General features: G+C 42.3%; 1 long non-coding RNA gene and 2 other non-coding genes across 3 annotated transcripts; 1 reads left to right on the top strand and 2 right to left on the bottom strand.

Moving 5' to 3' along the window:
• Nucleotides 1-36894: 36894 nt before the first annotated feature.
• On the bottom strand, nt 36895-36967 carry Trnas-cga (transfer RNA serine (anticodon CGA)). Its single transcript has one exon. It is a non-coding gene; the product is annotated as a tRNA-Ser (tRNA).
• A 9928-nt stretch (nt 36968-46895) lies between these two features.
• LOC126108768 (uncharacterized) lies at nt 46896-95254 on the bottom strand. The gene is made up of 3 exons (XR_007523626.1): nt 95163-95254; nt 57944-58100; nt 46896-47432 (listed from the first exon to the last, which is right to left on the bottom strand). It is a non-coding gene; the product is annotated as an uncharacterized LOC126108768 (long non-coding RNA).
• Nucleotides 75802-75875, top strand: Trnas-cga (transfer RNA serine (anticodon CGA)). The gene has a single exon. It is a non-coding gene; the product is annotated as a tRNA-Ser (tRNA).
• Nucleotides 95255-144179: the final 48925 nt, after the last annotated feature.

Here is a 144179-nt window from a genome sequence, read left to right as displayed (position 1 = left end):
AATCTTTTTACCCGTTCGCCAAGTGTACAAGTTGGGTGGGTCGACAGCATATTCCTGTCATGTGACGCACATGCCGTCACCAGTGTCGTATAGAACATATCGGACGTGAATTTCCTGTGGAGGAATCGGTTGACCTATGACCTTGCGATCAAATGTTTTCGGTTCCCATTGGAGAGGCACGTCCTTTCGTCTACTAATCGCACAGTTTTGCGGTGCGGTCGCAAAACACACACACACTAAACTTATTACAGTGAACAGAGACGTCAATGAACGAACTGACAGATCATAACTTTGCCAAAATAAAGAAAGTAAAATTTACACTCGAGGGAAGACTTGAACCAAGGACCTCTCGGTCCGCAACTGCTCACACTAACCACGGGACCACGGGGCTCCTGAACTCACAATACCCTTGATGTTGCCTATCTTGCGCATGGACTACTCAGTTTGTATATTTTGTTTATTTTTTTCGTAGTTCCACTCAACTTCTTCCTGTTTTCTCGATTGATCCGTGTCAGTTTTTCAAGGCCTATCCACTGTGCCAACTTATAACTAAATCTGAGGGGGGTTCGATGGGGAGGTTCCCTTGTAAGAAAGAAGAAAAATTCCTTTTGCCTCGTGGTAAGAACTAGTCAACTGCATAACGAATTCCTGCTCATCTGGAAGCTGTAACTTACATAACTTTGTGTTTATGTATATCTGGCTGTAATCAAGCAAGGTTGTTACTGTACGCCATAGTGGATTTTTTTATATTGTTTCTAGTCAGCAAAAACTGTTACCGTTTTTTTTCCAATTCAATACCTTTTAAGGCTGTTACTCAACGTGATTATGTGTTTTATACAGGAAGTTGGTTATTAGTGTGTTTTCTTGCCATACAAAAGTTTGCCATTTCATTACGGGTGGAAATTGTTGCCTTGAAAGGAGAATGTTGTAAAAGTTCGCAAGTCCTACCTTGCGAGCGTTTGTGCTTGGTAAGTTAACTGGCAGAAATTTGTAAAATTTGTTTTTTTATATATTTTGGAAATGTTAATGTTATTAACTGTGAGTGCCCCCCCCCCTCCCCGTGTACGTGACTCATGCGTTTTGGTTTTTCTATTTTGAGAACTTTAGTAAACAGGATTGTCTTTATATGTTGCAGACAAGTTAGATTCTGCGCCATTTAACGAGGCTGAGTGAGGCTGTTGTGGGCGGCCGTAGCTACGGCTGTTGTAACCAAATGGGAAATCTGTCTGCCCAAAAGTGAAGTCATACATTTAGATTGTATTCATTTATTAATGGAGTGAAATTCACCTGTAATTTAGCTGAGATTGAAATATTATACAGCGTCGCGTTGTATACGTTAAATTGCTCGCCTGTAGTTGCCTCTAACTGGCGTGAAATTTTTTATAATAATTTAATAATTTAAAAGTCCTTTCCTATGTTAAATTGTGACTTATTCGTTTAATTATTGTTGGTTTTTTTTAAATATCGTAAAGTCTTGCACCAAATTTGAATAAAGGTTGTTATTGAAAAGTGTGTGTAATTTCACCAGTTATTCCTTGGCACCTACTTCCACTTTACGTTTTATGTATTAATTGTCATTAATAACCTTCGGTGAACCAGTAGTAATTTTTACTGTTCAGAGTCAAGACTGGAAACAGACCTCACCCTTCATTCAGTTGTAAAATAATTTCGCGTGGTTAGCATCACTAACTTTGCTGCTTTTCACGACCGAAGGTGTACCAGATGTATAGATATCAGAAGCTGCATTCTTAAACACAAACTTCAAAAATTAACTTGATGCATTTTGTAGTACGAGGTGGTTATAATTAATCTTTCGCTACTTGATGTCCTCTCCGTAAAAAAAGGAGTCGTCATAGGACAATGAAACTTGTGGAAACATTTGCGGGGCTACGCGGAAGAGAAACTATGAAAAAATAATTCAAAGAAACGCATTATAATTTCAGACATGAAAGCTAACATTTGTTGATCGCATACCATGTTTACGTTCCGGGTTGCAAGGGTTGCTGTGTGTGACCACCATCAGCATCCCCGACGGCCTCGCACTGGAGCTACCATTTCATAATTGTTCGCAGCACATTTGGAAGATGTAATGTCCAGCTTTCGTGGCACAGCTCGTGCAGTGCTTGAAGGTGGCATACTGCCTTCAATATCACTGTTCCCGTTGTTTTGATGTACCAGATTCACGAGTAAAGCCCTGCTCAGCTTGCCAGGCCCACGTTGACTGTCTGCTGCTGTGGTGATCACTGCTGCTTGGGTTTCAAAGCTGCGTCGCCTAGAGGGCCTGTATGGGGAGAGAGTGGCCAACCGGACGATACGGCGGCCATTTTTTTTTTTTTTTTTTTTTTTTTTTTTTTTTTTTTTTTTTTTTTTGCCAAACTGCGGGCGGGACTTTTGAATGGCCAGTAGTGGAGTACACACTCGCCGAATCAAAAGCACCAGACAATATGGCGAAATCATTAGTTAAATGCATTTCCTTACAGCTATAATACACTCATACTAGCCTACTACGTACAGCACAGGAAAATTTGATACAGTGGCTGTAAAAATTATTCGTTACTTGCCTTTATCTCCTTCAAAGTTCGTTTACTAGACATATTGCAATGAAAGTAACGTAAATAAAAAAAATATAGTGTATAGCATTTGTTTTGTATCGAAAGTGCATAACGCTAAAGATTTAACGTACCTGTATTACGTCAGATGAATGAAAGTCGTAAGCAGTTGTTTACTTGTGACATGCAAAATGTGTGAGACGTATTAGTACTTGTTGTCACGTCTTCAAACTTTTTGCATGTCACAAGTAAACAACTGCTTACGACTTTCTTTCGTATATGAATACCTCTCGTAGATAACAAACGAAAAAGATTACAAAAATCAGGCAATGTTAAATGTAGGCTACTGTAATAACGACCAGATATAACAAGAAAACTACCGTATCCCTTCTACCCCACAGTAAGTAGGCCTATTAAAAACTGTCTTCAAGAGTACCTACAATTATTTACTACGAATAATGTTTCGGCAACCACAACAACTGCGGAAAACGTACTTACAACTTGCCTGCGTCAACAGTCAGGCAATAATACTGAAACCAAAATAATGCCTAGTGTTCTGATTCGGAACGAAATAAAGTTCGACGCTATAAAGTCGAATGAGCATGGCACAACAATTACAGGAATTTTCCGTTTCCAGCAAGGACTGTCAGATACTGGCTTCAGAAAAGCTTCTGATGCTACCAGTATGCACGAACTTTTAAAGAAAAAAAAGAGCTCAAAAATGCGGTAAATTGTAATAGGCCTACCTGTTTTGCGTGACTAAAAGTATTTAAAAAACCTGACACCTTAAAAACAGAGTTCTCTGAGCCAATAGAACAACCAAACATTTTTATAGGCGTAACTAAATAAATATTTCCGATAATATATACCATTAAGAAAGTTGTACCTGGACTTTATTACAAGAGTTACTCATTCCTTCCAGACTCGGCATTTCAGACTGCAATAAGAAGTTACAAATTTTGCCAAAGATTACCAGATTGCGTGGAAATGCTAACATCCGATATGCACCTTCGCCTCTATTGGAACAACCAAATGCAGCACAACCTGCCATCGTTTACGAACGTCTGCAGAACGAATTACGGATGTCAAAAACAATACTGTGCAATTACTAACGTGTTTACTTCAAACATGTAGGCCTACCGATTTCATCACAAAACACTTCATTATTTCAACTCTTATTTAAGATCGCAAACGCTAATTACGTACTAAAAACGATATACAACTAAATCGAACATGCGTGCACAACGCGTAACAAGTCTCTCAATAATTCAAATACCTTTTAATCGTTTCCAAAAGTCCTCTGAACTTCAATTCAGCTCAAAAGCACGGCGAACATAGGAAGCGCGACAGACGTTTGGCAGAAAAATGGCGCCAAAGCTGATCGACCAATCACGGGCAACCTCACCTATGGCCACTGTCTCTGTATACAGCTTCGACCATAGATACTAGTAGACTGGCCTTGCTGTGCAGAAGCTATAGGGCTGGTGTGGCTCCAACATAAACCACGTGACTGTTGGCAAAACGTGGCGGGATTTCAAATCAGCGGTCTGCCATCCTATGTTTGTATCGTATTTTACCCACATTTCTCAGTTGACTGCCAAACGCTTCCAACAAAAGTTACTTTTTTATTTCCGAAAAATTATGTCAGAACTACATTTGACCTGGATTTGTTCACAGTACCATTTATAAAATCTAACAAATACATCGAACGCCCCTCTCGTGGCCAGCGGGACTAAATTACTATAAACTATCAATTAAAGTAAAATGTCGTTAAAATTCTTTTAAACGGTAAGAGTGGGCTCGTGTCAAAACTTCTAACATTGGATTCGTCGCGTTTTGAGCTCTAGCCACTTATAAAAGAAAATGGGATATGGGAATTATGTCAACTATAGGTGTCAAAATTGTCGACTTTAGGAGCAGGTCCATTTTAGAGTATCAATTTTAGATGCACTCTAAAGGTTCAGTTCCTATTATTTTTACAAAAGTTTAAACTATCAGTTTAAAAAAAATGATATTTTAGATGAAAGGTGAGACTTTGAAGTTTCAGAAAATAATTTTGGAGCCTACATTTATTTAATAGTATCAGAAGGTAGAAAAAAATTCTCTTCATGTGTCGACTATAGGTGCTCTTACGGTATTATAATGTCACTTGTATATACAAAAAGGCGCGTATGTGCAGATGGCTTAAAGTTTTTCCATTTCAGGGCCTGTATCCAAAGCTGCCTTTGGTTTTCATCCTTAGGGAACCTATAAGTAGGAACGAGAAACCGAATTATCACAGATACTTTCGAAAATGGAATATGAGTCTGACTTTACACGCATCACTTTCAACACTTTAATTTACGTGATACTCTGTTTCAAGTGTAAAAAACATAAAAGTCACTTCAGCAGATTGCCATAAACGCATCTGCACCATCATAGGAACACTTACACGTGAAATGTAATGCCATTTCCCCCGACAAAACGCTGAGTACAGCCGTAAGCGCAACACGAAACAACATGTTTTGCCAACATTCACGTGGCTTTAGCCCTGAGATGTTGGAGCCACGAAAATGACGTCAGGGCCAGTGTATTATATTTATGGTCGAAGGTATACAGGCTCTCTAGCGTAGCCGTACCAGTGGCGACGCCTAACGGCAGGTCTAGACACTAACACTGCCAGCGACGTAAACCCTGCGGTGCACAGGGCCCGTCAGTGGTAGAGACGTGGACTCTGGGCGTTGGACTGCAACACATCGATGTCGGCAGTCAGCTCTTCAAAAATGGCAAGGCAATATTTTTGTTGTTCTTAAGGGAACCACACGGCCGTTCAGGTAGAAAAAAATCGATTTTCGGTTTTCATCATATTTCGATAGATTACGGTTTCATTTAAGTACTCTGAAAAGGATTTTGCTGGAAAAATTTATTTTCAAGCATTGAAAGAGCATTTTCCTACCACGTGTGTTTATGTGCCAGGCCCACTTTTCTGTCACCCTCTGTCAGCCCACCCACTGTGAACTCTAAGCCATATGGAGAAGTCATTATTAGCAAACTAGAATGTGTAGACCATGTTCAAAAACGTTTGGGAACAAGGCTGAGAAAACTGACTGTTGATATGAGAGGGAAAAAATTAGAAGATGGAAAATTGTTGACCTGACAAGGTCGGTTAACTAAAACTGAAATAGAAAACTCGAAGGTATACTATGGGCAGGCAATTAGGAGAAATAAAGAAAATCTGGAGGCAATTTAGAGAGATGTTTGGGCCATATTCTTCCATAAGTCCTCTACTGATGATAACCCATGTCATGGATTGTATCCATCAGGAGAAAATTCGTGGTGGAAATACAATAGAGTTCTAGCAACTGGAGAATCTCATTCTCACCAGCATTCTTTTCCTGCTGCTGTTATTACAGCAATTAAACCTATTTTCAGAGACATGGCTCATCCTGATCTTGTAAGAAATTGTCTGCATGGGCAGACACAGAACCCAAATGAATGTTTCAACAACATAATGTGGAACCACCATCCTAAAACTGTATTTCTAGGCATGCATACAATGAAGCTAGGAGTTCATGATGTTATTACATTCAACTGCGGTAATATTGGAAAGTGTTGGGTACTGAAAAAGCTGGGAATTAATCCTGGTGAAAATATTATGATCACTGCGCTGCTACATTGCGATAAAATGAGGATAGCCGAGGCAGACAGGTCTGCATCTCATATGGCCAACAAAGCAAGACAAACATCCAGCTGGCCGGAGTGGCCGTGCGGTTCTAGGCGCTTCAGTCTGGAGCCGAGCGACCGCTACGGTCACAGGTTCGAATCCTGCCTCGGGCATGGATGTGTGTGGTGTCCTTAGGTTAGTTAGGTTCAATTAGTTCTAAGTTCTAGGCGACTGATGACCTCAGAAGTTAGGTCGCATAGTGCTCACAGCCGTTTGAACCATTTTGAACAACATCCAGGAAGGTGAAAAAGAAGCTGGAAGACCTGCTAGAGGCCAAAGAAGGGCCATCGTATGCAGCGGGACGCGTTTAATTAACTGTAAGTAACAAATTTCAAAAGTTTTTTCTTTAAAGTCAATTTACCTCAAACTAAAATTATCAGTACATATGACCCATTATATCAGAAACTATCATAGATAAATGAATGCAATTTTCAGAGACTCTGCATAACATAAAAAGCCACCTCTGGTACTACATTCTTTAATATTCCCCCTTAGGAAGTTCACAAAAAAATATTTTCTGGAGAAAAAACTTAATATTTTTTGTTAATAAATTTAAAAAAGCATTTCTTAAAAACTATAAAATGGATAAAGTAGATTTTTAGTATGTTGACTCTATTAGCATCATGTAACATACAGTAAAAATATTGAGGTCCTGCATCAAACAGTTTTTTTCAGAAATGGGTCAACTTGCCTAAGTTAACATGCGTTAATGCAGGGCGTGGTCCCCTTAAGGGCTGTCGCGGCTTTTTCAGTTCTATTACCTCTTTGACGTTTTGGTGGTGTTCCGCAAAATATATTGCTGCCAAGAACAACGTGCACGAATGTATGCTTGGAGGGGAATGTTTGGAGCTATTTCCTTAAAGGACTGAATGTGGCCAGGAGCTATGAGAATTATTTTCCTTAGCAAGGAAATTATGCTGTTGACCTGAGAAAAAATATTTCTTTCCGTTTCTGCTAGAGATTGGAGGCCACGGGCAGTGGTTCATACTGGACAGAACTTTTTCGGTGTTGCGTCCGCTTTCGAGATATAGCCGTGACAGCCTGTCAAACACTTGTCACCCCTGGCTTCCTCCGTCCGCCGGATGCGCGGGGTCACCCCTGGCAGGGCGGGCTGCACTGCGCAGCTTCTGCTCCTCCACTTCCTCACACAGGAGTGGGTGGTGCTTCCCTGTCGCCGGGGCAGTCTAATTTCAGCCATACACTGGCCACAACTGGCAGTGACCTCGTCGACCTAAAGACAATTACAGTGGTCACCAATGTGTGTTTCAATATCAGAAATAGCTTTTTCAGACGTCTGTTATAAATAGCTTTTGCGCGCTGTCGGCTCACCTGGTGTACTGCGGTCTCCAGAAAGCCCTTAAAAGTAGGATCCCTCGGCAGCTTTTATAGCACATTAGCCGACACTAAAACCTCACACAAATCTGGCACTGCCTGTCACAGAGGAAATTAAGATTTAACCCTTTCAGACCCTCTGGCTACAATTACGTACATTAAATTTTACTGTCTTTTGGTTGCAACAGAAATATTTTTCCGCAGTGGAAATGGCTCTAGCACTATGGGAGTTAACAGCTGAGGTCATCAGTCCCCTAGACTTAGAACTACTTAAACCTAACTAACCTAAGGACATCACACACACCCATGCCCGAGGCAGGATTCGAACCTGCGACCGTAGCAGCAGCGCGGTTCCGGACTGAAGAGCCTAGAACCGCTCGGCCACAGCGGCCGGCTATTCATTACGTACAACTGCTGCCAATCGTTGCGCATCTCTATAAAAATATCAATAAATCCCTGTAGCACTGTGCATCAGGTTTTGTCCGTCAGAATACACGGAAGTGGTTTGGTTAGTTACATTCCGCTGTATAAATGAACATCATTATTGTTATTTTGCATGGTAGTTACTGAGCGATCAGTTTAGTTGATAGCGCAGTCAATATTTCAAAATTAGTTATTTTAGTCCATCAAAAGAAGCCAAGTGTACAGAGCATATTTTCAAAACGGGTACATATTTTAGTATAAATCTTGCATCTAAAATCACTAAAAAAATCACCCAAGTGCATTACAGCACAAAGAAAAATTTTCCTTCCTCCAGAAGAAATTCAGGTCTGTTACACTGCTGCTCTTATTCCTTGTGACTGTCGTAATGTGATCTGCGGAATCTTTGTGTTTAAGAAAACGTGACTTTTTTTTATCGTGTCGTATATAATCAAAACAAACGAACGCTAACAAGATAACAGTTACTAAAAAGTTACAACGTGATCGTGTAAAATGTCTACTTCAATTGAATCCAATATACATTTCAGTATATTACCCACCTTACAAACTAATTTCATTGCATCGCTAAAACGTTGAGGAATACCTAAAAAAACCACCCGATTTCGACTCTTTCGAATTTAAATATAAGCTAAAACCTTACGTTCTAATGAAGTTAAAAAAGCTACACTATTTAAAACACAAATAACTGAAAGGTAATTTTAAATTTCAGTTTGAAAAACAGGGGAAAGAAGATCTGCAAGAAGAATGGAGATAAAATGAATGTCAAGAAGAACCTGTATTTACTTACTTTTTACTTCGACAGGCTTGGAAAAACATTGCTCGGCCGTCGGTGGTGGAATTGTAGTGTACCCCAACCGACTGCCGGAAAAGACCAATTTTTGACAATTTCTGTTTCGATACGTTAAATTACACTCAAAGCACACTATTCAGTGCGAGTTAACACACTACTCAATTTTACTTCGTAGCTACAAAAATAAACAGAATCAGATATCACCGACGGCACTTAGTGAAGGCTGGCTGTCCAATGCAGCAGTGTGTGGACACATTCTGAAAGCGACAATGATCATACACAGTCTTAATTTCAGTGCTGACTCTATTTCTTACACCTTCCCAACTACAAAAATCAGTAGACTCAAGGATCACCGAAACACTAGCGCGCTGACACGTTAGCGAGTAAGGAAGGCGTGCGACCTTGCACCATACACTTTCTTTACTTCACTGCGGTGTATAAATTTATTTATTACGTGTTTTCTTAAAAAGTGCAAATCGCATCGTCTATTTCGCTAAGTACCAAATCACAAAATCTATCTACAAACGCAGTTTTTCTGCAAAAGTCCTCTTTAACCCCAGCTTTTTCTGTGAAAGTCCTATGTAGTCCCTTGTCCAAGTTCAGATTTGCCAATTTTAGATTGTATGCGGTCAAAACCTTCATACCGGGTCCATAATCCTGAGTCACTGAACTATATCCTTAAAAAAGCCCAAGTTTTTCCTGATAGATCATTGCAGGGTGAAGGATACATCATAGCTGTTCTGGATCTATTTGTACAAATCAAATGTATGTGATCTCCGTGAAGGACAACACCCGTCTACTCAGTTATTGTGATACACAGATCTACTCTCCCAGGTGTCTCTCAGCCCACGCTACATTCGTGACCATGTTGGCCAGCATCATAACTGGACAGTAATGTATGCAGGCAAGCTACGTTTAGTCTATTAGACTTCCATTCAGCAACATCAGCGTGACATCTTCCAGTAGGACAACGTGCCTCCCACACTGCATCACGCAGGTTAGATCACTCAGAAGTGGTTCAGCTTGGGTCAAAAGTGAGATAAAGACGAGTTCCAACTGTTACGTTGTGGGGAAGCATTACCTAAAATAGCTATCGGTTGGAGAGGAACCCACAAGATGACCATAGCCAGTGGTGTTTGCTCAGGGAACTCAGAGTTCGTAATACACACCCAGCCTGATCTGCTACCATTCTGGCAACTGCATCAGGACGTGCTCTTTCAGTAAGGCAACTCTTACTTACTGACATTATGAATTACACACATCATCAGTCCTAGATATTCCTCATCTCGTCTCTCAGTGATTAAAAAGTAAATTTTTGAGTATCCACTGTGGGCAACCTAAGGCTAACCACGTTCTTCGTTGACGACACACTAAAGTGTTCCTTCACGCCATACACCTGCTACATCTTAAACAGGCATCGGAAGTATTCTTCCGGCGGCAAAAGACCTCTTTACGCTTGCACTGCAGGGCCACTTTCTAGTGTATACTACGCCTCCTTGTGAATGACATATCGCTTATGTTCCCATCGCCACAAACTGTCAGCTGACCTGTAGAGTATGGTGTAGATTCTGAGGAACTGTAATATGACACAAATCATCTGCTTTTCGGACATTACTGAACTGGCAAGAAATATCTAGAGCGTTCTGCTAACAGTTTGACATGACACCATAGACACAGCGGTGGTACATGACCTTTCAGGAGGACAATGTCCTTTTATTCACTTCCTGCGTCAAAGCACACAAAGTGCACATATGTTCCACAGCAAACTTGGAACTCACACCTACCTTTGGGTATCACTTTTGGCCAACCAGAAAGAAAATAGTCCTGATGCTTGATTAGTGAAAAAAACAGTCCTGGTGTTTGATCAGTGAACTTTGAATGCGTGGTCTACGGTATTTCGTACCAGTGTTGACGTATGTTGTTGTTGTTATAATCTTCAGCCCAGAGACTGGTTTGATGCACGTCTCCATTCTACTCTATCCTGTGCAAGCTTCTTCATCTCTGAGTAGCTACTGCAACCTATATCCTTCTAAATCTGCTTAGTATATTGATCTCTTGGTCTCCCTCTACGATTTTTACCCTCCATGCTGCCCTCCGATACTGAATTTGTGACCCATTGATGCCTCAGAACATGTCCTACCAACCGATCCCTTCTTCTAGTCAAGTTGTGCCACAAATTCCTGTTCCCCCAAAATCTATTCAATACCTCCTCATTAGTTATGTGATCAAATCTTCAGCATTCTTCTGTAGCACCACATTTCGAAAGCTTCTATTCTCTTCTTGTCTAAACTATTTATCGTCCATGTTTCACTTCCATACGTGGCTTCACTCCATACAAATACTTTCAGAAACGACTTCCTGACGCTTAAGTCTGTACTCGATGTTAACAAATTCCTCTTCTTCACAAACGCTTTCCTTGTCATTGCGATTCTACGTTTTATATCCTCTCTACTTCTACCATCATCAGTTACTTTGCTCCCCAAATAGCAAAACTCATCTACTACTTCAAGTCTCTCATTTCCTAATCTAATTCCCTCAGCATCACCGGATTTAATTCGACTAAATTCCATTATCCTCGTTTTACTTTTGTTGATGTTCATCTTATATCCTCCTTTCCAGACACTGTCCATTCCATTCAATTGCTCTTCCAGATCCTTTGCTGTGTTGACATATATATGTGTTATTTCTTTCTCGGATTTAGCAGGGGCGGATGACTATTTATATGCCCCTTTAGACAGCCTAATGCCCCTCTGACGTTCTCAGACGTGCTATTCTGGTATCAGAATTGTAGCCCATTATGCCTCGAATTCCTTTTCTCTAAATTTTGACAGGGCATCGAAGAAAAAAGAAAGAAAAATCGTCCTTCATGCAGACATTACCATTTAAATTTCCCTACCTTCTCTGTCACGTTTGCGTTTAGTTTATACCCACCTCTCACGGTCCTAGCTCTCCGTCACATCGTTTTCCAATGTCTACAGTCATTCTGACTTGATAAGACCTCCAGACAATGTATCTGTAGTCTATAACTGACCATGCTACCGGCTTGTATTCTGTTTCGTACATAAATTCATCACACTTTGATTAAATGCTTCCACCAAACCCAAGTCTTCCAGAGACATTCCGTACTACACTCTTTACATGTTTGTCATACTGCTTATCGCTTCTTGCAAACCGTACATATTATATAAATGGTTGTACGTAAGTGTTACGTTCCTGATCTCCTACTAAAACACTGGATCTGTTACAACGAAACAGGGTACAAATATTCCTTACTGGTAGGCAACAATTTCTAAAGGGATAAGATCTTCCAATCTGTCATAGTCTGGGGACAAGACTTCATAAACAACGAGGTGTGTGGAAACTGTTTCGTCTTCCATGACGCTTAAATTTATTACTTCTGTGCTACTTAACCTATTCACAATACATCTCGCACACAGTATCCACATAGGTCGCTAAATGCACCGACATATAGTGCGTCCTGCTGCCATTGTCGGAACACCATTGATCTAACGGTACTACACGATACATTACGAGAACAATGTCCTTTTATTCATTTACTGCGATAAATGGCACTAACTTATCTGATGTTCCTCAGCTCCGTTGGCAGTGACACACAGGCTTACCTTCGGCCATCATCTTTTGGCGTATAGTAAAGAGAACAGTCCTAATGTTTGATCTGGGAACTTAGACATGCATGCTTGCATGATGTAGTTGTTTATATCCTGGCAGCAAACATAGTTCAGAAGACATGACGTCATAAACACTGCGTGACGAACTCCCGTATTGAGAATGGCGTTTAAATTTACGATATCTGGGCTACTAACTCAATTCGCAACATATTTCACAGACTGTATCCACATATACCGCTAAATGTATCTAACGAAATATATCATTGTAACGCACATAGTTGAAGAGATATGGTTTTATAAGCACTGAGACGTGTGGAAAAAATGCCGTATCATGCATGAAGTTTCAGTGCATCTATTTTTTACTACTAAGACATTCCTACAGTCGAGCCAACTCAAGGAAGTTCATGATAGCTGACAGCGCTTTCGACAGCTTTCAGCTGCGAAATGGAAATGGCTGTAGGCGGAAACAGTGGGCGTCTATAGAACGTTGCCATTCAGACGTTTACAAAACGGCGTTGCAGACACCCGAAGCAGCTGCGCTGAGAGCACACGAACTGGCAAACGTCATGTCATACCGACTCTACTGCACAATTTCAAAGGTGTTTTCACGAATACACGGAAACGAAATTTTTTCCATATTGCATCGCAAACACAACTGATTTTTTTTCCTTGTTTTCGTTTCTAACAGAGAACTGGAAAAATGAATACCTGCGCAATACCGGCTTCGTCGACTACTATCTCTACATATTTTAACTGAAAGACGTGTTCAAAATGACATGCACTAGTATTTCTCGTAATTATAGGCATTCTAATGCATTTACTCGAAATGAAAGACAGCTATCATTTATTACACTAAGATGAAATTTCCTGACAGTCTGTCTAGTTTTTCTTGCGAGCCTCTACTCACTATTTTTTCTTGTAGAAAACAACATGTAACAATTAAAATCGCTCAAAAGACGAAAGGCCGCTGGACCTGATGGTATACCAGTTCGATTTTACACAGAGTACGCGAAGGAACTTGCCCCCCTTCTTGCAGCGGTGCACCGTAGGTCTCTAGAAGAGCGTAGCGTTCCAAAAGCTTGGAAAAGGGCACAGGTCATCCCCATTTTCAAGAAGGGGCGTCGAAGAGATGTGCAGAACTATAGACCTATATCTCTAACGTCGATCAGTTGTAGAATTTTGGAACAGATATTACGTTCGAGTATAGAATCACCACGGGTTTCGAAAAAGACGATCGTGTGAAATCCAGCTCGCGCTATTCGTTCACGAGACTCAGAGGGCCATAGACACGGGTTCCCAGGTAGATGCCGTGTTTCTTGACTTCCGCAAGGCGTTCGATACAGTTCCCCACAGTCGTTTAATGAACAAAGTAAGAGTACATGGACTATCAGACCAATTGTGTGATTGGATTTAAGAGTTCCTAGATAACAGAACGCAGCATGTCATTCTCAATGGAGAGAAGTCTTCCGAAGTAAGAGTGATTTCAGGTGTGCCACAGGGGAGTGTCGTAGGACCGTTGCTATTCACAATATATATGTATATAAATGTCCTTGTGGATAACATCGGCAGTTCACTGAGGCTTTTTGCGGATGTCGCCGTAGTATACCCAGAAATTGTAACAATGGAAAATTGTACAGAAATGCAGGAGGATCTGTAACGAATTGACGCATGGTGCAGGGAATGGCAATTGGATCTCAATGTAGACAAGTGTAATGTGCTGCGAATACACAGAAAGAAGGATCCTTTATCATTTAGCTACAATATAGCAGATCAGCAACTAGAAGAAGTTAATTCCATAAATTATCTGGCAGTAGGCACTAGGAGTGATTTAAAATGGAATGACCATATAAAATTAATCGTGGTTAAAGCAGATGTCAGACTGAGATTCATTGGAAGAATCGTAAGGAAATGCATTTGAAAACAAAGAAAGTAGCTTAAAGTACACTTGTTCGCCCACTACTTGAATACTGCTCACCGGTGTGGGATCCGTACCAGATAGGCTTGATAGAAGAGATAGAGAAGATCCTTTGTTACAGGATCATTTGGTAATCGCGAAAGCGTTACGGAGATGATAGATGAACTCCAGTGGAAGACTCTGCAAGAGAGACGCTCAGTAGCACGGTACGGGCTTTTGTTGAAGTTTCGAGAACATACCCTCACCGAGGAGTCGAGCAGTATATTGCTTTCTCCTACGTATATCTCGCGAAGAGACCGTGAGGATAAAATCAGAGAGATTAGAGCCCACACAGAGGCATACCGACAATCCTCCTTTCCACGAAGAATACGAGACTGGAATAGAAGGGAGAACCGATAGAGGTACTCAGGGTACCCTCCGCCACACACCGCCAGGTGGCTTGCGGAGTATGGATGTAGATGTAGATGGCATTAGTGACCCTTATATACTGCTTTGATGCACTCTAGATTTTACATTCGTTCCTGTTGAATGTTAGCCGTCCGTTATAATGTACTGGGTTCCGTGAGTCATTCGTTCAGCCAGATAGCCCCTCATCAGCGAAAACACACTGTACAGCCGGTGCAGCCGGAACTTCATCAGAAGTCGTCAGCGTAGCGTAGTGATTAACGCTTTGCAGATGATAATGTGTACAGAGTGTAACCGCCTTGTCCATGTGTAATATAAAGGGAGTGTGTGTGTGTGTGTGTGTGTGTGTGTGTGTGTCAATGAAGCGATATGTGTATGACACGAGTTATTTCCGAACTGGTTCTGATAGCGATAACAATGGAGATATTATCGAAGATAGTGCTGCCAAAGCAGAGTTACTAAACACAGTCTTCTAAAATACCACCACTAAAGAAGACGAAGTAAATATTCGTGAATTCGAATCAAGAACAGCTGTCAACAAGAGTAACGTAGACGTAGATACCCTCGAAGTTAGTGAAGCAAAAAGCAAGTCTTCCGGACCAGACTGTATATCAATTAGGTGCTGATCCAATAGCTACATACTTAATCATATACAGTCGTTCGCTCGACGGAAGATCCTTACCCACAGACTGGAAAGTTGCACAGGTCACACCAATATTCCAGAGAGGTAGTAGGAGTAATCCACTAAATTACAGACCCACATCATTAACGTCGATATGCAGCAAGAGTTTGTAACATATATTGTGTTCGGAAATTATTTTATTTTTATTTATCGTATGGCAATACAGACAATTAAGAAACAAACAGACAAATCACTAATATAACAAACGTTAATAATTGCAAACCAGCATTACTAATATAACAAAGTTTACGGATTACAAACATTCCCGGGTTCGATTCCCGGCGGGGTCAGGGATTTTCTCTGCCTCGTGATGACTGGGTGTTGTGTGACGTCCGTAGGTTAGTTAGGTTTAAGTAGTTCCAAGTTCTAGGGGACTGATGACCATAGATGTTAAGTCGCATAGTGCTCAGAGCCATTTGAACCAATTTTTGATTACAAACAAACATCAAGTCTATTAATATAATCTATCGACTCTGGGGTTGCGAGCAGGAAGTCGTCGGGGCTCCCATTGTAGGCTCTTCTCGAACACGCTTCAACAATGTGGCTGATGGTCTGACTTTCTCCGCAGCCACACTGAGGGGATGGTATTTCACCCAATTTATACAGGGAGTAAGCACATCTGCCATGACGAGTTCTAATCCTATTCAGAGTGGACCACGTTTTGCGTGGTGGCTCAAAACTAGGTGGCTCTTGTGTGATGCCAGGCGTGTTATGATTTTGCCATGCGTTCCATTCTTCAGACCATGCGTTTGTGATACTGAAACCTTCTCGTACACAGTTCCTTGCTGTTCTTGTTGGCGGGTTCCTAGATCGAAGATTATGAATTACCTCGAAGAGAACGGTCTTTTGACAGACAGTCAACAAGGATTTAGAAAACACCGTTCTTGTGAAACACAACTAGCTCTTTACTTGCACGAACTGTTGAGTGCTACTGACACTACACACAACCGGCTTTAGTGAAACTGCGCGCTTGTGGAACACTGTCTCAGTTATGTGACTGGATTCGTCATTTCCTGCCAGAGAGATCACAGTTCGTAGTAACTGACGGAAAGTCGTCGAGTAAAACAAGTGATTTCAGGCGTCCCCCAAGGTAGTGTTATAGGCCCTTTGGTGTTCCTTATCTACATAAACGATCTGGGAGACAATCTGAGCAGCCGTCTTCGGTTGTTTGCAGATGACGCTGTCGTTTGTCGACTCATAAAGTCATCAGAAGACCAAAACAAACTGCAAAACGAGTTGGAAAAAATATCTGAATGGTATGAAAAGTGGCAGTTGATCCTAAATAACGAAAAGTGTGAGGTCATCCACATGAGTGCTAAAAGGAAACCGTTAAACTTCGGTTACACGACGAATCAGTCAAACCCAAAGGCCGTAAATTCATGTAAATACCTAGGAACTACAATACTTGAATTGGAAGGAACACATAGAAAGTGTTGTGGGGAAGGCTGAACAAATACTGTGTTTTATTAGTAGCAGACTTAGAAAATGTAACAGACCTACTAATTAGACTGCCTACACTACGCTTGTCCGTCCTCTTTTAGAATACTGCTGCGCGGTGTGGGATCCTTACCAGGCAGGACTGATAAAGTACACCGAAAAAGTTCAAAGAAAGGCAGCACGTTTTGTATTATCGCCAAATAGGGGAGAGGGTGTCACAGAAATGAAACAGGATTTGCGCCGAAAATCATTAAAAGAAAGGCGTTTTTCGTTGCGACGGAATCTTCTCACGAAATTCCAATCCCCAACTTTCTCCTCCGAAGAGGAAAATATTTTGTTGACATCGACCTGCGTAGGGAGGAACGATCACCACGACAAAATAAGGACAATCAGATCTCGTACGGAAAGATATAGGTGTTCATTCTTTCCGCGCGCTATACGAGATTGGAATAATAGAGAATTGTGAAGGTGGTTCGATGAACCCTGTGGCAGGCTCTTAAATGTGATTTTCAGAGTACCCGTGTAGAAATAGCAGATTCTTCGTGAGAAGCCTCATTTCCAAGAAGAACCTGCCCTACGTTTCAAATCAGAACTTACAGCGGGATACTCCGGTACATGTACGTCGTCCATTCCAGTCTGTAATTCTCTCTTACAATATGAGAGAGACGCAGAAATGACGGACGTTACAGCTGACAAAGGAGACCACAGGGACTCTTACCTTCCCACACAGCTAGCAAAGTGTTTCGCAGCATTGATGTTTAACAGTCGCATAGTCATGGCGTTTCTCAGTTGTTACCTATGTTTATTTATTCTTCGGCGTGTGGTACAACATATGATATTATTGTACATGACGATATACAGGTGGTACTAACTAAAAGTATGTAGAACAGGGTATAATAGTTTTTAATATTGTACTGAATTTCCCACTACAATCAACAGCTTCTGGGATCAGTGCCCAGAATTCCTTTGCATTGCCTGGAAACAGTGCTATGCTTGCTGCTCCATATTTACCTTCGGTACAGTTAAAAAATGTTCAGTTAAAATATTTGAGAATAATTTCAGAAAATTTAATATTAATGGAAAGTAAGTAATTTTTTTTTTAAATATAACCCCAGAGTTAAATTTAGTCATCTGCTTAGCCTCTTCTTCCTTACCCTCGGAATATAACCTCTTCACTCCTGATATAAAAAAGAGTTTGCAGAAATTTTTTGTTTTCATATATTCCAGAAAACTAATAAAGAAGCATGGCACAATTGCAAACGAAATACATCTACATCTAAATTTATATTCCGCAAGCCTCCCAACGGGGTGTGGCGGAGGGCACTTTACGTGCCACTGTCATTACCTCCCTTTCCTGTTCCAGTCGCGTATGGTTCGCGGGAAGAACGACTGTCTGAAAGCCTCCGTGCGCGCTCTAATGTCTCTAATTTTACGTTCGTGATCTCCTCGGGAGGTATAATTAGGGGGAAGTAATATATTCGAAACCTCATCCAGAAACGCACCCTCTCGAAACCTGGCAAGCAAGCTACACCGTGATGCAGAGCGCCTCTCTTGCAGAGTCTGCCAATAACCCTGTGACGAAACGCGCCGCTCTTCTTTGGATCTTCTCTATCTCCTCCGTCAACCCGATCTGATACGGATCCCACACTGATGAGCAATACTCAAGTATAGGTGGAACGAGTGTTTTGAAAGCCACCTCCTTTGTTGATGGACTACATTTTCTAAGGACTCTCCCAATGAATCTCAACCTGGTACCCGCCTTACCAACAGTTAATTTTATATGATCATTCCACTTCAAATCGTTCCGCACGCATACTCCCAGATACTTTACAGAAGTAACTGCTACCAGTGTTTGTTCCGCTATCATATAATCATACAATAAAGGATCCTTCTTCCTATGTTTTCGCAATACATTACATTTGTCTATGTTAAGGGTCAGTTGCCACTCCCTGCACCAAGTGCCTATCCGCTGCAGATCTTCCTGCATTTCGCTACAATTTTCTAATGCTGCAACTTCTCTGTATACTACAGCATCATCCGCGAAAAGCCGCATGGAACTTCCGACACTATCTACTAGGTCATTTATATATATTGTGAAAAGCAATGGTCCCATAACACTCCCCTGTGGCACGCCAGAGGTTACTTTCACATCTGTAGACGTCTCTCCATTGATAACAACATGCTGTGTTCTGTTTGCTAAAAACTCTTCTATCCAGCCACACAGCTGGTCTGATATTCCGTAGGCTCTCACTTTGTTTATCAGGCGACAGTGCGGAACTGTATCGAACGCCTTCCGGAAGTCAAGAAAAATAGCATCTACCTGGGAGCCTGTATCTAATTTTTTCTGGGTCTCATGAACAAATAAAGCGAGTTGGGTCTCACACGATCGCTGTTTCCGGAATCCATGTTGATTCCTACATAGTAGATTCTTGGTTTCCAAAAACGACATGATACTCGAGCAAAAAACAAGTTCTAAAATTCTACAACAGATCGACGTCAGAGATATAGGTCTATAGTTTTGCGCATCTGCTCGACGACCCTTCTTGAAGACTGGGACTACCTGTGCTCTTTTCCAATCGTTTGGAACCTTCCGTTCCTCTAGAGACTTGCGGTACACGGCTGTTAGAAGGGGGCAAGTTCTTTCGCGTACTCTGTGTAGAATCGAATTGGTATCCCGTCAGATCCAGTGGACTTTCCTCTGTTGAGTGATTCCAGTTGCTTTTCTATTCCTTGGACACTTATTTCGATGTCAGCCATCTTTTCGTTTGTGCGAGGATTTAGACAAGGAACTGCAGTGCGGTCTTCCTCTGTGAAACAGCTTTGGAAAAAGGTGTTTAGTAATTCAGCTTTACGCGTGTCATCCTCTGTTTCAATGCCTTCATCATCCCGGAGTGTCTGGATATGCTGTTTCGAGCCACTTACTGATTTAACGTAAGACCAGAACTTCCTAGGATTTTCTGTCAAGTCGGTACATAGAATTTTACTTTCGAATTCACTGAACGTTTCACGCATAGCCCTCCTTACGCTAACTTTGACATCGTTTAGCTTCTGTTTGTGTGGTGTCACCGCCAGACACCACACTTGCTAGGTGGTAGCTTAAATCGGCCGCGGTCCATTAGTACATGTCGGACCCGCGTGTCGCCGCCATCAGTACTTGCAGACCTAGCGCCACCACATGGCAGGTCTAGAAAGACGGACTAGCACTCGCCCCAGTTGTACGGACGACATTGCTAGCGACTAGACGTACGAGGCCTTCCTCTCATTTGCCGAGAGACAGTTAGAATAGCCTTCAGCTAAGCACATGACTACGACCTAGTAAGGCGCCATTAGCCTTACCTACTTTGAGAGTTATAGTATAAATGTCTCAAGAAGAACGCTGTATTCATCAGAGAATAAAAGTTAAGTATAAAGCAACTACGTACTTTTCTTGCTACCATTCGATAGTTATCCTGTTTCAGACTTCACGCCCGTCTGCATTAGTTAGCGTGCCTTTCGGCTACCTCCGAGTGGTGTGGCTGTCTTGCTACGCCACAACAGTTTGGCGACGCGGATTAACGGATTGTTCTTTTTTTTCCTTGCTTTGCTCTGGTTTGATTTGCTTGTGTAATGGCTTCGCCACAATCTCCAGATGTACTGTCCGAATTTTATCGCTTGCAGAATCAGCAGACGCAGGCGTTATTGGATGCCCTGGGACAGCTCGTCCAGGGTCAACGTGCGCTGCAAAACGATGCGGCCGCCGCCGCTTCCTCACAGCTACCGCAGCCACAACATGCAGTTGCACCGCCGTTTCGCCCGTTCGATTCCACTCAAGAATCTTGGGCGGAATATTCCCGACAGCTGGATTTTCATCTGGCAGCCTACAGAATTCAAGGTAACGAGCGGCAGCCTCACTTATTGTCTTGTGTCGGCGTGCAAACGTACCGTGTGATAGTGAAATTGTTTCCCCGACGCGACGTAGCTACTCTGTCCTACGAAGAAATTGTGTCGGCTTTAGATGCCTATTTCAAAGAAACAGTTAATGTGGTTGCAAAACGGTATACGTTCTTTCGTACAAAACGTACGGCCGGTCAAACTAATAGGGAGTGGGTTGCAACTTTGCAAGGCCTTACTAGGGACTGCGCATTTGAATGTGACTGTGGCCTTCCTTATTCAGATACAATGGTGCGTGATGCAATAGCACAGAACGTTTCTGATGTTCGCATAAGAGAACAGATTTTGAAACTAGTTAATCCCTCCCTTCAACAAGTGATAGACATATTGGATAGGCAAGACACACTTGACTGTGCTCAGGAATCTTTTGAAGCTTCGCCAGCAGTGTGTAACATTAACCGGCCCGCTGGACGCGCTGCGCGGCCCGGTAACCGGCCCTCGCGCGCTTCGACGCAGCTGACGCCGCGCTCTAAACCAGGTGTGCCTCGCCAGCCCGCAAATGCAGTGAAATCATGCCCGCGGTGTGCTACTAGACATTCGCGTGAAAATTGCCCGTCACGTCAAGCTATTTGCTTTTACTGTCACAAGAAAGGACATGTTCAAAGTGTTTGCCAGAAAAAGCTGAGATCAGACAATCACAACCGTTCCAGGCCCTTTGTTTCGCGCCGGAATCGAACCACGGACACTCAGGCTCGGGAACCTTCGCCCATGGACATTCACGTAGTTAATGCCACTCCGCCCAGTGTTCCTCTCTCTAACTGTGACTGTGTTCGTCCCACAAAAAGTGTGCGTCGACGTCGACGGCAATCCCGTCACGTCGCACGTGATTCTGTACCAGTGTCTGTTCAAGTTGCACAAAACAGTCGCTCTTGTCGTCAGCAGGACAATAAACTCTTTGTAGATTTGGACTTTGCCGGACAGGTGATACCATTCCAGCTCGATACCGGGGCTGCAGTTTCATTGCTCAATCACGCTACGTACAAACAACTGGGCGCACCGCCGTTGCGTGCCGCAAAAGTTCAGCTCACTAGTTATTCCGGACAGCATATCCCTGTGTTAGGACAGTGCAGCCTTCTTGCAACATACAAGGGACAAACAAAACTTGTGTCGTTTTACGTTCTTCGTTCTTCTGCTGCAGTGAACTTGTTTGGTTTAGATTTATTTCAATTGTTTCACTTGTCTATTGTGAATCGGGTCCTCTCAGTGAACCAGACTGTGCCTTCAGCCAGTGTTTCTAGTCTATGTGAGGAATCTGCAGACATTTTTGCACCGGGCCTTGGTTGCGCTAAGAACTATGAAGCACATTTGGAACTAAAAGTCAACGCGCAACCGAAATTTTTCAGAGCGCGCAATGTTCCCCACGCATTGCGTGATGAGGTCGCAAGAACATTAAAAGATTTAGAATCGCAAGGTGTCATTGAACGTGTGCAGGCTTCTCTCTGGGCCTCACCCTTAGTGATTTTGCAAAAACCTTCCGGCAAATTGAGACTTTGCGTGGACTTCAAAGCAACAGTGAATCCACAACTAGTGACTGCTACTTTTCCTTTGCCCCGCCCGGAAGATCTTTTTGACAAACTGTGCCCGGGAAAATATTTTTCAAAGTTGGACCTAGCAGATGCGTACTTGCAAATACCGGTGGACGAAGAATCCCAGCGCGTATTGGTGGTTAACACGCATCTTGGACTGTACCGATTCAAAAGACTGCCATTCGGGTGTGCATCCGCCCCTGCATTGTTTCAGCAATATTTACAAACTATTTGTGCGTCGGTCCGTACTGCAGCAAACTATCTGGACGATATAGTGATCTCCGGAAAGACAGAAGCGGAACATTTACAAAATCTCCGAACATTATTTCAGGTCTTGCGACAGAATGGTCTTCGTTTGAGGAAGGACAAATGTGTGTTTTTTGCTCGTGACTTGCCATATTTGGGACATGTCCTTAATGCCCAAGGCATACATCCGAGTCCGGAGCACTTCCGTGCCATACAGGACTTGCCTTCGCCGCAGAATTTGAAGCAGCTACAGAGTGTGTTGGGAAAAATAAATTACTACCATAACTTTATTCCGCATGCCTCTTCCATTTCGGCTCCGCTTCATCGCTTACGCCGTAAAGGTGTTCCGTTCGTCTGGTCGACGGAATGCGAACGCGCCTTTCGCCAATTGAAATCGGCGTTGCTTTCAAATACTTGCCTTACGCCATTCGATCCCCAGAAACCCCTTTTGTTGATGGTAGATGCATCGGATTTCGGGATCGGTGCTGTGCTTGCGCACAAAGATGGTTCGCATGATCGCCCTATTGCCTTTGCGTCCAAATTGCTCTCGTCAGCGCAAAGAAATTATTCCCAGATAGAGAAAGAAGCTTTGGCTCTCGTGTTTGGTGTTACGAAGTTTCACGATTTCTTGTATGGTCGTCACTTTACCATCATTACAGACCACAAACCTTTGACATCGCTTTTTCATCCGAACAAGCCTGTACCTCCACGTACCGCGCAGAAATTCATTCGCTGGTCTTTTTTCCTCTCGCAGTACCGCTACGATATCTTGTACCGGTCCACTGCTAAGCACGGAAACGCAGATGCGTTGTCCCGTTTGCCTGTTGCCGAGGATAAAGCATTCGATTCTTCCGAACTTGCTTGCATGTTCATTGATGCGGAAACTGATGACGTGGTCGAATCGTTTCCGATTGATTTTCGTCGTGTAGCTACAGCCACAGCTGCAGACCCTGTCCTTGCTACCGTTTTGCGTTTTGTTACTACGCAATGGCCCTTGTCGAAGTCACGGATCGAGGATCCGATGGTTCGCCGATTTTTTGCTCACAAGGAGAGACTTTTTGTACGACGTGGTGTTTTGTTGTTGCGTTCTGATAATGATCAGTCTAGGGTCGTGGTCCCACGTTCGTTACAGTCATCTGTCTTAAAGCTTCTCCACCAAGGACATTGGGGTATAGTGCGTACGAAACAACTTGCTCGTCAGCACTGTACTTGGTTCGGAATCGATGCTGCGATTACGAATATGTGCTCTTCTTGCATGGCGTGTGCCGAACAACAATCCGCACCGCCGCGGAAATTCTTTGCATGTCCGAAAGCCACTTCCCCTTGGCAACGCTTACACATAGATTTTGCTGGTCCATTCTGGAATGCTCGATGGTTGGTTGTTGTCGATTCCTTCAGTAATTTTCCTTTTGTTGTTCGGATGTCTTCCACGACATCTGCCACCATCCAAGCGTTGTCTGCTATCTTTTGCATTGAAGGTCTTCCACAGACTATTGTTTCCGACAATGGCCCACAATTCATGTCTGCAGAATTTCAGTCATTCTGCAAGGCCAATGGTATTCAACATCTGACGTCCGCGCCGTTTTCGCCTCAGTCCAACGGTGCCGCTGAACGTTTGGTCCGGACTTTCAAGTCACAGATGTTGAAGTTGAAAGAGTCGCATTCTCGGGAGGACGCGTTGTTGCTATTTCTGTCTTCGTATCGCTCTCAGCCCCGAGATGGTCGCTCGCCGGCTGAGTTGCTTCACGGTCGTCCTCATCGAACCTTGATGTCTTTGCTGCATCCGCCGCATCAGGTTCCTGTGCAGCGGCAGACTCCTGCTTTTGCTCCTGGCGACGCTGTATTATATCGCAACTATCGCGGTTCACGGCGTTGGCTCGCAGGGCGCATTCTTCGCTGCCTCGGCCGCGCGGTGTATTTGGTTTTGGGGGCCTCTGGTGAGGTGCGTCGGCATCTCAATCAGCTGCGCCTCTGTCGTCGCCTGGGTTCTGCCGCTCCCCGTCTGGTTTCAGCGACGGAGCCGTCCGGTCAGCGCCCTGGGGACCCATCTACTGGCTCGCCTCATCCCCAGGTGTTACCGACGATGCCTTCCATTCTGCCCCATGGCGTCGCGCCGCTGCAGCCGCCGCCGCTGCCGCCCGCAGAGGACGCTTCGCTGCAGCCGCCAACCGCCTCCCTGGGTCACGCGCCGCCGATCGCTTCCCGTGACCAGCTGTCGTCCGCCCTGGACCTCTGGCCCGCTCCGGACCACATGGCGTCATCGCGTGTCGGATACCCCGACGCAATGGAGGTCGACCCTGTCTCATTACGGGCGCATACGCCGCATGTTGACGTGCACCCTGGAGTAGGTTTCCAGGCGTTTCCTAGCTCCCCTCGGACCGAATGGCCGGGTGCGGGTGGCACAGCCTCGCCTGTTGTTAGGCTCCCCACCTCATCGCATACGTCAACATGGGGCCCTCCCCACGGCGGGCGGAAGCCTTATAACACGACCGTTCGCCGATTTGCGGGGGAGGAATGTGGTGTCACCGCCAGACACCACACTTGCTAGGTGGTAGCTTAAATCGGCCGCGGTCCATTAGTACATGTCGGACCCGCGTGTCGCCGCCATCAGTACTTGCAGACCTAGCGCCACCACATGGCAGGTCTAGAAAGACGGACTAGCACTCGCCCCAGTTGTACGGACGACATTGCTAGCGACTAGACGTACGAGGCCTTCCTCTCATTTGCCGAGAGACAGTTAGAATAGCCTTCAGCTAAGCACATGACTACGACCTAGCAAGGCGCCATTAGCCTTACCTACTTTGAGAGTTATAGTATAAATGTCTCAAGAAGAACGCTGTATTCATCAGAGAATAAAAGTTAAGTATAAAGCAACTACGTACTTTTCTTGCTACCATTCGATAGTTATCCTGTTTCAGACTTCACGCCCGTCTGCATTAGTTAGCGTGCCTTTCGGCTACCTCCGAGTGGTGTGGCTGTCTTGCTACGCCACAACAGTTTGTCTGAGAGGTTTTGGCTGTGTTTAAACTTGGAGTGAAGCTCTCTTTGCTTTCGCAGTAGTTTCCTAACTTTGTTGTGCCACGGTGGGTTTTTCCCGTCCCTCACAGTTTTACTCGGCACATACCTGTCTAAAACGCATTTTACGATTGCCTTGAACTTTTTCCATAAACACTCAACATTGTCAGTGTCGGAACAGAAATTTTCGTTTTGATCTGTTAGGTAGTCTGAAATCTGCCTTCTATTACCCTTGCTAAACAGATAAACCTTCCTCCCTTTTTTTATATTCCTATTAACTTCCATATTCAGGGATGCTGGAACGGCCTTATGATCACTGATTCCCTGTTCTGCACATACAGAGTCGAAAAGTTTTCGATGACTGGACTTCCAGTCTAAATTGTCGTGAAAACTTACTAGTCTTTGCTTTTTATTTTCTTTCCCCTTTGTTTAAAAAATTATTCAGGAATACATATTTTTATTTGAAATGGTAAACTGTATACGCTAAATGCACAATGAACATAGTATTCTCAATGCTAAGACTTTTGTAATATATGATTTCCAATACAGGGTTTTGATGATGAACTAACACAACTTCACAAATGCAAGAAAATGATAATGATACAATAATTTCTGGCAAGTAATAATTTACTATTTACAGTAAATAAATTTTCGCGGTACGTTTTATGGTTGATTGGTTGATGCAGGGAAGGGACCAAACAGCGACGTCGTCGGCGCCATCGGATTACGGAAGGAAGTCGGCCGTGCCCTTTCAAAGGAACCATCCCAGCATTCGCCTGAAGCGTGTAAGGGAAATCACGGGAAACCTAAGTCGGAATGGCCGGACACGGGTTTTAACGGCCGTGCCCCCGAATGCGAGTCCAGTGTGCCAACCACTGCGTCACATCGCTCGGGGGTACATTTTGTGGCAAATTTCAAAACCACTATTTTTTATTTTCAAAACACGGAAATACATTCCATGTTCCGCATTTTACGCGCGTGTTTCATATCTTGCAGTTGCAGCCAGATTTCCTGCATTTTCAGCCACTGCTTGCCTCAGCAGATTCTGTTACTTGGCCAACGTTGTAAAACCTAACTTCTGAAGTTAGTTGCAACACAGCTCTTCCTGGCTTTTTATTCACATTCTCTGCATCGACCACATCTTCGCCATCAGAGGAATTCACTTTACAAAGACGTGTTCTTCCCCTAACTACTGACACGATATCGCAATGTTGTTATTGTTTACGCTCTGTTTCATCAGCAGGACAATTTTAAGCCAAAAACGAGAATTCGTTACCTTCCCAGTCAGACAATTCGGCATTACTGCCATCAGGAAGAGTTTCTAATTGCTCATCATTAAATATTACATGCGTTGCTCCAGAGTCTAGAAATAAGCTATTTCAGTGTCCCGTTATTGTAGTCCAAATTGAAATTAGGTCCGTTGTACGAGGACTTGTAGAAAATGGGTTACTTCATAGCAACGAACAAAATTTATAAAAAATCTGAAATAATTCTCAACATCTTGAATAGTTAGGAAGCGTTAGGAGCAGAACACAGACTCTCAGTGCAATATTTGTCAACAATAATTATTTACATGCCTTTTCGGTTTGTGAAAGTAACAATTTTCTGCATACGACCAGCTGTAAATAAATTACAAAAAAAGTAATCCAGGACGTAAATACCTCCAAGAGTCCTTACCGTAAATCAGGAATATACAAACTCAAGTGTGATACATGCCCAAAATTCTACATCGGACAGACAGGCAGAAGTTTTGAAATTAGATACGAAAAACATACTGATGCATTAAGACTTGGTAACTTGAACAAATCAGCATTTACATCCCATATTCAGTGGGAAACATTGAGGACAACTTAAAAAACTTGCATCTAGCAGAAAAAGGAGCCACTATGAATATATTAGAAGAATTGGAAATACACACACACAAAAACAGCACCCCAGACTATATCCTTAACGAACAAACAGAGTTAGCTAAGACCCCTTTCCTGAAAAATTTCCAAAAATTACTTTCCAGCCTCCAAAGCAAATAATGTTAGTACACCTATCTGCAGATCAAGTTGCAAATTTATATGTTACTATAATTCTTATGATGCTAAATGTAATTAACTAATATACTATTTTACCTATACACTTATACGTAGATTTTAAAAAATTATAATTAATTTAACAATATCAACTCAAAAATTCAATATCTCTGTGCAAGTGTAAATGGCATTACTGTTGCATAAATGAATATATGATCCTTTCCAAACATAGGACAACATCGTCAAATGTTACGATACATTATAGCATCTGTGATACTCATATGTTTGTAAGCTCTTTGTATGTATCAAAACATGTGGTGCGTGGTAGAAATCTTCTCAGTGACAAATCTAAAGTGTTCATTGAGAACAATTTACGTGTGCAACAATAAGTATGCAGTGGGAATGCATTTAGATCTGTTGGACGAATGTCATGAAAACAAACACTCCAAACCGACGTTTCACGTAAGTCACATGCAACGAAAATCTGTAACGCAACCATCTGTGTGTGGCGTGTTCATAATTATGTATTTTTTATCTTTTAGGACAATTAATCTGTAAAAAACACACCACATGTCACAAAGAAAGCGTGTAAACAGTCTGAGGATGAATCACAACGATTCGAAAGCGATAATGGTACCCTTTGAATAAAGGAACTGAAAGTAAATTTGTGGCTGGTTGCTGTCCTAACACCATCAACATTTGTCTTCAAACAACAGCCATAGTCTCCATCATGTCATCATATGACAAAATTGCGTGTAAATTTTCCACATGAATCGTATCTTGCAAGGTGCTGCGAACTTGTTTTAAAACTATCAACTACAAGATCCCCACGCGCGGACCATCGGTGTATACGCAGGAAAATGCGCCTTTTTACCGAAGAAAATAAAATAATGAAGGGAGGTCCACCCTTGTGGACCGAGGAAACGAAGGGGATAATAGGAAATTTCGTCACTCATTTCCGTGCCAGCTATTTGGTCCACCGTGACTCTTATTGACTGGTGGTTTTCGTGATCCAGAAAATGAGGAAAATTCTCTATGGGTGTACTGTGCTGTTCCCGTTCTCTTCACGTACTTTTCTTCATAGACGACATATTTATTATTTTTCTCATTGTGAAGAACGCTTTGAGCCTAACAGCTCCGTGTCAAGCATTACTTAAACTGTATCTCTTCGATATCATCTTCAGCTGATAAGCTTACCAGCGGGATACGGGACGTGTTGTTGACGCAGAGACTGTAGCAGGACATTTGGTGGGTCTGCGGACCCCCTCGGTCGATAAAGAAATCTAGTCCCCAGGCGATGCTGCTAGCATTGTGTTCAGAGTAGCAAGTGTACGGGGAGTTTATGCTCAGCCGTGTGACGGCTCATAGACATGGTTCAGGCAGCTCGTCCTGCAAACATCTGCTTGCTCATACATCTTTCGCGCATAAATGGTAACGGACACGAGTGAACCCAGTGCCTAATTGCAGCTTCTCAGAGGCAGCGCATTCAACCCTCATTTCACTTCGTCCGCTTGGTGGTCCCCCCAACTGCAGTATTAAGTTTATCACCAATCTCATTTCTGCTGCTCCTCATCGCTTTCTCCTATCTTTGCTTTACACTCATTTCATACGCTGTGCTCAGGAGATTATTCGTTCTGTTCAGTATGTTCCGCAGTTCTTCCTATCAGAACATAGTAATGACATATGAAAATGTTATCGCTGACGCTCTTTCACCCTGAATTTTATAAGCACTCGCAAACCTATCTATCATGTCCATCATTATTTCGTTGTTACAGATTGAATAGAGAGAGGGAAATCTTACACCCCTGTCTCACGTCATTTTTATCCGAGCACATCCGTTTTCATCTTCCTTTTTTTTTTTCCTTCCTGGTTCTGATACATACTTTCCTCAGAACATCCTCAGAAAATCTGGCACCATTTAACCCTGTCGAACGCTTTTTCTGGGTCGTCAAATCCTATAAACGCGCCTAAAAAATCCGCAGTTTCGATTTCTGTTAGCCTGAATATTATTCTCTTCAGAAATTGGGATGCATGAGCAATTAAGTTGATTGTACGATAGTTCTCACACTTATCTCTCTTTCCTATCTTCGGAGTTGGGTGGACCATACTTTTGGGAAAAGTTAATGGTTTGTCTCCCAGTCTCATAGATTCTGCACACCAACTTCAATAGCCAATTGGCTCCCACTTGCCCTAACAATTTTAGAAATTCCGATGGCAAGTTAACCATCAGTTTTGCAGTATTTGTTAGCAAGTCTCCCAAAGCTCTGCTAAACTTTCAGTGTCGGACTTAAAAAACATCGTTCTTATGAAACACAACTAGCTCTTCACTCGCACTCACTTGGTTCAAATGGCGCTGAGCACTATGCAACTTAACTTCTGAGGTCATCAGTCGCCTACAACTTAGAACTAATTAAACCTAACGAACCTAAGGACATCACACACATCCATGCCCGAGGCAGGATTCGAACCTGCGACCGTAGCGGTCGCTCGGTTCCAGACTGTAGCGCCTAGAACCGCACGGCCACTCCGGCCGGCTACTCCCAAGAAGTGTGAGTCCTGTTGACAAGGGATTTCAGATTGATTCCCTATTTCTAGATTTTCAAAAGGCTTTTGACACTGTACCACACAAGCGGTTTGTAGTGAAATTGCTTGCTAATGGAATATCGTCTCAGTTATGTGACTGGATTCGTGATTTCCTGTCAGATAAGTCACTCTTCGTGGTAGTTGTTGTTGATGTGGTCTTCAGTCCACAGACTGGTTTGATGCAGCTCTCCATGCTACTGTATCCTGTGCAAGCGTCTTCATCTCCCAGTACCTACTGCAACCTACATCCTTCTGAATCTGCTTAGTGTATTCATCTCTTGGTCTCCCTCTACGATTTTTACCCTCCACGCTGCCCTCCAATACTAAATTGGTGATCCCTTGATGCCTCAGAATATGCCTTACCAACCGATCACTTCTTCTTGTCAAGTTGTGCCACAAACTCTTCTTCTCCCCAAAATTCAATACCTCCTCATTAGTTATGTGATCTACCCATCTAATATTCAGCATTCTTCTGTAGCACCACATTTCGAAAGCTTCTAGGGTCTTCTTGTCCAAACTCTTTATCGTCCATGTTTCACTTCCATACATGGCTAGACTCCATACAAATACTTTCAGAAACGGCTTCCTGACACTTAAATCTATACTCGATGTTATCAAATTTCGCTTCTTCAGAAACGCTTTCCTTGCCATTGCCACTCTACATTTTATATCCTCTCTACTTCGACCATCATCAGTTATTTTGCTCCCCGGCCGGCCGGGGTAGCCTAACGGTTCTAGGTGCTACAGTCTGGAATCGCGACCGCTACGGTCGCAGGTTCGAATCCTGCCTCGGACATGGATGTGTGTGATGTCCTTAGGTTAGTTAGGTTTAAGTAGTTCTACGTTCTAGGGGACTGATGACCTCAGAAGTTAAGTCCCATAGTGCTCAGAGCCATTTGAACCATTTTTTGCTCCCCAAATAGCAAAACTGCTTTACTACTTTAAGTGTCTCATTTCCTAATCTAATTCCCTCGGCATCACAAGACTTAATTCGACTACATTCCATTATCCTCGTTTTGCCTTTGTTGATTTTCATCTTACATCTCTTCGTAGTAACTGACAGAAAATCATCGAGTAAAAGAGAAGTGATTTCTGGTGTTCCCCTAGGTATATTGTTATAGGCGCCCTGCTGTTCCTTATCTATATAAACGGTTTAGGAGACAACCTGAGCAACCATCTTAGGTGGTTTGCAGATGATGCTGTTATTCATCGTCTAGTGAAGTCATCAGAAGTTCCAAACAAATTCCAAAACCATTTAGACAAAAAAATCTATGTGGTGCAAAAAATGGCAGTTGACCCTAAATAATAAAAAGCATGAGGTCAGCCACATGAGTGCTAAAAGGAACCACATAAAATGAGTCAACCAGGCAAATCTAAATGCCGTAAATTCAAGTAAATACCTAACAATTAGAATCACGAACAACTTAAATTGGGAAGAACACATAGAAAATGTTGTCGGGGAGGCAAACCAAAGACTTCGTTTTATTTATCAGAGCACTTAGAAAATGTAACAGGTCTACTAAGGAGATTGCCTAAGCCACGCTTATCCGTCGTCGTCTGGAGCACTGCTGCGTGTTCTGAGATCCCTACCAGATAAGATTAATGGAGTACATCGTGAAAGTTCACAGAAGAGCAGCACGTTTTGTATTATGACGAAATGGGGGAGAGGGTGTCACTGACACGATACAGGACTTGGGGAGGAAATGATGAAAAGGCGTTTTTCGCTGCGGCGGAATCTCCTCAAGAAATTTAAATCACCAACTTTGTCCTACGAATGCGAAAATATTTTGTTGACGCTGACCTACATAGAAAGAAACGATCGTCATAATAAAATAACGGAAATAGAGCTCGCACGGAAGTACATAGTGCTTGTTTTTACGCGCGCTGTTCAAGATTGGAATAATAGAGAATTACCGTGAAGGTGGAGCGATGAACGCTGCGGCAAGCACTTAAGTGTGATTTGCGGATAATCCACGTAGAAGTAGATGTAGATGAGTCTAATACTGCGTCCCCTATGTCTTCCACGTCGACTTCCACTTCCTCTATATCACGTCTTCTGGTAAGTCTACCCCTTCGTAGTTGCCTTCAGTGTATCCCTTCCACCTGCCCGAGATGAAAGCCTAGTCAAAAATGGCTCTGAGCACTATGGGACTTAACATCTGACGTCATCAGCCCCCTAGACTTAGAGCTACTTAAACCTAACTAACCTAAGGACATCACACACCTCCATGCCCGAGGCAGGATTCGAACCTGCGACCGTAGCAGCCGCGCGCCGTTCCGGACTGAAGCGCCTAGAAACGCTCGGCCACAGCTGCCGGCAAAGCCTAGTCAAGACGAACTACCTAGCGCGCTAATTGTTAGCAGCCACCTCTGGCAGTTCGCGGTCCGACAACATGGTGGCAGTCGTTTACTAAATCTTTTACTTTCCGGATGTTGAAAAAATGAAAAAAGCGAGTAATTTATCGGAAAACCCACTGCTTGGTCCACATACATGGCCGTTGCCTATTCATTTTTAACAATTTTCACTAAGAAATTCTGGCGCCCAAATTACAAGTAGTGGAAAAACATATGAGGACACAATACAGGGTGATTCAAAAAGAATACCACAACTTTAGCAATTTAAAACTCTGCAACGACAAAAGGCAGAGCTAAGCACTATCTGTCGGCGAATTAAGGGAGCTATAAAGTTTCATTTAGTTGTACATTTGTTCGCTTGAGGCGCTGTTGACTAGGCGTCAGCGTCAGTTGATGCTAAGATGGCGACCGCTCAACAGAAAGCTTTTTGTGTTATTGAGTACGGCAGAAGTGAATCGACGACAGTTGTTCAGCGTGCATTTCGAACGAAGTATGGTGTTAAACCTCCTGATAGGTGGTGCATTAAACGTTGGTATAAACAATTTACAGAGAATGGGTGTTTGTGCAAAGGGAAAAGTTCTGGACGGCCGAGAACGAGTGATGAAAATGTAGCACGCATCCAGCAAGCATTTGTTCGCAGCCCAGGAAAATCGACTCGCAGAGCTAGCAGAGAGCTGCAAATTCCACAATCAACTGTATGGAGAGTCCTACGAAAAAGGTTAGTTGTGAAACCTGAACGTCAACTACCCGAGGCGATAGATCGGCCGCCAGGCAGCCCGTGACAGAGCACTTCATCACTGGCCTCCAAGAAGCCCTGATCTTACCCCCTGCGATTTTTTCTTATGGGGGTATGTTAAGGATATGGTGTTTCGGCCACCTCTCCCAGCCACCATTGATGATTTGAAACGAGAAATAACAGCAGCTATCCAAACTGTTACGCCTGATATGCTACAGAGAGTGTGGAACGAGTTGGAGTATCGGGTTGATATTGCTCGAGTGTCTGGAGGGGGCCATATTGAACATCTCTGAACTTGTTTTTGAGTGAAAAAAAAACCTTTTTAAATACTCTTTGTAATGATGTATAAGAGAAGGTTATATTATGTTTCTTTCATTAAATACACATTTTTAAAGTTGTGCTATTCTTTTTGAATCACCCTGTACTTCTATCTTGGCAAATATAAATATCTTAGTGAACCTGAAAATTCTCGCAGTTATTAATGTGTTTGGGAGTTGGATACACTCGTAAATCATAGACTACATGGTCCCTCTCTCTCTGTACATCTCGTCCTTGGGCCGCCTCTAATTAGTGGGAGCACTAACTACAGTGGTTAACACTTTCGCAGCGGCATCGCAACTCTGCAGTGCGGCCCGGTAACGTGAGAATGCGGCCCGGTGACGCTCCGAAACGGCAGGTACCGCTCGGAGCCGACGCTCCTAAGCACACCTGACGTCACGACCTTGTAAGACATGTAGGATCATGTTCTATACCAACTTAATGATGACAGATCACGGGCGGATCCAAGGGGGGGGGGGGGGGAGGGGCAATGTGGGCAATTGCCCCTCCCCCCCCCCCCCCCCCTGGTGCGTGACCGATCTTTTTCTTTCCGACTGCTTTAGGGGCTGATTACGTCGGCCTATCTAGTATGTTTTACTTCAAGTCGAAGATGTAAACAATGGCACGCAGTTTGATGTAACAGTTCAAAAAGAGACCTTGAAACCTCTTCCATTTAGCGAATAAACTACAGGAGAAACAACTATACTTACGAATAAAATGATAATATTCGCTAAGGTATGAGCGATCTGTGTCCCTTTTTTAGCACTTTCCCCGCAGTCCGTATGTAAGATTTTGTTTCTAGTGGCAATTTGCAAAGAGATGGTGTTGATAATTAAGCGATGAACACCGAAGGAATACTTGAAAATATTCTCATTAGTTGCAAATAGTGAGAGCCTTACGAAAGTCCCTTTTATTCTGCAATTCCACGTTTACGATTTGGATGAACGCTTCTACCCCATTTTGGCTTTCTTCTCACTTTTGATGCGGAGTGTGATCAAACAATAATTAACCAAATGTAATTATGTACACGAAAGTAACGTCTGTGGATTCATTCACAATCCATTCTCTCGTACGGAAAGAATATAAATGTTACAGTCAGCGGATTCAAACAGATACTGAAATCTAGAAAACTCAGATACATTTCTCTTTCTCCAAAGTGCAGAGGGCAACTCTGCCAAAGACTGAGGAAGATGCGTTTTCCTCATCAATATAATTTATTCTGAGGTACTGAGCGTATGCTTCTATCGCAATCTGAAAAAAGCATGAATTTCATAACAGTGTTAGAACTTAAGAGTTGTGGCTTTGCTCCAAACTGTTTGCTTATTTCGGAAGTCAAATCTTGAAGAAACAAACTGGTGTTTGCAAATAGCCAAGGAAACTGCCGGAGTAGAAGGAAGAATCTGCTTATTTAAGAACATCGATGAATGAAAACCGCCTCCTTGGTCTTGCACTTATGCATATTCATTACCAGGTTCCTGTAGACGTAGAAAAAGTAATTACAAGATTTTCAAAAAGTGGGCGTAAAAGGAGATTAGAATTTAATATTTAAGAGCAGTATTGTGAATATATATATTTAATATTAAATTTAATTTTATTTATACTTTTGCATTTTTATTTTATTCTTTTTTTTTTTTTTACACGAAGAAAGAAAGAAATTTCTTATTGCTAGTATTTACATCCATGAGAAAAAACCAACTTACTATGAGCATAAAATGACGTATTTAACAATATAAGATGATTTCCTGAACACAGTCAAATACCCTATTATAACTTTTCGCAGTCGTATCGTTATTGCTGCGTATAAACACATGCGCGAATTCGATGGCAACATTCTGTCAAATGAAAGCAATTGGTGAACTAATTTCGAAGATTTAAGAATGGAAACAAATGAACATTAGCATTTTTGTAGATTATTTTACATTAGAAGACAAACAAAGAGTTTTTCAAGTGCACGTCTCGTCTTTGAAGAATATGTTTTAGGTAATGCAGTAATTTATTTCATTAAATACACTTAAAATACATATCGATACACAATTAAACTAAAAACAGAATATTATATATATATATATATATATATATATATATATATATATATATATATATATATATATATATATATACATATGTGTGTGTGTCTGTGTGCGTGTGCGCGCGTGCGTATAGAGTATTAATGATTTTATTTGGAATTAATTTTTTGGAAGGCAGGTACCAAAGTATTTGCCCCCCCCCCCCCTGACCGAGATCCTGGATCCGCCCCTGCCTTAGATGCGTTACTTCAAATATTGTGGTCATGTGTTAAAGTCTGTTTGCTGTCGACACCTATAGGGGTCATAGGCGTCATTCAAATGTTCGTGATTTGTTAATAATGTAACAAAAAATACAATTCAAACAAGCAACAAATCCACTGCATTCAGGAAAGATTTGGATTCCAAAGCGCAGATTCTTAAGAAGGAAAAAAAGGAAAAAGGAAACTGGATTCACTTGAAATTATATTTATTTGAAATGCACATTTTTGAGACTGATTGTGATAGAGGTCGTCAATTTAGTAACATGTTTGCTGCTGGTATGATAGAATTAGCAGTCAACATTTGTCATAGACGCCCGAATGCGTAGAAATTAGTAAGCGAAACACACCCTACGTGGTGGCTTCTCTCGTGTCCCCCATCACTTCAATTGCGGTGCTATTAAAACAAATTTATCACAACAAAGTCTTTCGCAAAAAATTGCTTTACAACGCAATAAGAAATAAGTCGACTCAACACAAAAGAAAACCTCGTTTTCTGAGTACTCGTGAAAAAAAGTCCTGACCCTTCACGTCATAAAAAGAAACCATGCAATGTCAAACGAAATAAAAGAAGTTGTCTTTGATAATCGGAATTTCCCCGACATTGCCGCGTTTTTGCTACTTATGGGAAATTATACAGCAGTTCAAGCAGGATCCAGGTTTCTGTGGGCAGGTTGTACACTCGTATGGTGTATCAGTGCGCTTGCCTTGTTGCGAGCACTTCTTCCCGTTTTTGCACAACGTGTGTTTGTTTGTGATGTTTCTTGCTCACATTTCGTGGAACGTCCATTGGTGGAAGGAAGCCCTTTATAATGTTCATTCTGTAATCGTACAACGTCATTTTATTTCCGAGTATTTGTTGTACAGATATAGGGAATTGAAAACTAGCATGTCAATGACATGAAAGAATAGTTTTTTCGGCAAGCGGATAGCCTTTCGTTCACATAAATAATACGATTACATCTGATCTTGAAACTTCCTGGCAGATTAAAACTGTGTGCCCGACCGAGACTCGAACTCGGGACTTTGCCTTTCGCGGGCAAGTGCTCTACCAACTGAGCTACCGAGCACTTGCCCGCGAAAGGCAAAGTCCCGAGTTCGAGTCTCGGTCGGGCACACAGTTTTAATCTGCCAGGAAGTTTCATATCAGCACACACTCCGCTGCAGAGTGAAAATCTCATTCTGGAAACATCCCCCAGGCTGTGGCAAAGCCATGTCTCCGCTATATCCTTTCTTTCAGGAGTGCTAGTTCTGCACGGTTGGCAGGAGAGCTTCTGTAAAGTTTGGAAGGTAGGAGACGAGGTACCGGCAGAAGTAAAGCTGTGAGTACCGGACCTGAGTCGTGCTTCGGTAGCTCAGTTGGTAGAGCACTTGCCCGCGAAAGGCAAAGGTTCCGAGTTCGAGTCTCGGTCGGGCACACAGTTTTAATCTGCCAGGAAGTTTCATATCAGCGCACACTCCGCTGCAGAGTGAAAATCTCATTCTGGAGACATCTGATCTTGTTTGTCAGTCCCAGACCATTGTACCTAATATTAGGCAAAAGTTTCGTGACTTTTTGCTGGCGCGCATTCGCCACTTGCTCCATAACATTTAGACGTTCTGTGGAATTGTAGGAAACCTCTCGTCGATCCTTCCATTTTCCAATCATTAGAATACCGCGCCATTGTCTCTCCTGTCCCAAGTTTTGTCGATACAACGTCTTCGGGGGTATATTTCCTACTTAATTTCAGAGTACCTTTGGAAAGTGTTTTTAGGTTCAACAGAGTTGTAGCTAAATGGAAACTGTTATAATAATTATCCAAGTAAATGTGAAGACCAGCCCGCAGCTTTTTCGCCATCAAATGCAAAACGACCTTTTCAAAGTGACCTTTCCCCCCATGTCTCCACTACTTCCCGTGTACACGGCGAACTTATTTATGAAATCGTCTGGATTGTTGAGCATGTAAATCTTAATGTCATATTTATTACGTTTGCTTTTTATGTATTGTCTAAATGACAATCGTCCCCTCCAAAGAATCATTGATTCATCCATTGATAAATCTCTTCCCGTGTAATACGCTTGAGACATTCTCGTGTTAAAATAATCCAATATAGGTAGTATCTTATGTAAACGATCGTCTGGTTTCGGGTTTCCTGGAAGTGGGTTATTTGCAAAATGCAGGGATCATAATATGATAAATAGACCACGGATTCTTAGGTCGTAAAAAGGTGTTTTAGACACCTAAAATAGGCTCCTTCAGTAGTTCATTTAGGCTATATAAAACGTAAAATAGGCTCTAATAAAAATGATGCAGAGAAAATAAAAATAAATTAAAATACACAGTGTTGACAGTATGAACATCTTAGTTGTCATTAAAACAAGGAGAATGAATATTTACTCAGTTACAGAGCACAGCAATCTACAACATTAATGTTGAACATAACTCCAAATATTTTTGAGTTCCTGCAAGATAAAGATCTCCGTACAAAAGGTATGGCAATGGTTTAGTTAATACATTCGTAGTTTCACATATTCTGACCACAGTTGGCTTCACAATAAATAACCAAAATCTTTTCTAGGTTTTCTAGTGAAAAACTGTGGTGCTTGTCAATACTGATTTGTTTTCGCTGGGAAAACTGAACGATGACCTGTTTTTTTTTTTTTTCGCCTTTTACTGCGGTGCATGGGAGCGGTAGGGGAAGTACCGTACTCACTGCTGGACATATGGATGGCCGCCACTTCTGAACAAGCGAATGGAATCTACCGGTGCTTCAGATGAAAACATCTCACTACTGGCAAATTATTTTTCGAACCGGAAAATTCACGTATAATACCTTTCACGAAACAAAGTAGTTTGATAGGACTGTCTGTAGACAGCAGCGAGAAAATGCGCGAAGGGCAGCTATAGAAGGCGTCTACGATTAACATGGTGATTTTTTAATCCGTGCTCAGCTTAAAGCCTATGAAACCGTTTCTTTGCGAAAATACACAGCTGGCCAGAATCCTACGATCGAAATATTTTCAAATATAACATTTAGTACTCCCACGTTCGATTCTAATGGGTAACTCAAATCTTTGACCAGTTCCCATTCGCTCACCGAAGTTGAGTACTTGGATGGATGACCATTCAACCGTACCGAGTGCTTTTGGTAGTAAGGCAAGCAAAGGAATTGTAAACAATCCTTAACGATCTTCGCCTTCGACGAGACGTAAAGCCCTAAGTTCACTTCCTTTCTATAATCTTTGAAAACACAAGAACTCTATGTCAGATTAACGAAATAGGTACTTTTTAGGATTTTGATGCCGAAATTGGCAAAATTAGGCGTCAACGTCGAAATACGCAATTTTAGGTCCTATAGAACTAACAGTATTCAGTTTAGTCATGAAACGCGTAAGTACCAATTATATGCAAATTGGAGCTTAAGAAAAAAAAAACAGGTTTTGACCTAAAGATCTGATCTATTTTTTACACATGAATAACAGAACACCTATTAAGAGTATTTGGTATTAAGAGGAATGGCGACATAAAAAAATAAGAGACCGAAGTGTTAGGCAAATACGAAGCATGAGCGCGTATCAACTAGCCACCATGCTGCACGCTGGGCAGAAAATATTTTTTTCCATCTGTCATATAGCGTGGAAATACTTGGAGCCACTGTCTTATATGATGAAATAGGCACTTTTTAGGATATTAAAGCCGAAATAGGCTTTTTTAGGTCCTATAGAATTAACGCTATTAAGTGTAAATAGTCATGAAACGCATAAGTAGAAATTTTTATGCAAATAGGAACTCAGGAACAAAATAGGTTTTTACCTAAAATCCGCGGTCTAGTCATAAATCACTGGGCCAGAATGCACTTCTTATTTCTTTTGTGAAGCCGAAATTTTTTATGGAAAGGCTGTGAGCTGTTCTTTCCTGTTTTTCGTTCATCGCCACCGTGGTAAATTGGTATAACTGATCCACTCGTAAAATATTTTCCTTATTATTGCATTTAGATTACACGACTTCATTAACTTATACCTCTTCCTGCTATTACAAATTTCGGCCCTTGTATGGCTCCTATATTATATTCCCATATACTACTTTCACGAGGCGGTATGCATACAAGGCATATGGTGTGTTGTATCTTTTGCATCAACATTCGAAGTGAGTTGCGATAGGTGCCTATTTACATTTGTTGCCACATCTGACCAACTCTAAGAATGTATGCATGAAATTGTGTAAATGACGCTCCAACTTTATACCAAGGATAAAGTGGAGGTTTTATCTGGAGATGACTGAAATAGTTGCATATCAGTCTGACTTGATTTGCGGTATTGTGATAAGGTATAATTTTATATAATAAGCCGAAATCTTCTGTTCATATAATTATTTGACAGAAAATGTGTTTTGAGACAAAAATCCATCTGCTCATGGAGACTGTAGTAAAAATGTTAGTTTTGAGATGAGCTGTTTTACATAATTTGTAGGGCAACGGATTTCGGAAAGGATGCGAAAACTCTTATGTACAGGAAAACACAAACTGTTAAGAGAATTACTTTTGCATTGATTGACATTAGTTCAAATGATCACCACCCAATAACTATAAAAGCGTAGCGGCAGAATGTACAGGAAAGCCTGATCGCGGACACCCAAATATCGATATCCTTAGCTGAAATAATTCCGTGTATTACTCCATATTTCTTCCCCTTTCAGAAAAAAATATACTACTACAACGAGCAGAAATAAATTTGGTTTATATGTGACGAGAACTAAGACACCAGCCAGTGGAACCATGATAGGATTCTTCAGAGTAGTGGGTAGACACTATTCTCAGTGTGTATCATGTAACCAAGTTTTATTGGTGGTAATTTTCACCACGTATATCCATTAAAATTTACTGATCCTTCAAATTAGGCACATATTGTGTGTGAAAGAATAGCAAACCCAATGATTAGTTACTGAACATACGTTCTGCATCTCTTAATGCACATAATTCTAATACGAAGGCTGCCCAGAGAGTAACAGTAATTCATCTAGACATTTACATTCTTATTGTCAGTACTTTTCTAACTTGGGTTACACTTCACCTATACCTGTGTAAAGTTCCACATGTGACATTGTGAAATTTGTGTTTGTTTTTTGTTTCAAGTAGGTAATCTGCCTTCTACCTCAAACACAATTCCAAATACCTTTCTGGTTGTAATTTTATTTTGTAAAGTGCATATGATGATAGGAGGATAGAATGATCTTTCTTTTTTCATGCCTTACCAACAATTTTGAACTGGATTACTGTGTCTTCTCATTACTTTTATTTTTATCAAAGTGTATCATTGTTGCATTCAAAAATCAAGTAGTCTACAATGAACCATCTCTCTATTCAACAGTAAAATAAAAGTTTCGAATAGGCATATGTTACATTGCCACTATATCACAGCTTGTACGATAGACTATAGCTGATGCAAAGTAGTCAGATGAGGTCCCTTTTTTTGACCGTTGAGACTGACGACATTGTTTTTACTTATTTTTGCAAATTGGGAAGTTCTATCTGCAAACTTATTTTTAAAATATTATGAGCAATATTGGATTTTCTTCTTTCAGAGTGGAATGGCAGGAGAACTGAGCCGTGGTGGCTCGAACACCAGTAGTTTCTCCGGTTTAAGTGCGTTCGACTTCCCAGTACACAGGTTTGTCTCTGGGCTTGGGCCGGCTCGAGATATAACGGAGGGCCGACCGCGAGTGAAAGGGTCACAACGCCTTGAGGACGATACGCAGTGGTGCACGAGTCGTCAGTCGGTTGGCCGACAGAAGCGAAGACGGCGCACCAGAGGTCGGACGGCAGTCGACACGTGGTGAACTGGAGTCAGCAGGAGTTGGCCGGCACGCCCGATCCTCGAGCAACCTCGTGAGCTGTGGATGTGCCCACTTCCTCGGAGGGACACGCTGTAATGCTCTTGCGAAGCGAGGGCCTGCCATCTTCGCAAAATCGCCCCAGCATCAAGACACCCATTTAAGTTCGTTAATTACTAAGAGTGCTTAATTGTCATTGTATTCACTCTCAATATAGTAAGGCGTTGCAAGATGTGTGATGTTTGTTCGGTTTCACTGGAGGCCTCTTACTAAGTGTGTGCTCTGCTTCCGCACAATTTTGATGTATTTACTGGTGTGTGTCAAAGTTTTAGTGTGTCGGTTCTCATGAGCCAGTTTATTTCCCACTCTGGGTTTGTTTTGCGTACTCGTTCAATTAACAGAATCACTTGTTAGTAAAACGAGTTGTTATTTAACCTTGATCTTACAGTGTTATTTACTGGTTAGGGTTGAGCGAAGTTCTTCGGCCCCTGCTGGGTGCTGTCTGTGTTTCAGTGAGCTGAGGGAGCGGCAACCGCAGTGCAGTTTCCCTTTAGTTTGCAAGTTTGGCTAACGGGAGGTGGACTTCGCCTGAGCTCGTGTCTTCCGCTTTGGTAGCGTTTGCTCGATTCACATTTTGGTGCACTAATCGGCATGGCGTGGCGCGAACAGGACCACACTTTGAAATTAAGTATTACTTCTCTCAGTCGGTTCCACCATTCGTGGTTAAACTTCAGCCTCGCAAACTGTGGCCTTGTTTCTGTAATTACACATTTATTACTGGTGTAACGTTTTATGTCCAAAAAAGGATCCATCTCATATGTTCAAGTATTTGTGTTAAAATTGAGCCTGCATGTCTATTTTTTTTTAAATGTAAACTTAAAATTTGAAATTGAAAAGTTTTCAAATAACAGTTTTGTTAAAGTTATGGTCATATTTTGCCTAAATGGCAATACTTAGTGTTTGCCCGAAAATTTTTTAACCTGCTTATAAATTTATATAATGAGTTTTTACATGTTCCCTGAGTGGCGGTTTCCAGTGTTTGGGCTAGTCATTTATTAATGTATTTATGATTCTATGTAATGAATTCTTTTTAACTAATCTTGCCTGAATGGTATCTGTTAAACCTTGTGACATAGTTTTCGTGATTGTTAATAAACCCACTGGAATTGTGATGTTCACTTTATTTGGTCAGCCCTTCCACCCCCTTTTAGATTAAACAAGCAGGTATTCATTAGAACCGTTCCAAGAACATCTTGTAAAGTGACAGTGAATGTACGTGTTACCTGATATATGGTAATGGATCTTTAACTGCTGCATTACAGCTGTGTGGCAAACGTAAGATCTGAGAATGTGCACCAGCTTTCTTTAGTTAAATGTGAGCTAATTATACAGTGCTAGATGATAAGCACATAAGGTGGTTTACATTGTAATTAAACACAGAAATTATTGCCCCATGTGGACTACAGACACAGAAGTCAAGTCAGATTGAAATCAGAGCTGAAAATTCTAATAATTCAGTAGTAATCTGTGTATGGTACAACTTATGCTGGTTCGACCTAGTATCACGTAGGTGAGTCTGAAATACAGGGTGAGTCAAAACGGACTTTATAACTTTGGAATGATGTAGAAATTTATTAACTTACAGAATTTGTGGACGTCATTTTGTAGCAACCATACTGACGTTCTACATGAAGGTGTAAAATGTCATTCTGATTTGATGTGACTATGATTTGTGATGCGGCTAACATCCCTATGCGAATCGATTTCTTCCCGCATTCACTGCAGCACATTGGGCATAATTTGTGCAGTGGCAGCATAGATTATATTTTTCAGGCCTGCTAAACTGTTTGGTAGAGGAAGAAGTTACACATGTTGTTCCACACCAGAGAAAGAAATTCGGTGGTGTCAAGTCAGGAGAGTGAAGTGCCCATGTGATTGGCCCTTCGCAGCCAATCCACCGACCCAGGAAGAGATTATCGAGGAAATCTCGAACCTCCATGAGGAAATGAAGTGCTGCACAGTCTTGCTGAAAATTAACACAAATAAAACAAAAGTATTGGCAATAGGAGGAAATAAGGAAATAAAAATTGTGCTGAATGGAGAAACACTAGAACAGGTGCAAAATTTTAAGTATCTTGGAAGCAGGATAGACACCGACATGACATGATGGACGGTACAACATACAGCAGCCTTAAGAAGGAAGCAATGGATCGCAGCAAATGGAGAGGCAAAGGACCTGCTAATATAGCAGATGACTGATGATGATGACAGTCTTGCTGGTAGCGAACCGTCCCATCGTGGGAGCATTAATCAGTCTCGATGCAGAGTTCTTTTCATGAAACCAAAATACACAGCGATCACCTCCACACCATTGAAAGAAGCAGTTTTAACTGTACACTACACTGGCACTCCTGGTGTTTGAATGGGATACTGATTTACCATATGAATCAAACTTGAGGTGGTTTTCTACAGAATGACACATCTACCGCATCTGTATGTTGTCTCAATACATTTCAAAGTTGTATAGTCCATTTTGACTCGCACTGTACTTTTCACTGTTGACATAATAGTGTGGTTGGCCTTACCAGCAATGAAGTGACTTTTTTTTCAGTTTTGCAAAGTTTACTGCAGATATATGATTGAGACATTTTTCCTCAGGGAGAGGTTGTCTCTTGACACTCAAATTAGTTTACCTTTGATTCAGTTTTATATATCTAAAAACAAAGATGATGTAACTTACCAAACTAAAGCGTTGGTATGTCGATAGAAACACAAACACACACACACAAAAAATTCAAGCTTTCGCAACCCACGGTTGCTTCATCAGGAAAGAGGGAAGGATGAAAGGATGTGGGTTTTAAGGGAGGGGGGAAAAAGGACAGGTATACACGCACACGCACATGCGCGCACACACACACATATCCGTCTGCACATATATAGACAAGCAGACATATGTAAAGGCAAAGAGTTTGGGCAGAGAGGCGGAAGTACAGAGGCAGAGATGTTGTTGAATGACTGGTGAGGTATGAGCGGTGGCAACTTGAAATTAGCAGAGGTTGAGGCCTGGTGGGTAACGGGAAGAGAGGATATATTGAAGGGCAAGTTCCCATCTCCAGAGTTCTGATAGGTCGGTGTTAGTGGGAAGTATCCAGATAACCCGGACGTTGTAACATTGTGCCAAGATGTGCTGACCATGCACCAAGGCATGTTTAGCCACAGGGTGATCCTCATTACCAACAAACACTGTCTGCCTGTGTCCATTCATGCGAATGACTTGCCCCCTTCTTGCAGCGGTGTACCATAGGTCCCTAGAAGAGCGTAGCGTTCCAAAGGATTGGAATAGGGCACAAGTCATCCCCGCTATCATGAAGGGACGTCGAACAGATGTGCAGAACTATAGACCTATATCTCTAATGTCGATCAGTTGTAGAATTTTGGAACACGTATTATGTTCGAGTACAATCACTTTTCTGGAGACTAGAAATCTACTCTGTACGAATCAGGATGGGTTTCGAAAAAGGCGGTCGTGTGAAACCCAGCTCACGCTATTCGTCCACAAGACTCAGAGGGCCATAGACACAGGTTCCCAGGTAGATGCCGTGTTTCTTGACATCCGCAAGGCGTTCGATACAGTTCCCCACAGTCGTTTAATGAACAATTTAAGAGCATATGGACTATCAGACCAATTGTGTGATTGGAGTGAAGAGTTCCTAGATAACAGAACGCAGCATTCTCAATGCAAAGAGGTCTTCCGAAGTAAGAGTTATTTCAAGTGTGCCGCAGGGGGTGTGTCGTAGGGCCGTTGCTATTCACAATATACATAAATGACCTGGTGGATGACATTGGAAGTTCACTGAGGCTTTTTGAGGAAGATGCTGTGGTGTATCGAGAGATTGTAACAATGGAAAATTGTACTGAAATGCAGGAGGATCTGTAGCGAACTGACGCATGGTGCAGGGAATGGCAATTTAATGTCAATGTAGACAAGTGTAATCTGCTGCGAATACATAGAAAGATATATATCTTATCATTTAGCTACAAAATAGCAGGTCAGCAACTGGAAGCAGTTGTTTGTTGTGGTCTTCAGTTCTGAGACTGGTTTGATGCAGCTCTCCATGCTACTCTATCCTGTGCAAGCTTCTTCATCTCCCAGTACCTACTGCAACCTACATCCTTCTGAATCTGCTTAGTGTATTCATCTCTTGGTCTCCCCCTACGATTTTTACCCTCCCCGCTGCCCTCCAATATTAAATTGGTGATCCCTTGATGCCTCAGAACATGTCCTACCAACCGATCCCTTCTTCTGGTCAAGTTGTGCCACAAACTTCTCTTCTCCCCAATCCTATTCAATACTTCCTCATTAGTTATGTGATCTACCCATCTAATCTTCAGCATTCTTCTGTAGCACCACATTTCGAAAGCTTCTATTCTCTTCTTGTCCAAACTATTTACCGTCTATGTTTCGCTTCCATACATGGTTACACTCCATACAAATACTTCCATAAATTATCTGGGAGTACACATTAGGAGTGATTTAAAATGGAATGATCATATAAAGTTGATTGTCGGTAAAGCAGATACCAGACAGATTCATTGGAAGAATCCTAAGGAAATGCAATCCGAAAACGAAGGAAGTAGGTTACAGTAGGCTTGTTTGCCCACTGCTTGAATACTGCTCAGCAGTGTGGGATCCGTACCAGATAGGGTTGATAGAAGAGATAGAGAAGATCCAATGGAGAGCAGCGGGCTTCGTTACAGGATGATTTAGTAATCGTGAAAGCGTTACGGAGATGATAGATAAACTCCGGTGGAAGAGTCTGGAGGAGAGACGCTCAGTAGCACGGTACAGGCTTTTGTCGAATTTTCGTGAACATACTTTCACCGAGGAGTCAAGCAGTATATTGCTCCCTCCTACGTATATCTCGCGAAGAGTCCACGAGGATAAAATCAGAGAGACTAGACCCCACACAGAGGCATACCGACAATCCTTCTTTCTACGAACAATACGAGACTGGAATAGAAGGGAGAACCGATACAGGTACTCAAAGTAACCTCCGCCACACCACGTCAGGTGGCTTGCGGAGTATGGATGTAGATGTAGATGGACAGCTTGATTCAGTTTTGCTGCAGTGGTACTAGAGTGGTTATACATACTGTTTAATGATAAGTAAAAATGAGTGATTGTAGGTCAGTTTAATGCATTCTTTATTTAAAATAAGACAAGTAGACACAGTTAAATTATTTCAATTTTATTGCACAAAGCTTTGTTGATCAATTAGCTCTGTGAGAGTATGTCTATAGACTGCTGTTTGCAGCACTGCCCGCGTAGGTCCAGTGTGGTGTTCCTCCTCTAGTCATCCCTGGTCTCCCCGACAGCCCCTGCCACGAGAAGCGCTGTTGCCACCCCTGTGTGGCCACAGCACACCGCATAATGCAACGGCGTCCACCCGACCACACAAATGGCGTCAGTGTCGGCAGAGGACGGCACTGGCTGCTGCTCCACAGCTGTGTATCCATTCGCTTTGGCCCAGTGCAGAAGTCCATGGCGTCCACCTCGCCAGCTTCGCCGCCTCCGTCGGCTGCTGCACAGTGCAGGTCGGTCGTCTCGTTCGCACCCCTTGCCCACAGACGTGCTCCAGCTGTCAGCAGTGTCCACAGCTCCTGCACTGCCCCTTCTTCAGCTGCCTAGACAAGCCTCCTGCCTCTCTCCTCACCAGAAAGTCTCCTGCGCAAAACAGAACATTTCTCAGGATTTACGACACACATACCGAGGAAATTACAATACGTGAAACAATTGACTGCACACCTATTCAGGAACAAGCCCACTATATCCCCCTTTCCACAATAAAGTGGGCCACAGACATACTATGGTAGCACCTTATCAAGTCTTCATCGACTTTCCAACAAAAATTTCTTTTAGTAGTTTCTGAAGAAACTCAGTTGTCAAGTTTTCTCACAATTCTTTCTCAAAGTGCAGAGCCTTTGATCTCATGATGTTACCGCTAACCAGTTGTTTATTGCCACTGAATTATATGTTTCACCTATTGCTGGTTCTCTGTATCCAGGAAATCCTCCCAAACCTACAAAAGGTAACACAGAACAAATCCCATTTCTCGGTACTTAAATACGAGTACATTATCCTGACAAAATGCAAAAATGTTTCGTTCACTAACTGGCAGATTTTGTAACAATGTGTCACCAGGCTCATATTTGGGAAGACAATGCTTCAAATATGCAACCAGCCATCCAATTTACGGCTTGCTGTGATTTTCCTGAATACCTCCAAGGCTAGTGCAGGAATGGTTCCCTCGAAGGGGCAGTCGACTTTCTTCCCCATCCTTGAAAAATTCAAAGCTAGTGCTTTACCTCTAATTAACTTGAATCTTCATTCTTTCTTTTTCCTTCCTTCCTCTCCCCATACATACTATTCCAACTTTTGTGTGTGTGTGTGTGTGTGTGTGTGTAAGAGAGAGTGCAGGCACACATGCACATAGTCAAACTGAACCCTGCAACAGTGTGCACCTCTCTCCAAATGCTCACTTACAAACACTCTCTCTCTCTCTCTCTCTCTCTCTCTCTCTCTCTCTCTCTCTCTCACACACACACACACACACACACACACACACACACACACACACACACACACACACACACACACACACACACCCTTCTTGTGGCTGCCACATGTGTAATGTACCGAAAAATCGTAAAACCTGTGAGACAAAACTTCATGTTTCATGCACTGTGCTATATTGTGATCCGAAGTCTTCCTGAAAGAAAACATTGAGTTTCTGAACACACACTACTTCACATTGCTGATTTATGTACCGAAAAATGAATAGTACCACTTGTGTTTTCAACCTCAGAACCATCACCCTACCCATTTTCTCTATTGCAAACTGTGTGTTGCACTTGCCATTTCTGTACAAACTACTTTACTTTTCCTATTCTGACAGAGCTATTACAACAGATAAATCTTAAGTTCATCATCCAGAAACTCCATACGTGTTTGATGCACATGGAATGCTAACACTGTTCCAACTAATAGTAATTACATGCAGGAAATCGAAAAATTTACATACACAAACGTTTCATACAATCAAAAAGCTTATCATTCTGAAAATTTGTGGAATAGTAATAATGATACTTCATTTTAAAACACAGATAGCACTGACTGAGCAGAAACTCGAGTTACATCATGATAGGGTTGTGTGTGAATCAAATGCTTGTGTGTGGAACCTGATACTCAGCTATGGAGCAAGAATGCCACGTCATGTGCACACATTTGAGTGTGTGTGTATCTATATAGATTAGTGTTTAACATATGATCAACAATGAGGTTGTTAGAGATAGAGCAGAAGCTTGGATTAGGGAAGAATGGAGAAGGAAAGCAGTATCCCACTTTTGAAGGAACAAACCTGGCGTTTGCCTAAGTCACTTAGGGAAATCACAAAAAACCTAAATCAGGATGGTGGGTTTGAACCATCAACCTCCCAAATTTGAGTCCACTGTGATAGTCACTGCACTTTCCCCCTCCATTCTACAATAAGTTATTTACTAGTTAGTGGTAATATTCATACCAATGAATAGGAAAAATAGTTATACTAGTACATGCTAATTGCAGTTGTTTGCAGTGCTATATATATTTAACGATGTCTCTTACAGGGTTAAGTAACAGTTGTTTGGCTCCACACCAGTCCCTTTGGAGGAACCCCCTTCTCCTTCCCAACTTACTTTCAGCACGTTGACGTATGTGAAAGTCTACATTCTGTGTGCTGGGACATTCGTAATAGTGCTTCTGTACCTCAGTGGTTTTTGCTAGTATAAGGCAATCATAATAAGTGCAGTTACACACTTGGTAAAGACCTGGAGAGATGGGAAGATTTCAGCTGAATTTCATCATGGTCAGACACATGACTGAAAATCAGATACCGAATTTTAAGTCATATCCAGGAACAGATGTTGACTCAGATCACAATTTAGGGATGATGGGTACAACAAAGCTTAAGAGAATTGCCATGAAGAATCAGTGTGTAAATAAGAGGAATACTCAAGGAAAGGAAGGAAGAATGATTTGGGTTTTACATCTCATTCACATCAATGTGATTAGAGAAGGAGCAAAAGCTTAGAATGTTTCGAGGGTGGGAAAAATGTATCTGCCATGACGTTTTAAAAGCACTATCCACCATTTGCCGAAGCTATTTACATACATCACAGAAAACCAAAATGTGTATGTCAGGTTGCGAATTTGAATCGTCATTCTACAAAATGCGAATTTAGTGTTCTAACCACTGTGCCACATTACTCAGTTAAATATACTGAAGTGCTGAGGAATGACAATGTGTGTTGAAGTTCACCGAGACTTTGGGTAATGTGATAATGAATACCATACTAGAAAGTTCAGTTGAACAGGAGTAAACTTGTTCACAATGGCAATCACAAATATTAGACAAATATAGGTACAGGGAAAGTAACCGCAAAAATCGGAATAGAAAGGAACATGGCAGTAAAAAAAAATCACGAAGGAATGAAATGAATAGAAAGAATATGAAAATCAAGTAAAATGGTTGCAGGGTACATTAGAAGAAAATCTAAAAAGAAATAGTCACCTGACTGGTTCAGTACACACACAATTCAAAACAATCTTTGGTGAAATTAAATTAAGGATTTCAACATTACAAATGCAGAAGGAATTCTACCGTGATACACATGTGAGTGGGAAGAGTGTATTGAAGGCCTCTATATGGGAGAGAAACTGTTTGATGGAGGAAGAAATGAAATCGATTTGGAAAACATAAGGGATTCACTACTGGACTTAGAGTATTAGAAAACTTTGGAAACACTGTGAACCAAGGCAGAATGGCTAGAAAGCATTCATTTGGAGTTTTTAAAATTTTTCAGGATACTTGGCAACCCAATGACTATTCAAGTTGGTGTGTTGATTCTACAGGACGAGAAATGTAAGAAATGTACCAGAAACTTCAGAAGAGAGCAACAGCTCGTGTATCCCAGCTGGTGACAAGAGTAATACACCCAACAGTGGAAAAAAGAAATTGTGGGTCTGTTGGAGGATGGTAAGTGTGGATTCAGGAAAGCAAATTCTGATGCTGCTATTGGTAATCAAGACTTCAGAAGACTCAAGACTTGGTAAAAGAAGTTGTCTACTTGGAAAAAGTTTTCGACAAGATAAAATGGTGAAAGATATTCGAAAATATCAGATCAAGAGAAACAAGATACAGGCAAGGACATGTAATGTACAATATGTACAATATGTACAAGAATCAATAGGGGGCAAATAAAGGGATGCTATCATTCTCTCCAATTTTCAACTGCATATCTAAGAGTTGATGGTGAAAATAAATAAAAGTTTCAGGAAGAGGATTAAAGTTGAGGCTGAAGATTGATAGGATTTACTGATTACATTGCTATCCACAATGAAAATTTCCAGGGCTGCTGAATGGCATTAACAGTCAAATGAGCACTGAATTTTGATTTATAGACAAAAGAATGACTAAGATAATAATGAGTAACGAAAATAATATCAGCGATATGCTAAATATTAGAATTAGGGATTAAAAAGTAGACGAAACAAAAGAATTCTGCTACCTTAAAAGCAAAATTATGAAGTAATAAGGTGATTGTAAGAAATCAACTAGCACACGCAAGGAAGTTTACTGATATCAAATACTGGCTTTAATTTGAGGATGAAATAACTCTGAACGTATGTTTGGAGTACAAGGTTTCATAAAGTGAATTATGGACTGTCAAAGCTGGAAATGAAGAGAATCAAAGCATTTGAGAAGTAGTGCGACAGAAGGATGGTGAAAACTAAATTGGATGATAAACCAAGAAGGAAGGATGTTGTCCAGGTGATCGCCGATGAAAGGAACATATGGAAATAATTGAGAAGAAGGTAGTGGATAACAGGGCTCGTGTTAAAACATAAGGAACTGACTTCTGTGGTAGTAGAGGGAACTGTAGAGGGTGACAGCTAAACAAGGATCTAAAGGAGGTGGGCATAGAAGAGGAAGTTGTTGAGTGCCTTATCAATCCAGTCACATCTGCACCCTCCCCTCCCACCAGCCTACAAGAACAAAAGGAAAGTCAGTCAGGGAACTCAGCAACTGAATGTATTGTTGAAACTACCACATACGTCATCTACTGAGGGTAAGGATTTAGCTTTTCTTGGGTGTGGTTACCAGTGATATCAGCACTTCCACCCTATTGTGGTGGAGATGAGGTGCTCCACATCCTGAGGATGCGTGGGAGAACAGGTTTTCTACACAGACATCTATTTGGCTTTTGAACAGAATATTTTTTGTTAGTAGCAGAACTTTAATGCTAAACTCCTGGATTATTCTCCTCTCTCATTACTCTCACACAACTCTGTCCTTATCCATTCCCCCCACTACAGCATTCTACTCGTTTTACATACATATGCTCACAGGCCGTCATAATTTTTTGCATGTGACAGTGACTCTCATACTTCATTTATTGTTGCCATTGATTTCCCACACCATCCTAACCACAGATAACTTTCTATGATGATACCACTCTCTGGTTCTGTACATATCGCTATGTATTCATATGATTTCATATTGCTGAATATCTTCCCATTTCATATTGCTGACTGTTGCTACATGTAGATTGAACCATTACATTTCCTTTTACAGATACCATACCACATTTAATGGTTTTTTCTTTGTGTGTGTGTGTGTGTGTGTGTGTGTGTGTGTGTGTGTGTGTGTGTGTGTGTGCGTGCGTGCGTGTGTGCGTGTGTGCGTGTGTGTGTAGCACCACATGAAATTTTTGCAATGTTAACTTGATATAACATGAATCTTTATGTGAACATGAAGATGTGAGTGGGAAGATTTGTGATAAATGAGTGTAACAATAAGCTGATGGACAAGTAATACCCAACACTTTGTGAACCATGAGGTAATGAAGAAGAGGATAGTCAGTAATATGAAAAAGATCTGATGCGTCTCATTAATAGCATTTTCAGGACATGCAAATACATCTAACTGTTACTGTTAACATCAAAAGCTTAAAACCCGAATACCTGCGTCGTTTGATAGAGTATATAAAACAAGTATGTGGCAGGCATAATGCAGAAAAATACCTTTATGTGTAATGTGTCAAGAATTTCTTTGCAAGGAAATGTAGAGCTCTAGCAGTATCCTTTTTGGTTCAGCCATGGTATCTACATTGAGTAATAGGAAATCAGGCTGAATGGTTTACAGTACAGGTAGTAAGTAAATTACAAATGGACTAAGAGGTGTAGACAATATTACAGTAATGAGAGGTTTTTCAGAATGTTAGAAGCATATAAGGTGTTCCGTAAATATTTAAGTCTACTTAAAAATGAACGATAATTTGTAAGTTTTATTTATTACTCGACTGGTGCGAGATATCGTGCAACTGTAACAGGGTGTATACGGGGACAAGGAAAAAAAATTCCCGGATTATTCCCGGATTTCTCCCGGATATCCCGTTTAAAAAAATATGCTTTTTCCCGGGCGAAAATACACCTTTTCCGTGCTAAATGACAGTATGTTTTCCGTAGATTTTCCCTCGCAACTGTAAAACTTATCAATCCTTGGAATGGTTAATGTTTTATACAATCGCGTAGATCTTCCCGGAAAAAAAGAAAAGACGGGGCAGAGAAGTTTTGGAAAGACCTTTGTTTTGCAGCAACATATACGCTGCATATTTTCGTATTACGAAAGTATAAATTCGAATTGCACCAAACACAACGCGTTAGTTTCCGGAGCGTTGAAACCGAGGATGATATGTCCTTTTGTAAGCGAGTCATATCTCAAGCCACGAAATCCCGCCAGACGACGACAGCAGCTATTCAGAGCATAAGACACGTGTTTTAGTCAGCCAATAGCACCATCACTTGTTACATAGCGCGAACACACAAGAGGAAAAGTTAACGGTTTACATTAATGTACACAGTACCGTATATCTACAAGAAAAGCTAAGCTTTCACATATAATATTGGTCTCTAAGATTAACACGCTACAACAGAAGCTAAGCTTTCACATGTAATATTGATCTTTTTTGCGTGGGTTATACTTTAAGATACATCAGACAAATATGCCAGTAAATTTAAAATTATGACATAAATGTCTTGCGGCTCGAAATTTTTGTAAGTGGCTGGTCCTCAAACTGTTGAGTTTCGAACGCTCTGTGATTTAGATATCCATCCCTGTTTCTCACACGTAACATAATTCATCTTGGGTAAAAAGAAATTTACTTTGAAAGTAACGCTTTTCTAACCACCGTTCGCAATATTACCCGGAGACTGTTAGAAATAGGTTCGATTTACCAGTTGCCAGAGAGCGCCAGAAAACAGACATTATTGTGCGTGTGCAACTGCAGTGGTGTAGGAAGCCAGCATGTTCGTGTGTATAAAGCACTGAGAGTGCTTAGATTACACCATCAAAGAAACAGGGCATCAGACGATACTCCAAAGAGCATCGGAATTTTGTAAACCATACTAAAATGCATAATTCAGCTTGAAGTGCAAATTGGCTTTATCCAGATTCACGATGAAGCAGGTCCCATCTGATATTAAGCTTTTCAGTGTGGTTTTTGGGATTCAAATTTTCTTGGAGTACCAGTACTATGCGATCTCATTTTTGGTTCTTTATTATGGCATAATGCCATACATGGCAAAAGATGATAACGTGCACTTGAAATTCAGCGAACAGTTGGAACTAGCCAATACTGTAGAATGAAACACTTCGTTTCAAATAAAATGATCGCCTCAGCGGAAAGATTAATCAAGCCAAATTTCTTTAGCAAACTTGCAAAAATATTGTTCTGCAAGGCGATTAATGCTTGACTGCTACTAACTTGGAAATAAAATAATAATATATTTTTGCCCTCCGTAATCATGTGAATGTATTTTAATTCACTTGATAGCTCACGGCCACAGAAATCCGTTTTGTTTTCATGTGACGTGGGAGCTGTAAACGAAGAGAAGCAGCGAAATCACGTAACGTAAACATGGGTCACGTGCAGGTTAACCCCCTCCCCACTACAACTCAAACAGCCAAACTACAAGTAGCGCCGTAGCGGGGAGCGGGAGAAGGTACTGCTTATACGCGAGTCAAATGCGCATGCGCAACACACCGCTGGTAATTGGTCAAACGAACCTAATGTGAACAGTTGCGACGTCATGCTCATAGCAAGCAGTTCATTGTTACGAAGAATTACAGTCTGCGCCCTACGGCCTTTTTCATATTTTTGCTATTTGCAGACGCTTGTGCGTGCACGGGGTTTCGTTGTGTTGCAAATTGCACATTTCCTTTGCCACTAAAGTTTTTTTCCCTCTCGTTTATATTTTATTGCTGCAGTATCATTCTCCAGTAGCAGGATACAATAACGATCTTTGCTAGAAAATCAATTCTGCAGTCAAAATTACAAAAATTTAACCGAAAGCTAAAACAATGAAAAATTCCCGGAATTCCGAAAAATTCCCGGGTTTTTCCCGGTTTTCTCCCGGATGAAAAAATTCCCGGGTTTTTCCCGGATTTCCCGGGTCGTATACACCCTGTGTAAGTTGGTGTGTAACAAAGGGAAGCTGGATGTGAACATCTCTTTGTTACTGAAGTTATCATGGAATATCAACAGCAAGAGTGAAAATAGGGAAGGGTAGTAACTGTACCATAGAAGCAAATAATGTGTGGTGTTCACTGGACACTTTTTAGTAAAGCCATAGAGAACCCTACGCAAGACAGGCTGACATATTTGATGCCTGTTCATCAAGAATGAAGATAAAGTATGTTGACAACTACATCCCTTCTCTGCGCATCACAGAAGGCAGTGTAGCCAAGTACTGTGTGTATTATGGCCAAAAATGGTGCAGAAGGAAAATAGACAAGATGACTCAGCATTGTGGAGGACCATTATGAGCTGCCATGAGGACTGGTTGTCATCCTATGGTTGCACGGTGTATGAGGAGCAGGCAACCACACACTGGAGCACAGGTGTCTACGTCACCTTGTTTTCTTGCCATCTTCCATGTAAGTTCTGACAGAGAACCTTCCCTGTACTTCTTGGAGGCAAGCAAAGAATGTGTTTGTTAAATTTGCTAGTATATCGCATAACGGTACTAAGAAAGTAAAAGACAACTAGGCAACACACAAAGCTATAGTACTGGTATAGCAACTGTGGTTACTCTGTCTGCTTTGATACACCTGAAGGTTTCCACAGATCAATATTTACTGCATGGCAACATCAGAATTGGGAAATTGTAAATATTTTGTTGCCCTCCATGCACCATGCTGCAACATGGCACATTGTTCCATACGTCAGTTGTGAGCGACACACCTATCTTCATCTAATCTTCCCTTTACGCTGTAAGAAGCCCTTTATACATCGCATTACTAGCAGCAGCAACAACAACAGGGACACTAAGCAACTTTAAACACTATAGGCTTACAGCAAACTGCAGTGTGCATCCAATCGAATCTGGTCACTAGCCACCCTTGGCTGCAAACTACAGGCACCACTCTGTCCAATTATGTGGGCAGCGATGCCCCTGTGTCATCTGTGCAGACATTTGATACAAAAATCTATGTAAGAACTTCTTGTACACATTCAATTTAAAACAAATTGTCACCGCAAATAAGGATGCATTGACTAAAAGCCACAACAGTTGACAGCAGTACTGTTTATATGTATGATTAAGCTCTAATGGGAAGGTACTCAAAGCAATTGTAAGTTGCAAGGATTGATCCAGAAGTGAGAGTCCCTTTATTTTTGTAAGTAGACAACATTGTTTATTCTCTCAGAAATTTATAATGTTGGAAAGCAGAATATAATCGCCATCATTTTATATGCATTTTTGTAGATTGTGCTTTAATTCCTGTGTGCCCATGTCACAGAACTCTGCTGCCAACCCACTGAGAAAGTGTGTCACCCCTTCTTTGACTTCATCGTTGCTCCGGGGGTGCTGGCCCCCAAGTGTTCCTTTAACTTGGGGAATGAATGACAATCACTTGGCCCAGTGGGTGGGGCACGAAGTCCAACCGAAGTTTTTCAGAAGCTCCTGGGTTTGGTGGGAGACTTGAGGTTGGGCGTTATCATGAAGTGGCATTACACCTTCTGTGAGTTGTCGTTTGGTGGTTCTGGATAGCTCGCCTGATTATCCATAGTGTTTCACAATAACTGAATTGATTGTTGTTCCAAATTCCATGAAATTGATCACCAGTATCTCTTTAAAAAAACAAACTCCACCTGAACAGGCCAGAAAGGCCCAACGGTACCTACCTGCCGCCGTGTCATCCTCAGCTCCCAGGTGTCACTGGACGCATATATGGAGGGGCATGTGGTCAGCACACCACTCTCCTTGCGACTGGTGATCCTCAGTGACGCCATTTTTCTTTCGTTTTGGGAGTGAAATTGAAGACTCTCATTTCGTCTCCTGAAGCATTGGAGTCCAACAATCCTTCCGTATCTTCATGAGACATTTGAAAACACTAGCGAGCACAGTGAAGGCTTTTCCCTTGTGTTCTGATTTCAGTATACACAGTACCCATCGAGCGAAATACCTGCGATACCGCAATTTTTCCTTCAAAGCTCTTTCAACTGTACCATAAGAGCTCCCAGGAATCCGAGAAAAATGTTCACAGACGGTGATCGTCCTATTTTGAAGCACCTCAGATTGGACAATCTCGATAACCGCCTCCAAAACTGAAGGTGTTCTACTCTGTTCTTGATGGTGGACCGAGTGGCACTGAACTATCTTCACCATTTTCAGACATGCCAATGAACACAGACTTGTCGCGATACACTAGGGTCAACTGACGAATATCCATGCGTGGAGTGTCTTTCGTGTGCAAAAACCAAATTACATAACGAATCACACACTCAGTGGGATCAACAATGGGCACCTCCATCGCGGACGACTGCTGAACCAAATACTGGGCAGTGCAACAAGTGTGTTTGGGCGGAATTTACAGTGGGGGAAACAGCCACGTACAGCGATGTTGACAGACTTCGCCTAGCACCCTCACGTGGCTGGAGCTCTTTCGGAACTTTACTTTTGGATCAACCCTCGTACCTGCACACGGCTTCTGCAGCTATTAATGAATATAAATTTGACAGTACAAGCTTCATTAAGGAGACCCAGAGGGAAGCATGACAATGTACTGAGTGTCGTACACTATAGAGCATATTCGTACTTAGAGCTGGGAAATGAGCAGTATGTCTCGTGCTTACCTGGTTTCTGCTGATGGCCCAGCAAGCTTTCAGCTCTTCAACCACGTCTTCTGGCCACACACACACACTGCGTCAGACCAGCCCTGTACGGCCATCACTTGGTGGGTGCCCACGTCCACGGCTGCGCTCTCCTGAACTGGTTCCACTGCAGGTGATTCTGAAACACGGCATCACTGAGTAGCCCACTGCCCTTTCTGAGAATCTGCGAACACTACGGGCACTTCACTTCACTAGTGTCGTTCACTGCACCACCACGGTACCTTCGCTGTATCAAATTGATGTCACCAGCAAAGAGCAGCAAATTCTTAACAATAAAATTTTAAAGAATTTTCTTTATGTTCCATCTACACAACAAGCCCTATGGGGGAAAACATCAATTTCTCAATTTCATTCGTCAGTGCAATGTTCCTTGATCGGTATGTCATTTAAAATTGAGACCTAGCACAATAAAACAAAAACTAGTGGGCGAGAAGCAACTATTGTTGCACTTTGGTAAACAGTTTTCTGTTCTAATCTCTCCTGATTTTGAAAACAACAAATTAACAGCTAGTCCTCTATGTTGACTTACAGGAGTTGGCTCTCACAGTCGACTGACAATCTGTTAGTAAAGTCCGAGCTGCCTCCATGGGAAACGTTAGCTGGGGGAAGATGCCACAGTCAGACTGCAAGTTCTCCTGAGCACTCCTGATATTCCAACAGGGCAACATCCACCAATGTTTAAGACGGACAGAGAAAGTGCCAGCGATTCAATTATTCATGCTATTGTTTTCCATCTGATCTCGTTCAATTACAGCATCTCGGAATATAATAACAGGATAGCTTTCATGATATAATTTGTTCATTGCAAGCTAATTCTGTATCAAGAAATTCTGAATTACAGTTCCTATAACGAAAAGGGGATATCTTCATTTATTGTAATTATTTTCTTTCAAACAAAAGTCACTGCCCTCCCCAACCGTTTGATTCAGTCGTAACAGCACCACACACTGTACTTGGCTATTAAGCAAATGAACTTCCAACATTTTACCTGTTATTGAATCAATAATGACTGCTGTGAACTGGTACATACATGCACACACAAGGCTGTAACGATTACATGTGAGGACCTCCTAAACAAAAATGTATCATTTTCAGTGCCAAAACATGTGGTACTCCCAGAATCGTGTTGCAGCATTAACCCATGCATTGCGAGTGCAGTTGCTGAGGTCAATCAGAGTCCTTTTTTTAATCTTGGCGTTTGCATTACTTAACTTTTACACACTAATAGTGAACGTATTTTCAGTTTTGTTTTCTTTGAGAATGCACAGATGAGTCCAGTTAATGGCTGCATTATTGCATTTTATCATAGCCAGAGTTCTCTATTGGATAAACCGAGTGATCAAAAAGTCAGTATAAATTTGAAAACTGAATAAATCACGGAATAATGTAGATAGAGAGATACAAATTGACACACATGCTTGGAATGAAACGGGGTTTTATTAGAAAAAACAAAAAAATTACAAAAATGCAAAAAATGTGCGGCAGATGGCACTTCATCTGATCAGAATTGCAATAATTAGAACAAAAAAATGGTTCAAATGGCTCTGAGCACTATGGGACTTAACATCTGTGGTCATCAGTCCCCTAGAACTTAGAACTACTTAAACCTAACTAACCTAAGGACATCACACACATCCATGTCCGAGGCAGGATTCGAACCTGCGACCGTAGCAGTCCCGCGGTTCCGGACTGAGCGCCTAGAACCGCGAGACCACCGCGGCCAGCTCAATAATTAGAACAAAGTAAGACAAAGCAAAAATGATGTTCTTTACAGGAAATGCTCAATATGTCCACCATCATTCCTCAACAACAACTGTAGTCGAGGAATAATGTTGTGAACAGCACTGTAAAGCATGTCCGGAGTTATGGTGAGGCATTGCCGTCGGATGTTGTCTTTCAGCACCCCTAGAGATGTCGGTCGATCACGATACACTTGTGACTTCATGTAACACCAAAGCTAATGATCGCACGGAGTGGTCTGGGGACCTGGGAGGCCAAGCGTGACTAAAGTGGCGGCTGAGCACACGGTCATCACCAAACGACGCGCGCAAGAGATCTTTCATGTGTCTAGCAATACTTTTTTTTTGTTCTAATAAAACCCCATGTCATTCGAAGCATGCGTGTCAATTTTTACCTCTCTGTCTACATTATTCCGTGGTTTATTAAGTTTTCAAATTTACACTGACTTTTTGATTACCCGGTATTTTTCTTATAGAAGATGGAGAAGTTATAAAACAATTGGTAATGTGCAGGACTGCAGCACACTTTATGGTCACAGATCGCTGCCATCCACCATGCCCAAGAATATGTCACGAGTCTAAAAAGAAACTATCAAAGATTAACTCGTAATTACAATATCTGTTCAGCAAAAAGTGTTATCTCCTTCACGCTGTTGTTGTGCTGTGAGGTGCTGATATCATCAACAAGAAATTAAATAAGCATTTCTTCAACTGTTCGTTTTTTCGCCCTATCATTTTGTGGATGGGCAGTTTCTACTGCAATAAAAAATGCTTAAGAAACGAATACTTCTGCATTTGTGTTTTATCAGTCATACTGGAACACTAGCAGGTTGTCCTTGCAAGTCGTGTGAGTTCTCAATGTCATTATCTCAGAACTTTCACCATCTGTGAGGCCTGATCGGTAATAGTATTCCTGCAATGCATGGACCAGTTCTTTGGTTCTCTCGATGTGTGCGATTTAACGTTTAAACCCACTGCAGCAGAGATTTCCAGGTGAATCTTCTATGTACATGTTACACACAAACAACTCTTATTATTATACGTGAATACCATCTGTTACATTAATTGATAATTTTGAAGTCAGTACGATACGAATTGCTTAACTAAGCCAAAGTTGCAGTATTGACAAGTGGGAAGACGTTCCCCTTCACGTTTCCTTTCTGTTGTTCATTAATTTGCGTCTCGAACAAGTAACATCAAGAGATGATGTCTCTAGTTGTGAAACACTGTTAGATCTGATTCAGTGTAATTACCAACGCAGAGCCCAATATAACACAGAAACGCGAACAAAAACAGGAAAAGCAGATCCTGAACAGCTACTTGTATTATTGTGCCCAGTCTGCGATGTAATAACATACCATTTTCCTTTCCTATCGAAATATCTAGAGTTAAAGATATAATTTAACCACTGAGTCAATGTATTGCTCTGCACGTCTGCGAATATGTACGCCCAGGATAATGAGATCATCATCTGTACTTTGTTCCATATAAGAATGCGCGCTCGTCTTTTCTCTCTCCTCCTCTAGCCGCGCGCCTTTCCGACAGCATCTTACGCTATCCGACTCCTATTTTCTTCCATTTTGTTCAAATGACCTGAAATTGTATTCCTGTCAGGAATTTGTTTCATTGTGCCATTATTATCGCCAATTGCAATTACTGATATGACTTTACTGTGAATACTTTTTTCTTTCGCTACAGAGTCGGGTTAAGATTATTGTAATTTCTACGTATTTCACCGAAATACAGCAAAAATCCCTTGTTATGTCCAAAATTCTAAAGTTAATGCATGAGATGTTAGATGTCTGTATAAAAAGCTTCTTACGTTAAATAATAATTGTTTAATTTGGCATTTCTGCTTTCATTTCATAGTAATGATCACCAATACCCAATTTGTAACTGTTACACATTTTGCTTTACTACATTTTTTCTTACGTTGCCAAAGCGATACCCATGAAATTGAAAGTATTCCGAATTTTCTCACGAGGCGAGGAGACAGTAATTTCCTTGAGATTATAGAAACCCAAATTAAACGTTTTTCAGCATGCCACGAGTCTTCAAACAAAAAAGGTAAAAAACGATCAGTATTAACTAAGGAGTGAAGTGATTCTATTTACAAAGTTGATAATATCGAGTGCATTTTAGGACCAAAAAAAAATAATTTTCATTGTAGACTAATAAAGTGGTGTGTGTGTGTGGGTGTGAAATATTTAAGTTCATTTTGCTTTTCATTTAGTGGATTTCTTTTTGATTGATTATTTATTTAATTATTTATCAATTATAAATATTATTATAATACTGTACACTTTGCAGTCACGGTAGTATATTATATGTCTGTGCACATATTCTCAGTGGCATTTGTGGTTAGATACTACAGTGACTCATAACCCTAATAGTAGAAGCAAAAATTAGTTTTTACCAAGGGACATTAACAGAGCTTCATGCTCTAATGCTAAAGACAGGAAATTGCAACTCTGCCGATAAACAAAACCCGATACAGTACTTTTACAACTCGTTCCCAGTATAGGGGGTTTAAAGGAGAAAAACTGCAAGTGTGGGGAGCAGGGGGGGGGGGCATGAGATACACCACATTCTGTCCAGGTCGTACCAAGTTGTCAGGAGCGAGTCTTCTAACTTCCGAAGAACCAAACCAATCTAAACCATACAAAAGCCAGAAACGTCAACATGTGACGTTCGTCTCCTTTACTTCCTCGTTGATTGTCCTCGGTGCCTTCGTACTGCGTTGTGACACTGGCTGAATAGTGGGGAGTGGAAGCTCAACACTGACTACTTCAAGTGATGTGGCCGACAGGTGCACATTTGCGTTTCACAGTACTTTACTTTTGCTGTTCACAGACCCCCCAATATACACAGTTATATGGCCAGCGCACTATTGTTTAACATTCGATAACTCTCATTAATAGGTCGCAGGCAAACAACATACAGCTGCAATAGTTTACTGTTTAACGTCTACGAGCAGTAAAAACTTAACCACAAAGTTCTTGCCGCATAATGCGGTACATATTGAACAGACACTGTCATTGTTTTAGCGCAGAGCTCACAGTTAAGTGGATGCATTGTTGTTCTAACCAATACAGGTACCTCACCAAACTTGGCCGTGGACCGACTGTCTTGGGACCAAAAATCAAGCCCCTTTTATATCATTACAATAATAGGCACTGAAACTACACTTTGATGTTTAATTTACAGAAATTACAATTAAAACTTAACTCCTTCAATTAACTGAATACATTGAAAAATTGCGTCTTCGTTACGTTTCTTCTATTACAAGGGTTAAGCCATATTATTTGTTTAAATCATGAAATTAACAAAGATAGTTACAAAAAACGAACTAGAAATTTCTTTGGAATTAAGAGCTGTCTTTGCTAACATGTTTTCGAATAGAGCCAAATAGATCCTTTAAGAATACTATTAGTTGTCCCCAAACGTTTAAAATTAGTACAGAATATATTGGTTTATAAGTCAACAATAGAATTTAAGTTACGAAACAATTACCGATTTCACCCTCTGACAAAAGATGCTAACTAGGGATAGTCAAAATAAATTAGAAAATCAATTACATACATGAAACTAAGCACAAAATTAGACTGGGTGTTATATCCTTTAAAACTGAGGGCCAACCTCTCTCTTTTATGGAAATGGTAAGTAATCAGACTTGAGAAAATGAATTTTAAGGAGGCAGATGGCAAAACAAGAGGGGAAGTAAAAATATCCCAGCTTGCTTCGTCACATACAGTGCACATAATACAGTCTGTTCAGAACATTCCAGAACTCTGTCCAGAAAATTTTTGTACGCTTACCTTTTACTTATTGTGTAGGCCCTACGGTCTCCTTCGAACTACCCTCCCCCACAGCTGATACATCGCTGCCAATGCCGTTTGCACTTCTGGAAGCAGTCTTGGTATGTCTCTTGCTCGATCACGCGAATCGCCTTCCACCGAATTTTCTTTTATCACGTCTATCGTTGCAAATCTTTGTCCTTTCGAAGGACTTTCGACTTTGGAAATAAAAAATGTCCTCAGGGGCAGGTATGAGGAGCACGGAATATGAGGCAGCACACTGACTTCGTTTTTTGTGCAACAGTCACGCACGAACAGGGATGAATGTGCGGGTGTGTTGTTGTGATGAAAGAGCCAAGAATTGAATTGTCTCGCCACATTTCAGGCCGTTTCCTTCTCACATTTTCTCGCAGGCATCGCGACACGTCCCGATGGTATCATCGATTGACAGTTTGTCGCTGTGCCACAAATTCATGATGAATAAATCGTTCAAAGTCAAAGAAAACTGAAGTGTGGCTTTGACATTTGAGCTGAACTGGCAAGCTTTTTTTGGTCTTTGAGAATGTTTTCCGACCCATCGTGAAGCTCGAACCTTGGTCTCAACATCATAACCATAAACCCACATCTCACCACGAGTTGTGATTCTCTTAAGGAACGTCTCGTTCTCATTTGCGCAAACCAAAAGCTCTTCAGAGATTGTGTGACGAAGGTCTTTCTGTTCTTGACTCCATAAACGTGGGACGAACATAGGAACACGATGCATTCCAAGATGGCTCATCAGGATTTCACGATATGATCCAAATGAAATATTACGTCCTTCTGCAATCTCTCTGACACTCAGTCTTCGATTGGCACGCACAATTTCGTTGACGTTCCTGAACGCGGGTCACCTTTAACTCCCTTTTTTTTTTGCTAGAAAAAAACAGTCTTGATCACGATTTATATTTATTGAGGTGACCGGTTTCGACCACTGCTGTGGTCATCTTTAGACCTGCAAGTAGCATACAGAGCTTTAATTAGAGGGCTACATACATTAAAGAAAATACATACAGTTATAAAACTATAAAACGATGATTTACCATTGAGTAGGAACCACTAGGCTGGAGAATCACTACTGGAGAAACCAGTGCACGTCTTACTATATATAATGGAGGCTCCGCCCACTTCTGACGGCATGATGCCATTACTAACCAATGAGTTATAAGTTGAATAACAATGTAGAATTTCTTAGTTAAAATCGTTTCAATAAAGACATGTTGCTGCTCAATAATACATCGTCTGACGCGGCAGTCTTCGCCATTTCACTTTTGCAACAACTTCGTTAGAAAGAAGCCTGCTGCCACATCTTTGCACTGGCGTTTGTCCTCACCATGGCAACCACTAGTTCGCGTATCGACTTTACAACTACATCCAGTGGAAAGAAGCTTGCTGCCTCATCTTTGGAACTGCGTCCAACTTCACCATGGCAACCAGTGGTTCCAAATGGTTCACTAAAAGGCCTTGAGAGGGCAACCCATGTACTGGCAAACCGAAGTTCATTTATCCTACGTATTTAAATATTTTTAACGCTCCTTAATTGACAATAGCTGTTTAATAAGCTAAGTTTAGGATGTGTTAATTTTTATTTCTTGACAATGTTCTTTTAACGAAAAAAATTTACATTGTTATTCGACTTATTGGTTAATAATGACATCATGCCGTCAGAAGTGGGCGGAGCCACCATTATATATATTAAGACGTGCACTGGTTTCTCCAGTACTGATTCTCCAGCCTAGTGGTTCCTACTCAATGGTAATCATCGTTTTATAGCTTTATAACTTTATGTATTTTATTTAATGTATGTAGCCCTCTAATTAAAGCTTTGTATGCTACTTGTAGGTGTGAAGATTACCACAGCAGTGGTCAAAACCGGTCACCTTAATAAATATAAATCGTGATCAAGACTTTTTAATAGTACAATATTTAACACACTGATCACTGCCACTCCCATAATGTATTCGAAAGTAACCTTTAACTTCTGTCCGGCCATTTTTAAACTGTGTGAACCATTTTTAGCACCGAGTACGGCTTATGCCCTCATCACCATAGGCTTCCTGCATCATTTGGTGTGTCCCTTTAAATGTTTTCTTGAGTCCCACGTAAAATTTAATGCAAACGCGTTGCTTCTCAAACTGAGCCATCTCGAAATTCTCAAACTGTGTGACAACACAACGTTCTACCAAATACAGCACTGAACAATAACACACGTACATCAATAAAACTTCCGGAAGTTACAGAATAAACACAGGCGTGCGCAGGGATACCAACCGCATCTCGCGCCAACAACATAACACTGGCGCGAAATTACGAATGTTCCAGATTTTTCTGAACACACACACACACACACACACACACACACACACACACACAGAGACAGACAGAGACAGAGAGAGAGAGAGAGAGAGAGAGAGAGAGAGAGCAAGCATCACACACAGCTTGGGCGCGCCTGGTCGGCCAACTTCCGTTGCCAGTTCACTATCTACCCACCAGCACCGTTGGTTCCGCGTCCTTCATTGCCATGACATTACCGGCAGGGGCGGATACGGAAAGTGCCTCGCTAGTACTTACTCCTACAAGGCGTCAGAAGAATTGGGGAGGAGAAGTTCGGCTAAAATAAGGCACCATTAGTTTTGAGGCCATTATTGCTTCATACACCATTAAGGGGGGTAGGACGTCAAACGGGCCGACTTGGAGCAGGAGAGGCACCACAGGACATTTTAATTTCCACTGTCTATACTTTCACAAATAAATTCATAAAACTTTGTCAGCATGACCAGGAAGGATTCAGAATTCACAGTCATAGCAGTGGAAGTTCGAAAACATAACGAAATAATTTTCTTTACGTGTGAAATTTCATCTTTTTTTCACTTACTAATGCTGGAAAGAAGAATCTCCAGTTTTGGTTGGTTCCCACAAGGTAGCCGGCCGGGGTGGCCGAGCGGTTCTAGGCGCTAGAGTCTGGAACCGCGCGACCGCTACAGTTGCAGGTTCGAATCCTGCCTCGGGCATGGATGTGTGTGATGTCCTTGGGTTAGTTAGGTTTAAGTAGTTCTAAGTTCTAGGGGACTGGTGACCTCAGAAGTATAATGTTTTGAGGGCGACCATAATCCATCAGTTAGTCCCAGCAAGTCATGTGAAAGCATTGCTACTGAGGTGTCCCAACGTTTCTCAAACAATTTACTTACCATGGTCAAAACAAGATCACAAAATACATAGATTCAGAAAGATGATTTTTTTATCAAATGAGAAATTTTAGTAAATATGACTCAGTTACATCATAAGTAAGAAAACCCTGACTACTTTCCAAATACAATGCTCGCCATAAATCCGGTACCTTACTTGTACTACAAATGTTTGCTTTGCGACATGAATAGCAGTAACATACCAGTCAATTTCTATTTTGTGAATTTTACATCGCTGCACGCTTTAGGTCAATCCAATTCAGTCAAGCTATTGCAAACGACTTTCACACACATACAGAAGACACCCTGTGGGGTACTGCGGCGGCGCGGTTCTTTCCGTCCCTTTACGACGGACCTGCACCTACCTGTGAACATCGTCTCAGCAGATCATCAGTAGGAAAGCAGAGTGAAACCTACTGTACTTCGACGTGAACCAGGCTGCAATTTAAGTCACTAATCTACGTTTCGGGAGAAAGTTTTCATATGAAATGAGAAGTTGGAAATTGTCCTAAATTAATATGTTCTGAAACTTAGGTGAACAAGTATTACGGCCAAGCCCGTGCTAGTCTTAACACAGTCACTCACAATCCCTTTCACTTACGTTGGGAAGTTTATGGTGATGCATTTCCCGAAAACTACTGGTTGTTTTAGATCGAGACTGCTCGCCAAATATTAAGTCTGTCGGTACCTAATGCAGCCACAGTTTTTAGCCACCCGCCTGCTCAATACGCCACGCGGAATGTGTGTCTATTCTCGTCACAAAATTCACTTACAACATTCCGAAATTTCTACACACACACACACACCGGAATAATTATGCCATCACTTTCCAACACTTTTGATGTATGAAACACAGCTAGATCCGGCAACTTATCGTTTCCATCGGAACTACTACTACACACGTCCGAACTGTTTCACGGCTAGGCTCCCACTCTTCTCTACAATACTCTAAGTCTTCTCTACCAGCAGAGAAAGGCGCGCGAAGAATATTGCTTTACCATTGGTCAGTTTACTCAACAGCCAATAGCACAACAACATTCTCCCGCGTCAATCCGCACTTTCCATCACTAACAAATGGCAAAATAGTAAACCTAACGATTGCACCTTTTACCGACGTAATTATCTAATACGCTGAAGTTCTGTTTATGCATAAAGTTATTTACTATTGTTATTTACACCTGAATTAACTTTCCCATAAACTTTACAAATCCATTCTACAAAATTCCCCTTTGTTCATATCCATACTTCTTCGAAATGTTCCCATACGAAATCTTACTACATAATTCCTTAAACAATTATCTTCATATTAACATTAATCCACACTCACGCATCATTCATACTGCTAAAACACATGTTGTTGTGGTCTTCAGTCCAGAGACTGGTTTGATGCAGCTCTCCAAGCTACTCTATCCTGTGCAAGCTTCTTCATCTCCCAGTACTTAATGCAACCTATATCCTTCTGAATCTGTTTAGTGGCTTCATCTCTTGGTCTGCCTCTACGATTTTTACCCTCCACGCTACCCTCCAATACTAAACTGGTGATCCCTTGATGCCTCAGAACATGTCCTACCAACCAATTCCTTCTTCTAGTCAATTTGTGCCACAAACTTCTCTTCTCCCCAATCCTATTCAATACTTCCTCATTAGTTATGTGATCTACCCATCTAATCTTCAGCATTCTCGTGTAGCACCACACTTCGAAAGCTTCCTTTCTCTTCTTGTCTAAACTATTTATCGTCCACGTTTCACTTCCATACATGGCTACACTCCATACAAATACTTTCAGAAACGACTTCCTGACAAATCTATACTCGATGTTAACAAATTTCTCTTCTTCAGAAACGCTTTCCTTGCCATTGCCAGTCTACATTTTATATCCTCTCTACTTCGACCATCATCAGTTATTTTACTCCCTAAATAGCAAAACTCCTTTACTACTTTAAGCGTCTCATTTCCTAATCTAACTCCCTCAGCATCAATTTAATTTGACTACATTCCATTATCCTCGTATTGCTTTTGTTGATGTTCATCTTATATCCTCCTTTCAAGACACTGTCCATTCCGGTCCAAGTCCTTTGCTGTCTCTGACAAAATTACAATGTCATCGGCGAAGCTCCAAGTTTTTATTTCTTCTCCATGAATTTTAATACCTACTCCGAATTTTTCTTTTGTTTCCTTTACTGCTTGCTCAATATACAGATTGAATAACATCGGATTTTACATACAAAATAAAAGACATAATAACACTTTATGAAAATACTAGAACAGTTTATGAAAAACATTGTATTACTTTAGTGCACTCTACTGGGCACAATCGAAACTAAATCAGTCTCCTATCCAATACTGTCCTCTATCGGCTGATACATAAACTACGTGCGCGTCCAATCTCGAGTCACCATCTGACCAAGCTCTGAGACACATCTCCCGCTTAACCGCCTTCAAGCCAGGATCGGTATACGGCGCTACGCCTCAGTACCCGCACATCTGATCCACGCAGAACATTCACATTGATCTTCGAACAACACTATATAAAATATGATCTAAATTAAGAGTGTTCATCAGTAAGATGGAGCATCATAACAGACTGTACCACAGACGGCACAAGCCCAGATACCAGAAGAGCCTGCCTCAGCTGTGTTGGGTCGGTGCGTGGAGTTCAGCACGGAGGGGTGCCCCGCGTCGGCGGCGATGTTCAGACACGACACACTGCTCACTTCCAGGCTGTCGTGTCGGAACATCGCCGCCGCCACGCGGCTCTTCGGTGCGCCATCAGTCACGTGACTCCTGCTTCCGTCGTCCCAGGCGTCCAGTGGGGTGCCCAATTCCGCAGCAGCAGACACCATTAACCTCCTCAATATCTTCCATTGTGGATGATTCTGAAACACGATGACAAGTGGGCAGCGCATTGCCCTCAAGGAGGGGTAGGACGTCAAACGGGCCGACTTTGAGCAGGAGAGGGACCACAGGACATTTTAATTTCCATTGTCTATACTTTCACAAGTAAATTCGTAAAACTTTGTCAGCATGACCAGGAAGTACTCAGGATTCACACTCGTAACAGCGGAAGTTCAAAAACATAAAATATTTTTTATTTCATTTCTTCATGAGTAAGACTTCAATAAATTTTGCACAGCATACAAACCACACTTACAGTGGTCTGAAACTCTAGAATCTAATTTATGAAAAAATGAATGAGCTGTTACATTTTAAACTTAATGTTTAGGAAAAAAAAATCAAATTTTGTAGTTAATTACCTCAATTTTTACCACAGTTTTTAATACATTTGGAAAATTCTAGAGTTTCATACACCTGTAAGTATGGTTTGTATGTTGTGCAAAATTTATCAAAGAATCTCTCTCACTTGTGAAGAAAAATGTAGCTATAGCAACAAATGCAGCCAGTAGTAAGTGAAAAAATGATGAAATTTCGTATCTAAAGAAAAATTATTTTGTTGTGTTTTTGCACTTCCACTGCTATGAGTGTGAATCCTGAATCCTTCCTGGTCATGCTGACAAAGTTTTATGAATTTATTTGTAAAAGTATAGACAGTAGAAAATGAAATGTCCTGTGGTGCCTCTCCTGCTCCAAGTCGGTCCGTTTGACGTCCTGCCCCCCTTAATAGTTGTGCACTGAGGAGTCAAAGAAACTGGTACCCCTGCCTAATATCGTGTAGGGCCTCCACGAGCATTTTGAAGTGTAGCATCATGACGTGGCTTGAACTCGACTAATGTCTGAGGTAATGGTGGAGGGAACTGACTTCATGAATCTTGCAGGGCTGTCCATAAATGCGTTGCAACATATCCCAGATATGCTGAATAATGTTCATATCTGTGGAGTTTGGTGGCCAGCTAAAGTGTTTAAGCTCAGCAGTGTGTTCCTGCAGCCACTCTAGCAATGCAGGACGTGTGGGGTGTCGCACTGTCCTGCTGGAATTGCAAAACTCCGTCAGTATGCATAATGGACATGAATGGATGCAGGTGATCAGACAGTACGCTTACGTACGTGTCACCTGTCAGAGTCTTATTTAGATGCATCAGGGTCCCGTATCACCCAAACTGCATACGCCCCACACCATTATTGAGCCTCCACCCGCTCGAACAGTCCCCTGCTGACACGCAGCGTCCACGGATTCGTGAGGTTGACTCCATGCCCGTACTAGTCCATCCACTCGATACGATTTGAAGGGAGACTTGTCTGAGCCCCCACGTGTTTCCAGTCAACAACAGTCCAATGTCTGTGTTTACGGGCCCAGGCGAGGCGTAAAGCTTCGCGCCGTGCACTCATCAAGGGTACACGAGTTGGCCTTCGGCTCCGAAAGCCCACATCAAATGGTCTGCATGCTGGCACAGGGTGTCTACGTGGACAAGAAAAAAAATTCCCGGATTTTTCCCGGATTTCCCGGTTAAAAACACGGTTTCTCCCGGATGAAATTACGTATAAAGCGGGTGAAAATATATCCGTGTTAAGCAACAGTATACTTTCCCTGGGAGCTGTAAAACCTATTAGTCCTTTGAATCGTAAAGGTCTTATACCGGCAGAGGACGTCCCAGCACTTTAGAAATCGAAATCCAGGAAAAACAACGTTTGGAAAGATGTTTGATGCAAGAGAATATGCACAGAGTTTATTTTCGTATTGCGAAAGTATACGCACAAATTCCACAAACTACAGCACGGTAGCTTCGGAAACTCTAAAATAGAGATTGCGTTGAGCGATGCACTTTTGTCAGCCACTCATAGCTCATGTCACGTGACCTCGCTAGCGAATGACGGCAGTTATCCAGAGCAAGAGGCCTACGAGAAAGACGGGCGGCGGCGCGTTACGAAGGTAGGCCGAGCTCGCTCAATTCAGCAAAGTGCGTTTCTACAGCGGTTAACTCGTAAGCAGCTGTGTATGTACGAACGAGAATTGCATCCTCTATTGGCATCCACTGTTATTAGTCCTACAATGATAGGAAGTCCGTAGGCCTACTAACAGGCTCTAATTTGGCAATTGAAATCGTGCCAAAATGATTATCAGTCGAGGTGTTCTGGCATGAAAAGACTTGTGACATTAGTCAGTAACACATTATGCACATTTTTTTGAAGGTCAATTACACTTTTTGCCATCGATCGCATAATTTTTTATCTATGTAAAAACAACATGAAATATGAAAACTAACTTGAAGCTCTGTCTTTTCTTAGCGTGTGTTACATGTTAAGTCATATCAAATACAAATGTGCCGGTAAAATTTTAAATAGTGGCATAAAAGACTTATCTTCTGAGCCCGACATTTTTCAAATGGCTGATCCTCAAAGTGTTACGTTTTGAATGAGAGTTATAACGCCCTGTGATTTAAGAAATTCGCTGCACATTCTCACACGTAACATACATCATCTTGCGTGGAAATTTCCTTTGAAAGTGACGCATCTCAAGCCACTATTCGTAATATTTACTGGTGATCTGTTAGAAATGTAAACAATTGTGCCGTCACGCACATTGGGTGCACGTTAGTTGTCACGGACGTACTGCATAATCTTCGACCTAAAGCCTTTGACACTTTACGGTGTCGGCAAACTGGTCTGTCCATTGTGTAAATTACCGATTTTCTATGCAACTAAACTTTTATTTTGGTGTTATTCCCTGATTTATGTTTCATTGCTGCAGTATTATTCAGCAGTAGTGGACTAAAGTTCTTTGTCAGAGTATCAGATCTTACACGTAAAACCTACAAAACTTTTACTGACATCTAAAATAATGAAAAATCCCGGAATTCTAAGAAATTCCCGGGTTTTTCCCGGATGAAAAAATTCCCGGGTTTTTCCCGGATCTCCCGGATGTCCCGGGCCGTATACACTCTGTGGCACTTTTTCATGGCCTTGCATTGAAATCTGCAGCAATATGCGGAAGCGTTGCACTCTTGTCACGTTGAACGATTCTCTTCAGTCGTCGTCGGTCCCGTTCTCGCAGGATATTTTTTTCCGTCCACAGAGATGTCAGTTTTGATGTTTTACCGGAATTCCTGATATTCACGGTGCTCTGGTGAAATGGTCATACGGGAAAATGCCCACCTCACCGCTACCTCGGATATGCTGTCCCCTATCGCTCGTGGGCCGACTGTAACACCGCGTTGAAACTAACAAATCCTGATGACTGAAACTTGTCTTAGATAGCCGTTGCCGACCACCACGCCATATTCATTCTGTTCACACATCTCTGTATTTGAATACAGGCAACTGCATTGAACGCTGCCAAGATGCCTAACAGACGCTATCGTCGTCGCTCTAAGCAAACGGTCTATAAAACTATCGAGAACATTGAATTCTCAACATCTGCTGCAGACAAGAAGAAGAATTCTGTGAAGACTGTTGCTGCCACTGCATTACTTGATGGACCTGCTGTATTCTGTGGTTGTAGACTTAACTTTAGTATTGATACTAATGATACTTTTACACATGGTAATGGTCGGCTTACTGTAGCCATTGTACGAGGTGGTACAGGAGTACCAAGTGTTGGTGGACTTGAAAGTTTTGTAGATAGAGACATTATAGCCTATCGTACCTACCATATGGCAGAACTTGCAAATAAAGACTTTGGTAAATCAGCTTATATGTCTACCTCTGCATTGTCACTGTATACTCGTAATAGGAAAAAATTATCTGTAAATGAGTCTGTATTTATTTGGTGTAAAGGTAAAGGAGTTTGTGAATATGTAAAATTTGTTGGAGATTGTACTTTGTATTTTTATAAATAAAGTGATCTGTAGCGTAGCTGAGAACCGGACAAGGCTACATCTAGAATCTGTCGGCATAGAGTATGTAACAGCATGTTACGTCATCACACTGACCAGTTGACCTTTGACCCCGCGCCGATAAGGCCGGCCGTCGCCATCTCGGCAGCGCGCCAGCGGCGGACTTAGCGCACAGCCTATACCAGTTTCTTTGGCACTTCAGTGTACGATCTAAATTAAGAGAGGCGTCAGCGGTAAGATGTGCAGCTGCGACAGTCTGAAGCTGTACCACAGACGTCAGGAGTGCATACGTCACAGGAGCCTGCCTGAGCCGTGTGGGGGCGGTGCGTGCGAGTCAGCACGGAGGGGTGCCCCGTGACAGCCGCAATGTCACAGGAGCCTGCCTGAGCCGTGTGGGGGCGGTGCGTGCCGAGTCGGCGCGGAGGGAGGGGCGCCCCGTGGCGGCCGCAATGTTCCGGCACGATAGGCTGCCGACCTCCAGCCTTGTCGTGCCGAAACATCGCAGCCGGCGTAGGGCTGTCGGGTAAACAGTGCGGACCTGCGCGACGCCACCCACGTGTCTCCTGTTTCCAGCGTCTCAGGCGTCCAGCAGGGTATCCAGTTCCAAGGCTGCACAACCCTGTAACCTCAACTGCTTCCATTGCGGACGATTGTGAAACACAGCGACAACTGGCCAGCCCTTTGCACTTCCTCGACAGTTGTATAAATCAGAGGCAGATGTGTATCAAACAACACTTGGCAAATGTTGTAGATCACAAGACAAATACAACACCACGATATCTTTTCTCTTCCCGATTGACGACACAGGTCAATCGCAGTATTTTAAAGAACTACCTTTTATCACCACATTTTGTTTTCATGACAAGTAAGTTTCATATTTTTAAAAGTATCACGAGTTTTATGGTTCGAATCGCTCTGAGAACTATGCGACTAACTTCTGAGGTCATCAGTCGCCTAAGAACTTAGAACTACTTAAACCTAACTAACCCACACACATCCACGCCCGAGGGAGGATTCGAACCTGCGACCGTAGCGGTCGCACGGTTCCAGACTGTAGCGCCTGGAACCGCTCGGCCACCCCGGGTGGCGTGCTTGAGCACTGTCCTGAAAATGATGGTCAGGTCCTGCAGAAAGTGTCATCACTTCTGTCTGTATCCTGGTCGTAGGTTGTGTTCCAAAAATGAAGGGACAGAGATCATGAGACTTTCTGCAGGGCCCGACCATCATTTTGCAGGACAATGTTGAAGCACGTACAGTGCGAGCTGTTACTGGTTTGTCCGACTGATGGGGCTGCTAAGTGCTATACCACCTACTGCACTCATGTTCAAATTGATTTCTAAACTGAAGGGAACACTTCGTGGCATTCGCTTCAGAACCGCTACAAATTCGTCTGCCAACACAACTGGCCCTGATAAGAGTATCCTGTGACTTCCACGTCGCTGGTAACGTGCTGTACACAATGCTTGTGACTACTTTCAAGGTCTGTAGAAACTTTGAACACCTATCTATTTTGTACGATCTGTAAATAAATAGATGCCACTATTGAAGTTCCCACAGCCGTATTTATCGAGATTAGTGAAAAACATAACATAAAATAAAAATATCGCCACTTGATATTGTACTTTTGATATCGATATATTGGCGGGATGTTGTCATGTGCTTATATTGATACTTTTCGGATGGACTGTCGATATATCGATATTTTGTAAACAGTCCTAATGACAAGCCCCGGAAGGGGCATTTTCAGCCGGATGTTACTTCATCAGGATGTCTTTCGTAATGGAAGCCTATTGCAGTTCCACAAAAGATGGAAACTACTACAGCTGTACTTTACTCAATAACTGTGTCAAGAGGGGAGGGGGGGGGGAGGGGGAAGGATTGGAATTGCAGCCTGAACGAAGTGAACTACCCGGGAAATCCAGAATGAGATTTTCACTCTGCAGCGGAGTGTGCGCTGATATGAAACTTCCTGGCAGATTAAAACTGTGCCCGGCCGAGACTCGAACTCGGGACCTTTGCCCTTCGCGGGCAAGTGCTCTACCAACTGAGCTACCGAAGCACGACTCACGCCCGGTACTCACAGCTTTACTTCTGCCAGTACCTCGTCTCCTACCTTCCAAACTTTACAGAAGCTCTCCTGCGAACCTTGCAGAACTAGCACTCCTGAAAGAAAGGATATAGCGGAGACATGGCTTTGCCACAGCCTGGGGGATGTTTCCAGAATGAGATTTTCACTCTGCAGCGGAGTGTGTGCTGATATGAAACTTCCTGGCAGATTAAAACTGTGTGCCCGACCGAGACTCGAACTCGGGACCTTTGCCTTTCGCGGGCAAGTGCTCGGTAGCTCAGTTGGTAGAGCACTTGCCCGCGAAAGGCAAAGGTCCCGAGTTCGAGTCTCGGTCGGGCACACAGTTTTAATCTGCCAGGAAGTTTCATACCCGGGAAATGTTTCAGTCTTCCGATACGACGCAGTTCGGAACGTTCACCTTTAAAACTTCGAGAACTATGGAGACTTAGGCCATGGAGTGAGATGACAGTATAAAGGAAGGAGAGGTGCGCACGCGCAGTCCGACTTCCAGTAGCTACGGGAAGCGAGAACTAAAAGACCGAGCCAAACAGTTCCTTTCCCAGAACAGTTCATTCAGACAAGAAGGAACGTAAGGCAGGACACCAAACACCGCACGCCAGCTACGCTGTCACCCAATTCACAGGGTGACAATTACCGAACTATGTGGAAAGGAGGTCAGTTACAGACTGTGCCGTGCACACACTTTATTCAACATCTACGTCACTACAGATAATCGGATTTAGGTTGTAACACGTTCGATATGCCTGCCATCATTGACAACGATGTGGCGCAGATGAATAGCCAAATTCTGCATGACCCGCTCAAGTGTCGGAATATCGATGCTGTAGAGGACATCCTGATTGGATGTTTTCAATTCAGCAATTGTCTTAGGGTTATTACTGTACCCCCTGTCTTTAATATAGCCGCACGAAAAGAAGTCGCGTGAGTTCGGATCCGGAGAATAACGCGGCCAATAGAGGACCATGCCGGTGGCCTCTAGGTCCCCAAAGTGCTCCTCCTGGACATCAAACATTCTCCTGTTTCGATGGGATCGAGCTGCGTCTTGCACGAACCACATCTTGTCGGAATCAGGATAACTTAGGATAATGGGGATGAAACCATCTGCCACAACCTTCATATAACATTTGGTAGTGACCGTGCTATGGAGGAATACCGCACCCGTTACTCCGTGACTGGACAATGGCGACCACACAGTCACCTGTTGAGTGTGAACAGACTTCTAGATCAGTGAAATGCGGGTTCTCAGTCCCCAAAATGCGCCAATTTTGCTTGACAAATCCACCCGAATGAGAGTGCGCTTCTTTGCTAAACCAAACCATGTATGCGCATACTAATTCCCATGCTGCCCCACAGCCAACCGTGCAGTTCAAATATCTCAACGCAAACCGTTCAGGAGTTATGACAATATTATTTCATATAGTTCAATAACTGTCGCCCTGTAATTACATCCAGCTATGAGGTTTTTGGAGCCTTCTGACTTACCGAGTGTTTCACTTTGCGAGCTTAATCGTTTTCTGCGACAGTACATAAATTTTTGAGTGGCGGCATTAGCAGTGTACAGTGAACAATATTTTGTCATAAGTAAGTGACCATGCACATCAGACTACAGTGCAATGTAACGAACGTTTCTGTCTCTAATTGTAATATTTGGAACACACTGACGGAAAATAAATCACAACACGGAGAAGCATTTGTGCAACATAAACGAAAGTTGGTAAGCGTGATTGCTACGTCTGAAATATGTCTATTAAAATTTTGCGCTAGCCGCATAAGAGTGGCTCAAGTGATGCCATTATGAGGATTGAAATGAAGTTCGCTTTAAAAACACGCTGTAACAACCGTGAGCGTTTGTTATCTTTGAGACTGGACGTGGTGAGCTGATGGTAGTCAGGAAAGCCTTTAAGGGGCTCCGGAAAGGCTCAAAAATCATGAAAAGTTCAATTTTTACTTTTTTGCGTTTTCTGAATCTGCAGACTATTACCTTAATAGATGTATAATTTATTCAATTCCGAAGACTACAACTATTTTTAAATTTTTTTTTTAAATTTTTCTACATGGGCGTGACCCACTGTGGCGCTGTTAAACTGCTTTCAAATGGTGTTATTATTAACATCCGTGTTCATCAGGTACATTTTAGTGATGTGAGATAAAATATGTGTTGTGGCTAAACCTATTTTCAGAGACTTAGCAGCACCTCAACTGTTGAAAAAGTGTATTCACGGAAAAACTCAAAACCCCAATGAAAGTGCAAATAGTGTTATATGGTCGAGAATTCCCAAGACTGTATTTGTTGGAATAGAAACACTTCACTTTGGTGTGTATGATGCTGATGCGACTTTCAATGATGGCAATATTGTGAGGTGCAAGGTATTTAGAAATATGGGAATGAAGATAAGTTCTAACATGGTACGAGCGATGCTTCTTCGGGCTGCAGACAGGGCTGTAAAGAGTCTAGAAATACAAGCAAGAGTAAACAGGAGGAGGAACAAGAGGAAGCTGGAGGAGGAGTTTGCAGAGGATGAAGATAATCCATCCTATGGACCTGGAATGCACTAAAAAGTTAATCCAATCTTTGTCGCTCGATTCCCAAAACTTTTATTTTCTCATACTAATTACATGTTTTCTAAGGATCTTCCAAATATATTCGTTTCAAACTTTCAGTAAATGTTACACAGTACCTTCTGCATAATTTAACACAGCCTTTTTCAAAAAAAAAAAAACTGTATATTTTTTAATATATAAATAAAAAATGCAAAAAAATGTTGTGAATTTTCATTACAATTGAAAAAAAATCATCTTTAATAACTGAACTAAAATTTTGTAAAATCCCTGTGTTAAGTTGTAGCCCATATTCCAATAAATAATGTGTAAAAAGTTCAACTTCCTACCTCAAATACTTTGTGAGGAAAGATGTAATTTATAAGCGTTATTTTAACATTGCAAGTATAGGGCGTTCCGGAGGCCCTTAAGGCGACAAAGACGCCGTTACCAACACCTCACTGAACGAGCTGGTGTAACAGGGCTACGAGAGGCTGGAGGACTTGCCAGAATGTAGCCACTGTACGTGATCGCTGACAGAGGTGGTCACGGGGCAGTACGATCGCAAGAAGACCTGGCTCCTGATGGACACATGGCACTGCTGAGGGCAAAAACCATGCGTGTCCGGCGTATGGCTCTGGCGCATCGTACTCCATCTGTAGCAGCAATTTGAGCACCACAGCGACACAACGAACTGTTACAAATCTGTTACGTGAAGGACAGCTTCGTGCCAGTAGCTCCAACGAGCATCCACTCACCCCAAACCACCGCCATTTGCAACTGCAGTGGCGTCGAGCGAGAGCTCATTGGGAAGCTAGGGCGGAAGTCTGTCGTGTTTTCTCACGAAAGCTATTTCTGTCTGTGCCAATGATGGCCGTGTCTCGGCTAGAAGAAGGCCAGCTGTAGCTCTGCAGCCAACACCTGGACAACCTGGACCTGCACGCGGAATTATACTCTGGAATGCCATTTCGTATGACAAAGTCCAGTCCCGTAGTTATCCCACACATCTTGACAGCAAAGTTGTACATCAACCTGCTGATTCGACACGGTGTGCTACCAATAATGGACTGCACCCAGGTGTTTTCCAACACGATAACCCTCGCCCGCAATCCGCTGTTGTAACCCAACGTGCTCTAGAGAGCGCGACATGCTGCCTCGGACTGGTCGATTACCGAGGGAGGTGGCGCAGTGGTCAGAACGCTGGACTCGCATTCGCGAGGACGACGGTTCAATCCCGCGCCCTACCATCCTGATTTAGGTTTTCCGTGATTTCTCTACATCGCTCCTGGCAAATGTTCCTTTGCAAACGCACGGCCGACTCCCTTCCCTAATCCGATGAGGCCTATGACCTCGCTGTTTGGTCTCTTCCCCCAAACAACCCAACTCAACTGTGGTCGATCACCGTATCTGTTCCCAATCGAGCACATACGGGGCATGATCGGACGGTAACTCCATCATCATCATCATCATCCAGAAACAGCATTAACCGTCCCTGCGTTCACGGACAAAGGGCAATAGGCACGAAACTCGATCCGACAAAGTGACATCCGCCACCTGCACGACACGATGCATGCACGTCTGTATGCTTGACGATGCCAAAATCTATTTACTTCGACAGCACACCTAAGATGAAAAGTATAAACACACCAACGAACGGAAATTACTACGTGACTAGCAACTTCCAACCGAAAAATGATACAGCAGTACACTTTGATAACGAGCTTCTCCTGCAATGACAACTTACGTGCCCGAAGGAACACGAGACACTGTCAGAGGCAGCAGCCGTTGCTATGTCTCTTGGAAATATTTCGCTGAAACTGAGTAAAGGTTCCCAAATGCGCATACGCATTAACACTTGTGCTATGGAATCAATTTGCAAGTATTTTCCAGATTAAGATGATCAAAACAAACCGCCCCACTGTTTTTTTCCCCAAAGGATGGAGCTTCAAGAAGAATTACAGTTTGAAGGATCTTAGTGTTTTCTTATTTTTATCATTTCAAACACTGACCTACAGAATTTCCCCTGACAAAGGCAATTCAAACTTAACCTATTCAATTATTTCCCACAATATACAAGCCCAACGCAATCTGACTGCTATACAATGACATCGTGGCTTCAAATAATTAACACAAAAGAATGGCCTGTATTTCAAGAAATCCTAACAATAACCAACACTTTTTCATAAATCACTTTGCTCATAGAAAACCTTCATAACACGGACTACTGCAATTACAGAAGCAGCAACTACAGCCAGCTTAATAAACAATTCCAACTACTGGGAGGCATGTGGTTAGGAAATGAAAGATTTTGTTGAAGAGCAAATAATGTATTTAGCAGATCTTACCTTATTCATGTGACGTCTAGTTTCAAAAATTATGTAGTTGTCAAGAATTCCACTAACTACACATCACCAACTACATCCATCCTCATTTTACAATGCATGTCCTACAAACACCGAGTCTCCGCTGAGAGATAATATCCAAACCCGTCACTTTCTGGTCGCCAACTGCTACTCCCTCCGACCATCACGTCTCTTACCGAGGGCGCAGACAGCTGTCAGCAATATAAATACAGTCTACAGCGCTGCCAACAGAAACATACGAACAGGACTTACAAGTTCAATGACATGTGGCAGAATTTACGTGGGTGAACTTTCGTGGAATACACTCCACAGGTTCGTATGAATAAGCTGGCAAATCACGCCCAAATGTTTATGCTTGTAAGTTTGATCCACAGTTGGGTTCCACCTTCCGTAGTGTATGTGTCTATGACATTGTCATAGGTTCCAGTTATATCCAGCTAGAGCGGGCCGGAACAAAAATTACTGCAGTCAATCGAATAAAAAGATGCTTGGGAATTTCTAGGTACTAGGGGAATAAAAAGTTCTATTTCGAACGCAATTGAGGAAACCAGAAGAAAACTGGCACTTTGAGACGCCATTCATGTAACAATGCACGTAAAAATAATGGTTATGATAAAATTGATGTACTTTTTAATGCTGTCACGATCCGCTGTAAGTTTCATCAGTAAGTTTAACAGCGGGATAAATTTGCCACATATCTCCACCTGACTTAGAACCGACGTCATTTTAACGAATGCAGTTCAGTAATTCAACAGCTAATGGTACAAAATTCTTCAGGGAAATAATAGATGCAGGATTCGAAGGCAGTCTGCCTACGTAACCACTCACGAGGGATGCGGGCGAAGGTAACTTTTGCAAGTTACAATATCTCCGGATGTAATTAACATTTTACAATGCACCAAACGGCACTAATGATGTATTTCTTTATATGTTCAGATGTGCTAACAAAACTAACGTGGCTCCATTTAAAAAAAACGTAGGTTTGTGTTTAAAAAGCATACTTCCGTGCATTTTTGTATGGTTTGTATTAAACAATTACACTAGCCCCTCTCCTCACGTTCGGTCTGTGGAATCGGTTCGTCAGTATTTGATGTGGTTTACGAAATATATCCAGCGGTAACGTTAGGTGACTCACCCTGTATATCTTGTTTGGCTGAACAGAAAATATTTTCAAATGTTGAGCAAAATAATTAGTTGATACATAAGGATATCATGGGGAGAATGTTGAACTTGCAGTAAAATTGCCCGTTATGATTAAAGTAAGAGGAAACGCCATTCTCCTCGTATAAGCATCAGCTATTCATGTGATGTAAACTGAACATTCCTCAAGTCATGGTACTGTAGGGGTAACCTGTTTTAGGAGCTAATGTTTACTTCAGTAAGAGTAAGCACAATTCAATACCTCACCAATGAGAGTTAGTATAATTTGCAACACACTGACAAGGAACCAAGGAACGTTCGAATTTTTTTTTTTACGTTAAAGGACAACTCTGTTCTGACAATAAAAGTCAGTCATGGTTCACTTGAGCAAATTAAGTTCTCCGAGTTGCCACTATCCTCCATCAGCAATAGATCTTCTCATTTTCCGTCCGTTATTGTAGAAATGCCATTATATTCTGCTGGAAACTGAATGTAAATGAGAATGTTCATTGACATATGTATAACAAAGGCGGGCAGAGTCTTGAAACTGGGAAACATAATTAAGAAAATCAAGCGTGTTGTGGATGGCTCCACATATGCTCAGTTATATTCCCAACCTATGCCGGAGATTCTTGAGAGCCACGCAACGAAGGCTTATCTGGGGGATTACGCGGTTCGTCAAGCAAGGAGAGATAAGGTGGGTGCAGTGTTTGTGCGTTACGAACACTGTTTGCTTGCGTCTGTTACAGATTATGGCTCGAGTACAGGTCAAATACTGATCACGTAACCGCCGAATGGCGTTTCCAGTGTTCTGCAAGTCCACAATTCACGAGGCGACGTGTTTTGTGAAATTCTAAACAAGTTGGGTTACATTTCCACTGAAGTCACCAACTTAGGACGCTGGGAAGATCACGTGACGGTCCTCCGCACTCGTCCCACTTCTTTAAGACAACGAGCCGAGTTTTTCAGGGGTACTAAACGAATCCAGAAAGTGGTCAAGTCCTTAAGAATATTCTAGTCTGACCAGAGACTATTTAAGGAGACCTGGACGTAGTGTCTATTTTTTACTATTATTTTGAAATATAATAAGACGAAAACTGTAATAGATATTGAAGAGAAACTTTATCGAAATAATTGGTATATTGTGACCCCTATGTGACAAAAAATTAAATACTGCAGAATTCAAACTTGAGTGAAAATTAATTTTTATCTGACATTTACTTAAATGTAATTTTTATTTTAGGTACACTGTAGCTCCTCACTATTCGAAATAAAAGGTCAAAAAAATTATTCTTTTCTTATTAACTTGTTAGAACAATAAAGCAGGAAATTTACATCTTTGCCTGCGCATTTAAAAAATGTTTTCTAGAAGTCAGTTTTTTTCTCCTAATAACTGAATAGCGTATAACATGCTCCAGCTTAAAATGTTTAACACATTGTCGAATAAAGCTGGTTCAATGTTTAGGCAAGCACTGTATGATCACTCAAGCAAACTTTTGTTTGAAGCATTAATATTTTAGGAAATAATGCCAAGTATGCAGAAAGGTTAGTTACGGGAAATTGAAATTAAAAATTTGCCAGCAATTTCTTTCTCAATGATAATATGTCATATATAATCTTGTTGCTTCCGAGTATCGTTTTGATCTTTTTTAGTTTTTTTTCTTTGTTATTCTGGTGTCCATTGTCACGCTTTCAGCATCTGTTCCAGGGAGACGTCGTTTGTCCACTCGTATTTTTTATGTTCGCACCAGTTTTCATGCCTGGTCTGCCTGTGGTTTTTAATCTGCTTGTTATTCGAACTTTAAAACATATAATGGCATCGATGACACAGCGTGAAAATCTGACATGCCAATTAAACACAGTTTGTGGCGAGTGGTCCCAAGTGCAATCTGACCTTTCACTTTGATTCTGCGGTTTGTCAAGCAAAAGTTATTCTTAGCGTTTAGAATCTGTATATATTGGCTTTAGTTCTTCCGTAACTGTTTCTGGCATGGGGTGTGCGTACGTTTGTCCATTTGCTTGAGAGCTATTTTACTTGGGCCACGAAAGTATTTCCTTTTGGGCAGAGGCTTTCTTTTTGATACACTAACGCGTTGTTCGAAATGGTATTATTGTAAAATATACAACGGCTATTAAAACATCTTTTCGATTTTTCGCTGCAAAATCTTTGACATACGCCTAAAAAACTCAGGACAACAAGTCCAGGACACGAACGCGCGCGAAAAACTGAACTATTAGAAAGCTCTCGCTGGAACTATCGGACAGCGACTGCCAACGAAAATCCACCCCTAGTACAAAGAGCCGGCCGCTGTGGTCGAGCGGTTATAGGCTCTTCAGTCCGGAACCGCGCAACTGCTACGGTCGCAGGTTCGAATCCTGCCTCGGGCATGGATGTGTGTGTTGTCCTTCGGTTAGTTAGGTTTAAGTAGTTGTAAGTCTAGGGGACTGATGACCTCAGATGTTAAGTCCCATAGTGCTCAGCGCCATTTGAATTATTTTTTAAGTACGAAGAGCAGATAACGTGTATCCCATCCTTTAATACCTCCATGGCCGTGACAGCTGGTTCCTCTCGGGCTGGCCGCATTACGGTGGCAAACCGCCGCTCCGTACTGCCAACGGATTTCCACACAGCTGCCACGCACAGGCGTGTAACGCTAGCGAAATGAGGGATGCTCAACTACCTGACCTACCGATAGATGGCTCTAGCGTCAAGCTACCGCTAGCTTTAGACTCCTGTGTTTATGCGCCACAGAAATAGGTGCCCATTTACAACAGGAACAGTACGTAACAGTATACCTTCATTTAGCTGCTAACGACTCTTCACTGGCCGTATCCGTCAAAACCACAGTTAACCTATCTTCTCTGGTGATGTAGTTAATTTTCTTAGCTGCGAATGTTGATTCGTCGCGAATGATGATGTCGATCCTTTGCTTGAATCTATTCCGAGTGATTTTGTTATATTTTTAGTTCCCTTGCCCGTCAAACTATTTCTTCTCCAATAGTTACACACCATTTTTGTGTATATGACGGTCTTGATCCATATTGTAGTACTTTACTTATAATTACAATGCCCAAATATTCTTAATGACGTCGTAGCGCAACGACTACAGTTTTTGCTAGTAATGTCAAGGTTCTGGTTTCAATACCCAGTCAGTACTTACTGAGGTTTTTTATCTGGTGGAAAGATGTGGAAGGAGGTTCCTTCTGCCTTGGGAAACCAACAGAAAACCTACTTGAATATAAAAGGTGCAAAACTGACGCGCAAATCGCTAGAAGCATCAGCCTTTATTTTTTTGGGTCAGTGAGCGAGATGCTCTATGCATTACAACTACATATCTTATTCTTTCCAAGATTCCAGACCAGTTTACAGAATTTAGGTCGAAACTGTGTGGCGGAACTAGAAAGGGAACCTTTCCTCGCAAGATTTTTTCACTATAGTTGGGGGTCAAGCCTGTTCTGCGCATCTGCGTCACGCATTCTCCGACAACCAATATGCATTCAGAACTGTTCTCATATCTCTGCTGTGAAAGTGGTTGCCATCGTGAGCATTAAACACGACCGTAGCGAGTTATTCGGTAAACTTTTATTCCATTTCTTGCGATTTGGTACTGCCGATGGTAGAGGTAAGCAACAAATTCCGCACAGGCAAGTGAGAATCATAATTTGCAGTAAACACGCTTCTTTTTGCGCAGAGCACGTGTATGCGCTTACGGCAATCGTCGCTTGAAACCGACCACATCTCGATCTGCGCGAACAGCTATCATTCATGGATCAGACTATAGATGTATAGAATAAAAAGGAATTTGATTTTGTTTCTCGCTCCGTATTACAGGCGTCGCAAAGGATCATGGTAACGTGACCGTAGAGTCATCTATCGTTTGATTCTGTAGTTGAGCGTGACCCGAGTTTCGACCATAAATATAATAGACTGGCCCTGACGTCATTTTCGTGGCTCCAACATCTCTGGGCTAAAGTCACATGACTGTTGGCAAAACGTGGTTGTTTCGTGTTGCACTTATGGCTGTACCCAGCGTTTTGTCGGGGTAAATGGCATTACATTTCACGTATAAGTGTTTCTATGATAGTACAGATGCGTTTATTGAAATCTGCTGAAGTGACTTACGTTTTTTACACTTGAAATAGAGTATCACGTAAATTAAAGTGTTGAAAGTGATGGCTGTAAAGTCAGAGTCATATTACATTTTGGAAAGTTTCTGTGATGATTCGGTTACAGATGTAAGTATAACTGTTTCTCGTTCCTACTCGTGGGTTCCCTAAGGATGAAAACCGAAGGCACATTTGGATACAGGCCCTGAAACGGAAAAAAATTTTAAGCCATCTGCACATACGCGCCTTTTTGTATATACAAGTGAGATTATAAGAAGGTAGAGCACCTATAGTCGACACATGAAGAGAATTTTTTTCTACCTTCTAATACTATTAAATAAATGTAGGCTCCAAAATTATTTTCTGAAACTTCAAAGTCACCTTTCATCTAAAATATCATTTTCTTAAAACTGATAGTTTAAACTTTTGTAAAAATAGTAGGAACTGAACCTTTGAAGTGCACCTAAAATTGATACTCTAAAATGGACCTGCTCCTAAAGTCGACAATTTTGGCACCTATAGTTGACATAATTCCCAATCCCATTTTCTTTTGTAAGTGACTAGAGGTCAAAACGCGGCGAATCCAATGTTTAAAGTTTTGACACGAGCACACTCTTACTGTTTAAAAGAATTTTAACGACATTTTACTTTAATCGATAGTTTATAGTAACTTCGTCCCGCTGCCCACCAGAGGGGCGTTCGATGTATCTGTTAGATTTTATAAATGGTACTGTGAACAAATCCAGGTGAAATGTAGTTCTGACACAATTTTTCGCAAATGAAAAAGCAATTTTTGTTGGAAGCGTTTGGCAGTCAATTGAGAAATGTGGGTAAAATACGATACAAACATAGGATGGCAGACCGCTGGTTTGAAATCCCGCCACGTTTTGCCAACAGTCACGTGGTTTATGTTGGAGCCACACCAGCCCTATAGCTTCTGCACAGCAAGGCCAGTCTACTAGTATCTATGGTCGAAGGACCCGAGACACCTGCACTCGTAAAGGATCATGGTAGCTTGACGCTAGAGCCATCTGTCGGTAGGTCAGGTAGTTGAGCATCCCTCACTTCGCTAGCTTTACACGCCTGTCTCCCACGCTTGCAGCGAGCGTGTATACTGCAGCATCCATCGGTCCATCGCCAAACGCACGGCCCCCCACCCCCCCTCCCCACGCCTAGTTGTCAGACCAGTCGTCTGGTGTCTGGGGGCGGATTAGGGGAGGGCGAAGTGAGCGTGGGAAAGCAGGGGGGGGGGGGGGGGAGAGGGGCATCCACCTGGCCTCGCTAAATCGTTAACGGTCGAGCTATCCGACCACGCATCACAACGCTGCTCGGAACACATCCAAACCTACAGCGTTGATTCTCAAGTATTTTGGATAAATATGAAAGCTTCTCCAAGTCACTACACTGCAGAGTTCAGGACTCATTTTAGATTACAACGTAGTGATGCGGACTTTCTGAAATAAGACATTCAAGCTTCACTTCAGACACAGTAATTGCAACCTTAAAAGTTATTAACCAGTGTTCAAACTTCACTGATGAAGTTGCCAGGCGAAAGAAATATAAGACGTTAGTGCACACCATAGGTTCACCTAGATGGGAAAAGTTTTTGCATTTGCTCCAGAATAGCCAGGTACTGCTTTAACCTATTCACCTTAACACTAGCGACAGTGAATTGAAAACAGTCGAAGAATTACAATCGATTACCTTAGGATTTCCAACAGAACATAATACAATGAAACTGTTTTCTGGAAACAGTCTTAAATGATTGATTACGTGATTTTATGCTCCCAACGTGCTTTTTTCCCTCTTGAATTTCAATATTATTCTAAAAAACGGAAATTAAATTCAAATAATTCGAACGCCCGCTAGAAAGCTCCACTGGAGCCACAATGCTAATTCACGGTGATGTCTTGTTTTCGAATTTACGTTTCGGAAAATGAGTTGCAAATGGTATGTAGTAACATACTGTACAATTATATCTATAAAAACAGAGCAGTTCTCGAAGAGTCCGGGAAATGTGAAGCTCTGCCTCATTCCCGGATGACTGACAAAGGATCATTCTAGGCTGCCCTGTCTCCGTGTAGATACGTGTCGTCTTCCAAGCACCGGACCCCTCGCTACATCGGCATTATCTCGAAGCCCTTTAGTCCATCTCCTTTGTGGAAGCATCAACACCGTAAAGACGTCCTTCTGCCTTAGATACCCTAACTCCGTTTTCAAAGGGAGCAATTATTCTCTCGCGAACATTCACATCAGCTATTTTGAACAACTATTACGTATTTTTTCGCGCTGTCAAAGACATGGTATGAAGCGCTGTCGATAAACAATGTGTAATTGCGGTGAAAAAACTGTGTTTTAATATTGTACTTTAGCGTTTTCTCCTCGCGTGCTACTGAGAGTGTTGAGATAATTGTTCCTGTACGGACGCATTTTGTCATTGCTCCACAACTCTAGACATTTTATTACATACTGAACATAGGCAGATGTAAAGAGGCGCATCGATGTACTGATTTACATTAATATACTACCAAGCAACAAATATTATTTACATGCAACTGTCTTAATAATTTATGTGCATATGTGAGTTCTTGAATATGTATTTCATTAATCTCTGTATTTTTTCATTTTAGTTATTTCAACAATGATGTAATCGGCTGCGACATGGGAGAGGTTTGTGAGCAATCTGATGAAAAATTGCAAAGTCCTATCATAAAAGAACCGTAAGTCAATCTTCACGGCAATTTTATTGCAAGAAGTGCGATATTTTGTTTTGGGAACTTGCAAGGCACACGGTAATGCAGAAATATTTAGCAAACGCACGACCTCAGCCGCCAATGCCATTGTTCGCACGCCAGACAATGCCGTAGGAAACAATATTGTTTAATCTTAATACTTTGAAATAATATTAATTAACTGATCCGTATTCTCATCCTCACATGCAGAAGAACATTATTATTTATAGTATGCCAGTCAACCGATACGTTTCTCTTAGGCGAAAAGTATAGAGACGCCAAGTGACGATCGAAGTAATAAATAAACACATCCATTCTCAATATTTATAGTACGACCGTTTGCCTGCTTGTTTAAACGTTAGACGATTGTAAAATGGAATCTTTTGAAAAAATGTGGACCCTAGAAAAGCCTCTAACTGCACAATTTGTAGCGAAATATCGTTTAAAATGTTACCTACGCAGGTCTAAACAAAACAAAAATGACAACTGACTGCAGTTAGACCTTTGCGTCAGTCTATCCACCCAGCCATTGCAACAAATGCGAAACTCTCTTTGTTGTAATTCTACCGACGAAGTTACTATATTTCAACAACGTCGACGTGCTCGAATAATAATTTTCAAAAGAAACGATACGACCAGTTAAATTGCAATGACTCTCGACGTATTCTGTCTGCTAACTATCATATTGCTTCTCTTTGACGAAGCTGTAGCTTCACAGACCGCCACAGTTGCTAACGCCGGCACTTCTGAACGGAGTATGCGCAATGCTCTGGCCTTTAAATTACTTGGGCGGGGCAAACTTTTTGCCTCGCATTGCACCTAAGTATGTAACGCGAAAGAACCTGCAATCAGTGTTTTGCAATGTAAAACATAGATTACACACCCTGAGTACCTCACACTCGTGACCACGCACGGGGTACATCATTCCGCCGACTTCCACGGCCTTCGCGAGCAAAGTCTGCTGCACTGTGCTGCGGTCGTTGCAGTATCGATAGGCAACCGTCATGTTTTCGCTGACGTTCTGACGGTGCCAAAAGTTTTACTGAATTATTGGATGTGCCACATTTACTTCGACAAAGGTGGCCTTTATGGGGGAATTTCATTCACTCAAAGTATGGTAACTACGTCACCAGCCGTGCTTTCAGTCTTAGTTTGCTTGCAACACATTGAATAACTTTCATTAAACAACAGTACAGGTCAGAGGTAAAATGCAATTTTCTTCCGTCTACTGCTTCACTTATTAGCAAACTGAATTAATTAGACGTAAGTGACGTCAATAGAAGAATGTACTAATTCATCTGTCTTTTGATGTCACTAAAAACAGATAGAAAAGATCCTGTTCGTCTCAGATTAAACAAAAAATATCGAGAAACTACAACATTCGTCTGTAGCTGGCCTCTTGATGAAAGTCATCGGCATAATTACTTCCGCTAAAAGTTAACGGATGTTAGGTAACAGTAAATAGATTTTGGTACATAAAGTCTACATATTCCAGACAAAAAGACGGAACACAGACAACAGATAAATATGCCATTGGATGTAGAGTATTCTGTGTCACGCAACTTCGAGCATATCGGGTCCATAGATTGTACAGAGACGACTCGGATTACAGAATACGGGGAATGGCTCACATCTTACTTTAACAATAGACAGCAGAATGTCAATATTCAGTGTTGAAAATTCTGTGATCTGCGGTCTGAGTGGGGTACGACAAAACGGGGGGGGGGGGGGGGGGTGTTTCGGCCACTCTGTACCTTATTTATATAAAAATGCCCTCTTGTACTACACGTAATTTTAAAATGTTTGTTTGTTGATGACACTTGCTTGGTAGTAAAGGATTTTGTGTGCAATATGGGCCCAGTTTCAAATAGTGCAATTCATGACACGTTCGTGGCTCGTAGAAAATAAACGCCGAGTCACAGTAAGACTCAGTTTTTACAGTTTCTAACACACAATTCAACAAAACCCCACGTTTTAATTTCACAGAATGGGCATATGATTAGTGAAACTGAACAGTTCAAATTTCTAGGTCTTCGAATAGATAGGAAACTGTCGTGGAAAGCCATCGTTCATGATCTTGTTCAAAGACTTGTGCGGTCATTTTTACTATTCCAACGGTATCTGATGTGAGTGATCGTTCGACACGAAAACCTGTCTACTTTGCTTATTTTCATTCGCTTATGTCCTATGGTGTAATATTTTGGGGTAACTCTCGACTAAAAGGATATTTTTTTGGCTCAGAAACTGCCAGTTCGAGCAATAAGTGGTAAGTTTTCGAACATTTTTGTCGACCCCTGTTCGCTAGTCTGGGTATTTTGACATTGTATATATATATTCTTTACTATCGTTTCTTGTTAACAATGTCAGCTTATACCCAAGAATTAGCAGCTTTCACTCACTTAATACTAGGCAGAAATCCAGCCTGTATTTGCATCGCACTTCCTTAACCCTTGTGCGGCAAGGTGTGCAGTATACTGCTGCATCCATTTTCAGTAAGCTACCAAAAGAATTCAAAAATCTTAGCAGTAATACACGCGCTTCCAAATCGAAACTGGGGAGTTTCCTTATGTGTCACTCCTATCCTCTTGAGGAGTTCCTTGAAAAATTAAGCTCATTCTTACGTTGTATCGTTGATTCAGTTCAACTTACGGCGTGAATTTTTGGGTTCATAGACATTTTATTTTATCTGTTATTACTTTTATGTTGAAATTAGAAGTACTAACATGTTCAACGAACATGAGAGATCTGCTCCTCAATTTGGCCCTACTGAACTGGGCGTGTAAATAAATAAAATCCGACTGCGAAAATAATTTCAATGAGACAGCAACAATCAAGCCATGGTATCAGCTGAGGTGTACCACACGCAAGGCAACTAGCAACTACATTCTTAAAGCACTCTGTGAATGAAGTTCGATAGGTTAGTTAAAGTCTAAGTATTTATATATATAAGAGACTAATACTGGAATTCAGTCATCGAAAAGTAGTAATGCGAAGCTAAGACGTGATTATTACTATTATTTTTAACGAAACAGTTTCCTGAAAATGTAGGTTGGTCTAGACATTAATACTGCACACGAAACGTACTAGCAATTACGAATATGAACAACCATGAACTGAATAATGGAATGACGACAATGAAGATTTGTGTCGGACCGGGAGGCGAAGGCGGATTTGCCGCCTATTGTGAGTGGTCGCCTTGCTATTAGGCTGTTTGAGCTCGACTCTCAGCCACACCCGAGCTTCCAAATGTCGCCACCATATGTCAACAATCTGTACTCGTTTCATTGTGTATATTCCCGAGGAGCGGCACATGTTAATTTAAAGTCGTTTGCCGGGTGTCTGTGTATAAATACGGCGCTGCAGTGCCCTTGCTGTTCAGGAATACGATGCAATGTTCCTTCGGTCAAGCATGCCCGGAGAACATAGGCACTGCAATATCGCATTAATACTGCACGTCCTTCATGGCTTAAATGGGCACCTTGTAAGTTACCTAGAGGAAGCTACACGAGAGAAACTTAAGAAGCCGTCACTGCTGAATTCAAGTCGTTTAAGGGGAGTAGAACGGAAATTTTTTCACATCCTCGAATTTTTATCTCATCATAAATTTTCCGAATAAAATTATAAACTCACATGGGAAGAATTTTATTTTCTATTAATACAATCTACACCGGCTGAAAATGTTAAAATTTTTTGGTGCATTACTTCAAGATCTAATAAAATCGGTAATTTTTTTTTGTAGAAGGCTGTAGATTGCCGTGTTGGTCATTTCCATAAGAGGATGGGCACCAAGTTGAGGAAGTTGACAATGTTTGAGAAACAAGAAACTTCCTGGCGGAAAACCGTACGAGGCAGGGTGGCAGGCAAAATAATTGATGAACTACAGCAGTATTATGCGATGTCCATTAGAAATAATACTAAGGATTAGGTTGAAAATGAAGCAGGCAGTGTGGGCTACCTTCTTCCACAGCCTGTCAACTGATGTAAAACCTAATTCATGGTGCAATTACCGCAATACCCCCAGAACTCAGTTCATACAGCCATAAACATTCCATCCCAGAAGCAGTCACGGATATCATAAAACCTATTTACAGAGACCTAGCAAATCCTGAATTACTGCATGGTCAGACTCAAAATCCCGAGCAGGCGTACAGTAATCGCTTACCAAGAAATGTTTTTGTTGGAATAAAGACACTAAAGTGGGAGGGAGGGGGGTCTGTCTGATCCTGTTATTGCTTTTAATGATGGCAACATTAGTAGGGTGAAAGTGCCACAGCATAGGAATAGGAATTAATCCCGCAACAAACTGCATCAGAGAACTTTAACGGACGGCCAACATTCGCATTGATAAAGCAGAGTATGGAGCACAGCTGGCCACTAAGGAGTCCAGAAAGAAAAAACTTGAAAAAGATCAAGAGGATGATATACAGTAAGGTGCAGGGTGCTTCTGAGCGACTAAAAATAAAAAAAATTAAGCATATATTGAGTTACAGTCTTTTAAAACTTTAGAAGTCGTTCCTGAAAATTTACATTTTCATTTTTCCCTAAATCTCAGAAACCACTTCGAGTCGAGTATTCAATTTTTCAGGGAGTAATAACATACATATCCTGAGTCTACTGAACTAAAAGAAAAACATGTTATGTATAATTAAAATTATTTAGGATAGTGTACAATGTTATATCTTTGCTCGACGAAGGTATCTATTTTCGTTATTCGTCATAGTTACTGTGGTGCACGAAATTGAGTACATGGCTGCACGACATTTTTAAGAACTTGCAGAGGTAAAACCACATTGCATAGACTTTCCGTATAGTTCATTTAAAACCATACATTGTTGCGTATGAAATGTAATCAATATATCTAAATTGTATTTAAAGTTGAGACAGAAACGACGTCTCTCTTCATTATCGGGATACTGATTGTTGTATCCGCGGATACCTTTCCTGCGCTTCGGGAATCAAGTGGTCGTAAAAATCTTATCTCAAACGGTTCAAGATATCGAAACGACGATTTTTGTAAATGACAGCAATCAGAAAGGACTGTTTTATCGTATGATTAACGCTCGATACGTGTTAGTACACGCGTGAGCAGAGCGAAAACAACACTTTCTATAAATTATACCGTGAGGTTTTGTGCGAATTTTCATACCAAAAAAGGGCAACAGGTAAACGACGTATCAAAGCGACCAGCGTGAGATCCAGTTTTGCATCAATATATTTAACTGCTTGAAAGTAATCAGGGTACTTAACGAAAACTTAATGAGTTCAGGGAAAATTGAAATATTCCACGTAATGCTGCTGCCAAGCTACGTAAATGAAGTGTTAAAAATTTAATATATTCAAGGTCTAGCTATTTTGCAAGTAAGATACACTGGTGCGCTATTTAAATGTCAAAAAGGCTTCCTTGAAATCAAGTACCAAAGTTCGAATTTTCGAGAACAGAAAAATGTTCGGAAGGCAAACGAGGAGCAATATCATGCTTTCTGATTAACACTTTAAAATAAAAAATGAAAGACATCTGTCAAATATTTTATGAAATGATTTGTGTAAAAGAAACAAGTACAGTAGAGAAACGTTCGAAGTGCCTTTGAATGATGCTCGAAATCATGACTAGAAAATGATCATCATCGTCATCATGCTTGCTTTGTGGGGCGCTCAACTGCGCTTGTTACCAGCGCCCGTACAAATTCCCAAACTTGGCTCAGCCCGGTCTCGCCACTTTCATGAATGATGATGAAACGATGAGGACAATACAAACACCCAGTCGTCACGAGATAGATGAAAATCCCTGACCCCGCCGGGAATCGAAACCAAAAGAAAATGAGGTGCGCCCAAAGTTTCCCTAATATTTTTGCATTTCATACTTTTAGGCAAATCATTTCACACAACGTTTGATTTCCTTTTCAAAAATTTTGTACACTTTACTTTCACAGACTATTTAGATTAATTGAAACACTTGGCCTTAACACTAACTGCTAATGAATTACGTTCGCATCATCAAAAATCTGTAAAATTTCATGGTTCATTGTAATTTATTGGGAATTTAATGTGTGTTATATACTGGGATACGTGCGTATACACTTTGAGATCAAGTTCTTTGGCAAGACCTCAAAAATATAGTTAGCGATGCAATGTAACAGTATATATAAAGCTTAGCATATGGAATTGTAACTGAGTCAGTTAAAATATAAAAAGTACGTGGTACGCCGCTGCAACGATACCGCTGCTAGCTGTTAGTTGCTGCAGCCATTTTGTGTATCTGCGTATTTAGGGTACTTAGTCAATCTTCAACATTTATCGGCTGTTAAAACTTTTTGATCATGTAAAAACCATTCGTCTTTAATTTATTGACGAGATAATCGAATGCTCCTGGTCATTCACGGTTATTCGAAGAATTTGTCTGATAGTCTTTGTAGTTGATATATATGAAATTCCCCATGGAGATTCCTCCCTTTGCAAATTTCATGCACAGAATTCGTTTTCGCTTTATTTTCTGAAGAAAACCTAATTTTGTATGCTTACTCTCCAGGTGCGGTATTCTACAGCCTAGGGGCGCTCTTTTATAGAAACAGCTGGCCGGCTAAAGCAGCCATCTTGTAGCGCAACATGGCCGCTCGCACACATGCTGCTGCTTTGTGCACCAGTACTAAGTACTTCTAAATTTCACTTGGTAATGCGGCACGTTGCAAAATGTGCACAGAAGAGGGCTAGCTAGCTCAGCGCTCCTACCTGCTGTGTGTTCACACGTCCTGCTGAGCAGAGATGAAACGCAACGCTGTCTGCCGTTAACACTTCTTACTGCTGCCACGTCTCTCGAGCAACTGTTCTACGACAGGCAACGCCGCAGTTGGAACGTCACGTGATTCCCCCCCCCCCCCCCAACTCACAGCCTGCGCGATGCGTGACCTTCGTACCTTGCAGCTTCGCAGCTAGCCGACCCGACACTTCTGCATAGGCATGGTCGAAATGGCGATTTTCCGGTATCAGTGATATCTGTAAATGCTACCTTTTAGTAACTGCGATTCTTAACTGTGATTTGTCGCAGTTAAGAATGGCAGTTAAGCCGGTATTACACTATCAAATTTCTTTGTCAAAGATTTCATCAAAGATGTGATCAAATATTCCGTCAAATATATTTGACAAAGATCTTTGACATAGCGCTAGAAGGGGTATTACACTGTCATCAAATTTTTCGTCAAAGTTCAAGATGGCTGACAACAACTTGTTATTAACCGCAGCAGTTGTACGTACCCCAATTTCATTGTGTGCACATGCGGAAAAGAAGTGGGGGAAAAAATGGAACCATACATACGAGGTTGACAGTCTTAAAAGTCCTGGGATTACAACTTGATAATAAATTCAGTTGGGAGGAGCACATCCCAGAACTGCAGAAACGCCTTAGCAAATCTGTTTGCAATTCGAGTGTTAGCAGATAGAGGCAACATAAAAATGAAAAAGCTTGCATACTTTCATTCCATAGTGTCATATGGTATAATATTTTGGGGTAAATCTTAAAGTCAAACAAAAGTTTTCAGAGTCCAAAAGCGTGTAATACGTATTTGTGGAGTAAATTCACGGACGTCCTGTAGAAACCTCTTCAAAGAAGAAAAAAATTGACATGTTCCACATCCACGAGGATCCGCTCAGCACGGATCTATGGAACGAAAAACTAATCTAATCTGGGTGAAGCCGTGGGTTTTACGACGACACGATAAAAGCATATAACAAAACTTCTTACGTGAGCTTACAGTGGAAGACGTCAAGTGGTACATCAATTACTTAAGAATGGATGAGCATACATTTCTGTATGTGCTCAGTGAAGTGTATCCTCATATCACAAAGCACAATATTCACTTAAGAACTGCTACATCTGCAGAAGACAGGCTCACTGTAACACTCCGATTCCTTGCTACAGGAGAGAGTTGGGTTAGGTTAGGTCAGGTCAGGTCAGGTCAGGTCAGGTCACCAACTCCTTATTTTATTTTTGTATTCAGGGTGCCTCACGTTGTAAAGCGCCTCATCAGCTTCATACATCTCTATTAATTTTGTAGTTGTCGGCACACACCAATTGTATTTACCGGCAATGTTTATAAAAACACGACAGAACGCTGCAGCGATGCTAGCGCTCCAAGTGGTAACATGTCACATTGCAGTGAACAGAAGACAAGCGATTTCTTTGATCAAATCTACAGCGAGATTTGATCAAATATTGGACGACATTTCACAAAGTTCCTATTACACCATCAAATATCTTTGACAAAGATATTTGACAAAGAAATTTGATAGTGTAATACCGGCCTTAAGGATTTCACAATTCGTATTCCCTCCGCACTCCAACAATGCTGTTTCTGTGATTCTTGCTACTTCTGCTACGTACGCGATTTCTGTGACGTCTGCGATTTCTGCGCTTTGCGCGATTTATCACTGGTAGATCTTGCACCGTCAGTATTCACAAGTAAGAACTGTAACTCTGTAGATACAATCAAGAAATATGTTCTTGCGTGTGTAGGCGATTACTTGTCGGGATTTAAGGTTAGCATTTCAGTAACCAAATTGACAAGAATTTCCGTGAAATGGTATTATTAATATTTCTAACGATTCTTTCTCAGCTGTTGCTCGATATACGAGAGGTACGCTTGCTCACAAACAAAATTTCATATCAACAAAACGAATGCCGGACATTTGCCACGCCGGACATTTGCCACACTTGGCCCTTCGCCAGGTAGCTTGAGTAGCGATCCCTCAGGTAAGGGACGCCCTTCCTCGTACTTCTGTCCGCTTTCAAACCGCCGTCTCCACATCTCACTCGGTACAACCAGTATGTAAGGGACTTTCTTCTTCGACATCTTGGCCAAATACAGAGCTTCTTTTCCTAAATCGAAATATTTATAACTTTTGGGAAACGAAAGCAATACCGACGATTATGTCAGTATGTAATTAGTTCTGCCATGTATAAATATAGATTCCTCTGTCTGTACGGTAGCTTCCTTTCACGCTTACTGATTGCGATAGAAGCAGTCCATCTGCATGAGAGCAACAAGAAAGGAACGATGTAACGAGGATGCGAATGTACGCTAATCATTTTTTTTGACCACTGCATTTGTGCCTACTTTAATTACTACAACTGCATACCCAAAAGACAATAGGGAAAGAATAAATGGGTACGTGAATGTTTGAAAAGAAGAACGACATATTAATTTACTCTCTAAAAACATTAGTTAATAAAGTGTGGCGGGGCAATGTTCAAAACATAACAGAAAACACGTTCACTAAATAGAGATAAGAACACGTATGATTGAGATGTCATCTAAACCCGACTTACAATTTTAAATGCTAGAAAAAAAGGAAATGAAGTAATACAGAATGCTACGCTTATAACGTACGTTGTTGTTCTCCGTTGTTTAGCTCTGGTATTTACAGGGTCACAGAGAAAGCATCTTACGTTCTGGAGGGAAAAGCCGTGATTGTAATTACCTGCACTACAACAGAAACATGAAGGACAACTTACGGAAAAATAATGTAAGCTCACTATCGACTTTGTATTCGACAACCGGAATAAATTAATAACTGACTCCTTTTACCGATCCCCTGCCTCAGATGAAACAGTTGCTGAACAGTTCAAAGAAGACTTGAGTCTCATCACAAATAGGTACCCTACTCATACAATTATAGTTGGCAGTTACTTCAATCTACCTTCCGCATGCTGACAAAAATACATTTTCACATACCCTATTGTAAATAGAAAACAACTTCCGTAATTGTTCTAAATGCTTTTTTTAAAATTATTTTTCACAATTAGTTGACGAGGTCATTCAAATTGTAAATGGTTACAAAAACACACTTGACCTCTTAGCCACAAATAATCCTGAGCATCACGACGGATACAGGGATTAGTGAACATGCAGTCGTAGCGCGGCTCACTTCCGTAACAAAGCAATTCACCAAATCTAAACGCGAAATATATCTATTTATAAAAGCAGCTAAAAATTCGGGTGACATCTTTCTAAGAGATAGTCTCCAATACATCCAAACTATGTAAAGGAATACCATGTGTGGCTTAAGTTCAAAGAAATAGTACCAACAGCACTCAAGGTATTTGGTAAACAAAACACGACAGAAAGCTGTTGCAGGAGCACCGCAAAAGGCACGTATAATTTAGACGAACGCAAAATCTCCAAGATTGGTGAAGTTTTACTGAGGCTCCAAATTTGGTGCGGATTTCAGTGCGAGATGCATTTAATAGCATCCACAACGAAACTCGCTCTAGAAATGTGGCGGAAAATCCAAAAAGATACTGGTCCCATGTTAAGTAAACCAGCGGAAATGCTCAGTAAGTACCTTTACTGCGCGACAGCGACGGTAATGTTACTGATGACAGTGCCACTAAAGTGGAGTTAGTAAATGCATTTTTTGAAATTCTTTCACCAAAGAAGACGACGTAAATATTCCAGAATTCGAAATGAGAACAGCTGCAAACATAATTTAGAAGTAGATATCGCTGGTGTTGCAAAGCAACTGAAATTACACTATCAGTGACAGAGGAAAAGATCAAATATCTTTTCAAAAAGTCTCTAATGTATAAGAAAAGTGTCTAATACATCTGATTCTGGTGTTCTTTAGTAACAATTAATTTTCAGTAGTAAGCTCCTTGCTTTTACTGGCCTGTTTAAAGATAATCAATAATTTAGTAAGAAATTTTAATTTTTAAAGGACTATATCTCAATGTACTTAAGTAGATTTACATCTACTATAAATGTTTGCAGCTAAACTTAAATAAAAAATATTTGAGGTGCCAAAATTGTCGACCTTAGCATCAGATCAGTTTTTGGATGTCAGTTTTAGGTGCAATTCAAAGGTTCAGTTCCCATTTTCTTTTACAAAAGCGTATAGTATCAGTTTAACAAACCATGATATTTTAGGTGATAGTTGCGATTCTGAAGCTTCAGAAAATTATTTTAGAACTCACAATTATTTAACAGTATGGTCATAATATTGGAAGGTAGAAAAAAGTTATCTTAACGTGACAACAATAAGGATACTTTTGTGAGGCTTGAAACACTTTTTAACTTTTACATTAAGGACTGATTCGCATCACACTTTGCACAGGCTTTGGACCGTCAAAACGATAAATGACCATTTACCATTCTTGCGTGTGTAAAATCAGCCTAAACACGCTGAACAATGTACATTCTATTTACAATTACAACTTAATATTAGCTCCGATAATGCTGCTTCATTGTTTTGATCTTATCTCAGTAATCTGCGAGGACTCTGTGGTCTTCATAATTTTTTAATACATTATTTTTAACGTATTTTAGTCCAGTTTCTGAATATGGGCAATGGCTCTCAAGTAAGGCCTAATGTTGCCTCTCTCTTCATAATTCTTTACGATTCTCTCTATTCTGTCGTCCAGCTTCAAGTACTTCTTCTTCCTCTTCTTACCTTCAAGATTCATTTCCAATTTCATGTGCATGCAGTTTGTGAGGTCTACTTGCTTTTTCAAGCACTCCACCAAATAGTTGATTCTAGGGTGAGGGTTTCCAATAATACTATTTATTTTGTTGGGCCACCCTTCAACAGCATTCGTTGTTCGGTGCCTTTTTCCGTAACAGTCCCACATTTCTATTGCGATATCCGCATTCTCTAGCCAGTTATTCACAAAGTGGTCAAAAAATTGAGAGAACCTTCCGTTATCAGGAGCTTCTGCATGAATCTCAATCTATCCATTGCTTACGTCCTCCGGTTTTACAACTGCCAGCGCTGCACACATGCTGAGGTGTAAATCCTCGTTCTAGCGGTACTCCTCGGTTAGACCGAGAATTCGAATTCTTCTCCATAAACTCTTCTCCATATGGAAACTGAATCCATTTATTTCAGTTGTGGCAAAAACTTGACGAATGGCCGACATCGCAGCTGCCTCAAAGTCCACCTTTCTTGTTAAGGACACCTCTCAGAGACTACCTTTTTTATCAAACGAAACAGACGAACATATGTGTCTTTCATCTTATTAGGGAGCAGTGCAAATACAGTAGGAAGAATGTTTGTTTCTTTAATCGGGCCTCCTAAGTCTACGTGTATGGTGTAGATCTGTGCAAACTGCTTGCTGCATCTCTTAAATGTTCCATCCATAAATAAATGGGAACATGTTTCTAAACTTTCTTTTGCTTTGCTTCCACTAAAAATCATTATTCCCACCTCTAATCTATCGTCTTCCAGAAGAAAACTACTGCCATCTCCAATTTTTAATAGATCTTCATGAAGATCAATTTCATAAGAGTTCTTAGGCTCTTGTTGGTTCCTCCGCTCTTGACACCATCGACGACGCATGGTTCTCTTAATACAGGGTGTTTCAAAAATGAGCGGTATATTTGAAACGGCAATAAAAACTAAACGAGCAGCGATAGAAATACACCGTTTGTTGCAATATGCTTGGGACAACAGTACATTTTCAGGCAGACAAACTTTCGAAATTACAGTAGTTACAATTTTCAACAACAGATGGCGCTGCAAGTGATGTGAAAGATATAGAAGACAACGCAGTCTGTGGGTGCGCCATTCTGTACGTCGTCTTTCTGCTGTAAGCGTGTGCTGTTCACAACGTGCAAGTGTGCTGTAGACAACATGGTTTATTCCTTAGAACAAAGGATTTTTCTGGTGTTGGAATTCCACTGCCTAGAACACAGTGTTGTTGCAACAAGACGAAGTTTTCAACGGAGGTTTATAACCACAGGACCGAAAAGCGATACAATGAATGATCTGTTTGAAAAATTTCAACGTACTGGGAACGTGACGGATGAACGTGCTGGAAAGGTAGGGCGACCGCGTACGGCAACCACAGAGGGCAGCGCGCAGCTAGTGCAGCAGGTGATCCGACAGCGGCCTCGGGTTTCCGTTCGCCGTGTTGCAGCTGCGGTCCAAATGACGCCAACGTCCACGTATCGTCTCGTGCGCCAGAGTTTACACCTCCATCCGTACAAAATTCAAACGCGGCAACCCCTCAGCGCCGCTACCATTGCTGCACGAGAGACATTCGCTAACGATATAGTGCACAGGATTGATGACGGCGATATGCATGTGGGCAGCATTTGGTTTACTGACGAAGCTTATTTTTACCTGGACGGCTTCGTCAATAAACAGAACTGGCGCATGTGGGGAACCGAAAAGCCCCATGTTGCAGTCCCATCGTCCCTGCATCCTCAAAACGTACTGGTCTGGGCCGCCATTTCTTCCAAAGGAATCATTGGCCCATTTTTCAGATCCGAAACGATTACTGCATCACGCTATCTGGACATTTTTCGTGAATTTGTGGCGGTACAAACTGCCTTAGACGACACTGCGAACACCTCGTGGTTTATGCAAGATGGTGCCCGGCCACATCGCACGGCCGACGTCTTTAATTTCCCGAATGAATATTTCGATGATCGTGTGATTGCGTTGGGCTATCCGAAACATACAGGAGGCGGCGTGGATTGGCCTCCCTATTCGCCAGACATGAACCCCTGTGACTTCTTTCTGTGGGGACACTTGAAAGACCAGGTGTACCGCCAGAATCCAGAAACAATTGAACAGCTGAAGCAGTACATCTCATCTGCATGTGAAGCCATTCCGCCAGACACGTTGTCAAAGGTTTCGGGTAATTTCATTCAGAGACAACGCCATATTATTGCTACGCATGGTGGATATGTGGAAAATATCGTACTATAGAGTTTCCCAGACCGCAGCGCCATCTGTTGTTGAAAATTGTAACTACTGTAATTTCGAAAGTTTGTCTGCCTGAAAATGTACTGTTGTCCCAAGCATATTGCAACAAACGGTGTATTTCTATCGCTGCTCGTTTAGTTTTTATTGCCGTTTCAAATATACCGGTCATTTTTGAAACACCCTGTAGATACTGAATTAGGCATCACTGTAACAAAGTCATAAACTTTATTATAGAGATTTCCCATTTCATCCACGGTTACCTCCGGTAACTGTGTAGATTCTTCTCGGGACCTTCTCTTCGCCCTTTCCACTTGCTTTCTCACTTTCAGGGCTGCATCGTCACGTGGTCCACACAGATGCTCTTATACGTTCAACACTTCTCCGTTGCTCGAAAGCAGCTTTCCCTTGCAATTATCCGCTTTTCGGCGTAAGCACATCCATGTAACAACACCTTCTTTAGATTCCCTCTGTTTAAGATACGCGTAACCTTTGTAATGAGTACGAGGCCTGCCCTTGTAATAACTTCCATACTGATGGTCACGTTAGGAACTTCGAAAGCAAACTGGTCGGGCGGGTGAGGGAGGAGGAGGAGGAGGAGGAGGAGGTTGGGGGGAGACAAGGGACCCATCCCTACGGAGCAGGTCAAATCGTGGCAAATGTCGGACACCTATCTTTCCGTACGAGCTCTGATTTTCTTTATTTTGTCTTGATGATCGTTCCTCCCTATGTAGGTCGGTATCAACAAAATAGTTTCGCATTCGGAGGAGAAAGTAGGTGACTGGAATTTCGTGAGAAGATTCCGTCGCAACGAAAAACGCGTTTCTTTTAGTGATGTCCAGCCCAAATCCTGTATCATTTCTGTGACACTCTCTCCCATATTTCGCGATAATACAAAGCGTGCTGCCTTTCCTTTGAACTTTTTCGATGTACTCCGTCAGTCCTATCTGGTAAGGATCCCAAACCGTGCAGCAGTATTCTAAAAGAGGACGGACAAGCGTAGTGTAGGCAGTCTCCTTAGCAGGTCTGTTACGTTTTCTGAGTGTCCTGCCAATAAAACGCAGTCTTTGATTAGCCTTTCCCACATTTTCTATGTGTTCCTTGCAATTTAACTTGTTCGTAATTGTAATACCTAGGTATTTACTTGAATTTACGGCTTTCAGATTAGACTGATTTATCGTGTAACCGAAGTTTAACGAGTTCCTTTTAGCACTCATGTGGATGACCTCACACTTTTCGTTATTTAGGATCAACTGCCACTTTTCATACCATTCAGATATTTTTTCTAAATCGTTTTGCAGTTTGTTTTGGTCTTCTGATGACTTTATTAGTCGACGAACGACAGCGTCATCTGCAAACAACCGAAGACGGCAGCTCAGATTGTCTCCAGAATCGTTAATATAGATGATGAACAGCAAAGGGCCTATAACACTACCTTGGGGAACGCCAGAAATCACGTCCCTTCTACTCGATGACTTTCCGTCAGTTACTACGAACTGTGACCTCTCTGACAGGAAATCTCAAATCTAGTCACATAAATGAGACGAAATTCCATAAGCACGCAATTTCACTGCGAGCCGCTTGTGTGATACAGTGTCAAAAGCCTTCTGGAAATCCAGAAATACGGAATTGATCTGAAATCCCTTGTCAATAGCGCTCAACACGTCATGTGAATAAAGAGCTAGTTGTGTTTCACAGGAACGATGCTTTCTAAACCCATATTGACTGTGTGTCAATAGACCGTTTTCTTCGAGGTAATTCATAATGTTCGAACACAATATATGTTCTAAAATCCTGCTGCATATCGGCGTTAACGATATGGGCCTGTAATGTAGTAGATTACTCCTACTAGCTTCCTTAAATATTGGTGTTACTTGGGCGACTTTCCAGTCTTTTGGTACGGGTCTTTCGTCGAGCGAACGGTTTTATATGATTGTCGAGCACGGAGCTAATGCATCAGAATACTCCGAAAGGAACATAATTGGTATACAGTCTGGACCAGAAGACTTGCTTTTATTAAGTGATTTAAGTTGCTTCATTACTCCGAGGATATTTACTTCTACGTTACTCATGTTGGCAGCTGTTCTCGATTCGAATTCCGGAATATTTACTTCTTTTTTGAACGTATTTCAGAAGGCTGTGTTTAGTAACTCTTACTTCACATACGGCCAGAATCTCTTAGGATTTTCTGCCAGGTTTCGAGACAAAGTTCCATTGTGGAAGCTGTTATAGGCATCTCGCATTGAAGCCCGCGCAAAATTTCGAGCTTCTGTAAAAGATCGCCAATCTTGGGGATTTTGCGTCTGTTTAAATTCGGCATACTTGTTTCGTTGTTTCTGCAACAGTGTTCTAACCCGTTTTGTATACCAAGGAGGATAAGCTCCGTCGTTCGTTAATTTATTTGGTATAAATCTCTCAATTGCTGCCGATACTATTTCTCTGAATTTAAACCATATCTTGTCTACACTTATATTATTAATTTGGAATGAGTAGAGATTGTGTCTCAGGAATGCGTCAAGTGAATTTTTATCTGCTTTTTTGAATAGATATATTTTTCGCTTACTTTTCGGGGATTTGGGGATTACAGTATTCAATCTCGCTACGACAACCCAGTGTTCACTGATCCCTGAATCGATTTTGATGCTCGTTATTCACTCAGGACTATTTGTTGCAAAGAGGTCAAGTGTGTTTTTACAACCGTTTACTATTCCCATGGGCTCATCAACTAACTGCTCGAAATAATTTTCAGAGAATGCGTTTAGCACAATTTCGGATGATATTTTATGCGTACCTCCGGAATTAAACGTGTATTTTCGCCATCATATCGAGGTAAATTAAAGTCACCACCAACTATTATCGAATGAGTAGGGTATGTGTTTGAAATCAGACTCAAGTTTTCTTTGAACCTTTCAGCAACTGTATCATCTGAATTGGAAGGTCGGTAAAAGGATCCAATTATTATTTTATTCTGGTTGCCAACAATGACCTCCGCCCATACTAATTCACAGAAAGTATTTACTTCCATTTCGTTACAGGATAAACTACACTACTGGCCATTAAAATAGCTACACCAAGAAGAAATGCAGATGGTAAACGGGTATTCATTGGACAAATATATTATACTCGAACTGACATGTGATTACATTTTCACGTAATTTCGGTGCATAGATCCTGACAACACAGTACCCAGAACAAACCACCCCTGGCCGTAATAACGGCCTTGATACACCTGGGCATTGAGTCAAACAGAGCTTGGATGGCGTGTACAGGTACAGCTGCCCATGCAACTTCAACACGATACCACAGTCCATCAAGAGTAGTGACTGGCGTATTGTGACGAGCCAGTTGCTCGGCCACCACTGACCAGACGTCAGAGATCTGGAGAATGTGGTGGCCAGGACAGCAATTGAACATTTTCTACATCCAGAAAGGCCCGTACAGGACCTGCAACATGCGGTCGTGCATTATCCTGCTGAAATGTGGGGTTTCGTAGGGATCAAATGAAGGGTAGAGCCACGGGTCGTAACACATCTGAAATGTAACGTCCACTGTTCAAAGTGCCGTCAATGCGAACAAGAAGTGACCGAGATGTGTAACTAATGGTACCCCATACCATGACGCCGGGTGATACGCCAGTATGGCGATGACGAATACATGCTTCCAATGTGCGTTCACCACGATGTCGCCAAACACGGATGCGACCATCACGATGCTGTAAACAGAACCTGGATTCATCCGAGAAAATGACGTTTTGCCATTCGTGCACCCAGGTTCGTCGTCGAGTACACCATCGCAGGCGCTCCTGTCTGTGATGCAGCGTCAAGGGTAACCGCAGCCACGGTCTCCGAACTGATAGTCCATGGTGTTGCGAACGTCGTCGAACTGTTCGTGCACATGGTTGTTGTCTTGCAAACGTCCCCATCTGTTGAGACGTGGCTGCACGATCCGTTACAGCCATGCGGATAAGATGCCTGTCATCTCGACTGCTAGTGATACGAGGCCGTTGGGATCCAGCACGGCGTCCCGTATTACCCTCCTGAACCCACCGATTCCATATTCTGCTAACAGTCACTGGATCTCGACCAACGCGAGCAGCAATGTCGAGATACGATAAACCGCAATCGTGACAGGCTACAATCCGACCTTTATCAAAGTCGGAAACGTGATGGTACGCATTTCTCCTCCTTACACGAGGCATCACAACAATGTTTCACCAGGCAATGCCGGTCAACTGCTGTTTGTGTATGAGAAATCAGTTGGAAACTTTCCTCATGTCAGGGCGTTGTAGGTGTCGCCACCGGCGCCAACCTTGTGCGAATGCTCTGGAAAGCTAATCATTTGCATATCACAGCATCTTCTTCCTGTCGGTTAAATTTCGCGTCTGTAGCACGTCATCTTCGTGGTGTAGCAATTTTAATGGCCTCTAGTGGACTTCTAACAGAAACAAACACGCCACCGCCAACCGTGTTTAGCCTATTCTTTTGGAACACCGTTAGGTTCTTCGTAAAAATTTCGGCTGAGCTTATATCCGGCTTTAGTCAGCTTTCAGTGCCTATAACGATTTGAGCATTAGTGCTTTCTATTAGCTCTCGGAGCTCTGGTATTTTCCCAACACAGCTACGACAGTTTACAACTGTTATACCAATGGTTCCTGTATCTACGTTTTTCCTGTGTTCAGCCTGCACCCTTTGTGACTGAAGCCCTTTTCCCGAGACCCTCTACCATAAAAAACCGCCCAGTCCACGACACACAGCCCCTGCTACCCGTGTAGCCACCTCCTGTGCATAGTGGACACCTGACCTAATCAGCGGAACCTGAAACCCAACCACCATTTGGTGCAAGTCGAGGAATCTGCAGCCTACACGGTCGCAGAACTATCTGAGCCTCTCATTCAGACCCTCCACTCGGCTCTGTACCAGAGGTCCGCAATCGGTCCTGTCGACTACGCTGCAAATGGTCAGCTCTGCTCTCATCTTGAAAGTAAGACTGGCAGTCTTTACCACTTCTGTTAGCCACTCGAAACCAGGCAGAATCTCTTCTGATCCAGAGTGACGCACACCATTGGTACCGACGTGAGCCACCACCTGCAGTTGGCTGCACCCTGTGCTCTTCATGGCATCCGGGAGGACGCTTTCCACATCTGGAATGACTCCACCCGGTATGCACACGGAGTGCACTTTGGATTTCTTACCCTGAACTTTGTGCTCTGCCTTAAGCCGTCGGCACACGGACCGTGCATCCGAACGTTGAGCGTTGAGCGTGCCGAGTTTCTGACGTCATAGCGTGGAATAGCACGTTCGGGAGTGTTTCCGAACGTGCAGAGCAATATCTGGCATGTCAGATATTCTGAGGGCGCGTCTGAGCGTTGACCAATGAGACGGCACAACGCCATCTACGTCACACGCACGCCGTCTCCCTTCAGTACAGATTTGATAGGCGCCATATTGGCGCTCATTTCATGCCTATATGTATATATGCCGTTTCTGAGCACCAGCAAATTGAGAATCACTGGAAAACCCCACGTTGGTTGTGTGATTCGTTCCAATAACATTATGAGAAACATCGTATTCGTGGCAAAAGAATTATTGTAACTGCGTATTATGAGAGTAGGCTATTTGAAGGCAGCGACACACTGAAGATTCACCAAAAACGAATTGTTCTTGGTACAATTTGTTATAATTAAATTTCAATTAGTAACATAATTACCTATGATTAACGGTTTTAGCAACCCCTAATACAATATAATTAAGAACACAAGTGAAGTTAGGGGTTTAGCGTAATGGGTAGCGTCTCTATTCCAGAAGAATTTTTTGTTATGGCGGTGGTTCGCGTCTTGATACTTTCAAATTTTTTTCCTAACATTCCCGTTTTTATTAGGTTCTGATACTTTATTATTAGTTTAATATAAGTATATGCTATAATATTTGATGTTATGTAATTATAAGTTCACCTTTTTTTAAGGGGTGACTTTGTTCGATAGGCTTAATCTACAGGACAGCTTGCGCTACTTGTATAAAATTATTTTGCTCCTGTTTCTTGTACACTTCGTAATTCACATTTTGCAAAGATTTTGCTACTGGGTAGGAACAGTGATCAAGTAAGCCTGACCTTGGGGTTTTACTAAAATTTGGGAATGAGGAAATAATGTTTATCGTATGCAGAGAAATATTCCAAATTTGTACCGCGCTGTTTGTAATGGAACTTTTATAAGCCTGTGTCCTTATAGATTGGACATGGTACTTGCCTTTTCGTGGAGGAAATGTGCGTTTTAGTAGAGCTAACGTGGGAATTTTACGCACGCCCGTTGAGTAAACAGTGTCATTTACGAACTACAGAAACATCCCTCAACTGCCGCTGGAGTGCGTTGCGATCGCGTATACCACGTTGGGGCCCACGTACCGTATGCACAAGTCGCATCGTTCCTGAGCGTTCAGCAGCACGTTGAACTTGGCACGCTCAACGTTAACGTTCGACAGCACGGTCCGTGTGCCGACGGCTTTATGGCAGGTCTTGTCATGGGGGAAGCCTCGTCAGAGAGGTCCACCGCTTGAGCGTCTAGGGAAGTGACTCCAGTGGTGGTTTCCCGTTGCCTGCCACTGTTAATGATGAAATGATAATGAAGATAGCACGACACCCAGTGCCCGAGTGGAGAAAATCTCCGACCCAGCCGGGCATCGAACGCGGCCCCTTGGCGTGACAGACCACCGCGCTGACCATCAGCTATCGGGTTGGCCAAAATTTAAAAAAAATCTATTTCTCAAAAATATGTTCATTTTGTAGCGCACGTCTTTTGAACTGTTTGATGCATAAAACATATATGTTGGAGGAAATCTGAGACATGTTGTTTGGTCTTGAGTGTGCCAAAGTGCAGTGCCACCCCTCTTCTATCGCACGTCACTGTACTTCCCTCTGTGGAACTCACACGTGTACATTTTGTAATGGACGCCATCGAACCTGTATTCAGAATAATGGAAATTAAAATGTCCTGTGGTGCCTCTCCTGCTCCCAGTCGACCGGTTTGACATCCTAATCCACACAAAAGAACTCACAATTAATACTGGGTGGGATTATTTGTGACCGAGAGAATAAGAACTCTTCAGAAAATTTGCACTTCTTCTTGCCTATTAACTAATAACTCCGTCTTTTGTGTGACATAAAATTAAATATAGGAAACACAAAAGCACTAAAGACAAGAGACAAACACGACAGTATCCATTTCTTCAATCCTTAGGTCCCAGTATTTTTTTCCTGTCATGTTTTGCTACAGCTTTAGATGGCCTGCTTTCCTTTCTGCGAAAGAATCTTCCTTGAGACAGAAAACTTGCTGTCCATGCATCAGTACGGCTTTAGAAAGCATCGTTCCTGCGAAACGCAACTAGCCCTTTTCTCACATGATATCTTGCGAACCACGGATGAAGGGTATCAGACGGATGCCATATTCCTTGACTACCAGAAAGCGTTTGACTCGGTGCCCCACTGCAGACTCCTAACTAAGGTACGAGCATATGGGATCGGTTCCCAAGTATGTGAGTGGCTCAAAGACTTCTTAAGTAATAGAACCCAGTACGTTGTCCTCGATGGTGAGTGTTCATCGGAGGTGAGGGTATCATCTGGAGAGCCCCAGGGAAGTGTGGTAGGTCCGCAGTTGTTTTCTATCTACATAAATGATCTTTTGGATAGGGTGGATAGCAATGTGCGGCTGTTTGCTGATGATGCTGTGGTGTACGGGAAGGTGTCGTCGTTGAGTGACTGTAGGAGGATACAAGATGACTTGGACAGGATTTGTGATTGGTGTAAAAATGGCAGCTAACTCTAAATATAGATAAATATAAATTAATGCAGATGAATAGGAAAAAGAATCCTGTAATGTTTGAATACTCCATTAGTAGTGTAGCGCTTGACACATACATGTCGATTAAATATTTGGGCGTAACACTGCAGAGTGATATGAAGTGGGACAAGCATGTAATGGCAGTTGTGGGGAAGGCGGATGGTCGTCTTCGTTTCATTGGTAGAATTTTGGGAAGATGTGGTTCATCTGTAAAGGAGACCGTTCATAAAACACTAATACGACCTATTCTTCAGTACTGCTCGAGCGTTTGGGATCCCTATCATGTCGGACTGAGGGAGGACATAGCAGGAATTCAGAGGCGGGCTGCTAGATTTATTACTGGTAGGTTTGATCATCATGCGAGTGTTAAGGAAATGCTTCAGGAACTCGGGTGGGAGTCTCTAGAGAAAAGGTGGCGTTCTTTTCGTGAATCGCTACTGAGGAAATTTAGAGAACCTGCATTTGAGGCTGACTGCAGTACAATTTTACTGCCGCCAACTTACATTTCGCGGAAAGACCACGAAGATAAGATAAGAGAGATTAGGGCTCGTACAGAGTCATATAGGCAGTCATTTTTCCCTTGTTCTGTTTGGGAGTGGAACAGGGAGAGAAGATGCTACTTGTGGTACGAGGTACCCTCCGTCACGCACCGTATTGTGGATTACGGAGTATGTATGTAGATGTAGATGTAAAAAGAATCAACTACCTCATCTAAGGTCATCAAACGTTTTGCTGCATGAAAAATAAAAATTTCGCTGTCTAATACAGAAAAAAGCTGTTAATATTGTAATGTTGTAACTTTAATTTGGTATGCTGAAATCGGTGCTAATTGACAATGAAAGTGGGTTAAAAGCCGTGATCTGTCTGGGGACGTTAACCGTGGATTACTGGGCAACTGTTTCATCAGATATTTAGTCTAGGTTTACCAAGCAGACTAACATTAATGATAATCTTTTAATAGTCATACAAAACCGGTAATATATATATAAAAAAGGAGAATCTAAATAAAAAGAAAGAAATCAGTTTATATTTGGAAATTTATTTTAAGATTGTTCATTGAAATTTCAGCATATTATACGTGAGTTATAACTGAGCTGGTGCCTTATTTACGATTGAAAAAATGTGAGATTGTAATCTTACGGAACACATAAAATATGGAGCCAAGATTGGGAGACTGTATACAACACTGCATTCATAAAATCACACACGAAGAACATTGAAACATAAGCAAGAAGAAATTAACCACAACCAACAGATTCAGTTTTTACCCAAAGAAATTACGTTCATACCACAATCCTGTCCGTCATGTAATTACCACACACTGGTATACTAAATTCATATTAACTCTTTGTGAAGTCTTCGCAAAAAGAATAGCTGAGGGCTACTTTGATGATTACACCACATGCTTCACGTGGTCAACTTGGTTTACACAAAGCGTACAACTCCACAATAATTTTGATAATTAAAATACATTAGATCGAAAAGCAATTGACAAAAGAAAAACCTTGAACTGGTTACTAACGTCTTACTATTAACCTGATGGGTCAAACAGTTATATAAGCACGTGGTAGTGGCCCCGCAAAGTACACCCCACGTGGGCTGAACATAAAGAAAAGTTGCTATATTGAAAATATAGTCAAGACGAGACGTTATAATCACACAAGCATTCGCATTTAAGATTGATCTTAGTTAGAGTTACTGATCAACACGTAGTTCCACTTTACTCACAAAGTAGTAACAAAGCAACTACCGGAAAATAATGTGAACTTCCCACGAGAATTATATTGCGCTGCAATTTAAGATAACATCGGATATTTTAGACCTAAACCCGAAATAAAGGTGATTAAATTTTCAGTTAGGCTGAACTTAAGAAATCCATTGTCCTACGGACTTAACAGACACGCGCTTAGCCGGAGATCTTACCACTTCATACGCTCGCCACGGCCACACTGCAACTGCCCTACTGCCGAGCGTGCTTCCTGAGGGTGGCTCACAAAGACCAACGGAAGTGGCCAGAGGGGCAGCTTCCTATACCAACATGACAACGGACGGACAGGACCATACTAAGGATAGAAACCTCTTTGCTTTTAGGAAGCGTAGCTACCTGTTCCGACATTGGTCCTACTGTTCTCTAGCAGACAGCCTTGTCTGCTACCCTCAAGCATGCAACTAGAAATACATATGCTCATTCATCCTCTCACACAAAAGGGAAGGGGGATGACAGTATCTTATCATATACAGTATATAAAAGAAAGCGGATGTAGGTTCCGTATGAGACTGTGTGACATGAATTACATATAAGAATTACATATAAACTGTGCTTTAAAGTGTAGTAGTGTGACAGATCGTTCTTGTTTATGTGTAAAAGTAACACGTTCCACTGCTCAGTCTCCTCCCAGATAGTCAGAAACGCCACAGTACATTTAGAAGAGGAATTTATTCCATAAATGGCAACAGATTTAAGAAATTAAACATGAAAGGAATCCAACAGAGACCTTTCATAACCCCAACGCTCCGGGAAAAGACTGCAGGGAATTTTCTGGCCATGCTAGGACATTCCCAAGCAGGCTTCTCACACCCTACTTAAACCAAAAGTGTAAAAGAAAAGGCAAAAGGACACCAGCTACTTGCTAAAACACAATAATTTCAACACATCTTTAGAATCTACCAGTTTCAAACAGAAAAAAAAGAACACAATCTGTAACACCTGTTTAAAAGGTGGTGTAGACCTAATTCGGTCAGCAAGTAAAAACAATGGTTCCTGTGTCATTAATATGAAAACAATTTCTGGTTGTTACCCTTATGGAGTTCACCAGTATTTGCTCATTGCAAGATCCAACTGATCACAGGAAAATTTATGACTGTTTATTAACAAGCAAAATTTATGAAAATAGCAAAGGTGCCACAGCAATTAAAAAAAGAACATCAAATAACATCGGTATTAAAAAGCAGAACATAACAATGCACAATCTGCAAAAGCAACAAAATGATAAGAGAAAAAACATGTTTTACAAAGTGGTTATCGCAAAAAAGTTCTATATCGTATAAAAGTAATAATTTGTAGAATTAAAATAACTATGTGGCACTCATTTAATCACTCTACTATATTTCAATTAGCTAGCAAACAATGAGCACTGTCATTATACTGAAACTACAATAACTATGTGATTGTTACCCTTAAGGGGTTCCTCACAGTAAATATGCCCCATGCAAAGGCTAATCGATCACAGTTCAATGAGAATAAAAAGCTATCTGACTGATAAACGAAGCAAGGCCACAGCAATGAATTTACGAAACAAAATATCACAAATCTAATACATCACACAAAAACAAACATTGATAAATAAAACAGTACAATAGTCAACATCTAAAACAAAAAAAAACACCTATAAATAAAACACCTGCAAAATACAAGAGTCAATGTCTAAGAAAGGTAAATAGAACACCTGCAAAATACAAGAGTCAGTCTAATAAACACCAATAAATCGAACTCCTGCAAAACACATGAGTCAGAGTTTCTCTGACAGAAACACACGTATATGCACTGGACTAAGAACCGTATAATCACTGTTCACTGACACACTCAGTACTTCCACTGTTCCGAGGCACAATATAGGGGAAAGAGGGGGGGTTCGTCGCCGCAGCTGTCAGTAGGGATTTTTTTTGTCCATCTGTTGCGTGCGATCCCGCCGTCTCTGCCCTCTCATGAAGTTTCTCCCGTGTCACGTCATCTCGATTTGGTTCCATGTTTGTGTTGTCAAATTCGTGCGGTATCCTCGTTTGACACGCCAGGTTGATATTCCTGGGCAAGGATGACACTTAATGGCTCTTCTTTTGTGCCACCCTTAGCGACCAGAGAACATCGAACCATGATTTACTGTCGCTTGACAGTGGGCATCCGTCAGGAGATGTTGATAGGCATCATTGAAGTCTGCCAGTTACTCTGGACAGTACGTGTCAAAAGGCTCCACGCCCTTTGTGTTGTTACATTCTTGGGTTATCCTCAATTGGCTCGCCGGTTTGATATTCCTGGGCAAGGATGACACTTAATGGCTCTTCTTTTGTGCCACCCTTAGCGACCAGAGAACATCGAACCATGATTTACTGTCGCTTGACAGTAGGCATCCATCAGGAAATGTCGATAGGCGTTGACGTCTGCAAGTTTCTCTGGGCGGTACCTGTCAAAAGGCTCCAGGCCCATTGGTCCATGTTGCTTAGGTTGTCGGACCGCTTACTTTTAGTTTGGTTACGTGTCTGCATTAGTGCAATTTATAACCGGTATGCGACACACTAATCAAAATAAATGTGTCCCACAAAAATTACGACAGTCACACGAAAGATACCCAACCTAGTACGCACTTTTTCACACGCAAAACAAATTTTTATCTTAGATCGAAACAGTGGAATTTACAAGCGAGAATAAAAAACACACAGACATATAAAACACACAAGTATAAAAAACAAAACAAGACAAACAACGCAACGCCGATCAACAACGCCGTGAATCTTTTGAAGGTCTGCTCGGAAACAACACAGAAGTTGTTTGAGCGCTGTAGGAAAAAAATTAAGATTATAACACGCTCGCAATCTAACGTTTCAGAGATTCCAGAGTCTAGCTGAATCACAGAACAGGGTCGCCATGTGTAATGTTGTAACTTTAATTTGGTATGCTGAAATCGGTGCTAAATGACAATGAAAGTGGGTTAAAAGCCGTGATCTGTCTGGGGACGTTAACCGTGGATTACTGGGCAACTGTTTCATCAGATATTTAGTCTAGGTTTACCAAGCAGACTAACATTAATGATAATCTTTTAATAGTCATATATATATAAAAAAGGAGAATCTAAATAAAAAGAAAGAAATCAGTTTATATTTGGAAATTTATTTTAAGATTGTTCATTGAAATTTCAGCATATTATACGTGAGTTATAACTGAGCTGGTGCCTTATTTACGATTGAAAAAATGTGAGATTGTAATCTTACGGAACACATAAAATATGGAGCCAAGATTGGGAGACTGTATACAACACTGCATTCATAAAATCACACACGAAGAACATTGAAACATAAGCAAGAAGAAATTAACCACAACCAACAGATTCAGTTTTTACCCAAAGAAATTACGTTCATACCACAATCCTGTCCGTCATGTAATTACCACACACTGGTATACTAAATTCATATTAACTCTTTGTGAAGTCTTCGCAAAAAGAATAGCTGAGGGCTACTTTGATGATTACACCACATGTTTCACGTGGTCAACTTGGTTTACACAAAGCGTACAACTCCACAATAATTTTGATAATTAAAATACATTAGATCGAAAAGCAATTGACAAAAGAAAAACCTTGAACTGGTTACTAACGTCTTACTATTAACCTGATGGGTCAAACAGTTATATAAGCACGTGGTAGTGGCCCCGCAAAGTACACCCCACGTGGGCTGAACATAAAGAAAAGTTGCTATATTGAAAATATAGTCAAGACGAGACGTTATAATCACACAAGCATTCGCATTTAAGATTGATCTTAGTTAGAGTTACTGATCAACACGTAGTTCCACTTTACTCACAAAGTAGTAACAAAGCAACTACCGGAAAATAATGTGAACTTCCCACGAGAATTATATTGCGCTGCAATTTAAGATAACATCGGATATTTTAGACCTAAACCCGAAATAAAGGTGATTAAATTTTCAGTTAGGCTGAACTTAAGAAATCCATTGTCCTACGGACTTAACAGACACGCGCTTAGCCGGAGATCTTACCACTTCATACGCTCGCCACGGCCACACTGCAACTGCCCTACTGCCGAGCGTGCTTCCTGAGGGTGGCTCACAAAGACCAACGGAAGTGGCCAGAGGGGCAGCTTCCTATACCAACATGACAACGGACGGACAGGACCATACTAAGGATAGAAACCTCTTTGCTTTTAGGAAGCGTAGCTACCTGTTCCGACGTTGGTCCTACTGTTCTCTAGCAGACAGCCTTGTCTGCTACCCTCAAGCATGCAACTAGAAATACATATGCTCATTCATCCTCTCACACAAAAGGGAAGGGGGATGACAGTATCTTATCATATACAGTATATAAAAGAAAGCGGATGTAGGTTCCGTATGAGACTGTGTGACATGAATTACATATAAGAATTACATATAAACTGTGCTTTAAAGTGTAGTAGTGTGACAGATCGTTCTTGTTTATGTGTAAAAGTAACACGTTCCACTGCTCAGTCTCCTCCCAGATAGTCAGAAACGCCACAGTACATTTAGAAGAGGAATTTATTCCATAAATGGCAACAGATTTAAGAAATTAAACATGAAAGGAATCCAACAGAGACCTTTCAATATGGATAGTGCCCAAGACTCGTGTGATATTTCGATTTCGATTACGTCTATTTTGTAACTGTCTGCTACAGAAAACGAAATAGACCTTTCTCATATTGCAGCAGTTGTAACACACGCGGAATAAGCCAGACTGTTTTGGCGCAAATGGCCACGATTATCTATCTGATTTACATAAATAACACTACTGAATATAATTCACCAAGTACCAGTATTAAATGCCTATTAGCCTACTAGAAGCAAGAAGTTTTATGTTAAATGTTTTTTTATTCCAGTCTTTGATCACAATATGAGTTCTTTAGACGATGACCGGTTTCAGTCCGTAAAGACCATCCTCAGATCTTTTTACACCGTGTCCTAAAGTGAAAAGGCCATAAAGGCATCGTCAAAACACATAAATATAATCAGCAGTTTTATGTTAGTAAATAGTTTCACATTTGATTTATACACTCCAGTTTCTCAAGCACGAGATCGAAAAATGGTACTACGAAATTTTGATATAAATTTGGAATCATATTCTTCCATATATGTTATGTGATGTCCCCGTTTCTTCTCCTTTCCTCGTTCTAACAAACAATCGTGTTACCACTAATTCTGTAACTATTCGAGCCATTGTCAAAACTTATTCTCTGGCTAACTTCCCTAGCCCTGTCAGAATCACCGGTTCAGTTATCTCGAGTTTATTCTCCGGTTAGGCGTTATTTGTGTGTTCGTATAAAGCTTTTTCCGCGCTATTTGGAGTATACAGGCTGTTACAAAAAGGTACGGCCAAACTTTCAGGAAATATTCCTCACACACAAATAAAGAAAAGATGTTATGTCGACATGTGTCCGGAAACGCTTAATTTCCATGTTAGAGCTCATTTTAGTTTCTTCCACCTACGCTCAATGGAGCACGTTATCATGATTTCATACGGGATACTCTACCTGTGGTGTTAGAACATGTGCATTTACAAGTACGACACAACATGTGGTTCATGCACGATGGAGCTCCTGCACATTACAGCCGAAGTGTTCGTAAGCTTCTCAACAACAGGTTCGGTGACCGACGGATTGGTAGAGGCGGACCAATTCCGTGGCCTCCACGCTCTCCTGACCTCAACCCTCTTGACTTTCATTTATGGGGGCATTTGAAAGCTCTTGCCTACGCAACCCCGGTACCAAGTGTAGAGACTCTTCGTGCTCGTATTGTGGACGACTGTGATACAATACACCATTCTCCAGGGCTGCATCAGCGCATCAGGGATTCCATGCGACGGAGGGTGGATGCATGTATCCTCGCTAACGGAGGACCTGTAGACAGTCTTGTTTCCCTCGCTGTATTTGCGAGTGGAATAGGGGAGGGAATGACAAGTAGTGGTGCAAGGTACCCTCCGCCACGCACCGTACGGTGCCTTGCGGAGTATCTATGTAGATGTAGATGTCACATACTTTTGGTAGACAGTATAACACGCACCTCGTAAGGTTGCCACAATGTTATGATTCAGGACGCAGTTCCAAAACCACCCAGAGCGACCCACTTTTTTTCGTTACTGGAAGTGTATAATTTTCTGTGCTGGGTTGGGAGGAGCCTCGAAGAGGAATTCAGCAACATAACGTGTGTGGAGCTTGATCAAACAGTAAGACGAAGGCGGCGAAAGCTACTATTCCGCCGTCGGCAGGAGAGGTAACACACAGGCCTACCCTGCCGAACAAGACCCGAATTCACGCGCGAGACGCAGGTGCCGGCTGTGTGTCTAGGTGTACGCTTGGAGCCCGCCAGTCTCTGCTCTAAGATGATAATTAAATCAAGACCCTAAGCTGCCCACAAGCGTTGATATACATCAATGGGGATAGTTGAAAATGTGTGCCTCGACCGGGACTCGTACCCGGGGTCTCCTGCTTACATGGCAGACGCTCTATGCATCTGAGCCACTGAGGGCTCTGCGACTACAGGTATTTATCCATTGTGTGGCGTTCGCTGTGTTATTCAGTGGTTTGGTATTTAACTAATTTGTAAATGAAAATGATAATCTTATTTTATTACATTGAGTAATTACTAAATAATTTTTCTCCCGGCTAAAGATTTGGTCAAGTTGCTAAAGAACTCCAAGTTAACGTCGTGTTGAAGTGTTGTCTGTAAGTTGTGTGTCACTAAATCACAGCTCATACAACAGATTCTATACAACTATGGATTATGATGGAAACAATTATCTTCAGCAAAATGATCATTAAAACCACCGAATATCAGCCGCGCACAACACTGACGTATGTTACCTGAAACAATATTCTTCGCAACTCGTGCGTAATTAATTTCGGCTCCATACATCAGTTAGAAAAGTTTCTTGTAAGGATCGTGCTATGAGCACTGTTTTTAAAGAACCGATCTGATTCGAATCATTTTCATTAAAATGAGTTCGGGACCACCGGTGCACTTTTATTTTTACACATTTGTATTACGTTCGGCATTTATGTCTGCAGAGTTGCGTAATTTGAATTTGCCGCTGAGATAATTGTTAAGATGGCGGAGACAATCGATAGAGACTTTCTATTATTAGACCAAATAGTTAAGTATTTGAAATGCTTATTAAACTCTATAAACTCTACTTTCGTATTGTGCACTATTTAGACTTCATCAAGCAAACATTTGATTTGTTTCTAAGGAAACCACAGACAAAAACGCGATACAAATCGCTATCTTCTATGGCTGCACTCGTTGCAGCGGAAAGAAATAATTAACACAGCTAATGCTTACTGAGAGAGGAATTAAAGTTACAAATAATTATTCACTCATATTTATAATAATAATGAACTCAAGTAATAATTAACAAATAATTACAATTTCTTAACAGACCTCAGTTTGATACGCGTCCGCAACCTACAAAAGCCTACCAAGAAAAGGTAAAAACAAAGGAAGACAAACGCAGATCGTAAAAGGAATTTACAATTACCATTGTCTTTGTATGATACACATCGATATGTCCAATTACATCATAGAGTATTATATAAATAATTAATATTTATCATCGTTTTCACTGTTTTTTCATACGTCGAATAGATAATGTTTATAACTGTTAGAGGCATAATTTTCTCTCGTCGCACTGTAGCTAAAATTTATCTCGTGGATGTTACACTTGCTTGCTCCCCGTGAGACCTACATTTCCAACTTAATGTCCACACACTACATTCGTAGTGCCCTGCCCATTACAGTCATTACTCGCGGCAGACAATCTTACCGAGTTGCGTGAGAGTTCGGGCAATGCGTGTGCATCCGCACAGAAGAAGAAGGTCAGTGGCCTGTTAGCCCTAACTATATGAAGATGGTGTTTGTTCTTTCGGACATGTCTTGCCATTTTCATATGGTCTCTAGTCTGCTTTTGTAGCGGCCAGGTAATTCCTTCGTTAAGCTGTCGAGGTCTTGACAAAGAATACGCCAGTCGAACGTGTAACTAGCTCACAAACACGGTACTGTCCGGGCATTCATTTTCCAATTTTCTATTAGAAACAAAAAGGAAAACTGAACTTTACTTGTAGTGAAATATCCCGAACAGTTTCTCTAGGCTGGACGCAGGTGCTACACGTGTTTACAACGCGATTTTGTAAACGTCTCTATGGCAACGACTTTTCACACAATTATACACTAAAGCTCCAAAAAAAAAAAAAAAAAACCTGATGTAGGCATGCGTACTCAAATACAGAGATTTGTAAACAGGCGGAACACGGCACTGCAACCCCTCTACAAGACAACAAGTGTGTCGCGCAGTTGTCAGATCTGCTACTGCTGCTACACTGACAAGTTACCAAGATTTAAGTGAGATTGAACGTGGTGTTATAGTCGACGCACAGCATCTCCTAGGCAGCGATGAAGAGGGGATTTTTCCCATTCGACCATTTCACGAGTGTATCGTGAATATCAGATATCCGGTAAAACATCAAATCTCCGACATCGCTGCGCCCGGAAAAAAAAAATCCTGCAAGCACGGGACCAACAACGACTGGAAAAAATCGTTAAATGTGACAAAAGTACAGCCCTTCAACTAACTGCGGCAGATTTCAATGCTTGGCCATTAGCAAGTGTCAGCGTCCAAACCGTTCAACGAAATATCACCGGTATGGACTCTCGGAACCGAAGGACCACTCGTCTGTGCTTGACGACAGCACGACCGTGTTGCCGGGTCGGCCGAGTCTCGTCTCAAATTGTATCGAGCGGATGGACGTGTACGGGCATGGAGACAACCTCATGAATCCATGGATCCAGGGGAATCCAGGGGAGTGTCATAGGACCGTTGCTATTCACAATATACATAAATGACCTGGTGGATGACATCGGAAGTTCACAGAGGCTTTTTGCAGATGATGCTGTGGTGTATCGAGAGGTTGTAACAATGGAAAATTGTATTGAAATGCAGGAGGATCTGCAGCGAATTGACGCATGGTGCAGGGAATGGCAATTGAATCTCAATGTAGACAAGTGTAATGTGCTGCGAATACACAGAAAGATAGATCCTTTATCATTTAGCTACAAAATAGCAGGTCAGCAACTGGAAGCAGTTAATACCATAAATTATCTGGGAGTACGCATTAGGAGTGATTTAAAATGGAATGATCATATAATGTTGAGCGTCGGTAAAGCAGATGCCAGACTGAGATTCATTGGAAGAATCCTAAGGAAATGCAATCCGAAAACAAAGGAAGTAGGTTACAGTACGCTTGTTCGCCCACTGCTAGAATACTGCTCAGCAGTGTGGGATCCGTACCAGATAGGGTTGATAGAAGATATAGAGAAGATCCAACGGAGAGCAGCGCGTTTCGTTACAGGATCATTCAGTAATCGCGAAAGCGTTACGGAGATGATAGATAAACTCCAGTGGAAGACTCTGCAGGAGAGACGCTCAGTAGCTCGGTACGGGCTTTTGTCAAAGTTTCGAGAACATACCTTCACCGAAGAGTCAAGCAGTATATTGCTCCCTCCTACGTATATCTCGCGAGGAGACCATGAGGATAAAATCAGAGAGATTAGAGCCCACACAGAGGCATACCGACAGTCCTTCTTTCCACGAACAATACGAGACTGGAATAGAAGGGAGAACCGATAGAGGTACTCAAGGTACCCTCCGCCACACACCGTCAGGTGGCTCGCGGAGTGTGGATGTAGATGTAGATGTAGACCTTGCACGTCAGCAGGGGATTATTCAAGCTGGTGGAGACTCTGTAATGGTGTGGGGAGTGTGCAGTTGGAGTGATATGGGACCCCAGATACGTCTAGATACGACTCTGGCAGGTGACACATACGTAAACATCATCTCTGATCACTTGCATCCATTCATGTCCATTGTACACTCCCACGGATTTGGGCAATTCTAGCAGGACAATGCGAATCCCCACACGCCCAGAATTGCTACAGAGTGGCTCCAGGAACACTGGCCAACAAACTCCACAGACACGTACATTATTGAACATATCAGGGATGTCTTGCAACGTACAATTCAGAAGAGATATCCACCCCCTCGTACGCTTACGGGTTTATGGACAGCCCTGCAGGAGTCACGGAGTCAGTTCCCTCCAGCACTACTTCAGACGTTTGTTGAGTCCGTGCGACGTCATGTTGCGGCACTTCTTCGTGCTCGAGGGGGCCCCACACGATATTAGGATATTGGGCAGGTGTACCAGTTTCTTTGGCTCTTCGGTGTAGATGACAAACGCCTTCACCTACAGCTGTCTGTGCTCCGCAGTTCACAACTGTCAAACGAGCTACCAGGTGTCAGGGATTTCCTTAAGTTGACTCGACTGTACGAGTGTCTTAGTAGTAAGGAATAATATATTTGTTAAAACTATAACACGATCTGGCGTTTTTTCATGCATCTAGGGTCTATAGCGTCATCTCTCTTTAACTACCTGTCATACAGTGATATAGCTGTGTAGGCACTTTAAGTGACAAATGTGGATACTGGCTGCAAAATATGTTGCGCATAGAGTTGGTAGCAAAGAAGTAATCAATTTGAACGTCATGCATGGTGGAACAGTTTTTCACGCAACTCATTTTTTCTGAAGTCATATCTCCTGAACGGTGGTATGTAGGTGGTTCTTAACTCTAGAGCAATTGTTGGCTGACAGTAAGGATAGTATATCTACCAAGACTGGTTTAAAACGGTCTATTAGTGTAGGAGGAGATTTGAAACACACACACACACACATACACACTACATACATACAGCTATTTTTTATAATATGTATGGATCACCAGTTTCGGCACAGCTGCCCATCTTCAGATACAGTTAGAGAGTAACCTGTCGAACATGGAACCGAAGACTCTCATATGAAGGGCTTATCTCAATACGGGTACAAGTCCATTACCTCCACTTTTCTGCCTGTAATGCTTCTGAAATTAATGATCCAAACAAACAGAAAGAAAGGCTCATCTCAAGCAAAAAGCCATATACTTGAATATTTCTGGTATCTCAACTGCAGATTTTTCAGCCCTTATTTAACTTTAGGACTCTGTATCCTAATATCAACAAAAATGGACTTAAATAAGCCCTTCATATGAGAGTCAACATGACAGCTAATTTTCAGTTCTAAGGTCGACCGGTTACTTTGTAACTGTAACAAATGATCTGAAGATAGGCAGCTGCCCCGGAACCGGTCACATGGATATAAAAGGAAGCAAACTGGGGACTGAATTTGGACACTTTTTTTTTAAATATAAGTCATGATCGCGGTAGCTCCGTAAAGACGAATACGTCTAGTTTTGACATCCTTTTCGTTGATTGCGAATGTAGCCCAACTACACTCCTGGAAATTGAAATAAGAACACCGTGAATTCATTGTCCCAGGAAGGGGAAACTTTATTGACACATTCCTGGTGTCAGATACATCACATGCTCACACTGACAGAACCACAGGCACATAGACACAGGCAACAGAGCATGCACAATGTCGGCACTAGTACAGTGTATATCCACCTTTCGCAGCAATGCAGGCTGCTATTCTCCCATGGAGACGATCGTAGAGATGCTGGATGTAGTCCTGTGGAACGGCTTGCCATGCCATTTCCACCTGGCGCCTCAGTTGGACCAGCGTTCGTGCTGGACGTGCAGACCGCGTGAGACGACGCTTCATCCAGTCCCAAACATGCTCAATGGGGGACAGATCCGGAGATCTTGCTGGCCAGGGTAATTGACTTACACCTTCTAGAGCACGTTGGGTGGCACGGGATACATGCGGACGTGCATTGTCCTGTTGGAACAGCAAGTTCCCTTGCCGGTCTAGGAATGGTAGAACGATGGGTTCGATGACGGTTTGGATGTACCGTGTGTGGTGTCACCGCCAGACACCACACTTGCTAGGTGGGAGCTTAAATCGGCCGCGGTCCATTAGTACGTGTCGGACCCGCGTGTCGCCACTGTCAGCACTTGCAGACCTAGCGCCACCACATGGCAGGTCTAGAAAGACGGACTAGCACTCGCCCCAGTTGTACGACGACTTTGCTAGCGACTACACTGACGAAGCCTTGCTCTCATTTGCCGAGAGACAGTTAGAATAGCCTTCAGCTTAGCCATGCCTACGACCTAGCAAGGCGCCATTAGCCTTACAGTGATTGTAATTAACCGTATCTGGAGATAGACTCATTTGTATCGTCAATAGCGATGTACCACAAGGATGAATTAAAGTTAAGTATTCAAGGAGCTGCATATTTTTCTCTATAGCATTCATCAAGTATCCTGTGCCAGAACTCACGCCAGCCGGCGTGTGTGTACGCCTGCCTATCGGTAACCTCACCCTATGTGTAGACCGTCTTGTATAGACACAACAAAACATGGCGACGAGTTAAAAAAGGGTTTTGTTCTTTCTAATTGCTTACATTTACTTGTGTCATGGCTTCGCCACAATCTCCAGATGTACTGTCCGAATTTTATCGCTTGCAGAATCAGCAGACGCAGGCGTTATTGGATGCCCTTGGACAGCTCGTCCAGGGTCAACGTGCACTGCACACCGATGCGGCCGCCGCCGCTTCATCGCTACCGCGGCCACAACACGCAGTTGCACCACCGTTTCGCAACTTTAACGCCGACGACGAGACATGGACGGAATGGTCCCGCCAGTCTGGATTCCATCTCGCCGCCTACAGAATTGAAGGTAATGAGCGGCAGCCGTTTTTGCTTTCGTGTGTAGGTGTGTCCACCTACCGTGTGATAGTGAAATTGTTTCCCCGACGCGACGTAGCAACTCTGTCCTACGAAGAAATTGTGTCTGCTTTAGATGCCTATTTCAAAGAAACAGTCAATGTAGTTGCAAAAAGGTATACGTTCTTTCGTACAAAACGTACGGCCGGTCAGACTAATAGGGAGTGGGTTGCAACTTTGCAAGGCCTTACTAGGGATTGCGCTTTTGAATGCGACTGTGGCCTTCCTTATTCAGATACAATGGTGCGTGATGCAATAGCACAGAACGTTTCTGATGTTCGCATAAGGGAACAGATATTGAAACTAGTTAATCCCTCCCTTCAACAAGTGATAGACATACTGGATAGGCAAGACACACTTGACTTTGCTCAGGAATCATTTGAAACTTCGCCAGCTGTGTGTCGCATTAACCGGCCCGCCGGGCGCGCTGCAAGGAACTGTAAACAGCCTTCGCGCACGCCAAGCGCACAACCATGTGCCCCGCGAAAGCGAGCAAATGCAGTGCTGAAATCATGCCCGCGGTGTGCAACTAGACATCCGCGTGAGAACTGCCCGTCACGCCAAGCTATTTGCTTTTTCTGTAATAAGAAAGGACATGTTCAAAGTGTTTGCCAGAAAAAGCTTTGATCGGACACTACCAACCGTTCCAGGCCCTTTGCTTCGCTCCGGAATCGAACCAAGGACACTCCGGCTCGGGAACCTTCGCCCATGGACATTCATGTAGTTAATGCCACTCCGCCCAGTGCTACTCTCTCTAACAGTGACTGTGTTCGTCCCACAAAAAGTGTGCGTCGACGTCGACGGCAATCCCGTCACGTCGCAAGTGATTCTGTCCCAGTGTCTGTTCAAGTTGCACAAAACAGTCGCTCTTGTCGTCGGCAGGACAATAAACTTTTTGTAGATTTGGACTTTGCCGGACAGGTGATACCATTCCAGCTCGATACCGGAGCTGCAGTTTCATTGCTCAATCACGCCACGTACAAACAACTGGGCGCACCGCCGTTGCGTGCCGCAAAAGTTCAGCTCACTAGTTATTCAGGACAGCATATCCCTGTGTTAGGACAGTGCAGCCTTCTTGCAACATACAAGGGACAAACAAAACTTGTGTCATTTTACGTTCTTCGTTCTTCTGCTGCAGTGAACTTGTTTGGTTTAGATTTATTTCAATTGTTTAACTTGTCTATCGTACATCAGGTCCTATCAGTGACCCAGACTGTGCCTTCAGCCAGTGTTTCTCGACTATGTGAGGAATTTGCAGACATTTTTGCACCGGGCCTTGGTTGCGCTAAGAACTATGAAGCACATTTGGAACTCAAAGTCAACACGCAACCGAAATTTTTCAGAGCGCGCAATGTTCCCCACGCATTGCGTGATGAGGTCGCAAGAACATTACACGATTTAGAATCACATGGTGTCATTGAACGTGTGCAGGCTTCTCTTTGGGCCTCACCCTTAGTAATTTTGCAAAAACCTTCCGGAAAATTGAGACTTTGCGTGGACTTCAGGGCAACAGTGAATCCACAACTAGTGACTGCTACTTTTCCTTTGCCCCGCCCGGAAGATCTTTTTGACAAACTGTGCCCGGGAAAATATTTTTCAAAGTTGGACCTAGCAGATGCGTACTTGCAAATACCGGTGGACGAAGAATCCCAGCGCGTATTGGTGGTTAACACGCATCTTGGATTGTACAGATTCAAAAGACTGCCATTCGGGTGTGCATCCGCCCCTGCATTGTTTCAGCAATATTTACAAACTATTTGTGCGTCGGTCCCTACTGCAGCAAACTATCTGGACGATATAGTGATCTCCGGAAAGACAGAAGCGGAACATTTACAAAATCTCCGAACATTATTTCAGGTCTTGCGACAGAATGGTCTTCGCTTGAGGAAGGACAAATGTGTGTTTTTTGCTCGTGACTTGCCATATCTGGGACATGTCATTAATGCCCAAGGCATACATCCGAGTCCGGAGCACCTCCGTGCCATACAGGACTTGCCTTCGCCGCAAAATGTGAAGCAGCTACAGAGTGTGTTGGGAAAAATTCACTATTATCATAAATTTCTTCCTCATGCCTCTTCCATTTCAGCTCCGCTTCATCGCTTACGCCGTAAAGGTGTTCCGTTCGTCTGCTCGACGGCATGCGAACGCGCCTTTCGCCAATTGAAATCGGCGTTGCTTTCAAATACTTGCCTTACGCCATTCGATCCCCAGAAACCCCTTTTGTTGATGGTAGATGCGTCGGATTTCGGGATCGGTGCTGTGCTTGCGCACAAAGATGGTTCGCATTATCGCCCTATTGCCTTTGCGTCCAAATTGCTCTCGTCAGCGCAAAGAAATTATTCCCAGATAGAGAAAGAAGCTTTGGCTCTCCTGTTTGGTGTTACAAAGTTTCACGATTTCTTGTATGGTCGTCACTTTACCATCATCACAGACCACAAACCTTTGACATCGCTGTTTCATCCGAACAAGCCTGTACCTCCACGTACAGCGCAGAAGTTCATTCGCTGGTCTATTTTCCTCTCGCAGTACCGCTACGATATCTTGTATCGGTCCACTGCTAAGCACGGAAACGCAGATGCGTTGTCCCGTTTGCCTGTTGCTGAGGATAAAGCATTCGATTCTTCCGAACTTGCTTGCATGTTCATTGATGACGTGGTCGAATCGTTTCTGATCGATTTTCGTCGTGTAGCTACAGCCACAGCTGCTGACCCTGTCCTTGCTACCGTTTTGCGTTTTGTTGCTACGCAATGGCCCTTGTCAAAGTCGCGGATCGCGGATCCGTTGGTTCGCCGATTTTTTGCTCACAAGGAGAGACTTTTTGTACGACGTGGTGTTTTGTTGTTGCGTTCTGATAATGATCAGTCTAGGGTCGTGGTCCCACGTTCGTTACAGTCCTCTGTCTTAAAGCTTCTCCACCAAGGACATTGGGGTATAGTGCGTACGAAACAACTTGCTCGTCAGCACTGTACTTGGTTCGGAATCGATGCTGCGATTACGCATATGTGCTCTTCTCGCATGGCGTGTGCCGAACAACAATCCGCACCGCCGCGGAACTTCTTTGCATGGCCGAAATCCACTTCCCCTTGGCAACGCTTACACATAGATTTTGCTGGTCCATTCTGGAATGCTCGATGGTTGGTTGTTGTCGATTCCTTCAGTAATTTTCCTTTTGTTGTCCGGATGTCTTCCACGACGTCATCTGCCACAACCCAAGCGTTGTCCGCTATCTTTTGCGTGGAAGGTCTTCCACAGACTATTGTTTCCGACAATGGCCCACAATTCATGTCCGCAGAATTTGTCATTCTGCAAGGCCAATGGTCTTCAACATCTGACATCCGCGCCGTTTTCGCCTCAGTCAAACGGTGCCGCTGAACGTTTGGTCCGGACTTTCAAGTCACAGATGTTGAAGTTGAAAGAGTCGCATTCTCGGGAGGACGCGTTGTTGCTCTTTTTGTCTTCGTATCGGTCTCAGCCCCGCGATGGTCGCTCACCGGCTGAGTTGCTTCATGGTCGTCCTCATCGAACCTTGATGTCTTTGCTGCATCCGCCGCATCAGGTTCCTGTGCAGCGGCAGACTCCTGCTTTTGCTCCAGGCGACGTTGTATTCTATCGCAACTATCGCGGTTCACGGCGTTGGCTCGCAGGGCGCATTCTTCGCTGCCTCGGCCGCGCGATGTATTTGGTTTTGGGGGCCTCTGGTGAGGTGCGTCGGCATCTCAATCAGCTGCGCCTCTGTCGTCGCCTGGGTTCTGCCGCTCCCCGTCTGCTTTCAGCGACGGAGCCGTCCGGTCAGCGCCCTGGGGACCCATCTACTGGCTCGCCTCATCCCCAGGTGTTACCGACGATGCCTTCCATTTTGCCCCATGGCGTCGCGCCGCCGCCGCAGCCGCCGCCCGCAGTGGACGCTTTGCTGCAGCCGCCAACCGCCTCCCTGGGTCACGCGCCGCCGATCGCTTCCCGTGACCAGCTGTCATCCTCCATGGACCTCTTGCCCGCTCCGGACCACATGGCGTCGTCGCGCGTCGGATACCCCGACGCAATGGAGGTCGACCCTTCGGTCACTCCTGTCTCTTTACGGGCGCATACGCCGCATGTTGACGTGCACCCTGGACTAGGTTTCCAGGCGTTTCCTAGCTCCCCTCGGAGCGAATGGCCGGGTGCGGGTGGCACAGCCTCGCCTGTTGTTAGGCTCCCCACCTCATCGCATACGTCAACATGGGGCCCTCCCCACGGCGGGCGGAAGCCTTATAACACGACCGTTCGCCGATTTGCGGGGGAGGAATGTGGTGTCACCGCCAGACACCACACTTGCTAGGTGGTAGCCTTTAAATCGGCCGCGGTCCATTAGTACGTGTCGGACCCGCGTGTCGCCACTGTCAGCACTTGCAGACCTAGCGCCACCACATGGCAGGTCTAGAAAGACGGACTAGCACTCGCCCCAGTTGTACGACGACTTTGCTAGCGACTACACTGACGAAGCCTTGCTCTCATTTGGCGAGAGACAGTTAGAATAGCATTCAGCTAAGTCCATGCCTACGACCTAGCAAGGCGCCATTAGCCTTACAGTGATTGTAATTAACCGTATCTGGAGATAGACTCATTTGTATCGTCAATAGCGATGTACAACAAGGATGAATTAAAGTTAAGTATTCAAGGAGCTGCATATTTTTCTCTATAGCATTCATCAAGTATCCTGTTCCAGAACTCACGCCAGCCGGCGTGTGTGTACGCGTGCCTATCGGTAACCTCACCCTGTGTGTAGACTGTCTTGTATAGACACAACACCGTGCACTATTCAGTGTCCCCTCGACGATCACCGGTGGTGTACGGCCAGTGTAGGAGATCGCTCCCCACACCATGATGCCGGGTGTTGGCCCTGTGTGCCTCGGTCGTATGCAGTCCTGATTGTGGCGCTCACCTGCACGGCGCCAAACATGCATACGACCATCATTGGCACCGAGGCAGAAGCGACTCTCATCGCTGAAGACGACACGTCTCCATTCGTCCCTCCATTCACGCCTGTCGCGACACCACTGGAGGCGGGCTGCACGATGTTGGGGCGTGAGGGGAAGACGGCCTAACGGTGTGCGGGACCGTAGCCCAGCTTCATGGAGACGGTTGCGAATGGTCCTCGCCGATACCCCAGGAGCAACAGTGTCCCTAATTTGCTGGGAAGTGGCGGTGCGGTCCCCTACGGCACTGCGTAGGATCCTACGGTCTTGGCGTGCATCCGTGCGTCGCCGCGGTCCGGTCCCAGGTCGACGGGCACGTGCACCTTCCGCCGACCACTGGCGACAACATCGACGTAGTGTGGAGACCTCACGCCCCACGTGTTGAGCAATTCGGCGGTACGTCCACCCGCCCTCCCGCATGCCCACTATACGCCCTCGCTCAAAGTCCGTCAACTGCACATACGGTCCACGACCACGCTGTCGCGGCATGCTACCAGTGTTAAAGACTGCGATGGAGCTCCGTATGCCACGGCAAAGTGGCTGACAGTGACGGCGGCGGTGCACAAATGCTGCGCAGCTAGCGCCATTCGACGGTTGCTGGTGTGTCCGCTGTGCCGTGCGTGTGATCATTGCTTGTACAGCCCTCTCGCAGTGTCCGGAGCAAGTATGGTGGGTCTGACACACCGGTGTCAATGTGTTCTTTTTTCCATTTCCAGGAGTGTATTAGGAACGGTGCGGTTGTAAGATGGAAAGTAATCTGTCTGGATCAAGTACTTACGATCTCTCTTTCAATCATTACAAGGTGAGTTTCAAGAAACTGGGCATGCGAAGAATAAATGAAGCCAGGGAAAAAGAACAGCACCCGATGATGCGGCTAATTGAAATGAAAACCTAAAGCGTGCAAAAGAACACCTACAGTTTGTATTAAAAATGTGACATGCGACAGGAGTTATCCTAGCGTTTTGACAAACGTCAGCGTGTTGTGACTTCACAGAGAAGGAGGCTGGGGGAGCGCAGAGCTGGCCGCCCCATTGTGGACTGCGAAGAGGTCGGGCCTGCAGCACGCGTCTGCTCCACACGCGGCAGGCGCCATATTTACAGGGCTATTACAAATGATTGAAGCGATTTCATAAATTCACTGTAGCTCCATTCATTGACATATGGTCACGACACACTACAGATACGTAGAAAAACTCATAAAGTTTTGTTCGGCTGAAGCCGCACTTCAGGTTTCTGCCGCCAGAGCGTTCGAGAGCGCAGTGAGACAAAATGGCGACAGGAGCCGAGAAAGCGTATGTCGTGCTTGAAATGCACTCACATCACTCAGTCATAACAGTGCAACGACGCTTCAGGACGAAGATCAACAAAGATCCACCTACTGCTAACTCCATTCGGCGATGGTATGCGCAGTTTAAAGCTTCTGGATGCCTCTGTAAGGGGAAATCAATGGGTCGGCCTGCAGTGAGCGAGGAAACGGCTGAACGCGTGCGGGCAAGTTTCACGCGTAGCCCGCGGAAAATTGGCTCATGCCAGAACTGGAGACCGACAGCGCCGGCTTCATCTTTCAACAGGATGGTGCTCCACCGCACTTCCATCATGATGTTCGGCATTTCTTAAACAGCAGATTGGAAAACCGATGGATCGGTCGTGGTGGAGATCACGATCAGCAATTCGTGTCATGGCCTCCACGCTCTCCCGACTTAACCCCATGCGATTTCTTTCTGTGGGGTTATGTGAAAGATTCAGTGTTTAAACCTCCTCTACCAAGAAACGTGCCAGAACTGCGAGCTCGCATCAACGATGCTTTCGAACTCATTGATGGGGACATGCTGCGCCAAGTGTGTGAGGAACTTGATTATCTGCTTGATGTCTGCCGAATCACTAAAGGGGCACATATCGAACATTTGTGAATGCCTACAAAAACTTTTTGAGTTTTTGTATGTGTGTGCAAAGCATTGTGAAAATATCTCAAATAATAAAGTTACTGTAGAGCTGTGAAATCGCTTCAATGATTTGTAATAACCCTGTATTTGTATTATAACCTGCAGTATGCTGTTTCACGGTAACGGCGCACTGAAGACGTCACCCTTATCGTTAAACTATCTCACTACCCGCTGCTTCGCTCGTGTAGACTGTATGGCATGCATAGATTTTCTTTTTGTTTCTATTTAATCGAATTTTTGTGTCGTTTTCACGCTAATTAAGACCGCGGTCTTTCCCGAATGTACTTCTGACCAAAAAACGATTCTGGTAGCTGGAGTCCGAAGTTATTGTTAATCACGCCTTTGGCGTTTCTTGGGGACATATTTCCATAGCAACTTCCGGCCCCTAACAAACATTTCTTAATATATAACCAGGAATTGAAATACCAATATTCATCAGTTTAGCTATAAAATTTTTTTTAATGTAACGAAATATTTTCTCAAAAATTTTGCGCACCATTAGGGGCTGAATTTCCAGAAACACCGAAACAAGTATTCTTCTATTTCTAACCGAGCAGTCAAATACCAATTGCCCAAGTGGCATAAATAATAAAGAGGTACTTTAATGCAAAGCAGATAAAAGTCAGTCTTGCGAAGATAAGTCAGTTATGGGTGAAAGAGCCAGACTCAAAGAATCAATGTCTTATTGAGAATGTATTACTATTTAAAAGCAGTAATAAGAGAAAAAATAATTAGATTTCATTAAGAAAAGACAAAGGTCTTAACTTCTTTATTCACTTGACGTTTGTTTCAAGGATTTAAAAAGAAAGAAATAGGGAAAAGGGGCAATAAGAATAACGTTTACAGACTGTGAGAGAATTAGTAGTATCGCAGACATAGCTATCGCTATATCGGTGGTTTGCAATGAAATTATAACTTTGGTTGCTACGTTCGGTATTCTACATCTACATTTATACACCGCAAGCCACCCAACGGTGTGTGGCGGAGGGCACTTTACGTGCCACTGTCATTACCTCCCTTTCCTGTTGCACTCGGGTACGGTTCGCGGGAAGAACGACTGCCGGAAAGCCTCCGTGCGCGCTCGAATCTCTCTAATTTTACATTCGTGATCTCCTCGGGAGGTATAAGCAGGGGTCCGCAGTTCGTGGTCGAGCGGTAGCGTTCTCGCTTCCCGCGCCCGTGTTCCCCGCTCGCTATCGTGCGTCCCAGGTAGAAGGGAACTTCCCGGCCCCTCCACCCCCCCCCACCCCCCCGCCCCACCGGTCGCCAACGAGAGCGACCCCGCAGCGCTCAGGTGGACGCGCAGCTGCAGCTGCTTCGCCTCGGCGAGTATGAAACTTTGTACCTTTAACGTTTAGAAATCGGAAAATGATGGCGACGCTCAATCGTGAAGACACGATCCAGTGCACGTTTGATAGGAATTTGGAGAAGCAGACTGCTTTCGACATCCACAATTGGATAATGGATGACGTAAAAGTGCCGATAGAGGACATTCTTGGAATTCAGTTGGACTTTATTCTGTACGCTCTGTTTATAAAAATAGGAAATCCCGCAGAAATTGACAGAGTGGTGAATACAAATGGGGGAACTTGGAAATTTAAACACAGAGATGGGTCACTAAGCAACGTTCAGATGCAGCCTTCTGGCTGCGGGATCCGTAACGTCAAAATCTACAATTTACCGTTTCAAGTACCGGACGAGGAAATCATTAAGAGCTGTAGGCTTTATGGGAACGTTTTTGGACTAACGAGAGAAAAATGGGGGAGTGGTTACCGAATACAGGTGGACTCGGGCGTCCGAACGGTAAAAATGGACCTCAGGAAACATATCCCGTCTTTCATTTACGTTTGCGAGCACAGGGGTTTCGTTTCGTATACCGGACAGTCGCAGACCTGCTCCATCTGTCACGCTACAGGACATGTGAGAAATGGATGCAGTACAGCTGCCCCGAGAAGATACGTACGCTGGGAGAGCACAGAATCTCGCTGCCGAATTTCCCCCGATTAGGGACGCTGACGCTGGCGCGCCACAGCAGGGGCAGCCGCGGGCAGCGCCAGCGCTCCCCCCCCCCCCCCCCCATCCACACGGGCGAGGGTGAACCGGTCCCTGTCCCCGCTACGGGCCAGCCGGCAGGAAACGCAGATAGCGAGCGAGCGAGTCCCCAGTCTGCCTACCCAGCTACGTCACGAGGCACTTCTACAGGCTGTTTCACAACTTAGTACCGGTCCTGCCGCGGCGCGCGTTTTAAATCTTTGTCGACGCCGTGTACAGATACGTCCTGGCAGCGTTTATTTTTAGACAAATGCGTTAAGACCATAATGAATCCAAAACACGATAGATTCTTCCGAAACACAACATTATAGAGTAAGTAATATTAACGTAGGAACGGAAGTCAGGATTCTGCTACAAATACAGAACCGAATGCCTGTTCATGTGAATGTATGTACCCTCCACTGCTATTCGTAAAACGAACCCCGTATGGTGCAATCAATCTGTAGAATTTAAGCCTTGTTCTTACTTTATGTTTCTATTAAGAGCTAGAAATTTCCAGGTAAATCCCATTTTACGCTGTGTCTTACGTAAAACATCTTTCTGCCAAAGAAAACAGAATTTTCTTTACGGCAGTAAGTAATGTCCATAATGTCGTCATTATTTTTTGGTTTATGTGAAAGTCCTCCATCGTTTGTCGAATGACCGATTTTGTGAAACTGCCTATAACGAAGAGTTTCCTCCCAAAATTATCAGTTTTCCTTCGTGGCGGTTCCAGTCAACCACGCGGTTTATTTTCGCGTTTCTTCCTTATGCGTCCTATTGTGGCGAGGCTGACGTTTGCATAAATTGCAGCCCTCTGATTGGCACTGGTAATATTAGCCCACAGTTCTTTTGTGCCGCCTCTTTAACACATGATGTTGTAACATTACAGACAATCGAACGCTCGTTACTCCATAAATACCTCCTCTTCTCCATATTCTGCACATTTTCTTGCAATGCAGGGCGATTATTCATCACTTCCGGATACCGAAGTATATCAGTAAGCATAACAAATTAACTGTCTGACACTGGCAATTAAGATCCCACGAACAGAACGACGTGTATCACTGCTCGCTGATCTACACCGCTAGGCAGGTAACGGGCAACTGATTTTGGGTGCCCCTGTAGGCCAGTGGCAGGGTTCTTCTGGGAAACGCCGCTTCCCCCACCAAAAGCACTGCTCGCTCTTGAGTTTACAGACAGACTATAAAAGGCAGATTAGCGACGCGGCTTCCGAAATCTCCACTCCACCAATGATCCCCTTCTCCGACTCACTTCAGACATAACAAGACACCAGAACCTTGGACAGTGCACGCTCGCTGTCTTTCTGGACATCGAGCGAGCATTCGAGAAAATCTGGCATGACGGACTTTTATACAAGCTGCTTAAGACAGGCTTCCCACCGCAGACACTACGACTAATGAAAACCCTATTAAATGACAGACGCTGCCAAATCCACATCAACCAAACCACCTCATCCCCTTTCCGCCCCGAAGCAGGAGTAGCTCAGGGTGGGATTATCTCCCCCCTGCTCTACTCCCTGTACACCATTGACATACCCACCCCGACAAGAACCACCGAACAACTCCAATTATACGCAGACGACACAGCATACTGGAACTCAGGACCCCCGATAAACACCATCAACAACCAGACAGCGACCTACCTGACAAAAGTAGAAGACTGGATGCGACAATGGCGCATCAAACCCAACCCCACCAAAACCCGACTCATCCTATTCAAACATCGCAACACCCACAAAAAGACAAACCAAAATCCCGACCACATCTCCCTCACGCTGTGGGGCACCCAGCTCCTGCCCTCTTCCAACGCAAAATACCTAGGCGTCCACCTCGACAAGTACCTCAACCTGAGCAACCACATCAAAGAGACCCTGAGTAAAGTCCGCCAACGACAACACCTCATACGACGGGTACAAGGCAAATTTACAGGCTGCAACGACAAGACAGCTGTAAACACCTGCAAAACCTTCGTCCGCCCACTATTTGAATACGCGGCAGCGCCTCTCGCCCGTATCTCCGAGACCCAAGCAGAAAGAATCTTCCGCACCGAAAGACAAGTACTTCACAGCATACTACGACTCCCTCCCTCCACCCCCAGACAAGAGGTCTTTGAGGAAGCAAAAGTCACCCCCGTTCAAACAAGATTAGCCATCCTGAGAGCCCGCTATTGGAAAACCACCCTCACCTCCCGACCTGACCTACACACAATACACACCCACAGAACCAGACACAGAAACAAACCCAAACACAAATACACCTACCCACCAAGAACAATCATAAACAACACCCTCCACACCTTTCCTGACACTATACACCAACACGAACACGCAAGACCATTACACATACAGAACAACGACACTCCCACCCCCCACCCCCCTCACCTCCAGGCGTTGAACCCCGACCGCCCGCCACCATGAACCCTACCTTAGCAACAAAACGGCACATAAACCCGCCTCCACTGTCGCCCTTACTTTTGTACTTTTGTATTTCTGTTTTTAATTTCATTTCTATTACTAGCTCCATTTCTAATTAAGACTTTCACATCTTTGATGTAACCGGCACTGTAATAGTACTAAGGTTGCCCAACTAGAGGGCACAACTATTACACATCGTAGTTCACTGTTTTTATCCAAAATATAAATAAGCTGTAGACATACTAACTATCTTTTAATCAGACATTTAAATGAATCAATTTTATGTTATTAGTGTATTTCCTACTTTGACGATGGCGTCATATTATGAACGCTGATTGGCAGTTGTGAAGTAGTGTGGCAGGAAGTAGGCGGAGCCTCTGCATATTTAAGCTCGTGCTCAGCACTCAAACCATCAGTTGACTGCGTAGCAGCGAGGAGAGCTCCGCCTACCATCCTAAGGGAGCCATGGGTATAATTAATTTTATCTTATCTTGTTAAATTTTGACATCATTAGACACTTTCATTTTATTTAAAGATTGGTATCCAGTATTTCTTAAAATTTATCCACAGGTCTCATGATGGTTCTGTAGAAAGAACCGAAACCGGTTACCTATATCATTAAAACATACATGAGTGATCAAGACTGAACTTTAGTCAAAATATTTTAATTAGTCTTTAAGAGAACAAAACAATTGTATATTGCCAAACACTATTTGTAAAAATTGTAATTAGTCTTTAAGATAACAAAACAATTGTTGTAATGTTGTAACATTAATTTGGTATGCTGATGTGTAAGGTTGTAACTTTAATTTTGGTATACTGATATCGGTGCTAGTTGACAATGAAAGTGGGTTAAAAGCCGTGATCTGTCTGGGGACGTTAACCGTGGATTACTGGGCAACTGTTTCATCAGATATTTAGCAGACTAACATTAATGATAATCTTTTAATAGTCATACAAAACCGGTAAAATATATATATAAAAAGGAGAATTTAAATAAAAAGAAAGAAATCAGTTTATACTTGGAAATTTATTTTAAGATTGTTCATTGCAATTTCAGCATATTATACGTGAGTTATAACTGAGCTGGTGCCTTATTTACGATTGAAAAAAAATGTGAGATTGTAATCTTACGGAACACATAAAATATGGAGCCAAGATTGGGAGACTGCATACTACACTGCATTCATAAAATAACACACGAAGAACATTGAAACATAAGCGAGAAGAAATTAACCACAACCAACAGATTCAGTTTTCACCCAAAGAAATTACGTTCATAGCACAATCCTGTCCGTCATCTAATTACCACACACTGGTATACTAAATTCATATAACTCTTTGTGAAATCTTCCCAAAAAGAATAGCTGAAGGCTACCTTGATGATTACACCGCATGCTTCACGTGGACAACTTGGTTTACACAAAGCGTATAACTCCACAATAATTTTGGTAATTAAAATAAATTCGATCGAAAAGCAATTGACAAAAGAAAAACCTTGAACTGGTTACTAACGTCTTAGTATTAACCTGATGGGTCAAACAGTTATATAAGCACGTGGTAGTGGTCTCGCAAAGTACACCCCACGTGGGTTGAACATAAAGAAAAGCATAAAGAAAAGTTGCTATATTAAAAAAAATATTCTCAAGACGAGACGTTATAATCTCACGCACATTCGGATTTAAGATTGATGAACTTATTTAGAGTTACTGATCAACACATGGAGAACTTTCCTTAAACATACACATTAAAAAGAACAATGGTTATTTACACGCCAAAACATTTATACCACTTCGCACACCTGAAAAGAGACTCGCAATTATACATTTATCATACTCATATATTCACACATAAAACAGTAAGAAAATTTCACCTAAAATTACGTTATCACAACAATTAATCACGCAGATGACTCTGAGAAGGTTAAAAATGTTTGCATTATACAGGTTATATTACATTTTCTTACCCATTTTGCTGCGATTTCGTTCCTTCTTTACGTTACCTTTCGCTTCCAAATCAGTTATTTCGCCTGTGGTGGTTATTCTGGATTCATTTCTCATGAATGGCAAAATTGTGGTCACCTCTATTCTGTAAAACAGTATCATCTTAACATATTGAACCTACAACAGACACAAAAGATCCGAATCCTCCTGTAGTTTAAATGACAAATGTTTTGCTTTATCCTTATTACCTTAAACCAAGCTTTCCTTCGTTCCCATAATCAAAATTATTTAATCATCCTCTACCTTCAAGAGGGAAATTTCCTCAGTACAAATCATATAGGCTGCAGTGCATCCCGCACCAGCGAAAACAGTAAGCTGTAATGCTCACAGCATCAGCAAAACCCATAAACGTCGCTTTTCTAGGACAAGTATTAACGCAGAATAATTTTTTAGGCTTTGGCTCAACATCAATCAAGACTACAAAAAGGATCCATATTTCCGTTCCATTCTCCATTTGCTGAAAAGCTGCTCGTATTTGACTACCACAATAATATTTCAGAGCCACGTAAATTACACAAACCACAATTCTTCTTTCACCTTGAAGGGAATCAATATACTTACGAAATCCACAGACAGCACTTTACGTACTCAGCTATAAAGAACAAAAAAGACATATATCATCAATATTAACATATCATCGCATGTTGGAAGCCAATGGTTCAACAATCGTATTATCGCATCCTGTTTTCAAGATTCCAAACTTACTCATTCCTTTCTCAGAGTTCTCCTATCTTAAAATATTCATACAGCACGCATACTATAGTAAGAGATCCTCATTTATACTGACAGATAAAGAATAGTAATAGGTAGATAGTAGCACTGAAAGCAGAAAATCGGAAACAAGGCTACTAACAGCTGGGGACCTGGGTTTGCCAGACCCATAATACCCACAGATCGGATATTCCCCTGAGTTTTGCATTAATTCAGCAACGATCTTGCTTTCCTCAGGAGCGACTCTTTTCAATTTACACACAAAAAAAACATAAACAGCCTTTTACTCGTTCACAAAGAAACCTTTTATCTTCACGTTTGAATCAAACTAAATCCTAATTGCACAAGGAAAGAAAAATAACTAAAAACGTCACTTCAATCAATCACATAGAAACAGCTTTATCATTATTTTTACTAACATATTATTCAAAATGCATACGTCACAAATTTAAACTAATCAATTATTTCTCCCCACCGTCCTCTCTACTTCTCACTGTCCTTTCTACTCATTTGCCATGTCGCTCATTTGTTCCGATTGGGCGCCTTCTGCGCTGATCGTTTGTCATTGCCGGTTTCGTTCATTTCCATTTGCTGGATTATGTCTAGGGTTAGCCGGCCGAATTTCAACATCATGAGGTGCTCCGCCTACAGTCCTATTCCCACCGTATTCATCATAGTGTCGATTCTGGTTGCCGTACCCGTAGCGTTCACGATCTTGTCTACGTCCTCGATCATTTCCGTTGTTCCACCTGTGTTCGCGACTGTTACCCCAGTTTCTATACGGCCTGTCCCGATTATTGTTCCGTTCGCGTCGCGACGACCAGTCACGCCGTTGATTAGTAATACGGCCACGACTGCGGTCGCGCTGCTGTGCCCCGTAATAACTTTGTGCCTGATTAGGCGGGCATTCTCCTGTATTGTATTCCAACTCTTGGAGAAGCGTCTTGAACGTTTCCACGTCCTCTTTGCATCGTCCCGCAAGAATGACGTGCCGCAAGTGCATCGGCAATTTGGTGATGCATATCCTAATTAGTTCCGCAGGCCCGTATGGGTCGTATAGGAATTGATTTGCCTGCAGCATGTGGTCGAATAGGCGTGCAGGGCTGCCGAAACCAGACTGGTTCAAATTTGGCAGCATAATTATGCCATGTTTGACCCTATCTTGTGCCGCTTCCGACCAATAGGCGGACAGAAAGGCTTGTCGAAACTCCCGAGTGGAGTTGCAGTGACGCGCTGCCGACCTCATGCGAATCGCCGGTTCGCCTTCCAAATAGCCACACATATATTCTATCTTATGTGAACTTGCCCAGTCGGGAGGAAGACAGAACTCAAATTGCTCGAGCCAAGCTCGTGGATGTATTCCTTTTTGCGAATTTCGGAATATCTCAAACTTTCTCACCGTAAGGAAATGTTTGAAATCAAATCCCCGCATTTCCTCCTGGCGAGGCCCTTGAATGTTTCTGTTTCTCTCATGTCTGCCCCTTAAATTACATTCTTCCCTGTCGTCAAAATCTCCCTCGTGGCCGGAGTCCCTCTCTGCACTGTTCGTACGGCTATTTTTAGTGCTATTGGCGAGTTCGGAATCACACGCCATGCGGTTTTCCAGATGCGCCACGCGTTCTTGTAATTCGCCTGTTACAGCTTTGTGTTGTCTGTTCACTTCAAACTGTCCCTTCTGAAATCTAAGAAGCGAACGCACTTCTTCGGTCTCTGCGGCCGCTACCGGTGTAGTATTGTTCTCACTTTCCGTCAGCTTCATCGTATCTACAGTGTCCGCTAATGCCGCAATCTTATCATCAATTTGTCTCTTGTCCTCCGCCCCAGTCTGCTTCAATTGTTCTATTTGCTGTTCCAACGCGTGGATCGCTAAACTGTTGTCCGCTATTGTGTTGCTAAGGGACGTGGGACAATGCGTTTCCGCCTCTTGGACACTCGACAGTACCTGCTGGTGTTCCCTTTGGCATTCTTCCCTCAGCTCTTGGAAATTCCTAAGTAGCCGTTCTTCGCTTTCTTTAGATTCGGTATCGCCCCTACGCTTGCTCTGTTCTAAAGCTTGCAGACGATCATCGATTTGTTCAAATGTACGGCCTAATTCTTTCATAATATCACTTTTTATCTCACTTGCCAGATTGTTTATTCTTTGTGAGATATCATCGGACACTCTCTGCATCGACTTGTCGACTTTATTTGTCTGCTGGATTAGTTTTTCGTCTATTTGTTCGCCTAGCTCGCGGATCGATTTTTCGGATGATTCTTTTTGTTCTCGGAACGATTTTTCAAATGATTCTTTATTTTGTTGCAATAAGGCTTTCATGAGTTCTGCCAAATCAATTTGGTTAGTTGGAGGCAAATTAATTTGTGGCTCTGATGTGAGCCCGTTCGTCCTGTCTTGCATTTCGTCTGAAGTATTCCCCATTGCATTTTCGGAACCGCCCGACGCGTTAACATTCGAAATTAAATTATCCCCTTGGTCCATGTTGCTTAGGTTGTCGGACCGCTTACTTTTAGTTTGGTTACGTGTCTGCATTAGTTCAATTTATGCCCGGTACGCAACACACTAATCAGAATAAATGTGTCCCACAAAAATTACGACAGTCACACGAAAGATACCCAACCTAGTACGCACTTTTTCACACGCAAAACAAATTTTTTTATCTTAGATCGAAACAGTGGAATTTACAAGCGAGAATAAAAAACACACAGACATATAAAACACACAAGTATAAAAAACAAAACAAGACAAACAACGCAACGCCGATCAACAACGCCGTGAATCTTTTGAAAGTCTGCTCGGAAACAACGCAGAAGTTGTTTGAGCGCTGTAGGGAAAAAAAATTAAGATTATAACACGCTCGCAATCTAACATTTCAGAGATTCCAGAGTCTAGCGGAATCACAGAACAGGGTCGCCATGTGTAATATTGTAACTCTAATTTTGTTATGCTGTAATTGTAATATTGTTACTTTAATTTTGTTATGCTGTAATTGTAATATTGTAACTCTAATTTTGGTATACTGATATCGGTGCTAGTTGACAATGAAAGTGGGTTAAAAGCCGTGATCTGTCTGGGGACGTTAACCGTGGATTACTGGGCAACTGTTTCATCAGATATTTAGCAGACTAACATTAATGATAATCTTTTAATAGTCATACAAAACCGGTAAAATATATATATAAAAAGGAGAATTTAAATAAAAAGAAAGAAATCAGTTTATACTTGGAAATTTATTTTAAGATTGTTCATTGCAATTTCAGCATATTATACGTGAGTTATAACTGAGCTGGTGCCTTATTTACGATTGAAAAGAATGTGAGATTGTAATCTTACGGAACACATAAACTATGGAGCCAAGATTGGGAGACTGGATACAACACTGCATTCATAAAATAACACACGAAGAACATTGAAACATAAGCAAGAAGAAATTAACCACAACCAACAGATTCAGTTTTTACCCAAAGAAATTACGTTCATACCACAATCCTGTCCGTCATGTAATTACCACACACTGGTATACTAAATTCATATTAACTCTTTGTGAAGTCTTCGCAAAAAGAATAGCTGAGGGCTACTTTGATGATTACACCACATGCTCCACGTGGTCAACTTGGTTTACCCAAAGCGTACAACTCCACAATAATTTTGATAATTAAAATACATTAGATCGAAAAGCACTTGACAAAAGAAAAACCTTGAACTGGTTACTAACGTCTTACTATTAACCTGATGGGTCAAACAGTTATATAAGCACGTGGTAGTGGTCTCGCAAAGTACACCCCACGTGAGCTGAACATAAAGAAAAGTTGCTATATTGAAAATATAGTCAAGACGAGACGTTATAATCACACAAACATTCGCATTTAAGATTGATGAACTTAGTTAGAGTTACTGATCAACACGTGGTTCCACTTTACTCACAAAGTAGTAACAAAGCAACTACCGCAAAATAATCTGAATTTAACACGAGAATTACACTCCGCTGCACTTTAAGATAGCATTAGATATTTTAGAGCTAAACCTGAAATCAAGGTGATTAAATTTTCAGTTAGGCTGAACTTAAGAAATCCATTGTCCTACGGACTTAACAGACACGCGCTTAGCCGGAGATCTTACCACTTCAGACGCTCGCCACGGCCACACAGCAACTACCTACTACTGAGCGTACTTCCTGAGGGTCTCACAAAGACCAACGGAAGTGGCCAGAGGGGCAGCTTCCTATACCAACATGACAACGGACGGACAGGACCATACTAAGGATAGAAACCTCTTTGCTTTTAGGAAGCGTAGCTACCTGTTCCGACGTTGGTCCTACTGTTCTCTAGCAGACAGCCTTGTCTGCTACCCTCAAGCATGCAACTAGAAATACATATGCTCATTCATCCTCTCACACAAAAGGGAAGGGGGATGACAGTATCTTATCATATACAGTATATAAAAGAAAGCGGGTGTAGGTTCCGTATGAGACTGTGTGACATGAATTACATATAAGAATTACATATAAACTGTGCTTTAAAGTGTAGTAGTGTGACAGATCGTTCTTGTTTATGTGTAAAAGTAACACGTTCCACTGCTCAGTCTCCTCCCAGATAGTCAGAAACGCCACAGTACATTTAGAAGAGGAATTTATTCCATAAATGGCAACAGATTTAAGAAATTAAACATGAAAGGAATCCAACAGAGACCTTTCATTGTATATTGCCAAACACTATTTTAGGAAAACTGTAATTAGTATGTAAGTTAGCAATAAGTAGAAAATAAATAAAGAAAAGAAAAATGTAATACCCTCATCTCTGGCCCCAGTAGAGCAACAAGCTCTCCAGCGGCACATCCGCCTCCCTTGAGGGGCTCCGGAAAGGCTCAAAATCATGAAAAGTTCAATTTTTACTTTTTTGCGTTTTCTGAATCTGCAGACTATTACCTTTTAATAGATATATAATTTATTCAATTCCAAAGACTACAACTATTTTTAAATTTTTTTTGAAATGTGTTCTACATGGGCGTGACCCACTGTGGCGCTGTTAAACTGCTGTCAAATGGTGTTATTATTAACGTCCGTGTTTATCAGGTACATTTTAGTGATGTGAGATAAAGTATGTGTTGTGGCTAACCTGTGATGGTTCAATATATATCGCTGGTGTGATTGTCTATTGTTTCATGTTTATTTACTCTGTCGTTATCTGGAAAATATTCGTAATTAATTCTGTTTCTTGAGTCTCTGTTTTGTTGAAGTATAATAATGAGTAAAAGTAAAGTTATTAGAAATCCTCTGAAGGCTTTTAAGAAAAGGAGAAATGTTGGAAAGCCAAAGGTATGTGTTATTACTGTAAATAACAACATTCTAACATGGTACGAGCGATGGTTGCTTTAGACAGGGCTGTAAAGAGTCTAGAAATACAAGCAAGAGTAAACAGGAGGAGGAACAAGAGGAAGCTGGAGGAGGAGTTGGCAGAGGATGAAGATGATCCATCCTATGGACCTGGAATGCACTAAAAAGTTAATCCAATCTTTGTCGCTCGATTGCCAAAACTTTTATTTTCTCATACTAATTACATGTTTTCTAAGGATCTTCCAAACATATTTGTTTCAAACTTTCAGTAAATGTTACACAGTACCTTCTGCATAATTTAACACAGCCT

This window comes from Schistocerca cancellata, chromosome 11, assembly GCF_023864275.1.
Source record: "Schistocerca cancellata isolate TAMUIC-IGC-003103 chromosome 11, iqSchCanc2.1, whole genome shotgun sequence".
NCBI classification, from domain to species: Eukaryota; Metazoa; Arthropoda; class Insecta; order Orthoptera; family Acrididae; genus Schistocerca; species Schistocerca cancellata.
Note: the sequence above shows the minus strand (reverse complement) of the source record. Positions and strands in the feature narration are given on the sequence as shown.